Source organism: Spermophilus citellus, assembly GCF_964194105.1.
Source record: "Spermophilus citellus genome assembly, chromosome: 6".
Classification (NCBI taxonomy): Eukaryota; Metazoa; Chordata; class Mammalia; order Rodentia; family Sciuridae; genus Spermophilus; species Spermophilus citellus.
Window position 1 is genome coordinate 32836229 of NC_138187.1, and position 102575 is coordinate 32938803.

Consider the following 102575-nt stretch of genomic DNA (forward strand, 5'->3'; position numbering starts at 1 on the left):
GCAAACTTGTGACTCACAGGTTGAGGAAACAACCAAGCAAAGAAAGACCTAGACACCTTGGCAGATAAGTAAACAATGAGGTGAAGCAAGGAAAGGTTTCAAGGTCAGGAACAGCTGGGGACAGGAACTGGAGGCTGGATTCCTGTAAGCAGGAAGGGGAAAAAAGAAAGGGAGAGGGAAGATGCTTTTCAAACAGGAAGTACTGACTGGATTGAGAGAAGAATAGGAATTACTTGGAGGCATTAGAGACCCTGGTCAGATTCATACAGTTACTAAGGGCTCATTCTAGCGACAATTGCCCACAAATGGAAGCAGAGCTAGATTTGGATCTACTAGTCTGTTGCTCATATTCTTGACTATTTCACTAGGATCCTTGAAAGTCTGAGCTGCAAAGGGCCTTAGAAATGGTCTGGGATCAGTCTTTTATTTGATGGACTGAGGCTTTAAGATAGGACCTCTTGAAACCAGCCCACCAGAGACTGCTTTTACTGGGCTTAGCCTGAGACAGGGAGGCATGTCAAAGTGCTCTAGGAAGTGGTTTCTAATCTAAAGACTGTGACCTCAGGAAAGGCTCAAGGCTTCATAGAATACAGCAAGGGCCCCTTGTTTCCTTGGGACACAAACCAAATAAAGGCACTCCAAGAATTTGTAAGTTAAATGAATTAGGAAGCGGATCAAGTATAAGTATGATAAACAAACTCAGCTTTTCCTAATAACATTTTCTTTATTTCCTCTCTATAACATGTTACCATAGAGATGAATTTGTTTGCATGAGAAAGCATTGCTTTTAGTTTTTATCTGCAACTCTGGGAGGAGGGGAAATGTAGCAAAAAGCAGGTGAACACAGGGCCTATTGCTCCTGTTTAGTTTAAACATCTGTAGATTGCATAATAGCGAACATCTACCTGTCAACTTTATCTTTCTCATCTGCTCACCTTGTCCATATTTGGTACTTCCTGCGTTTCTGGCAACTTCGGTTACAGGTCAACAGAACACACTGGTTGCACAGAGTACACCTAAGTGTTTGTCTCTTTGGGAAGTCCCTCCCTTGAACTTGCAGGATCTAAAAGCTCTTTACTCAAAAAATGGAATCGCATGCCCGTATGCAAGGTGCTTAGTGTAGGTACAGGCCATCAACTCTCCCTTTCATAGCTCTTTAGGACACTGGAGACCTGGAAAGCAAATTCATCCCCTGAACCTCAACAGCATCTGCAAATCAGTTGTTCAGGAAATGTGGTCACGACCAATGCCGACGGTGCGCGGACAGCGCCTTCCTACCCGCGCCGGGGCCCAGGTGCGCGGTCCGCTCCAGCTCCAGCTCTTGGTGTACACACCGTGCACAAGAGGCGCGAAGCCCCAGGCCCGAGCTCCTGGACCCGCGCGCGCTAGGCAGGAGAGCTGGCGGGCGACGTCGCGGCGCGCCGCGCCCCGCCCCGCCTCGGCGTGGCCCGCGGGCACGCGCACGCACGCAGTCGCTGGGGCGCACGGCGCGGGGACGCGCAGGGCCGGGCCGGCACGGCGCCGGGCACGCGCGCGGCTCCGGGAGGCGGCGGCGGCGGAAGCGGCGAGGGCGGCGGGCGTCCGGCTCTGAGGAGGTAGAAGCAGCGGCGGCGGCTCGGAACTGGGCTCAGCTGGCTGGAGCAAGGGTCGGAGCGCCAGGCCCAGCGCCGATCTCCCGGTTGGACCACCCGCCCGCCGCCCAGACGCCTGGGCCGCGGAGTTTGTGTCCCGGCTCGGACCCCGGCGCCCAGCCCGGAGCCGTAACCTTGAGGCGGCGGCGGCGGGGCCGGGCCGGGCCGGGCCGGGGGGCGGCGGCGCTGGATCCGCGGCTGCCGGATCGTTGGCGGGAGATGTCGAACCCTGGGACGCGCAGGAACGGCTCCAGCATCAAGATCCGTCTGACAGGTACGGCTGGCGGGAGGCCCACCCGCCCCTCGGGCGCCCCCTCGACCCCAGCACAGCCCCGGCATTCCCCGCAGGGCGCCCTTGGAAGTGGCCCTCCCCCACGCCAGCCGTTGTCCCAGGACCTCGTCACCCCCCTCGGCGTGTGCCCCTCGCTTCTCCCTCCCGGCCCCGCCCCCTCGCCGCTCCCCGGCCCCGCCCCCTCGCGGTCGCCCCCCCTCCGCGTCCCTCGCTCTCCCCCACACCTGCCCCCGGCTTCTCCCCGGCCCCGCCCCCTCGCGCTCCCCTTTTGCTCTCTCGCCACCCCCTTGTCTTCGCCCCCTCCATCCTCCCCCTTGCTTTCCTTTCTCTCCCCCACCAGCCTCCTCGATTCCCTCCGGCTTCCCCCATCTGTCCCCTCGCTTTCCTCCTCTGGTCCCGACCCTTCCTTCCCACTACCTTTCCATCCTCTCTTTTGCTTCCCTTCCTCTTCTCCAACCTGCCCTTTCACTTCTCCCTCCTCGTACCCCGTACCGCTTCTCTTCCCCTTCCATCCTGTCTTTTGCTTTCCTCCCCCACCCCACTTGCTCCCCTTGCTTCTCCCCACCTCCTCCTCGCCCCCTCCTCTCCTCCATCCTCCGCTTCCCTTTCCCCCAGCCTCCTTCCTTCTCCCTCCCTGCCCCGCCCCCTCACTTTCCCTAAGCCACGCCCCTCGTCTCTACCTAGTCCCGCCCTCGCTTATCTCCCAGCCCCGCCCCCTCGCTCTGTCTCGCGGCCTCCACCCTTTCTTTCCTTCAGACCCGAATTCCTCAAGCCTGTGTAGTAGCGAGCGTCACCCAGTCCGGTTCTCCTAGCTTCTCCCGTGGTCCAGCGCTTCAGTCTAGTCCACTTCCGTTTTCCCTCTGGCCAGGCCACTGTCTGCTCCTGACTATGCTTCTTCAGTTCTTGGTTTTCTGTCTTGCACTTCGCGGTCACCCCGACTGAACACCCTTGAGCCCCGGTTGGGTGGGATCCCCCTCCCACACACTGGAGGCTGTGGTGCTGCACGGGCGCAGGCTCCTTGATTCACTCCCATTTAGTCTTCAATGAAATGCCCGTGTTTCCTAGGTGGCTCTGTAGTGCCACCTTCAAGGGTGAGCGCGAATCTCTGCTGTGGGCCTGCGACGTGGTGGTTTGGGTGCGTGGAGATGCGAGCTTTCTGCTACAGCAGATCCTACACCAACCTGCAGCCTTGTCTTGCCTCCTCCCTCTCCTCTGTACTTGCTGCTGCCTCTCCTCCCGGTTCACCCCCCAGGGCTTCAGATTCTACCCTAAGGCTGGACTGGAGTGTTGCAGATAGGGTTCTTCTTTGGGACTTTCCAAACTCGAATATTTTCAGTTTGAGAAGGAAATAAAAAGTTCATTCTAATGCCTGTCAGGGATTTTTTTTCCCCCTGGATTTTTCTGTTTAGTAACCAGTCCGTTGACTCCAAAGGCGGTCTAGTCAGGTTCTTTCAAAGGCAAGAGTGAGCATTTTGAAATTTTATGGCACATGCATAGCCATAAAGTCAGTGGTAAAAAAAAAAAATCCGTAAAAACAATAGGTAATTTTTTTCAAACTGAATTTACTTTGAAAGTCTGTAGTTGTTAAGTGATCCGGGTTTACTTTTAAGAAAAGTGTTGTTATTTTTGTATAAAGATATCAGATCAGATAATATGAACCCAATCCCAGACCCTGGTTTTGTAAAGTGACAGGTGTATCCTCCGGATCTGTGCTTTTGGAGAAACCTACACCTTTTATAGCAGGGCAGACACTTCTGTGTATACATAGTTATTTGTGGTTACTGTTAAAGCACATTTTTTTTTTTTTTTGACATTGTAGTTGTGACAACATTGGTTCTGACTTACAATGTAACCTGCAATTGATACCAGATTGTTTTCTTGTTAAAAGCAGAAATATCTGATTTGGGAAGTTTTTGTAGAAATGAGATGAATGTTTTAGAAGGAATAGGTTTTAATTAAGGTGTTTTGTGTCAGGTGGATATATATGTTAACCAATCTTAGTTGACTGGTCTGGGTCTTTTCCTTGTGAAAGGGAGAACTTAGTTCAGATGTTATGGATGCAGAAATGCTTTAGAGTTAGGGTGGCCTTTGACAGGGAAGGATCAGGTGATAAGTGTTCTTTTAGAACCTTTTCCCTTTCCTCCAGTAGGTGTTATTAATGATTTGAGAGGGTCTGAGTGTGGTGATTGTGTACCTATGTGATCCCAGTAGTCTCAAATGTGTTGAAGGTAAGGCAGATTTTGGCCTCATGTTTATGGTTAAAGGAAATTTGAAACATTGGGTGGTCATCTTTCAAAAGTTGAATACTTCAGTTATAAGCTTTCAGAGTTTATTTTCACATTTGATATTTGAAAAAAATAATGTAAAATGAGCAATATTGTAATTAGTTAATGAATATCACAAAGAGCATAACGGAATACAAACAGAATAAAAACATGGGGGTTATTAAAGAACATTTAGTGTATGGAGTCCACAACTGTATTTGGTGAATAGAGCATTAGATTTCGATTAGGAAACTTGGACTGGTTAGATCTATCATTAACTGCATGATATGGAACAAATTATTTAACCTTTCTGCGTCTGTTTCCTCATTTATCAGATAAGATTCCAACTCCATTATAACTTTCCTTGAGCCTCTTTTTCACAAGACGTATCAATTTGGCTACTCACTTATTTTTAATTGCTGTTGGGTGTGTATACTTTCTGTTGTTCTCACTCCTGATATTCAAGAGTTTGTGTTGAGGGATTTATGCCACACATTAATTTTATATATTGATTACATTTATGCTTTTTTCCTTTCTTCCCGTGGGACCCTTTTTGTTTTGAAAACTATTGGGCAATATAGTGAGCGCTTTGGAAATCTGGTCTGAACAGTAGAAGAATGAGTTTTATATTTAAAATAATGTAATTTTAATGAATGTCTTTGTGGTATTTTAGTAGGAAAATGGTTTTAAAATAATTTCGTTACTTTGGGGGGCATAGTATATACAAAAATCAAGTGATTTTTGTTAAAAAGTATTACCTTGCAGACATCTTACCAGTTCACTGACAAATCAAACACTTTCAGGAACATTTTAGTTTGAAGTTCAAGCAGGATTTGCAAAAACTTTGTTCTTCTGTGGTATACAAATGAATCCCAGATACATTATTTGCACCACTTTGGGTCAAAGAATGGAATTTTGAGCTCTAAGGGTTCCACAGTGCTCTTCAGAAAAATATTAAATTTTATTCTGATGTTAACCATTTAGTTGAAAGACTTTTATGCCTTGAAATACTGTCAGATCTCCTTGTGTTTTTTATGTCTTTTGGTTGTGACTGTATATTGTGAAGAGAAAAATTCTAATTCCAAGTAGAGGGAGGGGAACAAGACCTTCATTGGTCGTATATGGAAATGCAAGGATATTTTAAACGTTGGAGCATATGTAATATAAGGTGGTTTGTGTTTGGCATTTGGATTTTGCAACTTGGAGTGAAACAGTTGCTAGTAATAGCTGTTAAAATTTGAATTGATTGATAATAGGTGGCCTAATTGATTCAAAATAGTTAAGCTTCTCTTAAGATAATTTTGAAGAGTAGCAATTGCACCAGCAAAGAACCTCACTTAATAAGGCATACAGAACTTTATTTCAACAACTGTGATAAAATGGACTAAGTGATCTGTTTAGTTTTTAGCCGGGCTCTGTATCATAGTGTACTTGACATTTCCCTGGAGTCTGTCTCAAAGTTAGGAGGGTACAGGCAAGGCATTTCTTTGTACTGAATTTTCTAAGCTTGTAGGCTAGGTTAGATCAAATGTTGCTGCAGAGCTTACTTTTATATTTTAAAAGGAATCACCTCTGCCAAATACAGGTTCTATCGATGATTTTGTGATTTGATAACATTTGTGGGTGATGTGTGTGTGTGTGTGTGTGTGTGTATGTATGTTGGTACCAGGGATTAAACCCTGAGGCACTTAACCACTGAATTATATTCCTATCCCTTTTTATTTTTTACTTTGAGAGAGGATTTGCAAAGTTGCCCAGGCTGGCTTTAAATTTGGGATCCTCCTGACTCAGCCTCCTGAGCCTCTGGAATTAGAAACATGAGCCACCATGCTGGGGCAAAATCTGTCCTATACTTTATTTCTACCTTCATTTGAAAAGTAGTTCTAATCCATCAATTTACAGTTTTTTACTCTAGGTTTATTTCTCAGTCCAAAACTTGTGTATTTTTGCAACCATGAAAGTTGTTTCTTGAATGTTGGATTTCCCCTTCTCTTCTATGAATTTTCATCCTGGTTCAGTGGAGGAGAGGTTCTGGGGGCTGGATTACTCACGAAGTAGTTTCTTATGAATTGAGGGGGAGTGGAAATCCATATTTCAACATTAACTTAATGATCTGTTAACTCGACTGGTTTTGTAACACATTTATGGGCACTGTTTAAAAGCTAGAACAGCCAAATTCTGCATTTTATTAAGTGGTTCCAAAAACTCAGATGGATGAAATATTACTACATCTTCACAGTGCTCTGATGTTCTGGTGGGGAATCTTTGGGATTCTTACTTTGGATCAATTTTTTTTTTTTTTTTTTTTGTAATTTCAAAACCATTCTAGAGCCTAAATGTTTTTAAACAAAGATTTTTTAAAAATCTGTTTTTATTATTGAGCAACTTAAACCACTGCTTAGTTTATTGTTTGGTAAGTGAATTTTATCAAGAGAAAAACCCTCAATTTAAATTTGTTTGTTGTCCATAGTACTCTCTCTGGCTCTTTCTCAGCTGACTAAAGTCCCTAAGGCCATTGTAGTTAAAGGAGAGCAGTGGAGCTGTGTTGTAAAAACAAAAGCACCGAGCCATGTGGATCAGCATATCTTTTAAAAAATGTCAGAATTACTGTTGTGTCTACAGATGCAATTTAACCCATTTGGATATTTAAACTAAATGGAATGTTGTTTCCACATTTCTGGATTAACGGAAAGAAAACCTTTTATTGTTTTAAAACAAGGCTTAAGTAATGTATAATCAATGCGTCTGGTGCTGCGCCCCGCTCTGCAATTCCAGCTGTGTGCACCTCCATTGCAGCTGAAAGGAATTCTAATTGGCTGAGGAATGTCGGCAACATCATGTATCACTGAGCATGAACCTATTCTGCTGGCTGCTGGGTGATGCATTTCAGATGTTTTAAGCTCCTGAATCCAAGTTGGAGGTTGCTTTCAGGAGTCTGGAGGAGAATGTGTGAAGCTTCAGTTGTAGATGGCAGCCCGTTTTCTTTGTACTTTGGGCACCGCTGAGTTCTCTGAAGGCCATGGTGCTTTCTGGTGGCCAAAACACAGGCTGGGCAATCAGAGCCTAACTCACCAAGTAGCACAATGAAGAAAGGGAGGGGGCGTGTAGAATGACAACCTTTTTATGACTCCGCTTTCCTCTCTGTAATGTGAGGTATCTGCCTTTTTATAATGCGTAAGATGTGATAAAGATGGACTTACTATTTTAATGAGCAGTTATGAATTATTTATGGAATAGCATAATGTGATTGCAAGTCATACATTTGATGTTAAGTCTCCCCCCGCCCCAACCTGGTCCTGGGATTAAAAACCCAGGGATGCTTAACCACTGAGCCACATCCCACCCCTTTTTTAATAAAAATTTTTATTTAGATGCAGGGTCTTGCTGAGTTGCTTAGGTCCTCACTAAGTTGCTGAGGCTGGCTTTGAACTCTCCATTCTCCTGCCTCAGCCTCCCGAGCCACTGGGATTGTAGGCATGTGCCACCATGCCTGCCAGATTGGTATTATTTCTTTTGCCTGAACAACCATGTAGTTAAAGCTGTTCTTTGATACTAAAGAAAAGTGATGGAACTGATTGATAAGCATGGGAAGATAATACTCAGAAATGAATTGTTCAATTCAACGGATTCAGAAACCTCTGAAGAGAAATAGTTACCACACAAAGGTGGCATCATCTTTAATGGTGAACACTTGGAAGCATTCCTGTTAAAAGCAGGAGCAAGGAGGTGATCTAACCAGCAGAATTATTATTAACTAGAGAAAGACTTCAGAAAGCAGGAAACCAAACTGTTATGATTTGCAGATGATTTGATTATACATCTTTGAAAAACCCAAAAGATCAGTTGAAAACAATTATAAACAATAAAGAATTTTAATCAAATAGCTGGATAGAAAATTTCTCCATGCTAAAAATAGAATTAAATCTGTATGCAAAGGTAAATTAGGAGAAACAATTTGTAATACATATGAAACGAAAGTCTGGTTTCTTAATATATAAAGAGCTTTTAAAAATCAACTAGAAAAAGGGTAAAAGCCTGAGAGTTAAAGAATATGGACAGTTCACAGAAAAGAAAAAGTAGATTTCAAATATGAAAATATATTTCATTCATTTTCTTTTATTAAAATTCTAATTTTTAATAATATTGTCTCATTCATATTAAATGAAATATACATTTTAAAACTAAGAATGAACCAGTTCTTCATGTAGCCAGAGAGTTTGAAATATTCTATGATATGGAAAAGTTTGAAATATTCTATGATATGGTGTGGGAAAGCAGCTTTTTTACACTCTTGGTTTAGAGTGCAAACTTATTTAGTAGGTGCTATCAAACAAGAAGCATATGTATACTTTGATCTAGCAAGTCTGCCCCTAGGATTTTTTCTTGCAGGTATATTTATACATTTACTTAATATCATGGCAAAATATTTGCAGCATTGTTTGAAATTACAAAAGACTGAAATCAATTATCAGTCAGTAATAACTTGTTTCATCAATACAGAACTAATTACATAAATTATCAGGTATCCCCAAGGATGGGTAGATTTTCAAAAGCATAAATAGTGCTTTTATTGTGATGTGAAACATTCTCTAAGATATATTACTGAGTGGAAAATAAGCAAAATTCAGAAGAGTGAATAGTATACTTACTATATGAGATACAATTTATATGCATATACCATAAACATAAAATATATCTCAAATAGTATTTGAGTATATTTACGTATAAAATAATATTTGAGTATACTATGTTACATATATATAAACTTATAAACATTTGTATAGGATGTCACTGGAAGGATAGTATTGTGAAAGTATTGAATGTGGCTGGGCGTGTCTGTGTACGCCTGTAATCCTAGCTACTCTGGTGACTGAGGGGGATTGAGAACCACAAATTCTAAGGCCATCCTGGGCAACTGCAAGACCCTGTCTTGAAAAATAAAAAGGAGCAGGATACAGTGGCACATGGCTGCAATTCCAAATACTCTGGAGACTGAAGCAGAAAGATTAAGGATCACAAGTTGGAGGTCAGCCTCAACTTAGCCAGATTCTGTCTCAAAATGAAAAAAAGGATGCAGCTCAGTGGTAAAGTGCCCCTGGGTTCAATCCCTATGACCCAAAATAAAAAAGGCTGGGGATGGGATTCAGTGCCCAGCATGCCCTAGGTTCAGTCCCCAGTGCTGCAAAATAAAACAAAATAAAACTCAAAAATCATTTAAAAAAATAAAAAGAATCTACTCTTTAAGAGTTTCTTAGCGCAACTGGCACATTAATTGCCAGTAGCAATCGTTTTAGAATGAGGGTGTTCTGAAAATTCAAAATAATTGTATCAAATGTATTTTAAAGGCTAAAGAAGCATACTAGCATATACCCATGTTTCCAGGTGTTTTCTCATTGGGAAGGCTCCTGGGTTTTGCAGAGTAAAATACTTTGCATGTTTGTCTTATAGCTCTGAAATGTTTCCATAGAGTATATTTATTCTGATATTCTGAGCTCCCCTTTCCCCCCAAAAAGCTGTATCTAAATAAGCCTAAATTATTTTTTCAGATCCAGAAATTTGAAACTCCTTAGACCTGGTTCATAAGTGAGTTTTTGCAAAACTGGGGTCTTGATTCTGAATACTCCTGCTGTTTTATGTCATTTATTTGGAATGTCATTTGGGGTTACCTGTGACTAAATTTTTGTAAAATAATCTCATCTCTAAAGTGGATGTGTAAATGCTAACTTGCACAAGCTAGTAATAATAATTTAGTATTTTCCAAGGTATTTATAAACAATATGTGTGCTCTGAACTTCTTTAAGGGCTTGTTTTTAATTTTAGCTATGCCTAAAAAGGAAGTTTTGATATCTGACTCTAGAAAAGTAGAAAATGTGGTAATTCCATTTAATATATTGCATACTGCCCTCACCCCTTAGATCTCTGGGATTAAAAAAAATCCAAAGTTTTTGTTTTATTCAGAAAGTTGTCTTTCTGAATGTATAACCTCCCAATTATATATTTGAGAATTATTTGGTGCTTGTTGGTACATGTCAGTGATACTAATGCCTTAGACCTGTTTCATAGTTTCCAAAGGGTTCTCATAGACAATTCTTCTTTTGAGCCAAGACATCATGCCAAGCTCAAAAAAAAAGACTTTTTTTTTTTTTTTTTTTGTGTGTGTTTTATTTCTAGGTTAAAAAATAGCACAGAATTTGTTTTATTCTCTAAAAACAGATTGTACAGGAGAGAAAAAGGATGTTCTCTTGTCCTAAATGGAAAACTATCTCTTGTGCAGGTGCAAAATACTCAAAGGCATCTTTAAATTCACATGGGAAATCTACTCAGGGGACATTGATTTAACTCCTCTTAGGCTGTAGTGAAGATAATCCACACTTAGAAAATTGCATGAGCTTTTTTTCTGTTTTGTTTTGCTTTATGTCAGGGCCTTTTTCCCCCTCCTGTAATTATGCAAGATTGGAAACTTGACATTCTCCTCCCTCACACTCTTAGTAGTCAGCTCAGGCTTAACCTGTCTCAAATAGTCTTCCTGACCCTCTCCCCTGAAGTCTCCCTCCTCACTTCTTTTAATCTACCCACTTGTTCAGATAAAAAAATCAGGACTCATTGTCATTTGTCATATCTGATTTACCCTAAGTGATCTTGTTCCTGTCACCCGCGCTTATCTGGACTTGGTCTTCTTCTTCTTCTTCTTCTTTAAATAAATTGTTAAAAAAATTTTTTTTAGTTGCAGATGGACACAATACCTTTATTTTATTTGTTTATTTTTATGTGGTGCTGAGGATCGAACCTAGTTCAAGTTCAAGTATAATCAACTCTTGCTCAGACAGCCCCATCTTGCCCTATTTTATTTAGTTGCCAGTTGTAATCTAAATCATCCTGCTGGAGTGTTATTTTCTGTTTCAAAGATGTTAAAAGAGTGGTTGTAGAAGTCCTGTGGGCTGGTTCTGAAGATGGAAGGAGATTTGCTGTAACCTTGCTTTTTCTCTGGGCTGGTGGAACCCCCTTCACTTGCCTCCAGCCTCAGCCCCTGGAGCTCTGGGGAGGTTGACCTGTCCTCTTTGTCAGGATAAAGTGGTGCTCTCCTGGTCTGATGACTTAGAGATAGCCAAAGACAAGTTGAACCAGGTCCAAGTCAGCTTTGTGGAGGGAGATCAGGAAACCAGACTGCAGGCTTCTGTTGGAAAAAGTTGAAAAACGTGTCTAGAGCTCTCATGTTCTCGCATACACGACAGCATTCGGTTTCCTCTGTTTAGCTCATGATTTGATCCCTCACCCCAGTCTTTCTCAGAATTCTTTGACTCTCTTCTGCCTCATCTTAGTGTCACCAAACGTCACTCAGACCACATGTTTTGCTATTTTCCTGATTTCCGTGTTCCCTGGAAATTGTCCCGTCTCTCATAAACCCTACCCAGATCTTTCTGGTTTTCCCCATCTCCACATCACCCCTGGTCCTAGGCATTGTCACCACTCACTTGGATACCTATAATAGTTTCCTAAGTGGTTTCCCTGCTTGTGTGTGTTGAAATGTCACTTATCTACAGAAAAAGGGTGGCGAACAGAGTGTTGACATTTTATAAATGGAACATACCTGTGTAACTAGCATCTAGATCTGCAGTTCTTGGGGCGCGGGGGACATTTAGCAATGTCTGGACACATTTTTGTTTGTCATGGCTTTGTAGGTGCTTCTGGTCTCTTTGTGTAGAGGCCAGAGGTGCTGCTAAATGTTCTCCAGTGCAGACTCCTACACAAAGAATTATCCAGTCCAGAGTGTCACTAAGGCTGAAGAAAGCTGGATCTAGATCAAGAAGTAGAGGATTACTAGTACCAGGAATGTTCCCACAAAACTGGTACTAGTGGGAAGTAGTTTCTGTGCCCTCAGTCCCTAAAGATAATCACTATCCTGACTTGCAACAACCTGTTTTTGAACTTCATATTAATGGAATCATACTGTATGCAGTCTTTTATTCAACAGTGTGTTTGTGAAATCCATCCGTATTGCTGTGTGTGGTTGTAGATATTTATCTGCTTTGCTGTTCAGTATTCTGTTATGGGAATATACCATAGTTTATCCCTTTACCCACTGAGGGGCAATTGGAACTTCTTAGTTTTGACTTTTATGAATAGTGTTGTTAGGAATGTCCGTGCATATATCTTTTGGGTAGTATTTGTATGTATTTCTGTTGGGTATATACTTAGAATGGAGTGAGTGAGCATATGTTCAACTTTAACAAAACTTGCCAAACACTTTCCCAAAGTGGTAGTACCAAATTGCCAGCAGCATAGGAGAACTCCAGTTGCTCTAGATCTCTTTCACCCTTTTTTTTTTTATCCTTTTCAGTTTAACCCTGTTATTGGTGGTGACTTGGTTTCACACTGTGGTTCTGCTTCTACTTTCATTTTATTTTGCAATCTGTACTTTAAATGGAAGTCTTAGGAATCCTTGCTTCCTCTCCTCCTCCTCCCCGGCTCCTTTTTTTTTTTTTTTTTTTTAAATAAACATCTTATACTTGGCTGAGTATGGTGGTATACACTGGTAATCCCAGGGATCTGGGAGGCTGAGGCAGGAGGATCTCAAGTTCAAGACCAACCTCAGCAATTTAGCAAGACCCTGTATCAATCAATCAATCAATCAATCAAAAGATCTGGGAATGTAGTTCAGTGGTAAAGCATTCCTGGGTTCAATCCTCAGTACTTTACCCCTCAAAAAAAAAAAAAAACCCACCTTATATTTGGGGAATAGTTCGAGAAGGGGAATAGCTGGGTCAATTGGTGGTTACATTCCCAGCTTTCCAAGGAATCTCCATACTGCTTTCCAAATTGGCTGCACCAATTTACAGTCCCACCAGCAATGTACAAGCGTACCCTTTTCCCCACATCCTCGCCAGCACTTGTTGTTTGACTTCATAATGGCTGCCTTTCTTATTGGAGTGAGATGGTATCTTAGGGTGGTTTTAATTCGCATTTCTCTGACTGCTAGAGATGGTGAGCATTTTTTCGTGTATTTGTTGATTGATTGTATGTCCTCCTCTGAGAAGTGTCTGTTCAGGTCCTTGGCCCATTTGTTGATTGGGTTATTTGTTTTCTAATTGTCTAATTTTTTGAGTTCTTTGTATACTCTGGATATTAGGGCTCTATCTGAAGTGTGAGGAGTAAAAATTTGTTCCCAGGATGTAGGCTCCCTATTTACCTCTCTTATTGTTTCTCTTGCTGAGAAAAAACTTTTTTAGTTTGAGCAAGTCCCATTTGTTGATTCTTGTTTTTAACTCTTGTAATTATAACCTCATAGGAGATTGGAATGAGATGTACAGGGAGGGTCTGTGTGCCTTTTTTTCTGCCTTCCTAATTTAAATTTATTTTTGTTCCTATTTTTAACATCTTGTATAATATGGCATCATCAAAACCAGGAGATTGACAGTCACCATCACTATAGTCCACAGAGGTTTTTCAGATTTTACCAGTTATATGTACAGTGTGTGTGTGTGTGTGTGTGTGTGTGTGTGTGTGTGTAGCTTTCTGTGCAGTTTTATCACATGTACAAATTAATGCAGCCACTGCCACAATGAGGATTCACAACTGTACCACCGCTGCCAAGGGTCCTCTGCACTCTCCCTTACAGCCACATCCCCTTTCCTGGCTGTAGCCAGTCATCTACTCACCTGTTCAGAATCTTTTCAGAGCATGAGTCCCATCATGCTCTTCCTTTCTTAAAGCCTTCAGTGGGAAGTCACTCAGAATAAAATCAGAGTTGCTCCAGATCCTGCTGGTTGCCTCCTCTGTACCACTCTGCCTTATTCTCTAGGCACAGCCACCCTGGTCCTAAAACATGGCAAGCTTCTTCCTGCTTTAGCATCTTTTGTGGATTATTTCTTTTTACCCCCTTTGGTGAAATGCTCCAATGCTCCTCCTCTTGACTTTTTTTTTTTTTTTTTTTTTAGCTTCTTGTCATTCAAATACCAACCTAAGTGTCCCACCTCAGAGTACCTTCATTGAAGTCACTCCTACACTCTCATGTAGCCTGTGCACACAGCACTTGTCACTGTGTGGTATTTTCTGGTTGTTCAGCCACCTGGCTGGCCAGTCAGTTTGCTTTTCTGTCTCTGCTCCTATCATGTAAGTTCTATGGAGCTGGGGGTCTCATGATCTTTATTCCTGTGTCCCTGCGTCCCCCCTAAATATTACCTGGCACCTGGTGGAGTTCGCAAATGCTAGTTGAGTGAAAGAATTAAGGGCCTTCTTATCGACTGGGTTCCTTGGCCACCTCTGGTCAGGCACTGGAGGCCACATCTCTCAGTAGGTCACTTTTTTATTAAAGAATTTTTAAATTCTTTTTAGTTATACATGACAGTAGAATACATTTTGACATATCATACATACATGGAGTATAATTCCCATTTTTGTGGTTGTACATGATGTGGTTATACTGGTTGTGTATCCATATAAAAGCATAGGAAAGTTATCTCCAGTTCATTCTACTGTCTTTCCTATTCCCATCTCCCATCCCTTCCCTTCATTCCCCTTCAGTCCAGTGAACTGGATTAGCAAAGGGGAATGAAGGGAAAGGATTCACAATAAGGGGCCTCTAATTACTAATTCACAATAAGGTACCTCTCTGGTCCCTTATTGTGAATTAGTATCCATGTATTGGGGAGAATATTCGGCCTTTGGTTATATTTTCACTTATTGTGATAATCTCCATTTCCATCCATTTATCAGGAAATGCCATAATTTCATTCTTCTTTGTGACTGAGTAATATTCCATTGTGTATATGTCCAACATTTTCTTTATCCATTCATCTGTTGGAGAGCAATTAGGTCACTTCTTGTTGTGTGTTAGGGGCTTAGGGGCTGGATGATCACAAGCTGTCATCAGCCAGGCTTGGGGTTTCTTTGACTATGTGACACCTAAAAACTTAGTTCACTTTCTCCTGGGCAGCTGTACAGTTCCAGGGTTTGAGCTGAAGCCTGACATTTTCTAAGTTTGGCTTTGGCCCATCTTTATTACCTTTGGTTTCCTGGCCTCTTCTAAGGGCTGTGGGAACCGACATGGGTGCCTGCGACAGCACCCATTTCCCTCTTGCCCAGTCTTCCTTCGCTTGTCTCCTTCTGGGTCCTTCCTAAGTGCTATGAGAAGTAGGCACACCTCCAGCAGGGCCTTTTCGTCATCTCCAATCTCTCCTACAAAGTTCCTTAATGTGCCTTGTCATCTCCATTTCACACCAGGCCCCAATCTGGTCATCTGTTTCTCAGAATAAAAACAAAAAGTTCTTTGGCTGGGGTAGAGGATGCTCATGGGCCTTCACCCTGCCTTCTCCCTGCAGCTGATTGCACAGTTTTAGTTCTGTTGTTCATTTACAATGTTGTTGTTGTTTTTTTTTTTATTATCTTTAAAAAGCAGGATACTTTTAGATTTAAGCAGCAAACCTACCCTAGATAGGCTCAGTAGAGAGAATTTTATCCAGTTAATTAACTTAAAAATCCTAAAGTGGATCTAGGGGCCTGTTCCTCTCCATTTCCTGGTGCTGTGACCAGGAAATTGTTGACCATTTCCTGCCCCTGTGCTCAAAAGGTGGTGGCCAGTGGCTCCCGTGACTATTTGCTTCTCGCTTTAGAGCCAGCAAAAAAAAGGAGGAGCGATTCAAGATGACAAAATGGCTCATTGAAGATGTGCCGAATTCTCAGTTCAGTCTGGGAATCGGATCCTCTTGTCTGGTGGCCTAATTCGGGTCAAGTGTTGTCTCTGAATGATCCACTGTGACTACTGATGGGATGTGCTGGCTGGACAGTTGGGGTCCATCTTGAGATCCCAGTAATGGGGTTAGTCCCATCCAAAATACGGGATGGGAACCTTTGGGGGGACTGGAAAGTGAGTGCTGGCAAGGCAGGCAACTTATAACTAGATAACATCAGTGGTTTTCTTCTGAAATTTATTACATTAGCTTTGGGTATGTTAGTGTGGAGATGGTCAAGCTACCATTTATTTTGAAAAAGAAGCCTATCATATTCTTAGTTGTACAAAGTAAAACATATATTTTTGTAAAAAAAAAATGCCAAGAATTTCTGCCAAGGATGAGGAGTGGTATTTCTATTTGTGAACCTACCCCCGTAAATTTCATTGTCTTTTGTGTTGTAGAACGGTCCTGGATTATTGTATAGTGCTGTTTTACTTGAGACGATTTTAATACTAAGTTTTAAACAAAATTAAGATACAGAGTGTAGGAATATACTCTTAGATTATTTCTCTAGAGATAAGAGGGCATTTTTAAAAAAGAACCATATATATATTTTTATTGTTAGTAAATTATATTCAGAATATATAGAAAGAGATAATTTAGTTTTTATGCAAAAATATAATTTTTTGTAAGGCAATTGATTACCAACCATTCCTCATAATAAATGCTTAGAATTGATGTCTGTTCTTGATATTTGGAGGCTTTCTTTTTTTAATATTTATTTTTAGTTATAACAATATCTGTGTTTTATTTTTATGTGGTGCTGAGGATTGAACCCAGTGCCTCATGCATGGTAGACGAGCGCTCTACCTCTGAGCCACAACCCCAGCCCTGGAGCCTTTATTTTTCATATATATATATATGTTTGTTTTTTTTTTTAAAGGTGCTTATAAGACCATTTGCTGAGATTTCAAACCTGGCCTTGGTCAGTGATGGGCTGTCTCAGACCCCAAGCTCTTCCTCTGTGGAGTCATCGAGGTGGGTGGCCCAGAGCTGGGTTGCAGCCAGCCTGAGTCTTTAGACAAGTGACAGCCTTTCTTAGTTTCCTTGGCTATAAAAAGGGGGGAAATGATTGGAACCACTTCAGAGTGTTTCTGTGGGTATAAATGAGATAATCCACATGCACTGTCTGGGACATTGTAAGTCAGCTAATATTAACATTGTCTTACTTCGGTGACTCTCAGATGACTTTGCCTGAAAATCACATCATTGTTTAGTGTACCATTAAAAAGTGTAACTACAATATGGGATTCACTTGAAGATTTCAGAGATGTTACAACATGAAAAAATGTGTCTTAGAATCCATGAGATGTGGTGTGATGGGCCTTTAAGTTGAAAGGCCTGGAAATTGTTTGCATACCCACAAATTAATGCCATGTGTCTTTGTTTTAAACATAACACAGTGTGATCTAAAGTTTCTTTTCATTTTTTGTTTTGTCGGAAACTTACATTGGATTCGGCCATGTGTTTTGCAATATTGGAAATTTAATCATCACTAATTTTAAATTTAATCATCTAAACTAAATTTAATCATCACTAATCATCTGTAGGTTTAAATGATGGATTACAAGAACCAAGATGGGTTTGACAACTTGGCTTATTTGCTTTTCTTTAATGATTTAGGAAAAATAGGAGCAGTGTTTTTGGAAGTCATTGCTATTGGTTGGATAGATCTGTTTGGAAGCTAAAGGCAGATTAAATACAGTGCCCATAACCTTTTAGAATAGCAGTTATGGGCAGAGAGACTGCCTAGGATAATGCCTTAGATACATCCAGTTTAGAAAGCATAATATTGATATTTGAAAGCAATGTGTGCTAGTTGATTTTCCACTAAAATTTAAATGTGGGCAGTATATTGTAGAGCTTGAGTGATAGTCACAGCTTGATAGTGGCAGCTTGGTATAATAGAAAGTTGCTATGTAATATTCTTATCATAAATGTAGAAGTAAAACTCCGAAGATATTATATAACCTCAATAGAGCAATAGTTTCTCTTAAGAGAAACTGTTGTTTAAAATGATGTAAATGAGGTGGTATAAGCCTGTCTTTTTTGTAAGGTCTATTTTTTTATATTAATATTGCAATGAATTATGGAAGTCTTTTTGGGAACTTGAACTGTTATTGCATTATTTATGGTTCACCTCATCCCTGAATGTTGGTGGATTCTACTGTTGTTTGAGACAAGCGTGCGAAAGGAACAGATGTACCTTTGGGTTACCTTGTCCTGAGCCCCAGGAGCTGCTCCTTGGCACATCTGGCACATGACATATTTGAATATTATTTGAGGATGTTGATCTTAATTTTGTAAAAGACCGTATCCCTGTGCATTCCATGTTTTATTATATTCAGAAATAGCAGTGTCTTCTTTTCAGAAACCTGAGAGAGTCTATTCACTGTATTCTGTGTAGGGTGGAGTTAAACAGTGCCCAAAATACTTTATGTTGTAGAAAAGGAGTTTTGTTTGGGAAAATGGTACCTAAGTTGACATAAAAGAAAAATTATTCTCCAGTGGAGACAGTTAATCAACTGAAGTGTTTCTTGCATCACCTGCGTCGTGATGCTGTGGATGTTTAGAATAAACAGAGGCCAGCCTGTGACCTCCCAGCAAGACTGTACAGAGGACATGGTCGTGCCAGTACTAGGCCTGTTCAGTTTCAAGCAGAATGAGTCAAGGATTCAGTCTTTCTTCTACTAGAATAGATTGGACTTTATTCAGAAAAGAAAAGCTCATTAACTTCAAGTGCACACCTCATAGCTTAACATTTATTTTAGCTGCTGTTTTTAAATAGATAATGCATGCCTGTGATATAAAAGGATAGCCATTAAAAGTCAGTCTCCCTCCCTGAGCCTCGACAGCCAGCCTGTTCTCACATGGATTTACTCCTTTCCCCTGTGTTCTTCTAGAGATTTTTCTACGCTCCTTCCTCTCCCCCTCCCTGCTTTCCTCTTTTAAGGCATTTGATAGTGCACTGTATGCACTGATGAGTACCTTGCTTTCCCCGTACAGTAGATCAGGGATGGGTCCATTTTCCAACCTCCTGGGATGCTCCCTTGTGTGTAGGCACTCTTCACCTTTTTCCACCTGCCTTGCAGGTAGTTGGGACCATGTGGCTAACTCTGGCTAATGACTTGTGAGAGGTGATTTGTCCCACTCAAGGACTGAGGCATTAAGTGCCTCCACTCTGACCATGCAGCCCGCCTGAACCTGTGTGACCTGTGCTGGAGCCTCTATCAGCCTGGGTCCCTGATCGGTTCCCTGGAGCCAAGGATGCCCTTCCTTCCTGTCCCTTTCAGACCCATCTTGCATAGGTAGTTTCAGCAAGGAATAAGCCCCTGTTAATTTATTTCTGTACCATCTCAGCCTCTCCTGATTGATACAGCATATTTTTTTTTTTAGCTGCTGTGAAGTGTATAACGTTTTGAGTGAGCCCCAGATTATTTGATCGTTTGTTAAAGAACAAAGGAGCAACTAATTAAAGAACAATAATTTTTTTTTAAAGAGAGAGTGAGAGAGAGGAGAGAGAGAGAGAATTTTTAATATTTATTTTTCAGTTCTCGGCGGACACAACATCTTTGTTGGTATGTGGTGCTGAGGATCGAACCCGGGTCGCACGCATGCCAGGCGAGCGCGCTACCGCTTGAGCCACATCCCCAGTCCAAGAACAATAATTTTAAATAAACAAATACCACATATAATGTACTTTACCCCAAAATGTTATCACACAAAGAGATGTACATAGTTTTTAAAAAGGATTTCTTATTGAAAAATGCAAAGGAGAAATAAGTTATTTTAATGAGACTTGATTCTTTAACATTATTATTTATCATTTTTGAATTAAAATTTGAGAATGATTATCTAGTCAAGTTATTTCTAAAGGAAGATGAACACCAAAGCTATATTCACTGTCTGCACTCCTTACTGTGATATATAATAATTAGCATCAAGGGTGAAAAGATTTTTTTAAAAAAAGTTTCTACCAGGAATTTTACAGCACAGAGGAAGACAGTCACTAAAAACAGTAAAGTGACATTAAAAAGTGCCAGATTGAAAGGTGAGTTCCTTGTGGGTCTCAAATTTGACTACTTGGGAGGCCCAATTTGAAGAGTTTTCTGGAAAGATCTGGATGGGCAGAAGGACTGTGTAGTAACATACAGCGAAAACCAAGCAGAGCAAGAGGGTGACAGAAGTAAAAGTGACAGCAGGTAGAGCCATCCGAGGGCACATGGCTTCTGTGACGGGCTGAGGGGTCTGGGCTGGAGTGTGATAGCAGAGGGGATTGTGGGAGATGGGAGCAGGAGGTGAGAAACCTACTCTAACCTGCACAGGTTTTTTTCATGCCCAGAGGGCACTACAGGACCCAGTGATCCAGTAGCAGGTAGGGAAGGCCTGAGGGGCTGGAGGCAAGTTGCCTGGGGTTCAGTCCTGGCCTTGCCACCTTCTAGCTATGGAAAGAGCCAGGAAGGGTACACAGAGTCAGTGTTGAGAGGATACTAGAAGTGGGGACTGCTGCTGCTGTTGCTGCTGCTGCTACTTGCAAAGGACCTTGGCGACAGTGCTCTAATGAGGGAATAAATAGTTCCTTTCTCGAAGTGGTGAGTGTTGTGTTATTGTGCTCCTGCCAGTGCTATGTGGACGGTCTTCCCAGGTGTTTTACAAGGACTCCTTTATCGTGGCTAAGTTAGACTAAATGGCTTATGAAGATTCTTAACAAAACAAAACACTGACATTTATCAAATAAAGTTGCCTAGAAAGTAGTGTCCTGGCTGTAATAAAGGGCAGAGAGACGAGAGGAAGGGATTAGTTACAAAGGTAACCTCCGGTCCCTTTTTGGCCCTTGAAAAACCTTTCCATCTAGAGGGGATGAGAAGAATCTGCAAGCAAGTTCACTGTCAAGTGCTCACCATGCCGCACGTGCAGATGCAACGCAGTAGATGCTCAGGGAAGCGCAGTTACTGGTTTATTGTAATTACTTTCTTCAAACCTTAGAAGTCCTAATTGGAGACCAACTAATGATGGGAAGTTTGTATTTGTGTGGCGATTTTCGCCTTTCTTTTGACTCTGGGCCTCCTTCCATTTACTGTGGGCAAGGGAGGTCAAAGCTGAAGTGCTCAGTGGGGAGGCAGGTCCTGTGGAAGCCCCATCCTGTTTCCCTTCCTTTAATTCTGTCCTGGATTGCCGAAGCTTGGAGCTTCCCCCCAAAGATTCAGAATCAGATGCTATCGAGGACTAGCTTAAAGCTTTAGGATTGGGACATAAATCTTTTTTTTTTTTTTTTTTTTTGTGGGTCTGAGAATCGAACCCAGGGCCTTGTGCATGCAAAGCAAGCACTCTACCAACTGAGCTATATCCCCAGCCCCAGGACATAAATCTTTTGAATGCCCCTTCTGTCCTTTGGCCCTTTTTTATAGAAATGAGGTCAGGTTTGCAAACTACACGGTAGTGGGGAGAGGATGGGTTTTCCAGCGCAACTGGCCTGGGTTCCATTCCAGCTTTGTTGCCCAGTAGCTGGGTGACTTTGGACCATAATAATAAAGGTTTTTGCCAATCTTGGAAGCCTTTATGCTAGGCAGGAAGTGTGCTAAGCACTTTCCATGAATTGTCTTTCGTCTTCTCAGTAAACTCATGAGGTAGGTACTGTTCCTGACTGGAGTTAACAACCCAGTTCTACCACATTCTAGTGGCCTTGGGCACATCAAAGCCTCAGACAGTTGCCACCTCATTGGCTTGGATGAAGTAACCCAGCTGATGCCCAGGGCCTGGTAGTTGCTGGCTTGCCAAGGCTTCACTGACAGTATTTTGTAAGTAGACTTAAGTTGAACCACTTTGTGAAGTTACTTAGCTTCCTAGCTTATAAGTTAATGATGGCTTCTGAATCTTTTGTCTTTTTCATCTCCAAATTAAACTCTTACCATCATAAAGTTTGGAGCTCCCATGACCTTCCCAGGAAGCATATCAGTCCAAGGATTGTGCGCAGAGGAAATGGCTCTGGCTTAATGGGGACACAGATGAGTAAGAATATAAGAGGAAAGGAGAATATTTGTTATCCCCAAATGTCCACCCTCTTTACCAACCTAATATTTTTTTAATTGCCATTTACAACTTGACCTATACCCTAATTGATTACTTACTAAAAATCAGAATAGACTTTCCCTTATTATTATTTATTGCATCTGTTTTTGAAATGATACTTTGTAATTATAGTTCCACTAAAAAAATTTTCAGTGATTTCCCAGAGTTTGAAGGTTCTTGGTTCAGCTCTGCTCTGTGTTATTGTTTGGCTCATTCCTCCAGCATTTCCCTGTGAAAGAACTTTGCTTTCTATTTGATTGAGTCTCGTGGTGATGGTTGTCACTTTGAGATGGAGCAGTTTTGCTTCATCAGCCTATGAACCCGTTAACCAAGTCTAGGAGAGAATTTTTGAGTCTCCATCATTGCTGGATCTTGGAGACATTTTGAATGGTACCCAAATACAACACCAGTAGTTGCCTAGGAGAAACCAGAGAAATGATGTGAAATTGTGATTATGTAAAAAACAATGTTTGGCAGGATAGTTGATGTCAGTTGAATTGAGTCAGCCTTTAAGGACACTTAACATTTCAAAAATACTAAATCAGGTTCTTCTGGTACTTTTTCTCCTGTCCAACGTCATTTGTTGCTAATGGCATCCAGTAGCTCCTGAGGTGGTGCAGTGAAGGTAACCCACGCAGTGGCAGAGGATGGAGGCCTGGTGACCCCTGGCACCTCTGATTCTTGCATGGAGTCCTGTGGGTGCTGTCTGTACAGTGACTTTCTGCAGGGTTTGAGGAGCTTGTCCTGGGTGCGGTGCTATGATTTTATGTCTCAGCAATGCTCCAGGAGGTTGGAGTGAAAATATAAAACTGCCAAACCGCCTATCAAACAGTTTGAAAGAGACCTCTTGGGATAGGGGAAACAGAATATTCTGAGTGGTCTGCGATCTGAAGCATTTCCTGGACCAAGTGTCTTTTAAGGCTGAGCTTAAGTTCCAAACTAAGCTTGAGCAGAATCTGGGAATGTTTCCCAGCTGACTGGGGGTGGGGAGGAGAGGAGAATGCAAATCTTCAAGAACAAGAGAAAATATCACTCTTATTCATTCATTCATTTACTTATTTATTTATTTAGTTCTTGCAAGGGATCAAACCCTGGGGTACTTTATCACTGAGCTATACCACTAGCCCTTTTTATTTTTTATTTTGAGACATGGTTGCCCAGGCTGGCCTCAAGTTTGTGATCCTCCTGCCTCAGCGTTCCAAGTAGTTGAGATTATAGGTGTGAACCACTGAGGTTGGATCTCTTCTTTTATCTTCTGAAAATTACCTGCTAACATCAGTATGCAGATGTGGCCAGCAAAATAGAAGCTGCTTTGGAGTAGGATAGATGTACTAAACATTAATTTAAAAATAATATGTAATATTTAAATTTTATTTTGCAAATGGAACACTCGATACGGTTAGCTTTTATATGGACCAGCCTTAGTCTTCAAGATTTAAAAAAACATAGAATATAGCTTTTTCTCTCTCTTGTTATTAGTCTCAAGTTACACCAGTTTTTTGTTTTGACTCTTATTATCTCCAAGTTCAAGGTCTGCCTTGACACATTTGGGAAGAGCAGGGTGTTATGGAAAAAGATCAGGTAGGCAGTTGGTTTCCTCTCACTCCTGACTCAGTGTTAGGGAACTCCGCTTCGCACAACGTGTCGCTTCCTGATCCTGATTATGCCAGCGCTGACACCCTGGTACACCCAGGAGTTTGTTGTTCTTTTCAAGTCTTATAAAGATGATCTGTCTTCCTCACTTCACTGTCGTTCCCTAAAAGTTTTTGCAGGTCTTTTGTACCCTTTATTGAGAATTAAGATATTGGTAATGCCAGGAGAGAATCTTTTTGGGCTGAATAGTGCCAGCTTCACTTCCTCAGTGATGACACATTTATATGTATTTTAAGGTTGCTCCCCCTTTCCCCCCACACTGCTGTGTGAGCGGGTTCCCTCGCTGCAGAGGCTGGCATGGCTGGTGAAAGACTTTAATCTAAATTTAGACTGTCTTCAGAGGTTTCGCAGAATACTTCCTCAAATTAAGTCTCAGGCTGCAAAATCTGCTCCTAAGTGGGGCTTCCAGTGTGGTTATTTATTTATTTATTTTGTTCTAGACCTAAGGAGACAGGGCAGGAAGCGTCGGCTCTTCTCTCCAGCCTCTTGGGGGAGGTTCTACCATTGTAGAATTGCTGGGAGCTTCTGGAAAGAATCTTAAGATTCGGAGAGAGGATTTATTTGGTGGTGATCTGACAGGAGTGGAAACGATCCAAGTCTGAGGGAGTGTGGGTGAAACTAGTCACTTTGTTTGGGTTGTGTTGTAGATCATAGGTGGGAGTGGTAATGATGGGACTTCCTTTTGTCTGACACCTGTAAGTGTACCTGCAGACTTCACAGCCTTGAGTTAAGCCATATTTAAGTTTTAGGGACAGTCTTCAAAGTCAAGAGTTGAAAATGAGGCTTGGACCGTAATCATGAGAATCTTATACACCCTTTCCCATGCATCATAGAAACAGTGTGGTCAGGCTGCTTTCAACATGGAGGACTGACTGACTGTCAGGGAGCGCCCAAGGCCCTAGGTTGGAGAGATCTGAAGTGGATGCAGGCAGAAGGGAGGGGAGGGCAGGTTTTCTTGACCCTAGAGACCTGGGTCTATGGACTGCCTGCTGGGGAGCCTTGTTGCCAGTCAGGCCTGTTGTCACATACTCAAACAGCCTTCTAGCTTCACACTGTTTACATAGTCTTACATTGGGGAAATGCCTAATCAGATTCTTAAAAATCATTCCAATGTCCATCACTGTTAGATAAACACACAGAGACTCTCATTCCCAGTGCTTTCTCCCCAGCATAGGTCAACAACCTTCCCATGAGCAAATTTTCATTATATAACTACCCCTTTACTTAAATATTTACTCTTCTAAAAAAGGTTAATTTGTTTTTTGGGGGAAGGTAATATATACACAGCGCAGCATTGAAACTGTACAAGACAGATGGGATGTTTGGAAAGGAAGTCTCTTCACACTGGCCCCGGCCTTCAAGCTCTCCCCAGGGGTACCCACTACTTCCCCAACCCCTCCCCTTTTTCAGGGAGAGTGAACTATGCACAATTCTGTACCTTGATTTTTTTCACTCAATATATCTTGGAGATCTTCCCATATCAGTATAAAAGAGCTGTCTCATTTTTCAAAAATTGAGATAAAAACTCATGCACCATAAAATTCACTGTATAATTAATCCAGTGGCTTTTAGTGCATTCCCAGTGCAGTCTAGCCATCTCTACCGTCTAACTCTAGAATGTTTTCATCACCCCCAAAAGAAACCTAATACACCTTAAGCAGCCATTCTTCATTCCCCCACCCCTGACCTTGGCTAATCTGCTTTTCGTCTGTACAGATTGACCTATTCTGGACATTTCATAAAAATGGAATCGTGTTATGTGGCATTTTGTGTCTGGACTCTTTTACTTGGCATAATGTTTTTAAGATTCATTCATGTTGTAATGTGTATCAATATTTAACTACCTATTTTTTTTTTTTAAATTTTGCTGTTGGGGATGGAACCCAGGGCCTTGCTCCATCTGTGAACTACACCCCAGCCCCTTTTATGAATGACAGACTGGTTTGTTTATCCATTCATTGGTTAACATTAAGGTTCTTTTCCTCTTTTTGACTAAACTATATAATGTTCATGGGCAAGTTTTTGTGTGAACCTGTGTTTGCACTGCTCTTGGGCATGTACCTAGGAACAGAAATACTAGATCATATGGAATTGGATGTTTAAAATTTTGAGAAATTTCTGAACTTATCCACCGGTGCTGCATCATTCTACCATCCCACCAGAAAGTTACAGGGATTTCAATTTTTCTATATCCTACCCAACACTTATTTTCTGTCATTTGGACTTTGTTTTGTTTTCTCTTCAGTTATTAGTATAGCCATCCTAATGGGCATGAAGTGGTATCTTATGATTTTGATTTGCTTTCTCTAATGACTGATAAGAATGTTTTCACATGCCTGTTGGTCATCTGTGTACTTCTTTAGAGAAATGTCAGATGATTGAGCTGTCTTTTTGTTGTTTGTATTCTTGATACCAAACTCTTATAATATAATTTATCATTTCCAAATATTTTCTCCCATTCTGTGGGCTTTCTTTCTTTCTTTCTTCCTCCCTCTCTCTCTCTCTCTCTCCCTCTCTCCCTCCCTCCCTCTCTCCCTGGATTGAACCAGGGGTGCTTAATCCCCAGCCCTTTTTTATATTTTGTTTAGAGACACTGGGTTGTTAAGGTCCTCGCTAAGTTGCTAAGGCTGGCTTTGAACTCACCCTGCCTCAGCCTACTGAGCCGCTGAGATTAAAGGCCTGTGCCACCATGCTCAGCTAATAGTGCCCTTTGATGCACAAAAGTTTTAAATTTTGGTGAAGTACTTAATTTAAAAAAATTGTTGTGCTTTTGGTACTATATTGAAAAAAATCATTTCTAATTCAAGGTAATGAATAACTTACTCCTGTCTTTTAAGAGTTTTAATTCTTACATTTTTAGTTTTTAACTTAGCTTTAATGTGGGTTTTTCCTTTATTCTATTAATGTGGTATATTACTTTGTTTTTTGTATGTTGAACCACCCTTCTATTCCTGGGATAAATCCCTTGGTCTTAGAGTATAATAGTTTTAATATAATGCTATATTCAATAGTTTTAATATAATGCTATATTCAATTTGTTGGTATTTCACTGAGGATTATTTATTATATTCATAAAGGATATTGTTCTGCAATATATTTGTCTGACTTTTATGTTAGGGTGGTAACTTGCTTTATAGAATGAGTTAGGAAGTTATTTTTTCCACCTTTATTTCTGGAAGAGTTTATGAAGGATTTTTTAAAATTAATTTTTAAAAACATATTTGATAAAACAGCTGGTCCAGGAACTTTTCTTTTGGGGAATTGTTTTGGCTACTGAATTGTGTTTTCCTTGTTACAGGTTATTCAGGTTTGCAGTTTCTTCTGGAGTCAGTTTGGGTAGTGTGTATGTTTCTCAAAATTTGTTCATTTCATCATCTAGGTTACATAATTTATTGGGATATGATTGTTCCTAATGTTCTTATTTCTTTTTATTTTTGTAAGTTCAATAGCAATGCCTCCGTGTTCGTTCCTTATTTTAGTTATTTGAAACTTCTCTTTAGTTTGCCCTTTTGGTTGCTCTTTTTAAAGAAGCAACTTTTGTTGATTCCTTAATTCCTGTTGTATTCTCTGATTCACTCATGCCTGCCCTACTCTCAATTATTTCTTCCTTCTACTTGCCTAGGGCTGTGTGCTAGGTCTTCACTGCTGTGGAAACAACTGATAAGTTGTTCCCATCAGCTACAACAACAGCTTAGGGGAGGTCAGGGTTTGAACCCACAGTCACCCACAGTCAGCTGGCTCCATCTCTTTGGGCCTGAGGTGAGGCAGAACATCATGGCAGAAAGGGCATGGAGGTGGAAAGCTAGCTACTCAGCTCATGAACCCTGGGAAGAAGAGAGAGAAGAAAGAAGGCAGGGAGAGGCAGGCCAGGGGGAAGATAAACACTTCCGGGTCACCTCTCAGGGGCCTGCTTTCCCACCAACTGCAGTCCCCCCAGTCCATTCAGCCTCCATTCAGCCATTTGGTAGATTAACCCACTGATGAGCTCAGAGCCCTTATGAGCCAATCATCACCTAAAAGCCCCACTTCTGAACCTTGCCACACGGGGGACCAAGCTTTCAACACAGGAGCTTTTGGAGCACGTTCCTAAACAGATAGTTTCTGTTCATTTTCTCCTCCTGTTAGTTTCCTAGTCTTTGCAAACGGGGTGTGTGTGTGTGTGTGTGTGTGTGTGTGTGTGTGTGTGTTGAGGCAAACCTTCACCCTCAGCAGGCAGGTATTTTACAACTCCTCTTTAGTCTTCACTTCCTTCTTGAAGGTCAGCCAAGGTGAGAGCACTAGGGAGCGTCTTAGGTGTTTTTCTGAGCTTGTGTCCAGCCTCAGCATACATGTGGCCTTTTTTTGTGGTGGTGGGGAATGGGGTACTGGGGATTGAACTCGGGAGCACTCAACCACTGAGCCCCATCCCCAGCCCTATTTTGTATTTTATTTAGAGACGGGGTCTCACTGGGTTGCTTCGTGCCTCACTGTTGCTGAGGCTGGCTTTGAATTCCTTTATTTTTATTTTTTTATTTTTTAGCTGTAGATGGACACAATACCTTTATTTACTTATTTATTTTTATGTGATGCTGAGGATCGAACCCAGGGCCTCACACATGCTAGGCGAGCACTTTACCGCTGAGCCACAACCCCAGCCCCTGGCTTTGAACTCTTGATCCTCCTGCCTTAGCCTCCTGAGCTGCCAGGACACGTGACTCACAGAAATATGTGGGAGCTTTTTCAAAGTCCATATTCCCTGAAGTATCTCATGCCTCAGCCTTTCCTCTGAAGCTTTCACATCAGATTACTGTTTGCCCCAAGTGGTTGTCCCTCGTCCCAGGAGATAACAGCTAATACATTGGCCTTTAAATGTTTTCACCAGATATAGATGCCCCCAGTTCATAGACTGCCATGGGAGAGTTCTGAATTGGACACAACGAGGGCATGCCCTTTGGGCCACTTCTTCAGGGGGCCATTAGACAGGTCAAAACAGCCAACCACAGTTCTTTGAGGATAAAGTCTGGATTCTTCCCTCTGGTACTGGGTACCTGTCATATCAAAGATGTCAGCTGTTGTCTTCAAGGCTGCTGCCTAGCCGGGGTGTAGGATGGGACCAGGGTAAGTTAAAACATCACAGGGTTCTTTTACTGAAATTCAAATTTTTTTTTTCTTAAGTGTTCCTTTGCTTGTGGTAAGTTTTTGATTATTTTCCAGAGTTCTGAAGAGTTGATTATCACAGGTTTTTGTTGTTGTTTTTGTTTTGCTAGTTTGTCATGGAGTGACAGGCTTTGGCATTCCCTACAGTGGCATTTTCACTCTTCCTCCTTTTTAATAACTGCATAGTGTGCCATGGCATGGATGTGCATTAAATCAGCTGGCCCTCTTTGATGGACATGTAGAATGTTTCCAGTGAATATGCTCCAGTGAATATCCTTGGATATATGTAATTTTATACATAGGCAAGCATATCTGTGGGTAAGCTTTTATAATATGTTTTTAATTAAATTTGCTAAATAGCTTTCCCATAAAGATTAAATTAATTTATACTCCTATCAGAGTTGTATGAAAATCAACACTGTGCTATCAAATTTCTTGATCTTTGTAAATTGATAGATAAGAAATGTTGTCTTTTTTTATTTACTTGCCTATTATTTTGTGATTGTGGATAAACTTGGTGGGTTTTATTTTATTTTGGTACTGGGGATTGAACCCAGGGGCATTCTACTATAGGTACATCCTTAGTCCTTTTAATTTTGTATTCTGAGACAGGATCTTTCTGAATTGCTCAGGCTGGCCTCAGATTCGTGATCCTCCTGTCTCAGCCTCCCCAGTTGCTGGGATGACAGGTGTGCACCACCATACCCAGATGGATAAACATATTTTCTTGTGTCATTTGTATTTTTTCCCCTCTATGAACAGCTTTTGAAATATAAAGCCATTAGGTCATTGGCCTTTTAAATTTATTAATTACAATATTTTGTGTTATTACCTCTTGACTAGGTACTCTGTTTATTTGGTTCAGAAATCAAAGTGTTGTTAAAAGGAGTGCTTGCTCAGTAAGTCTTGAACCTTTCTTTGCTTCATTCATCCTTTCTCTTCTTGCTTCACAGGTCATTTTGTAGCTAAAATTATTAGTTTCTTATTTATCCTTCCAATGGTCTTCAAAATGAGAACAGAATAAACAAACACTAATATACTTTTTTCCATCTCCCTCATTCAGAAAAGGTGGCACGTCGTGTATTCTGTTTTGTAGCCTGCTCTTTGTCACTTTTTGTTTCACTGGAGAGCTCTCTCATCCAAGAAGTCTGTGGCTGCACCAGAGTTCACTCAGGCAGCCCAAGTTGCCAGGCCACTTGGTCTTCAGGGACGTGCTTGCTGGTAACTCCAGGCGGAAGTCATTTCTGTGCGTGGACCAGTTTGTCTATGGACGGTGTTCCCAGAGAAGATTGCTGAGTAAACAGGCGCATATGTTTTTAAAATATGACAGATATGGCTGGATTTCCCTACGTGGGTGTTGAACCATTCTGCATTTGAGCCAGTCTGTTTCCTCCCAGGCTTTTCAATAGATTGTTTTATCAGGCTTGGATTTTTGCCAGTCTGATGGGTGAGAAATAGCATCTCAGTGTAGCTTTAATCTGTGTCTCTCTTAAGTGAGGTTGAGTATCCGTTCAAATAGTCAGAGGCTATTTAGATTTATTTTTTGAGTTATCTGTTGATATCTAGTTCCCTTTTCCCAAGAAAAATCCCATGGATGTTTCAACAAGATCGCAGTGTTTCTGTAAACATCTGTAAACTGATGTTTACAACATTGATGATTTCCACAACTCATTATGTTTTCTCATTTGTTCAGTTCTTCATATAATTTTATTTACTTCTTTAGTTTATTTCTAGGAATTTTAATCTTTTTTTTTTTTTGCCATTACTTTCAATGAGATTTCCCTGATCTCATTATTCTAATTGTGTTCCTACTTATATTACTGAATTATTCTTCATAACAGTTTTCAGTTGATTCTTCTGATAACCATAGCATTTAAAAATAAAATATGCCGAAGGACCTTATGTTTTATTTCCAGCGCTTTCTCTTATCCTGTTGAGTCATTGGCGCCTCCCAAACACTCCTCAGCAGTACTAGGAGTAGTGTTGGTGGGCTGGGGATGTCCTTGCTTGCTCCTGACTGGTGAAAAATTTTTCTGGTGTCCCACAAAGCCTGATGCTACCTTTTGAGTTGCAATGTGTATCTTTGATTATATAGCATTTACATCTTTTTTGGGCATCAAGTTTAAAAAAAAAAAAATCATGAATGGATGTCAGATTTGATCCAATTCTTTCCGGTGTCTTTGGTGATCCAGTCAACACAGGGCAGTGTGAGGACAGCCTGTAGCTCCGCCCCTGCGCGCTGGTGTCTTGAGGGGGCTGGCTAGGCTAGTGCTAGAGAGGAGAGAAGGTGGAGGCTGGAGCCGCCATCTGCTGCTGCTCGGGTGCTATTGGCAGAAAGAGGAAAACAGGAAGGCAGCCCGATTTCTCTCCTTCCAGTCTCTCCAGGACTTCCCTTGGCAGCAGGGAGCCCACCAGCCAGGGGTCTGGGGTGCATAGTTTTGCAGATCTCTAACCAGCACCAGGAGTAGAGCGAGCAGCACAGTGGGCTGGGGAGGAGAGAACCCGAGCGAATAACTCTGCAAGGAATCGTGCTGTTGCTGCACATGTTATTTCGAGATGAACAGAGTGATGCTCAACATGCTTCTGAGTATTAACTTCTGAGTGTCTCATTAGGAGAAATCAGTCTTTTCTGAATTACAGTTCACGTCACAAGTTGGTTCATCTAGTACCTGCTGCATCCATCCTTGCCTCCTCCTGGGCTGTCCCCTGGAATTAAAGTGTGCATCCTGCTTCAGCCTGGCAGCTCTGTCTCTAGTGATTGAATTGAAAAAACGGCTCTGCAGCATTGTTGTGTCCTTGCCACATCTCCGATGAGCAAGACTGCTGTCAGTTCCCACATTAGCTTATTGCAGGGACCCTGTATCTCAAATCTTAACCACATCGTGCCTTCCTTTTGTTCCCAGTTCCTATTACGCAGCCGTCATCAAACAGTGTGCCTGATAGCAAGCCTTGGCATCTAGAGGATAGGAGAAATAGCTCTTGGAAATAGGAAAATTTTGTCTAGTGGGCATATTCTGGTGACCATATTTTCTGCTTTTGCCTGGAACATTTCTGTTTTAAACCTATTATCCTGGCATAATTAATAGTCGCATCCCTTGTTTTTCCAGTTGCCCTGATTTGGTTGATAGGGTCACTTTCCATAAAGCCTATCTGACCAATGGCCAGGCCCCCTCCTCTGTATAGCCCTATTTTTAGAAATTCTAACAGTTAGCCTTTCAGATGTTTAGCCGTGTTCCCTCACCAGGTCACCATGTGAGAGAGGCAGAGGTTAACTTATCTGGACTGGGGTGACACCAGGGCCTGCACTGTCAGGTCACATATGTCTATATAGACCTACATATGCAGGGTCTTGAGCACAGATGCTTTCCTAGGAGGGACACTTACATCAAACATGGGTACATCTCCAAAGAGATTTTTTTTCTAAGTGTTTTTTTTTAATTAAAAATGAAGTTTACTTTTTAAAAGATGTTTTTATTAGTGCATATAGTTATACACAGCAGCAGGGTTCATTTGGACATAATCATACATGCATGGATTATAATTTGCTCCACTTCAGTCCCCAGTATTTCCTCTTTCCTTCCTCACCACCCCCACCCTACCCACTCTGATCCCCTTCCTCTGCTCGACTGGTTTTCCTTCTATTTATTTATAGTTTTTTTTTTTTAATTTGTGCTTTATAGAAGTGCATAAAGGTGAATTCTCTGTGGTATGTAGTATTGTCATTCTTTAATGAAGGCCTGATTCTTTTCAAGATGAGGGATCCTGTTAGTCTTTTAAAGTTACAAGTCTTGAGTGCAAGGGCGTAACAGGGAATGCCTGGTATGGCCAGTTGCTAAGACTGCATCGCAACAATGGCTGAGTGTTCCTTAGGTCACGTGCAGGGTGTGGGTTTCATCACTGTTTGGTTAGGTTTGCTCTTTTTTTCTGGTTTTCACATACTTTCAAGTAATTTTCTTAAACTTTTGAATTTGGAGATGTCTGTTATGCATGAGTTTCCAGGAAGAATGATTTTTGAAAGTGTCTCACTGGCAAATTAGGTCAACAACCCCACTTTTCACACTTTTGGGACATTTGTCACATATTTTCTGGGACAAGTGTGTATACGTGCAAATAGGTTTGCTATTGAGGTGAACAAAAGATTGTCTCAATACCCCACTGTTGTTACTACTACTCCAAAGAACAAGGTGACATTTTATTAAGGGTTAGCTCTTTTCTCCAGGAATGCCACTCGATGCCACTTCAGAGCCAGCTTTAGGAAGGTTGGGCCAGCTTACTATTTCTTGCTTCCTGTAACTGTGCTTATGAACAGAAGGATCACTTTCTTTGGGAATTGCTGGGACTGACACTCAACTTTCTCTATCCAACAAGAGTCGTCCCCCATTGTTAGTCAGCTGGGGTACAAGGGGGTTTCTAGGGAGGCCTCATGTACCTGAGTCTTGAGGACCAACTGAGTCCCATCAGAAATACCTTCCAGTTGGTCACTGTTTTCCACCGTGAAGCCTTAGTGTCCCTGAGGAATGCTGTCCTCAGATGCTACACTGGTAGGTTCCTCTGTGGGACACCATGGTTGCCACCCACCCCTTCCTGCTTGATGGCTTGGGAGGGTTCCTCCTCCATCGAGTCTGGCCATGGTGTGCACAATGAGATGTCTTTGTTAAATCTTGTTTCTTCTGGTGACACAAAAATATGCCTTTGCCAAAATCTCATCACAGAATCTAGTGTGCTATTTCCTTTTGGTTAATAATTATAATTCCTTTTGAATTTCTTCCTCCCATCTGTCTACATTTACTTAGGGGGAGTGCAAGGTCATGTTCCATCTTCACTACAGTGCTGCTTCGGATGAACTGATGAACAGGTAGCTCAAAAAGCAAAATGCATCTGAGCTTTGATTTAACTTGTACATTGCTTTAGGAAAACCAACCGAGGGGGGAAGGAGGTTGCAGAAGGCCATGGATATCTGAAAGTGAGAGTCTGGCTGTCTGATTGGCGTGGCCTGCAGTGATTACTTTCACTGCTCGCTGCCCTGGCAACCAGAGTCTAGGCCCTTTTCCTTGTGGTTCATGTGACCTTGTGTTCCCAGTATTTACCAAATATTTCAAATAGTTTTCCCAAAAATTCCCTCTTTCATTTGGCACTGTGCTCAGACTATAAAAGGACCTCTATTGAGATAAATGTTAAAAGTCCACAAATCACAGTGCATCTCAATGAGAGATTTTTAGATTTAGATTTACAGGGTGTTTATAGGAGTTTCATGATAAGCCGAATTTCTAAGTCGTTTGATATTTTCCAGTTTGCTTCCTTGGGACCACATCTGGTAGAGAAGTTTCCACACCTTGAGTTCCTTAAGTAGTGATTAATTAAGCACCTACTTCTTATAATAACTGTTTTCTGTATAGTAGGTAACACCAAGTAAAGGAAGAGAATTTGTCAGATGTAGTCCCTGCTTTCTAGAACTTTACATTGGGAAGGGTGTGGTCAGGAGAATTGGCATTTGAACTTGGCTTGCATGATTGGTTAGAAGTAGTTAGATTGGGCTGGGGATGTGGCTTAAGTGGTAGCGCGCTCACCTGGCATGCGTGCGGTCCAGGTTCGATCCTCAGCACCACATACAAACAATAATGTTGTGTCCGCCGAAAACTAAAAAAAAAAAAAATATATATATATTAAAAAAAAGAAGTAGTTAGATTGGTGGTGGGTTGGGAGGGCTTTTCTGATAAAGGAACTAGCTTGAACAAAGGCTTGGAAGTAGAAAGCGCTTGTCATTTGGGGGACTGACAAGTCATTTTGTGGGCCAGAATCATAGTCCAAGTGGGAGAAGCTACAGCAGAAGATGAGGCTGAGTTTATGGGAGTCCAACTCAGTGGTAAATATCCTCTAGCCATTTAAGTGCCATCTGTGACACAATAAAAGTTTAACATACAGTTAAGGACTCAAAAAAACTGTCCTGATAAGTCAAGTCAAGCAGCACAGATTTTGTAACTGGATTACGTGGACTCAGATCCTTAGTAGCACTGTGACCTTGTGCAGATTATTCAGGCTCTTTGATGCCTCAGTTTCCTTACATACAACATGGGGAGAATATAGTACCTTACAGGTTAACTGCAAGAATCAGATTGTTAGTATGAAAAGCGCTTGCAGCAGAGCCTGAAGAATAGTAGAGTGCTATGCAATTGTTAGTGATTAGCATCAGCAGTAGCTGTAGTTTTAGTATTTGTATTTGGGAATAAAGGGCAATTTGATTTCTTCTCTGAGAAAGATTAGTCTTTTTGTGGCTTAAATATTCTATAAGTTTATATTATTGAAGTAAATCATCCCGATCTTGTATGTATGTGCATGATCCTCACAGCAGAGATTTCCCTAGGATGCAAATGTCTGTGTGCTTATTAGCATTGCAACTACTTCCTGGGTCACGGTGGAGTTTGAAGGTAGGCTGGTAGTGGAGCTTATCATTCATATATGTGGGTGTGCATATACACACACATGTACAAGTTTCCAATGAGTTACTTTTGAAACTTATAGGATCTTACGGAAGAGAATGATATCTTTCAGTAGGTGTTTTGGTGGCAAGCCACAGAAACTGACTTTAGCTAACTTAAGCATAAGAGAATTTATTTGGAAAGCTTTTGGTAGCTCTAGAAGGGAGAGAAGGCAGGACATAGACTTGGGAACATGAGAGAACTGTGGTAGCTTGAGGGCTGGGTCATAGGCAGAGAGCCCAAGCCACTTGTAGTCCTTGTTATTGTCCCTGTGATTTAGGATCTCCACCTTTCAACTCTCCTTCTATAATTGCTCCATTGTATAACAGCAAAAAGTTGGGGAGCAGTTTATACACCTAGCAGTAGGTACCTGGATTCATTGTGGAATAGCCATGTAGTGACAGGGAAACGACAGGGGAAAGTGTTTGGACATTCTATTAAGTGAAAATGGTAGGTTGTGGAACAGCATGGGAGAATTACATTAAAATTTTGATGAAGCAGGTGCTGCTGCTATTCCTATTTTTACGAGGGGACATGGAGATATTGACTTTTGCCCAAGGTCACCTGGCTGGTCAGTGAAGGAGGAATTTTTGAACCTGGGGGTTAGGCTCACTCTCTGACAAAGACAGAGGGCTCTACATAAAAAGCAGTTACAGCTAGATGGTGAGGTTATTGGTGCTTTTGATACTTATTTTATTCTAATTTCTATAGTGAGCTTACATTACCTCTGTCATGACTAAGGTAATTTGTAAGGCCAAACTGTAAAAAAAAGAAAGTTTAGAATACTTCCAGTGGAAAGTTATTTATCCAGATATATATCCACTGGAAAAATAGTTTTCTATGTATGAAGAATTCCCAATAATCATCTTGATTAATATAGGAATATCCTCTTTGAGTTTGTGTGTCAATTAGTGTGTGTTTATCATTGACAGGACAAACAGTCGCCATCACCCAAACTAGAAAATGTAGTGGAATTTTAAGCTCAATGTTGCTGCATCTTCAGGATTACATAAAAGCATTGATAAAATAGTTCATGCTTTAAATGTAAGATTTACATCTGTGAAGCTTTTTAAGATTTGTGTTTGTCACGTCTTGGCACGAGTTTCTTATTTGTGAAGTCTGGTTATGAAAAGATTCTGGTTTCCATATGTATATTTAAAATGCTCTGAGTCATGGATTCAGATTAGGACTTGACATAATGTCTCTGTCAGATTTCTGCTTTGTCATACCTTGACGTGAGGGCAGTCTATTTCATAATTAAGAGCAAATACTTTTAATAGGCAAAAAGGTATTCATTTTAAGTATTCTCTCCCAAGGTCTTCTGTGATTGCCCAGAAATTACTTTTATTGGATCCAAAAACTTTGTGTGTGTGGTTTCACAGGAAGCTTAGGGAAAGGGCCCTCACGTGACACTGGCACTAATATGTGGTTTTGTGAGTGCAGAAGCAGAGTTTGGAAAATGAAAAAGCTTTATGTCACTGTTTCCTCACTCTCGTTAGGAAGTCTCAACTCACATCTCAAACAGCATCAATTGTAAGATGTACAATTTTACACACCACTAAATCAGAAAAAATGCTGAGTTAAATGATAACAGTACTTTCTATGTTTCTATAGGTAACTTTTATACTACTAAGAGAGCCACTTATTTAAGTATAGAGTTTCATCAGGTATTGTTCTCAGGCATACATAAATGAAAAGGAGAAAAATAGATAAAAGAGTTCCTAAAATATCTTTCCACTCAGTGTCTATCTATTTTGGATCAACTGACAAAGTCAATATTTGTGTTCCCATAGAACGTCATCAAGGACTGGCGACCCAACTTTTTTAGAAGGATGTTGTGAAAGCTTTTTTTTTTTTTTTTTTTTTTTTTTTTTAAGAGCAACCTCTTTAAGAGGATTCATATACTATATAAGTCACCCGTTTTAAAGTGTCAAAGTCAATGGGTTTTGGCATATTATTCATTTTTAAAAATTGTGATAGAGGCCAGGTGTGGTGACGCATGCCTATAATCCCAGCAGCTCCGGAGGCTGAGGCAGAAAGGATTTCGAGTTCAAAGCCAGCCTCAGCAAAAGTGAGGTGCTAAGCAACTCAGTGAGACCCTGTCTCTAAATAAAATACAAAATAGGGCTGGGGGTGGGGCTCAGTGGTTGTGCCCCTGAGTTCAATCCCTGTTATCCCCCAAAACAAACAAAAAATTGTGATAGAATATATATAGCAAAGTTTGCCATTTTAACTTTCTGTGTATACAATTTAGTGGTATTGATGACATTCAGACTGTCATGGAACCATCACCACTATTTTAAAAATATTTTTAAAATAACCCTGAACAGATACTTTGCAACTGTTAAGGGATAGCTCTCCATTTGTAAGTATTACATTGTAAGTTAGACCTGGATGTGGTCTCTGCTTCATTAGTGAATTTCTGGAGGACCTCATTCTGTCTCTTGGTTTCCTTAGTGAATTCAGGAGTAATCACACACACACTGCCACCGCAGAGCATACCTTTGTCTTGACGTGGATGGGATTATTGAGTGGAGAGATTCTGAAAAACTCTTTAGAGACAGATGTATTGGGTATTATTAATATGTACAAAGAACAGAAAAATATTGAGGTGATTTCATCAAAATGTTAGTGATATTTTAGGATGTTTAATAATCCCAAATCACTGCTCATACGGTCATATTTAGCCTGTCTTCTGTATAGAGTGCAGATTTAAATGGTTTCAAAATTCATAATCCTACGATGGCCTAGATGACCAATTTATGCCTTGTTCTTATTTCAAATGTGTACCATTTCATATTAAAAGTCTTTGGACTTGGCGTAGACATGGAAGCACAAAATATGAAAAAACAATTATTGTGTATTTTTGCCTATTTTATGTTTTCCCCCTTAGGGTAAGATTGAAATGTCTAGACTTTCAGATGTGGAATTCTTTCCTCCATTTACAAAAATTGATTGCACATTGTACAGTAAATTAAATATGCTTTCTGTGTTTTAGTTTAAAATTTAATTGTGTACGTCTCTTGTAGTGTTTAAATCTGTGCTCCAAATATGAGCGAGGAATGCTGTATCTCAGGTGTTTTGTGTGTGTGTGTGTGTGTGTGTGTGTGTGTGTGTTTGTCTGTCTACAGAGCTGGGGATGGAACCCAGGACCTGTGTAGGCCAGGCAAACGCTCTACCACAGTCCTACACCCCTAACCCTGTATCTCAATGTCACATGCAGTTTCCACTAATTTAAAAATTTAGGGGGTATTCTTACACTATTCTGTACTCCCCAGATTTCTTCAGAACTTAATAATAACATTGCTTCATGTCAAGATTCAAATTCATAGGAAGTTTTTTTTAGAAAATTAGACTGAATTCTGAAATGAAAAGAGATAGCTCAAAAATATATTGAGTACAATTGAAGATTTCTTTTGTTTCAAAAAAGTCTCAAAATCACTTGACATTGTATAGTGTCCTTTTCCCTGCCCTGTTTATCTCTGGGCCATCTTTTCTTGGATTTGGATTTAAAATCCATTAAGAATTATCTTATGTCTCTCTTCAACTCTGCATATTTTTGCTGCTTTATAGGATGTGTATATCTAAATTCCACCTCGACTTCCCTCCAATCATGAATCTTTCTTAAGTCTTTTATTTCAAGCTTCAGTTTGATTATCAATAGACTGTTTCTGTTAACTTACAAGTTGTGACTATGAGTTAATGATTGTTGTTCTAACAAAGAAAGAAAATGTATTCAAATAAAACTACTTGACATTAGTTCTCTGGGAAAGTTGGATATATCAATCTGTGATGTTGAACTTGGAACTCGGAACTGCGTTTTTAAATTGAGGTCAAGTGCTGGCTGCCCTGTCACTTTCCTGCTAGGTGAAGTACTACGCCTTTTCCATTCTAAATTCATGCATTTCCTCCCATCTGGCCTGTTATTAGTTTCAGTGTATATAAATGAATGCTTGACTATTAATTATAAGACTTAGTTCTTAAAAATGATTTAAAATTGTTCACTGTTTTAAAGAAAGGCAGAGAGAATCTTGTAATTTCAAGCATAATTTGCTTCAAACCTTCTGAACACAGGAACAAATGCCTGTATTCATGTATTCATATTCTGGTTGATTAAATTGTTATGGCCCATATATATTTATTGTGTATTTTGTCCGTGTTTTGGGGGAGTACATTATAGTTGTATATAATGGTGATATTTGTTGCTACATATTTGTACACACATATTTATTGTGTATTTTGTAGCCCAGATGCCTGAATAGCTCTGGACTTTGTAAAAAGAGGGACTGCTGATCAAACTGAAGAGATGAACTTGACAGTTTTTGTTTTATTTTGTTTTTTGGGAATACTGGGGATTGAACTCAGGGGCACTTGACCACTGAGCTGCATCTCGAGCCTTTTTTTTTTTGTGTGTGTGTGTGTGTGTATTTTATTTAGAGACATGGTCTCAGTGAGTGCTTAGCACCTTGCTTTTGCTGAAGCTGGCTTTGAACTCGTGATCCTCCCGCCTCAGCCTCCCGAGTCACTGGGATTGAAGGTATGCGCCACCATACATGGCTGACAGATTTTAAATAGATCCTATTCTGTATAGGAAATCAAAAATGTATTGATATTACTTAAAGTCAAAATCTTTTATAGCACCTTATCTCTATACTGTTGGCCATCATTGCTTTTTTGATGATTTCCTGGTCCATCTTTTTTCCAAATAATTTATTTATTTATTTTTTGGTGTCAGGATTGAATTCAGGGATACTTAACCACTGAACCACATTCCTAGTTACCCTTACCCTCTGCTTTTTAAACTTTTGAGAAAGGGCCTTGCTATATTGCTGAGGCTGGTTTTGAACTTGCTGTCCTCCATCCTCAGCCTCCCAAGCTGCTGGGATTATAGCCACCCTGCCCGGCTCTAAATAAATTGTAAACTGATTGTTTGTCGAAGAATAAACAAACAAAAAAGAGAACAACAACAACAACAAAAAAAAAACCCACTATCACAGGTAACATATTTTTAAACATATACATGAGAGCTTTATTGAAATATATTTTACATCCTTTAACATGCAACTTTTTAGAGTACACAATTTGGTGGCTTTCAGTATATTCATAGGTTGTACCACCAAAACTACTCCCTTATATTATAAACATTTTTTCATCACTCTGAAAAGAGATCTCTACACATTAGCATTCACTCTCCATATCCCCTGCCCTAACCTTGAGGATCACAGATTTACTTTCTCTAGATTTACCTGCCATGTGTATTTCATATCCATGGAGTCATATAAGGTGGTCTTTTCTCTCACCTCACATAATGTTTTCAAGGTCCATCCAAGTTGTAGCACATGTCAAGAGTCCAATTCTTTTAATTTTTGAATAATATTTCATTGTGTAGGTATGCTATATTTTGTTTACTCATCAGTTTATAGACAATTGAGTTTTTTCCACTTTGGGAATTATAAATAATGCTGCCAGTGAGCATTCATGAACAGGTTTTTAATGTCTACATGTTTTGAGTTGTCTTGGGGTATCTGTCTGGGAGTAGAATTGCTGGGTCAGTTCCTATGACAATGATGTTCAACTGCCAAGCCATTTTCCAAAATGGACAGACCATTTTACAATTCCACCAGCAAGGTTTAAGGGTTCCAATTTTTTAATGTCCTTACCAATACTTGTTATTGTCATTTTTTTAAAAATTTTAGCCAGCCCAGATGATACAAAGTAGGATCTGCATTTGATTTGCATTTTCTGACGACTAATGGTGTTGAACATCTTTTCATGTGTTTATTACCATCTATATACATTCTTTTGAGAAATGTTTCTTTAGCTCTTGTGCCTGTTTCCCAACCGGGTTGTCTTTTTATTGTTGATTTGTAAACATCACCAAATATCTACTACTGATTGTGTTCAATTTTTGGACCAAGGTGTCCGCCATGGGTCTGTGGATATGCATGGAATCCTTGCATCTCTCTGGATAAATTAGTGAGTGCATATCCAAAACAGAGTATTTGAAGAACCACTGGACTGACATAATCTACCTATAGAACCCATTGTTTAGTTTACATTATTAAAAATATATGTATAGGGCTGGGGCTGGGGTTCAGTGGTAGAGTGCTTGCCTAGTATGCATGAGGTACTAGGTTCGATCTTCAGCACCACATTCAAAAAATAAATAAATAAAATAAAGGCATTCTGTCCATCTACAACTACAAAAAACAATTTTTTAAAAAGTATATGTATGGCTGGGCGTGGTAGCACATGCCTTTAATCCCAGTAATTTAGGAGGCAGAAAAGGCTAGTCTCTGCATCTTGATGAGACCCTCAGCAACTAAGCAAGTCTATCTCTCAAAATATAAAGGCTGCTGGGGCTGAGGATGTGGCTCAAGCTGTACCGCGCTCGCCTGGGTTCGATCCTCAGCACCACATAAAAATAAAACAAAGATGTTGTGTCCATCGAAAAATTAAAAAATTTTTAAAAAATTAAAAAAATAAAAAGGCTGGGGATGTACCTCTGTGGTAAGGCACCCTGGAAACTCCCTTGCCCCCCTGGCTTGAGTGGCCCCCTGTGGTCAGGGCATTTGCCTTGCTAATTTTTGTTTTGTTTTGTTTTTCCTTTTACTTTACCTACTAAGGTTTTAAGGTCTGTGGAAATGTAATGAAACATACAAGGAAAATCTGTGAGAATCAGGGTTCTTCAGGGGCTATTTGTAGATTGGAGTGGTGTGAAAGGATGTTGGTCCTAGATATGCTCTGGCCAATTTGTTCCCTTCCCTGTCCTGGGACAGAAATCACTGCACATACTTTAGAAAACAGGTAAACTGCTCCGTAGGAAGTTTAGATATTTTCCACTTGGTATCAACTCAGTTTAGCATTTTTTTTTCTTTTTTATGTATAGGTCCTGTGTTAGATGCTGCAGGGTGAGGGCAAAGCAGGCAAGACCTCCCTAGACTATTCAAACAGCCTCCAAAGAGGTCAGCCTTCCTGCCTCCTGCTTCTCCTTTTCTACTCCAGAGCCAGAATTTTCAGCTTTCTTAAAAAAAAAGAAGAAGAACCTAATCGTGTTGGGCTCTATATTGTTACAGGGAAAGTCTAAGTTCATTAGCATTGTGGATAGACCACCTGTAGTCTTTCTGAAAGTCTTCTCTAGCTTGGGAACCAATCATCCCAGAGGAGGGGTGCACACTGGCCTCTCTCACATGCCTGTAGGGCTGAGGATAGAGCTCAGTGGTAGAGTGCTGGCCTCCACATGCCAGGCTCTGGGTTAGATCCTGCACAACCAAGAATAAAAAACACTCCAATACACCCTTTGCATGTGTTCTGAGGCTAGAGGGACCTCTCCCGTCACTCCTGGTCTCTCTACCACAGCATCTTCATAACCCTGTACGTGTTATTTATTTCTTTGTCTTTGCTGCTGTAGGGTTAGAGGCTGAATCTCAATCATCTCTATTTCTCCAGTGGCCCAGGGCCTGGCACAGAGCAGTTATTAAATGTAATTTTGTTTTGGTGCTGGGGACTGAACTAGGACTTTAGCAGATGCCAAGCATGTGCTCTACCACCGAGTTGCCACCGCAGCCCTCTAAATATTTTTCTAAATGAGTGAGGCTGAGTACCTCCTTAAAGAATCTTAAAACCTAATGGAGAGAGGAGATAATCAAAGGGCTGAAAATCACAGATATGACTGAACAGAAAATAGTGTATATTGTTCAGCTTAATTCTGCACTTTCTCTTGAGTAGATATGGGACGAATATAAATCTGTCTAGTTTCATTGGCTCTCAGAGCTGAGTGTTCTGTGCCTTTCTCAGCACACTGAGTGCTGCTTTCCTATTTTGCCCTTTGAGTAGCGCTCCAGGGAAAGTGCCTGTAATGGGGGGCTGGTGTACGAGAGGCAGGGTAAAAAGGGGACTCTTGGGCCAGGCGTGGTGACACACGCCTGGAATCCCAGCAGTTCCGGAGGCTGAGACAGGAGGATCACAAGTTCAAAGCCAGCCTCAGCAATTTGGTGAGGTGCCAAGCAACTCAGTGAGACCCTGTCTCTAAATAAAATACAAAAGAGGGCTGGGGATGTGGCTCAGTGGTCGAATGCCCCAGAGTTCAATTCCTAGTATCCCCTCACCCCCCCAAAAAAGGGGAGTGGGTTCGTGATGAAGTGCCCTGTTCTGCATTATAGACACAATCTTGTCAGGTTAAAAAATACATTATTTTGCTTCTAGCCAGTTGACACACCCACACACAGAGGTCCTTCCAAGCTGGTTGCTGTTGCTAATGTCTGGGTGAAGATGCTCATTTTGGGGTTAAAATGCTAGTCTTCCCTTACCACTACCACAGTTTCTTTACCTTAGCTGAAATATAGGTTTTTTGTTATATTTAAAATTCCAGGATCAGATTTAACTCCTGAAGATATGAAGAATATAGATCATTTTGTTTATCCTGATATTAAGTTTAGTTTTATAGTATAATTACCTTATAAAATCCCACAGGGAATTTTTTTTCATTTTTAAAAAATGTTTGTTTTAAATAAAAGCAGCTTTTGATGGTAACAATGAAATTTTGTGGATGGCTAACTCAGGATTCATTTGTCAGAAAAGATCTTTATTTCCTCTTGACTCTTGAAAGCTCTTTTGGCTGAGCAGCGAATTCTAGGTTAATAATTATTTTCTTGAAGATGTTCCTCTGTCTTCTGATTTGCATTGTTGATTTTGAGAGGTTGGTTAGCAGTACTTGGAAGGTAATTTTCCCTGTTTTTCTGTGGTGGCTTTTAGGATCTTTCTGTTTTTCGTTTTCTACAGTTTCACTGTGATGCAGCCAAGTTTGTCTTTTTGTTTATTCTGCTTGGGCTTTTTGAACTTCTGAATTGATGTTTTTCATCACTTGAAAATCCCCCACTGTGACCTCTTTCATTGTTGCCTTTGCTCCATCTTTTCTCTCCTCTCTTTCTGGGACTCCCGTTAAACATAAGTTTCTCACCATTAGACATGAATTTGCTTTCCTTTTTAAAATATCTTCAAGAATAAGTTTAAGCTTTTGATTTGTGACTTTCCATCTTTTCTGGTTAAAAAAAAAACATTTAAATCTTTAAAATTTCCTTCTAAGTACTGCTTTAACTGAGTCTCACAAATTTTGATTTTTTTTCCATTTTCTTTCAGTTCAGAATATTCTGTTTTTCCTTGAAGTTTCCCTCCACCCATGGATTATTTAGAAGTGTGATGTTCAGTATCCAAATTTCTTTTTGTGTGGTTTTCTAGTTTAGTTCCATGATGATCAGAGAACATACATTATATGATTTCAGTTCTTTTCAAAAGTTGGCCAAGATTTGTTTTATTCATGTTCTGTGTGAAAAGGATGTGTATACTGCTGTGATTGGATAATCTATAAATGTCAATTTGGTCCAATTAGTTGATGATGTTCAGTTCTTCTATATCCTTCCTGACTGTCTGCTGGTTCTGTTGATTACTGATTGCAGTTTTGAAGTCTCCAGTTATAATTTTGGATTTGTCTATTTCTCTTAATTGCATTAGTTTTTGCTTTATGTATTTTTATGCCCTCTTGTTAGGTGTGTATACACACAGGATTGGTGTCTTCTTGATGAATTGACCCTTTTATCATTATGTATGTAAGTTGATGTCTATCCCCCATAATTTCTTTCTTTTTATTTGCTCTGAAATGTATTTTGTCTAATATTAATATAGCCATTCCAGCCTTTTTTATGATTAGATTTTGCATGGCATAATTTTTTCTCCCCACGTGAGTTGTGATTGCCCTGGTTCTTCATATGCTGAATGACTTTGGATTATATCTTAGACATTTTGAAAATTATGAGATTCTGTGTCTTGTTTAAATATGATGGAGAATATTGATGTGTTTGTTTGAGAGGCATTGACCTAGATGGGTTCAGGGCACGTGTTCTAACCAGCCTTCTGTGGGTTGCTGATTTAGTGTCAGTTCTGTTTTCAAAACAGTCCTATTTGTAGCTAATTCATCTATGTGCTGCCAAGTAGCAACCTGGTACCTGGTCAGTGGTTATCTATGGTTCAGCCATGGCTGGTCATTTATACTTGGAAGTTACTTACAGTAGTACAGAACCAAGGCTTGGAATTTCCTTCCAGATGATAAAAGCTGGGCTCCTTTCAGTGCCCTTCCCCCAGCTGCTACCCTTTGGAGGGCCAGCCCAATCAGAGAGAGGATTGACCAGGAGCCCCATCCTTAGCAGTCAGAGGACTCCAGCTCTCATCCTGCAAGCCCTAAAAGAACACCTTTCTGTAAATGACTGCAGATCAAAAGCACCTGGGCTTCTGGGTCCTCTCTAAGCTTAGGTGCTGTCTTGGACCTAGGCTTAGTATGTCCTCACTACTTTGTTGGCTCTCTGGAGCTTTTAGGAAGATGCTTTTTTGTATTTCAGCTTTTATTGTCTCCATCAGAGTGACTCATCTCATCCGCCATTACCAGGAACTGGAAATAATGATTTAAAAAAATATTTCCCAGTTGGTACATTAGAGATGGTTATAGGTTGAACTTGTGTCCCTCCGAAATTAATAGGTTGAAGTCCTAACTAATCCATGGCATTTCAGAATGTGATCTCACTTGGCAGTAGGGTCATTGCAGATGTAATTAATCCAGATGAGATCATGCAGGAGTAGGGTGGACCTCTAATTTAACTGCTATCTTTGTCGAAAGGGGAAAATGTGGAAGCAGATATACACACAGGAGAATGCATGTGAATGTGAAGGTACGGATCAAGGTGGTACTTCTAAACCAAGGACACCAGCCCTGGCAAAAATCACAAGAAGCTGGGAGGGAGGCCTGGAGCAGATTCATTCTCGCTCCTCAAGGAGGAACAACCCTTCATCTCAGATTCTTAGCCCCAGAATCAGGAGACAGTAAATTTCTGTTTAAGCCACTCAGCAGATGGTACTTTGTTTTGGCAGCCCTGGCAAAGGAATGAGAAGATTCCTTTCTCTACTTATCTTCTCCATGGCTAAGTTGAGATCTAAGTTGAAATATTCTTTTAGGTTCTTAAGTTTAACTTAAGTACCTAGCCCATTGCTGGTACATAGTAGGTAGGCACTCAATAAATATTTATAGGTGATTCTGGTGTGATGGAATATCTGTTTCTGAAGAAGCTTGTATTCCTCATAACCATGCACTAAACAAAGTAAGTCTCTTATGAGAAAAGTAAGATTGTGGCAGATCTTTCACAATTAATACACTTTGATAACTCTTAATCCATACTTCTGGTGATAACTTGACCACTAGGCAAGCATCTTGGTGTGGCTAGATTTGTAAAAAATAGACACAAAAAATATACTAAGCCAGCAAAGTGGAGATTTGGTATATGGGTGATGAGATAAGGCAAATCCATGGGAAGCTCAGAGCCAGTAGAGCTATTACAATGGCTACCAACAGGAGCCAGTGGGGACAAGTGGGCCCTCTGCCTGGCAGCAGGGGCCCATCCGGGGAGGAGACCCAGCTGCGGTCTCTTTTATGGCCTTGTGAACACACAGCTTTCTGCTGGGGCCCAGCTGGCTCTTTCTTGCCTAATATTTCACGGACCCCTTTTGCTACTTTGAATCAGTGTGACTTCCACACCATGAGGACAACCTTCCCACTTACCAATCACACCTGAGCTACACAGACACCTGGCAGAACAGGTGGAGTTGGATTTGAATTGAGTTCTCTTCTTATATTCCTCAAATTCACCTGCTCCTCTCCTGAGCAGCTGCTTATGTTCAGTTCCCATGTCTTCACATTCATCGAGTTATTAGCTGGATTTTTAAAATAGACTGTATAGTTATTTAAAAATTAAGTTGATGTATATTGCCCTAAGCTTGTTCAGTTTTAGCACTGTTTCCAATTAATAGGAGACATTCTCTGCCTGACAGAGAAGCTATTCATTTTTCTATTGATTTTCTTTCTTACAAAAGGGGTTATTTATGAATTTTTAGTTTGCTCCTAATTGCATTTCTACTATTTTTAGTTTGCTTCCCTGAAGTATTTAAGGCTACTTTTATGCAACAGTTATTGGATTTTAATTTCAAGATTAACTCACATAATTTATATGTTTTAATTGTTCTTGGTTTTGTTAATCTTCTTGTACATAAATTTCAACTGAGCTATTCATGCACACTCATAAGTGGACCTTCATTATTTCTTATTTTTGAAAATTCAAATATTATAACTAAAAAGTTTGTCAAATCTCTAATATTTAGACTGTAAAGCTTTTTATTTTAGCAAATTTATAATCAGTTCATAATGGAAGGATTGGCTTCTTATCTCAATTCAACCTGGGATATATAATTTAAAAAAATATTTTTGTAGTTGTAGATGGACATAATGCCTTTATTTTATTTGTTTATTTTTATGTGTTGCCGGGGATAGAACCCAGTGCCTCATGCATGCTAGGAAAGCTCTCTACCACTGAGTCAAAACCCTGGTCCATGGTATATATAATATTTTTTTTCTCTTGAAATATACATATAGGAAAGTGCATATCTAGAGAGCAGTAGACTCTGGAGCAGTTAATTTTTTCTAAATAAGGAATATTTCTTAAAGAGAACCACTCCATCTGAAGAGAAAAAAAAGCTCTTCACTATACAGTAACTTTTGCATGAAAATTTTAGGCATGAAACTCTAAAAACTGTTTAGGATCTAAGTGCCATTTCCATAGGGATCGGGCAATTTGGCAGTAATTTAATGTCATTGGAGGGTGGTTGCTTTGAATGTTGGGCAGTATATTCTAGGAGAATATTTTCTAAGACAAAACTCAATATGGTGATAATCCTTTTTCATATTCTCACCTAACTTCTGTAGCTAGAAATGGAGACAGAATGGGAGAGTTGCTTTTAAATGGGAGGACAAACTGGGCATGGTGGCACTCACGCCTGGAATCCCAGCTGCTCAGGAAGCTGAGGCTGGAGGATCACAAGTTCAGGGTCAACCTCAGCAATTTAGTGAGACTTTGTCTCAAAATCAAAAATAAAAAGAGCTAGGGATGTAACTCATCTGTAGAGCACCCCTGGGTTTGATTCCCCAGTTCCACAAAAGAGGAGGATGGGAAAATCAACATTTATCAAGAATGCCAGGTAGAAGGCAGCTTTTAATTTGACTGGTTAGTTTATAATTTGCTTTGGATGAACATTTCCTAAACATAATTTCAGAGAATACCAAAGCTCACAATTTTGGAGTGAGAAGGAGGAGAGAGTAACTGTTTTTAGTGTGTGGTTTGAATTCTCTCCTGACATCCTTCTGAGCAATATGATTATTGGACCACCACAGAAATCGCCTCCCTTCTTCCTTTGATTCGTTCCTCCCTATGTCAGTACTCTCCTCGCCCTCGCTGTCTCAGGGATGATGTGATATAAGCCATGGGAGGGGAGTTTCTAGGGGAGTCCGTGCAGTGGCCGCGGTGTGGTTAAACCGGCCCTGTTATTTGCAGTAGTTAGGTTCCATCAAATCACCCCAAATGCTGAATTAGTGAATACTGAATCATCACCCCTCTGGGATGCCAGATTGGGCCCCTGTGAGCCTCCCAACATTTTCACTAGCTAATTAATACATAACCTGTTTTATATGTGCTTTTGTTTAGAGACCTCTGATTTTCTATCTATTGTTGGTTTATTAATTCAGAGGTCATGGTCAGCAGCACTGGAACTCATGTCTGGCTGACGTGTAGCAAACACCCGTGTCTTCCCGTGAGGTTCTGCCCAGCCTTCTCCTGCTTAGACAGCACTTCGCCATTGGAAGCTTGGAGTGTGGAGGGGTGCACTTTAAAAGGAAAATCACCGTGACGAAGCCCAAACATGTGAAAAACATGATACTAATAGACTGAGAAGGCCACTTGTTTACAGTAGGAAAGCTGAACAAGAAAGCATTGCCTTGTTTGATCTCAGCTGGGCACATGCACTTGGGATGACTCAGTTTTTGTGGCTCCGCACATATCTGTGAATGCCCAGAGAAGTGCCTTGAGCATAAATTTTACCAAGAAGGTGAATTCACCAGTGCCGAATCCACCAGTAATGAGGGTCAGCTGTACTTGAAAGACCGAGCCCGGAGTCTTGCTTCTACCACTTAAGCGAGTTCCTTAACCTCTCTCAGTTTCCACATTTACAGGCTGGGGACAGATATTATGTACATCTGACATTTAAAAATATTATTAAGATTAAATGAGGAAAGTAACTAGCACACTGCCAGCTATTTGTTGGTCCTTAGTAAGTGGAAGTGCTGGTTGGTGGTAGTAATATTAAAACAAGTTACAAATAACAATAGCAGCTATCTTCCTTGAGTGCCCAGCCTCATGCTCACAATAATCCTGAAAAATAGGAAGTAGTATTGACTGTATGGCACAGATGAGAAAACTAAGGCCCAGAAAGGTTAAGTAATTTTCTCCGTGTCACCTATCAGATAAATAGTCAAACTGGAATTTGAACCCAGGGTTTAGTGATTTCAAAAATCTACTCATCTTTTGGCCTGGTTTAGAGAAGAAAGCTTATATATGGCTCAGGTCCTGGAAAATCAAGAGCTGGATGAGGGCAGAGGGTGGGTAGGGAAGAGGAATGTGTTGGGGGTGGGAGGGGGTGCTGCTCGTGCTTGCCAGGCCAGAGGTGGCAGGGTCCAGAGTGATCCAAGGGCCCAGTCCTGGGATGCGAAGACAGAAAAATCCTAACTCTGGGGTCAAATCCAGGGGGACTAGCTGGAAAGGGGGACCTGGGTAAGGGATATTTTGTATCTGAGGGAGGTGATGAATTTGAGGCTCCTTGTTGTAGTTAGTTTTAGTGGTTATCTTCCTAGCCGCCCCAAACTGAAATTATGAAGGGCAGGTCTTACATCTGTGTTCTTGTATTTCTGACCTTTGGAAGTCTTCACATCTGTGGGAAAGTTAGCAGTTTGTGAGAGCTGTTTCTCCAGTCCTCCAAGGACTGGCTAGAGAGTGTTCTTTTCATCCAAGTCTTATTCCAGAGATGGATCCTTTCTTAGGGTGGTCTTGGGGAAGGGCGTGGAGTAGATTGGGAACCTTCCCATTTCTCATGTGGTCCTAACCCTCTGGGACATAAAAGCACTTGCCCTCTCCCTTCTCAGCGGTTGCATGGAGACTCTTCTGAACCACAGCTGCACAGTTGCAAAGGCCCAAATGCTCCGAGAGACACGTGGAAGTTTTCTATTATTTTCTCCTTGTTATTCTGCAAATATTTTTCAGTGGACCACAGCATAGCAATTTGAGAGGAATGCTTCATGAGGTTCTTGTGAAATGACAACTTCTTACATCTGGTTCAAGTTTGATGGATATGCATTGCATGAATTTTACCAAATTGTGTTGGTGTTTCAAATCCATGTACATAAAGGAATAAGTAGTCCAAAGCCAGGGTAGTATTTTGGGACTGTGTTTTTCTTACTTTCTTGGGTTGACAAGCAAACTCCTGAAATGCCCAGATAGTAAATATTTTATGCTTTATGGCCATATGGTCTCTGCTGCATGTACTTAACTCTGATGTTGTAGCCATAGATACTGAGTAAACTGAGGAGCATGGCCGTGTTCCAATAAAACTTTATTTACAAAAACAGGCAGTACTTTGCCAAGCCCTGATGTAGAGCAGTGCTGTTACTTTAAGATCTGCAGATTTCTTTGTAGGGTTGCAAACTTCTGTGTGTGTGGCATTTTAAAGTTTGCATTATAACCTTGTGGGTCGAGCAGTGAAGGTAATGTGGTATGGAAAAGTTATCTCTATGAATTTTGCATTAAGAAAAGTATTTTAATGCTAAAGTTTTCATTGAACATTCTTTTATTGGTGGCTAGAAAGGAAAATTGAAATTAAACACAGGAGTTTCCAACATCTTACTTACATTTTACTATTTTTTTTCTATTGCAAATTGAGCATGTTGTTTTGTTTTGGTTTTGGTACCAGGGACTGAACTCAGGGACACTCAACCACTGAGTCACATTCCCAGCCCTATTTTGTATTTTATTTAGAGACAGGGTCTCATGAAGTTGCTAAGAGCATCGCTGTTCCCCAGGCTTGCTTTGAACTTGGGATCCTCCTGACTCAGCCTCCTCAGCCGCTGGGATCACAGGTGTGCACCATGGTGCCTGGTCACAAATTGAGCATTTAATAATAAATCCTGGGATCCAGTAGTTCCTTCTGATCCACATGGCGTATGTTCTAAGGTCCTGAGTGGATGCCCATAACTAAGGGTATTACCAATCCTACATAGACTGCACTTTTCCCATACCTGTGGTCAGTGTTAACTTGTAAATTAGGCACAGTGAGAGATTAACCAGTGATAATAAAATGAAGCAATTATAATGATATTCTATAATAAAAGTTTTGTGAAGATGGGCTCTCTCTCAAAATACAGAATTTTCCATTTAGCATTTTGGGGCTGTGGTTGACCTCAGGTAACAGAAACCTTAGACAACAAACCTTGGGTAAGTGGGGCTTACTGTATTTAATACTTCAGAACAGAAGACAGAGATGGTTAATTTTATTTTCCTCCCCAAATATAATGCGTTCTCCTCCCTTCTGCCCTTGCCCTGGTCTTTCCCCTTTGTAATTGACATAAGGGTGTGGATTCATGGGGGAGGAAAAGATGGGGTCCCCACAGCCTCTGTCCAACTCTGCTATGGGGAAGGGAAGGGACAAGTACCCAGCTCCTAAGCCATAATCAATTTGTTTGACCTCCATGATAGTCTGATCTTCATCAGTTAGTGGAGGATCCCTTTCTAAAGAGCTTTGGTTTCATGCTTCTCCAAACATCTTTGATCGCACCCAGCACCTTATGGTTTAGGCCACAGAGGGCAAACACTGTCACAGCATTTTTGCATGTTTCTGCTGGAGTAAAATAGTGCATGTGACAAATATCAACAGTTTCCCACCTGTTTCCATCTCTTTCCAAACTGACTTTCACAACTTCATTGTTTTTGAAACAGTTTTTCTGAAGTTATGAGAATTCATAATTTCATGGTCCCCCGTCCCAGGACGTAAGTCCTTTTCTTTTAAATGCTGTCCTATGAAGGCAGTATGTGCTTTTTGGCCTTTGTGATATTTTATTAATATGATGAATGAGCCCCTTTCTACCGAATACATTATCTATTTGGAGGTTCAAGTTAAGTAAGCAGGAAATAGTCATATGATAAAAGGTCTATGTAGGAGGGTTTACAGAGAAGTTAACCCAATATCCTATTATAAGTGAGTAACAAATGGAAAGCTTGGATCTCGGACTCTGCCAGTGCAAACCTCCAACTGAGTGGATCATGCTACTTTCCAACTTGATTTTGATGAATCGTATAACATTTTGAAAGGCTTCTGAAGACAAAATGAGTTGGTTTTATTTTAAAGATTGAGTTTGTCAGTGTCTCCATCTATCCGAAAGCAGGCAAGTGATTGACACTTGAGTCCTGGGATGTGCCATGCTGTCCCACCTGCCCCTGGAAACCCAGCCTGTCTTATTAGCTCCACCAAAATACATAAATAAACAAAAAATAGGAAAAAATCAAACTTCCTAATCATTCCTATGATAATAATATTTCTCTGAATTCTCGTAATCTGCCTGGGCAGCTCATTTTGAAATTTGGTTGCATAGTCTGTTCATTGACTTGGATCCAACCCTGTCATTAAAATCTTTTTGGAGAGTTGTCTAGGTAACTAATAATAAAAAAAAAAAAATGAAGAACTTTTCAGGGCAGTAAGGGACAGGAGACAGTGATCAGAGAAGAGAGACTCATAGGCCTGGGTACCAGGAGGGTGGGGGTGGAGCTCTAAGCAAAGGAGCACGTAGAAAATGCACGTGGGAGCTCTGGGGACATGCACATGGCCGCCTGCCCCAGGCTTTTGAGGATGATGGGTGATGAGGTCAGAAAGAGGGTGGGATAGCATGAGTCGGATTTTAAGTGCTAAATTCCAGAAGTTTATAACCTTTTCAAAAACATTGCTTATTTTAGGAATTTCTGTTTTATTTTGTAAGTGATGCTGAGCTCAGAGCCTTATGTATAGGGGAGTTATCTAATGAAGAGTATTTTATTCATTTATCCAACAAATAATTATTTCATGTTGAAAATGAATTAGAGCAAAGAGAAGACAGCGCCTATTGTAATAATCCAGACACGAGATGAGAGTTGCCTGGAACTGAGCAAATAGCAGCGGGACTAGGAAGAATAGACTTAAAAGATATTACAAAAGATGAATTGATAGGACTTAATGAGTAATTGAGCATGGTTAGCAGAAGCAAGCTGCTATGCACTATTGTTTGGTTTTCTTGGCAATGATTTTTGGTCTGTCTAGCTCAACTATAAACTCTCATAGGGCGGACACTACGTCGTCTACTCCTTTTATAATAGATGACTGTTGTCTTTTTATTCCTGTTTAAAGAATTTAACACCTGTTATTCCATATAGCGGGATAATTGAACCCTAGCTTATAGCTCCCCATTAAGGTCAGCTAAGATTGAGGGGGTTTGTTGTATGAGAAACAGATACTTATGATATTAGTTTTCAGATCATTGTTACATTTGATTTTTTTATTGATATACAATGATTATGCCATGAACCCATGGTACTGGGGATTGAACCCAGGAGTGCTCAACCACTGAGCCACATCCTCAGCCCTTTTTATTTTATTTTATTTTTTGGTGGGGAGGATACTGGGAATTAAACTCAGGGACACTCAACATCCCCAGAGCCACATCCCCAGCCCTGTTTTGGATTTTATTTAGAGACGGGGTTTCACTGAGTTGCTCAGTGCCTCGCCATTGCTGAGGCTGGCTTTAAACTTGTGATTCTCCTGCCTCAGCCTCCTGAGCTGCTGGGATTACAGGTGTGTGCCACCACACCTGGCAGTATTAGCCATCTTGATATTTCATTGTAATTTTGGTTCACTTTGCCCCAGTGGCTGATGACGTCAAACATCTTTATGAACTTATTGGCATCTGTATATCATCTTTGGAGAAATGTCTGTTTAGATCTTTTGCCTGTATTTTAATTCAATTATTTGTCTTTTATGTTGATTTGTAAGAATTCTGAGTGAACAAAGGCTTGTAAGAATTCTGAGTGAACAAAGGCTATCTGAAAAGGCTGTATAGTGTATATGTCCAACTGTGAGTCATTCTGAAAAAGACAGAAGTATAGAGATAGTTTAAAAAAATGGTTGTCAAAGTCTTCAGGGTAAGGGAGGGATGACTGGGTAGAGGCACAGAGGATTTTTAGGACAGTGAAACTGTTCTTTTTTTTTTTTAATTAAATTTTATTTTTATTTATTTATTTATTTATTAGTTTTCGGCGGACACAACATCTTTGTTTGTATGTGGTGCTGAGGATCGAACCCGGGCCGCACGCATGCGAGGCGAGCACGCTACCACTTGAGCCACATCCCCAGCCCAGAAACTGTTCTTGATGAAACTAGAAGGTGGCATAAATGTCATTATACATAACCCACAGAATGTACCCCAAGAGCGAACCTTAACATTAACTAGGTACTTGGCATGATCATGATGTGTTGATTGTGATAAATGTACCAGCTGGCGTGGGCTGCTGATGGTGGGGGAGGCTGTGCTTGTGGGGGCAGGCAGTGTGTGGGAACTCCCTGTACCATCTGCTCAGTTGTTAGGAACCTAAAACTGCCCTAAAAAACGGAAGTCTACTTAAAATATTCTAGGTAGCGTAGATTGATGTGTCAAAGACAGGAAGTACTTAGCATAGCATTTCGGAGAGAGAAGCCATTGTTGGCCCTCAAGATCAGGGAAGAGATAGGATTGGAGCTGGAACCTGAATGAACAGGATTTCAGACACCAAAGTAGTGGTTCTGTGTGAGCAGTCTCGGGCAGGTGACCTTCAAACCTTTGGTTTCTTCAGTGTGTTTGCGGAGGGGGTGTGAGAGGTAATGCAGGTGAAGTGCTTAGCAGAGCCTCGAGCAGGTCAGCAAGGAGCATGTGCTGCAGATGGTGATCAAGTCCCTGTCATGTGCTGTGTGCACACATGGGCTAGATGTCATAGAAAGGGACAACACACAACACAAAGGTCCAGAGGACAAATTGCTATGTTGTGGTCTATGAACTGTTAAGTAAACCACATTTGGATGATGAAGTTGGTAAAACAGATCCAGAGAAATTTGGTTTTGTGCTTTAAACTCAAAAAAAAAAAAAAAAGCAGTTTATAAGACAGTGAGGTCCTTGAAAAGTCAGAAAAGATTTTGATAACATTTGAAAAATAATTCAACATGGGAAACGGGGATTTTATTTGAGAGACTCTTTCCGGAATTTTGAAATCATTGCTCAAGACTTTATTTGGTTTGCTTAATAGGCAGGTTATTTTATTTGTCAATCTAACGTGTATTGGATCAACAGTCCATTTAATACAGCAGTACAGGCCCTGCCCCCACCGCTTCCTTTCCTAGTTTAATATCATGGCAGTCACATCAAACTTTGTCTCAGACTAATGTAACAGGAATGAATGCTCCTGAGTAAATCACCAGTATCTTCTCAGTGTCTTCTTGACATTTGACACTGGTCTTATAAAGTGGAACCTTTTTTGCACTGAGGTAAATGCAACAGTGTGAAATGGTCAAGAGTGCTTCATCTACTTAACAGAATGCTGACCTTTTTATTGAGATAGATTTATCTACATATCTGTCTATATCTATCTACACATCATACCACAAAAAGTACCCCGTTCAAGTACCATGCGGTCCTTTTTTTTCATTATTTAAAAATATTAGTTTCTGTAATCAAATTCATGAAGATAAGGCCATGTACATATAATGCAGTGCGTTACCCTGTACAAATGGAAAACAAATAAGTTTAACGTTTCTAGACCAATATGGCTATTTATTTCCGTACCATGCCAACTCAACACGGTAAACTGGGATACTTTTTCCAAAGTTGACAGCACAGCTAAAGTTTCCAAAAATTCAAATTTTATATATATATGTATATATACTTATATTTATATAAAAATACCAATAATAGCAGTATGTTATGTATCAATAGCAGCAACCAGACAGTCTTTTTTGGTATATTCTAAAATTATCACCACAGTCACAGATCATTTCATCACCCCCAAAGAAAGTCTGTATGTAGTTGCTGTTACTCCAAGTCCCCTCATGCCCCCCACTCTTGCATCCCTGTACAATCTACTAAAAATGAGATTTTTCTCTCATTAATCTATTGAGACTGAAAAAAATTAAAACTCATTTAAAATAGCATTAAAAAGAATAAAATAGAATTTAAAAGTGAAAAAATTCAAAAAAACACAGCCACATATACTAATATCTATAAAACATTGTTGAAAAAGATATATACTTGTTTCTAGTTATAGGCAGGACTTAGCAGAGTTCCCATTTTATTTTATTTTTTAAGTCGTATTTGTTTGCTTTCTTAAAAATATGTTTCTTTACAGCCTTCTGGCTTCCTTATGTTGCATGTCAATTTGTCACAATAATTACACCTTTTCAAAAAACACTGTGTGATGAGATAGAGAGCATGGGCTCCGGCATCAGACAGTTCCAGGGGGTTCTTCTCACAAGTTGTGTGGTCTTAGAGGAGTAATTTAATCTCACCTAATCTTGATTTCCTTATTTGTTGTGAAGATTAGACAAAATATAGTCTGTCAAGTGCTATTAATAGTTCTTGGCACCCTGTGTGGTGGTGCAGGCCTGTAATCCCAGAGACGTGGGAGGCTGAGGCAGGAGGATCTCAAGTTTGAGGCTAACCTCAGGAAACTAACAAACAAACGAACTAACTAACCAACTAACTAACTAGCAAAATCATGTCTCAAAAAATAAAAAGGGCTGGGAATGTAGCTCAGTGGTAAAGCACCCCAGGGTTCAATCCCCAGAACCAAAAATAGAAAAAAGAAAAAAAAATGCTCACGGCACATAATAAGCTCTCAATAAATATTAGCAATTATTATCATTAGTTATTAACCATATCTCTAGATACATGTGTTGCCACTAGAGACATTGCTTCCTACTAAAAACTTCTTCGAAAAAATTGAAACTATTTTGAAAAATAAATCAATCCTGCTTATTTTCACCCTAGTTTAAAATGAAGATAAACAGGGAAATATGCAACAGTAAACAGGTTAGTCTCCTAGGTAGTAAAGAAATCATATTGAGAACTCTCCCCTTTAGTAAGATTCTGCAAATGCTGTGAGATTCTATCCTCAAACTGAAAACTTAGTTCATCTTTCTGGATTTTTAATGAAGGAATTTTAAGTCTGTACATTTTAATATAGAATTTTTCATTGAGTTCTTAAGTTGCTCATTCCTATTTTGACTTTTTCTTTAATACAAGAGCTATTTCAGGCTGTTTAAAATTTTCCCATTGTGTGGATTTATTTTGAACATATATTTGGTGTGGATTTTTTAAAATAATTATATTTAGTGAATGAAGGCAAACTGTTTCTCAGGTTGGGAGATTTGTTAAAGCTTCCTTTGTGGTTTGATATTCGGTCAACTTTTCTCAATTTCATGAATGTTTAAAGAGAATATGAATTCTCTGTTTTAGGAGAAAAACACTTTTATTGTTTATTTTTCCCTTTCATGATGTGACTTCCTATAGACATTTGGTGACTCTTAGTTCTAAGTTCATTCTTATTGCCGGAATTTCCTGCTTCTCAGTCCAGGTGTAGGGGATGCAGGAGGAGGTAGAGATGTCCTGTGGTGGGGCTGTTGCTCCATGTCCTGGGCACTCTCTGTCCCTCAGTTACCCTACTGCCTAGGACCACTGTGCTGTGTCCCAGAATCAAAGTTCTGCGCTCAGTCTTGGAGCTGGATTCAAAACCTGGCCCCAGGTTGCTGGCCTTCACGGGGTGGATGTGCCCAAGGAACTAAGATCCTGGCTGCACCTGATGTTGTATCTCTCGTGCTCCAAACCAGCACTCCAGTGGCCTCTCATGGGTCTAGTGTCCTCTCCTGAGCCTCAGCATGCCTGCTTCCACCTGGAGGCACCAGGAGAGTTGGTGTAGAGCAGAGTTGTGTGGTTTACCTCTCATTCCTCTTGGGATTGCAAGGAAGAGACGGACTGCGGCAGGTGTTCAGTTTGTCAGTCTCGGGCTCCTCATCTGTCTGTTTTGTTCAGGTTGGAAGTCAGAAATTAGGCTGTCAATGTGATGCTGCCATTTATTTATTTATTTATTTTTAAAGGCACAAGATTCCAGGTAGCAGTGCAGTTAGCAGAGGAATTGAACACACACTTTCAGGGCTCTGTGAAAACTATTTTGTGGATTGATTTTTGAAGAAGTTCATGTTCAGGACTGTATTTGAAGCTTTGTATTTCATGCTTTGGCTGACTTCAGTTTTTTGCTTTTTAGTTTGTTCCTTTCTCTGCTAACATACTTATGTACCTATCTGGAAAAATGCCACGGTCAGCCCGTGGTGAAAACCACAAGTGGCATGTTAATATCTCAACAAGGAGTGGAAGGTGAACACCAGCTCGAATCAGCCACTGTGCTGGGAAGTGCATTGAGAGTCCCCGCTGCTGGCGTCAGTCTCTACTGCACAGTCACTAGTATTTCAATTTGCAAAGTAAGATTTTATTTTTCTTCCTCAGTGTTTTTCATATCGTCATTCTTTGAAGGAAATTTAAAGATTACAGCTGGATAAAGGAATAAAATAAACTTTACCATATTAGCATCTATATTGCCCTAGATAATACAATGAATCTAGGCTCACAGGCATAGTTTTACCAAAAAAGGGGGTCACACTGTACATAGTGGGTTTTTTAAAACCTTTTTTGTTGTTGTTGTTTGTTTTAATTTCTTATCAAGAGGCTTCCTTTTTAGAACAATTTTAGATTTATAAATTATGGCAAAGATAATATAGGGAGTTTTCCTAGTACCCTTACACACACACACACACACACACACACACACACACACAGTTTCCCCAGTTATTAACATCTAACATCAATGATGTACATTTGATAAAATTAATGGAGTAATACCAATATGTTGCTGAAGTCCATATTTTATTCTAGTGTTCTTACTTTTACCTGATAACTTTTTCTGCTTCACCATTCCATCCTGGATATGGCATTACACTTAGTTGTTGTGCATCTTTATGGTCCTCTTAGCAGAGACAGTTTCTCGGACTTTCCTTGCTTTTGATGAACGTGGCGGTTTTGAGAAGTCCTGGTCAGGTAATTTGTAGAATGTTCCTCAGTTGGCATCTAGTGTTTTTTTCTCGTGGTTAGACAGAGGTGGAAAGGAAGGTCACAGAGGGGGAGTGCCATTTTCATCACAGTATATCATGATACATACTACTGATGTGACTTAACACTGTTGATACCTTGATCACCTGGCAGAGGCAGTGTTTGTTACTTCTCTTCATTACAAAGTTATTCTTTTTTGCCCTCTGAACTCTCTGGAAGGCAGTCATTGTGACAGCCCATAGCATAATTGATTTGGAGTTCTCTGCACATTGGCCTTGTCTCTTCTCCCCCATTATTAATTTACTCAGTCATTTGTTAATATCAGTATGCACTCATGGACATTGATGTTTATATTCAAATTATAGCTCAGTATCACTTTGTTGTATTGATCAGAATGTTCCAGCATTGACCATTGGTAGCTCTATCAGCTGGCTCCTGTGCCCTTTGGTTCTTAGGCTTTAGCAATTGTGGACTGTGCTGCCGTGACCCTTTCACTACAAGGTGAACATGTGAATACCTTCCTAGGGGTAGAATTGCTGGGTCATGATTGTTTTTTTAATTAATTTTTTTATTTATATGTGAAATGATTGATTTTTTAAAGTTTGAATGATTAAATGAATTCATTGTTGGCCACACTGATTTGGACATTTTAATGTTGTTATACATTGTCTTACTCTAAATGCTCAGTGGTCTTGATGCGGTAGCATAATTCACTCAACTGTGTTTTCTCATTCTTGAGATTGATCATTTCTTATCCCCATCACTGACTTTGCTGGATCACCTTAAGCAGTTGCTTATTGTTTCTGAGTTGCTATTTTTCTCCACTAAATTGAGCCTTATTTTACCCTGATTTTATACCACTCCCTGACGATGATAAATAATTACAAATTATTTTATGATGAAAGCATGCAAAAATAACATCATTAAATACTTCAGTGTTATAGAACCTAGCTCTATACAGTAATACATAGGAAAGAAATAAGGTCTTTGTTTTAGAAGACTATGTATTTTCTGGGTTTTTCACTTCAGATTTTCTGTTGATATTCCCACATGTGACATTAATAATGTCTTATTTTGGCAGGACAGGGACCAAAAGAGAGAAAATGCTAATAGTACTTATTTACTTCTTCTTTCCCTCTTCCTCCCTGGTCTCTTTCCTTCACTCTACTGGCTTTCCTTCTATTTATTGATTGATTTTTTTTTAAATTGGCACTTTGTAGATATACATAAAGGTGGAATTCACTGTGGCATGTTCACATTTGTAATAGCATGATTTAGTCAAGTTCAATTCGTGGTTTCCTCTTTCCCATCCACCTCCCTTCCCCTTGCCTGCATGTTTTGTCTGGTCTGATTATTATGACTTCTTTTCTCAATTCTAGCGTTTTCCCCACTGAATCCTCAGCTTTTCCTTTATTCTCAGCTAAATCACCCTGTTTAAAGTGGCTGCATCTTAAGAACGGAGCTTTATTTATATGGATAAGTCTTTAAGAGTGAGGATGTTTGGATTTTGTAGAGTTCTTCTCCCGTTCACTCTGAATTATTTCCTGTTGATAGATTTAATTCAGTTCCCTTCTAGGGTGAAGATCAAATTGAGTTTACCTAGTGGCAGACTTTTGGGAGTTACAGTTCATTTTCTTCTGGAAAGGTTTAGTTTTATACTGTACAACCTTGGGAGGATATTCTGAGCTTGAGAAGTCAATTTCAAGCAGTTAGGAAAAGTTAAAAAGTAAGTGATGTTTGTTCAGTTTGCCAAAGAGCCAAACCCTCCTGCAGGGGCAGTAGCCCCAGTACAAGCTTTTGTTCCTGTGCTCCTCAGCTTAGAACAGAGTTCCAGGTGTGGTCGGTGATTGGTAACTGTTGGTTAGACACACATGGTGGCACAAGCCTGTAACCCCAGTGGCTTTGGAGGCTGAAGTGGGAGGATCGAAAGTTCAAAAGCCAGCCTCAGCAATGTAGCGAGGCCCTAAGTAACTCAGCAAGACCCTTTCTCTAAATAAAATATATGAAAAAGGGCTGGGGATGTGGCTCAGTGGTTAAGCACCCCTGGGTTCAATCCCTGATACCAAAAAAAAGCACAAATAGATTCACTACCCAGAAGCAGCAGCTTTTTCTGTAACTGTAGTTGGTCATGTTTTCTCATGAATAACTATCTGTCTCATGGAATTGTGATGTCAAGTAAACATGGTCATGCTTATGTAGTGTCTGTTTACACCATAAGAATTTGGTGAATTTTAGCTACTATTATTAGTTACACTAAAGGAAACTAGGTTGCATTTAAAATTTTTCATGAAACAAAATTTCCAAATTTATCAATTGAGAAGTTTTATTGAGTGTTTCTAGCAGATGCCTGTTCCCATAGTCGTGTGGGAAGTTCTACTCTCCAGGGTAGTGTTGGAGGCTCAAATTGCAAAATGCTTAGTTCCTGGTGGTAAAGTTACCATGATATTTTCAGGAGATACTTGGAGAAGGAATTGTTGGAATTAAGAAACATTGTCATTTATACAGCGTTTGAATAAGGGACAATAGAAAGGGAAGATAAACATATAGGGAGACAGCATTAAAGAACTAAGTGACCTAGGAACTGGTTGTTTTTGGATTGTAAGTATTTAGGCAAAACTTTGTCAATTCGAATCTAAATTTTCCTATGGTTCAAGGCGAGGAAATATTTCCATCTGTAAAATGGCCCTGACCTTTGATGGCTTGTTCTACTCCAACATGGTTGAGAAACATCCCATCAGGTTTATGGAAGAGAGAAACACAAAGAGCTCAAAATCTCAACAACAACAAATCCAAAATAACCCTATCAATGAATGGGCAAAAGAACTAAACAAACATTTCTCAAAAGAAACACAAATAGCCAGGGGCACAGTGACGCATGCCCGGAATCCAAGCAGTTTGGGAGGCGGAGACAGGAGGATAGCAAGTTCAAAGCCAGCCTCAGCAACAGTAAGGTACTAAGCAACTCATTGGGACCCTGTCTTTAGATAAAAAATACAAAATAGGGCTGGGGATGTGGCTCGGTGGTTGAGAACCCCCGGCTTCACTCCCTAATACTCCCCCACCAAAAAAGGAAACATAAGTGGGCAACAAATATATGAAAAAAATATTCAACATCTCTAGCAATCATGGCAATGCAAATCAAAATGAAGATTTTTCCCCTCACACTCACCAGAATGGCAGTTATCAAAAATGCTGGTGAAGATGTGGGAAAAGATACACTCACATATTGTAGGTGGGACTGTAAATTAGTACAACCACCCTGAGAAGTCGTATGGAGATTCCTTAAAAAAACTAGGAATGGAACCACCATATGACCCAGCTATCCCACTCCTTGGTTCTTATCCAGAAGAATTAAATCAGCATACTGTAGTGATACAGCCACATTTTATAGCAGCACCATTCCCAGGAACCAATTATGGAGCCATCCCAGCTGCCCATCCATAGATGAATGGACTAAGGAAACATGGGGTATATACATAGTGACGTTTTACTCAGCCAGAAAGAGGAATAGGATTATAGCATTTTCTGGAAAATGGATGGAAATGGAGAACATTATGTTAAGTAAAATACAGCAGACTCAGAAAATCAAGAATCAGATGTTTTCTCACACATGTGGAAGCTAGAGAAAAATAAAGGAAGAAAGGAGGGGATCAGTTATCACAAAGATATAGGGAAGGTCAATGGAGTAGAAGGAGGAGATTGTGAGAGAGGGAGGAGGTGGGGGAAAGGGGAGGAAATGCAAAAGGAATTTGACAAAATCATGCCATGTGCATATAGGAATATTCCACAGGGAATTCCACCTTTATGTATATGTAAAAGGCACCAATCAAAAATAATAAAGTGAGGGAAGATCAGCAGAAAGAGGAGGAAAACAGGGAGGGAAGTTAGAGGGCAGGGACTGAAATGGAGTGAATCAAATCTATGCATGTATGACTGTCAAAACTATCACTGCTAAGCCAACTACTATGTATAGTGCTTTAATTTTAAAAAAAAAAGTGCTGGGGTTGTAGCTCAGTGGTAGAGTGCTTGCCTAGCATGTGTGTGGCACTGGGTACGATTCTCAGCACCACATATAAATAAATGAATAAAATAAGGATTTATCAACATCTAAAAAATAAATATATAAAAATATTTTTTTTTTTAAAAAATCAACTGTCCTATAGAGACGGGCTCTAAATGGGACACATTTCTTATCTTCCAGAGTTAAGGTGTTGGTTGGTGGTGATACTTGGGAAGAAATCAAACAAGGAACAGCAGCCTGTGGGGCCTGGCTTCTGTCTTCACCAGGAGGGCTCACTTGCTGGAGGCGCTGTGGAGTCTGTGAGGGCAGATGGTGGGTGGGGAAGCAACATTTTTAAAGTAAAATTTGGGGGCCGAGGGCATGGAGCATGGTGGTGGAGCACTCGCCTAGCAGGCCTGGGGACCTGTGTTCCAATCGCTAGCCCTGCAGGCAAGACAAAAAATGAACCTCAGTTATAAATTTTCTTGGACTGTAATGGCCTCACAGATCCTTGGAGATTCTCCCTTAAGATGTAAAAATGACTTTGTCCACTCATGACAGTTTATTAAAATAGAGTTCCAAATGTCTGTAGGACTTCATTACTTCTTTTTGACACATATCTCATTTCCCCCTCATTGTAACAGGACCTCTAGTTTGAAACAGCAGAGCATTCTTTTTCTTAGTGCCAAATGTCACTAGGATACCTTGCGCAATAGCATCAAGTTGCTCTGAAGAGTGACTCTGCCAGGCAGCAGCGTCTTGGAGCAGCCATAGCAGGCAGATCACAGGGGAGGCGCTGGCAGAGCAATCGCACTCACTCCAGTGGATCAAGCAGTTATTCATTGATTTCAACACACATTTATTGAGCACTCACTAATTTATGGCAGGCCCTGCTCTACGGTGGGAGTGTAATGGCTGAGCAGACCCTCTGCCTTCTTGCAGTTTATATTCCAGGGGGGAATTGGGTAGTTTTAAAAAAGCTGTTACCTAATTCATATTCAGCAAATCTTTTTAAAGTCATCTCTATGTGCCACATCCTAGGAATACAGTGTTGAGCAAGAAAGAGGTTAAGAAGGCATAGTGGCTGGAGGTGGGAAGGAGGTACCTAGGTCAGATTCTGAGTCCTGTTGATTCTTTCTTTTCTACCTTCCCCTTCCTCTCCTCTCCTCTCCCATCCCCTCCCCTTTCTTCTCTCCCTTACTCTCCCCTTCCCCACCCTTCCTTCCTTCCTTCCTTCCTTCCTTCCTTCCTTCCTTCCTTCCTTCCTTCCTTCCTTCCTTCCTTCCTTCCTCTTTGTCCTCCCCCTTCCCCCTCCCCTCCCCATCCCTTTCCTTTTCTTCCCTCCCTTCCTCCTTCCCTCTTTCCTTCTCTCTCTCCCTTCCTTCCATCCTTCCTTCCTTCCTTTCTGCAGTGCTGGGGATTGAACCCAGAACCTAGTGATGTTAAGCAAATGCTCTGTCTCTGAGCACCACCCATCCCCCTGCTTTCCGAGCCATCATACTTTCACCCATAAAGTGGGAGAAAAGGACACCTGCTCTGTACGTCCACTTGCCCCATCCTGAGAGTAACTAGAGGGTGATGTATATAAAAGTGCTTTTTAGCCTATGCAGAAGCACAGGTAATACAGTATTTGCTGCTAGAGGTGGCATAGGGATAAGTGGAGGGACAGGCACCTTAGCTCAGTCCTTGGAGCCTACTCTTCATGGCTTGGGGTATGATTTGAACTCTGTCACATCTCTGGTTTCCAATAATTCACATAAATTTGTTGTTTATTTGGAATTAAATACACTTATAGAAGATGAGCATATGAATTCCATATTTTAAGCAAGGATGTATTTTGGAAACCCATCTGAGGATTGTTACTCACTTTACCAGAGACTTCACCAGAGACTCACCCCACCCTCTGATGTCAATAGGGTGGGCTGGTGATTGCTAGACTATTTTGTTAACATAGACAAGTTTCCCCTGAAAAGGAAAATTATCTTATCGTGTAATGGTGCCTGAAGAGTTGAGAATGTGTGTAGTTGTGGATTGAGAAGGACCTGAAAAAAAGTGTTTTAGTGAGCAGATAATAGAATGCAGTTTAGTTCTGGTACAGGTGCATGGGCTTGAGTTCTTTGGCATTTCGAGTCTATTGATATAACTGCAGTGTTTTTTTTTTTTCCTTCTAATACAAATCTGAAGATTTCCTCACTTGTACCAGAATGGACAGATCAATGGCTATGGGCCAGTGGTCTTGAATGTGGTGTGGTAGTAAAACTCACAGGCAGAAAATCCCCTTCTTTAGCAGGGATTTTGTTCTTACCCCTTTTTGTATCTAAAAGGATTTTTTTCCCCAGAGAAAATTTTAAAAGTGAGTTTTAGACCTAAAAGCTAGATCAAGTAGATAGCAAACACACATGTTCACAGGTCTCCTGGGTGAGTAAGTTATATTTTCTAATAAATCAACATTTTATTTAGATGTTTAAAGCTATGGAAATAATAGCATAGTTTTTTGTTGCTATCATTGTTATTCTTTGGCTTATTTTCTGTTTTTAGTTCATCATCAAATCCCCATGGTCAGTGCCACATTTATATGTGCCATTTATATGTTTTGAGGTTTTGACTCCTCCCGCAGAGGACTTTAGTTGGGGTGACAAGCAACCTGCATGGAAAGTTGTTGAGTGCTAAACTCTGTGGTTCTTAGAGTAAATTGCACTAAAAAGAAGAACTAGATCATCCATGGTTAGGGTAGTAATTTTCAGATCATCCCAAACATTTAGATGTGGGTATCAATATAATATTGCGAACTATTTTATTTGGCGAAGTTATTCTTAAAATTATCAACAGGTTTTGTTACCTCAGTTCTTTAAAGAGAGGATATTTTAACATTTAAAAAAAAAAGGAAAGATAGAACCTCAGGAAAAAGGTCATTTACAAGTCATTAGTTCAGTCTTGTGAAAATTCCACTACAGTGTCCTTATTTTTTTGTCTGGCCCTAGTAGAAACGTGATCACAGAGTGTCATTTGGGAAACATGGGCCTGAAGGAGGCTTCACTAGGTGTTGTCAGGTGGGTTAAGGAACAAGGCTAAACCTCTGGGCTAGACAGGAGGGGGAGTGAATCCAAGTAGACCATGAGGAAGAACAGGAAATAAAAGGGATAGTTGGGGATGGGAAACCTTAAAACCCAGGCAGAAATTTAGATTTCAGAGTTTCAAGCCTAAGAACATGAAAATTACTCCACTGGGTGTGATGGTACTGGCCTGGAGTGCCAGCTCCTCAGAAGGCTGAGGTGGAAGGATCCCTTAAGCCCATGAATTTAGACCAGCCTGGGTAACAGGGAGACCCTGTCTCCAAAGAAAAAGAGAGGGAAAAACAAAGAATGATCCAGCATGGAGACTTGTGAAGCTTCAGGCAGAAGGGCCCTGTTTTGAGTAGATGAAACTAAAGATAGGAGAGTGATATCAAGATAAGAAAGGACAAATTCAAGAGACAGAGGGAAAAAATAGGACACATAAATAGGGAAGAGTAAAAAAAAATACAGCAGAAGTTTTTAGCAGGTGGATAGAAAAATAGTGAAGTATTGACTGAAATTAGGACATTTCTCAAGATAGAATAAAGTACTAAATTTCTGTCATTGTGGCTCATTCTGGGAGTGTGTGACGCCACAGGTGGCACTCTCAGGACCCCATCTTTTGTGAGCAAGACACTTTCCTTCCAAAATTTCAGATGTTTAGTGAATATTGTGTAATTTGTTCTTGTATCCCCAGTGTTAGGAGAGCTATGGTGGTAGTTAGGAAATCATGGGCTGCAAGAGACGAGATGTGGCCAAGGTCAAGGGGCACTTCAGAGATTGGGCTGAAGCAACCGTGCAGTGATCTCCGCTGGAAAATAAGCTTCATTTTCTCTAAGAATAAATATCTCTTTTATTCTTTGTTGTATCCCCAGAATCTCATGCATAACTGGTACCTAAACTTATTTGTTTAGAAAGGAGTGCTAGATCTAGATAGAGTGGAATTTTATACTGTCTAATGAATTATCTTCTATTATTATAACCTCCTAGAGCAGACAAAGATAATTATATCTTAAGACCACAAAATTATTTTAGTAGGCGGGATCATATGCCTTTAAACAAGATTCAGAATGACCCTAAATGACCTTTACACAAAATTGAGGCAAAATTTTCTTTGTGCTAATATTACTAAGACCTTCTCCATTTTATGATGTAACCAAATTCCACTGGAATGAGCATTAAATTACAACATCACTAGCCTTGTAAATACAAACACAGAATAATGTTTTTGAAATGTGGGACCGGAGTCGTTGCATTCAGAAGCAGTGTGGTACCCGCTCTTACAAAAATGAGGGCCCAGAACTGGCCGATATAGAAATGCAAAATTCCTTGACAAAATACTAGCAAAATGAAAACAGCAGAGTATTAATAGGATTATGAATTACTATCAAGTAGAATTTCTCTCAGAATTGTAAGGTTGGTTCAACATATGAAAATCAATTAATGTAATAACACTATCAATAGTTAAAGGCAAACACTGAATGAAAGTCTTGGTAGATGCAGAAAAAGCACTTGACAAAATGTCACACCATTATATGGTTAGAACATTTAATACTGACACTAGGAATAGAAGAAAAAATTTTTAGCCTAATAAAGGGCATCTATTGAAAACCAATAGCTCACACATGCTCCACTGATTGAAAATTTGAAGTTTAAGATCAAGAACAGACAAGGATTTCTACCAGTTGTAATCAGTATTGTACTGAAGGCATTGTGCAATTAGGCAAGAGAAGAAAGGCATTCAGATTGGAAAGAAAGAAATATATTTTCAGATGACATGATTTCACATGTAGAAAATGCAAAGGAATCCACAAAGAAGTGTTAGAGCTAATTAATGAGTTCAGCAAGGTTGTGAGGTACAAGTTAAATATATAAAAATCAATTGTTTTTCTGCACATAGTCAATGAACAGTCAGAAAATGAAATTAAGAAAACAATTCATTATGCCACAGCATAAAAAATAAATAAAATAGGAATAAATTTAACAGAGGTGCAAAATGGATACTCTGAAAACTACAAAACAAAGCTGAAAGTATTGAAAAAAAAAGATCTTAAATAAATGGAAGAAATTACATGTGGATACAGAGATTTCATATTATTAAGATAATAAGATTATGGGCTGGGGATGTGGCTCAAGCGGTAGCGCGTTCACCTGGCATGCGTGCAGCCAGGGTTCGATTCTCAGCACCACATACAAAGATGTAGTGTCCGCCGATAACTAAAAAATAAAATAAAATAAATATTAAAATTCTCTTAAAAAAAAGATAATAAGATTACATGTTATTAAGATAAGTGCTTCCAAAATTCACCTACAGATTTAGTCCAGTCCTTATTGAGTTCCAGATGGCGTTAGCTGATTCTAAAATTCATGTGGAAACTCAACAGATTCAGAATAGCAAAATCAGTCTTGAAAAAGAAGAGCAATGATAGAAGATCCATGCTACTAAAAAGTTATAGTAATTAAGAGAGTGTGGTCCCAGCATGAGAAGAGACTTATGGATTGGTGAAATAGAACTCGGAGACCACAACAAGGATGCCAAGACCAGTCAGTGGGAAAGAACAGTCTTTTCAACAAATGGTGTTGGTACAACTGGAGATTCCCTGGCTAGAGAATGAAGCTGGACCAGTTCACACCCTTAAAAAAACAAAACAAAAACCTCAAAATGGATCCTAGACATAAAGGAATAGTTAAGAGCTAATAGATGAGTCCTATCTGTCAGCTAATGAGCATCTGGGTTATTTCTGCTTCTTAGCTATTATAAATAATTCCACACAAGTTATTATTTAGACATGATTGATTTCTCTTCATTATAAACATGAGTGAAGTTGCCCGGGGACAGTAAGGTAACGGCATTTTTAATGTTTCGAGGGCTGCCAGGCTGGGTTTCCACAGCACCTAGACCATTAAACTGTTACAAGAAAATATAGGAGGAGTGAATCTTCAAGACCTTGGGTTAGGCGGTTGCCTTAGACATGACATCAAAAGCACATACAACTGAAGAAAATAGATCAATTTGATTTAGTTAAAAATTAAAAACTTGGGTGCTTCAAAAGATACCATAAAGAAAGAGATAACCTACAGGATGGGAGAAAATAATCTTATAGTTGATAAGGATTTTTAGAAGTGGAGAAGAGAATGGACAAGTAATTTCTCCTAAGAAGACATACCAATAGCTAATAAGCACATGAAAAGATGCTCAAAGGCTTCAGTCATCAGAGAAATGCAAATCATAAACCACAGAGATGGAAAATCACCGAGACACTAACAAATATTAAGGAGGATGAAGAGTGAGTGGGGCCCTCAGACACAGCTGGCAGGAACGTAGCGTGGTGCAGACTCTGGGGAACAGCCTGGTATCTCCTCAAAATGTTAGACATGCGGTTACCTTATTGTCCCTCCAGGAACTTCACTCACAGATTTATAATGAAGAGAAAACATGACTATAAAACAGCAGGTACAGGATTATGTATAATTAGCCAAGAAGTTGAAACAACCCAATGTCCATCTGCTAATGAGCAAAAAAGAAGTTGTGGTATATCCATACAGAGGATTACTCAGTTATACAGAGGGATGGCCACTGACTCATGCTAGGGGGGCAAACCTCCAAGACACCCTGCTGAGGGAAAGAAGCCAGTCAAAGAAACTTATATAAGACCTTGGGTTCAGAGTGCCTCACTTAAAAAAAAAAAAAAATTCATCAGAACACCAAAAATGCCTGGTTCCTTTCGCAGTTGTTAGCAATAGCTAGCTATAAAGGTAAATGTTTCAGGTCTTTATTTCCTTATTTGAATTGGTTTTTATGGGCTCCTATGTAGTTTAAGAACATATTGATAAATTCAGCTCTGTTTAAGTATAATTTTAAATTTAAACTAAAGCATTTTAGATTAGTTATAGTTGGTCTCTAATTTGAGGAGAAAGTACTTTACGTTTTAGGTCGTTGCTGGGTTTTTGTTTAATGTGGTACTAAATTTGAAAGACAAATTATTGGCAAAGATGATCTTTAAAATCTTTGTTTTTCTATTGCAAATACAGACTAGCGATGGTGGAAATCTTGTCCATAAATGTTAATCCTAGTATTTTTTTGTTTGTTTTTAGTATTATGTGCCAAGAACCTTGCAAAGAAAGACTTCTTCAGTAAGTAAACACCCATTTTTGCTCTTATAATATCATGTATTTCTAAAATTTTAACCTTTATAAAAAACACTGGGTGTATTCTCCTAAAAGCCTTGGAATAAAAATACATGGTTTGAGAAACTTGGTTTCCCAGTCAACTACCACTCAGGGGCTCCCTTGCTCAAAAACACAGAATTTTTAAATCATACCAGAAAAACTGCATGTCATGCCTGGGCTCTCTGCCTCCTTATTTAGAGGGTTTTGCTTTCTGTTGAACAAAGTGTTTTCTTCCCAAGAATAAATGAGACATTTTCCTGTAAAATAGTTGGCTTGAGTAGAATTATTAATCCAGTTTTCTAAATTAAATCACATTTTTAAAGTCCCATAATTCAAAGCATTGTAAAAAATAGAGAGTCCTAAAGGAAGAAATCACTCCTTAATGTAAGAAATTCACCTACTATCAAGTAGATGCCTGCAGTGCTAAATTCTTCACACTTTCTGATCCTCCCAAGATCACGGCTCAGCTCTTAAGTGGTATTATTCACACTTTAGAGATGAATCTTAGGCTCAAAGGCTTTATCCAAGTATCTGGGAAGCTCCAAAGCCGTGGCTCACTTCCAGGTCTATCTCCAGAACCCTCACACTTCACCACCTGTCTGATCCCATAAACCTGTCTGATTCATACGCTGATATTTAGGGACTTACCAAATTAAGGTAGGTAAGACATTCCATAGGTAAGACAGACTGAGATTTCTGGGTACTACTATTTTTAGAAAGCATAAATACAATGAACTACAGATACCTTTTCCTCCATTTAATTAACTCCCCTTAGTGGTCAGCAGAGATGAAAATTTATTTGAATTTAAACCCATTTTTATAGTTTTCTGTCCTCTAAACATCAGAGAATGAAAGCACACAGGGTGTCTCTCTCAGAAAGCTAAATAGCAATCATTTACTTTGCCAGTTGAAACTAATCTTAGATCAGAGAATAAAGTCCCAGGACAATCTTCTGCCCTGCTAACTGACCTTGTAGCTCCCTCTAGCCTGAAAGAGGTGTCTGTGACTCTTCTCATCCTGGTGTGGCTGTCCTCTCTCCTCTAGGACTCCCTGACCCCTTTGCTAAGATTGTTGTGGACGGCTCTGGACAGTGCCACTCAACCGACACTGTGAAAAACACATTGGATCCAAAGTGGAACCAGCACTATGATCTGTGAGTTGGAGACCTGTGAGCCACTTAGGGAAAGCAGGGAGTGGGTGTCTCCATGGAAGAGGAGGGTTTAGGGAAGAATGTTGGTGTGTGGGGGCGGGGGAGTTGCTAACTTGTGAATGATAACAAGTAAATGGTGAAACAAATACATCTCACCAAATTTTACACTTTTAGTACTTGGGAGGTCTTTCACTTGGTGTTTGCAGAGATTTTGATGGTTTCTTACTGTAATGATGATCCTCAGACTTTTCAATCTCCTGGTCATTTTAGCAGGAAAGAGCATGTTTTTCAGTGAAACCCTAAATCTAGTTGTAGTTTTTAACCTAAAAAAAAATGCATTATTAGGATCACACAGTTCTGTTGATTTTAAAAACATTTTGCTTTCTTAATACAGAGAAATTTTCTGCAGAATAAAATTTAGTTTTGCATAATCCAACGTATATAAGCCCATGATCAAACATATATAAGCAGACAATTTTGTATATTCATTCAAGAATGGAATTGCACTTTGAAGATCACTATTTTATATGTACCTGTGTTTGCGTTTTCATTAAAGTGACCGACCACCATGGTACACGCCTATAATCTTAGAGACTTGGGAGGATGAGGCAGGAGGATCATGAGTTCAAAGGCAGCCTCAGCAATTATTGAAGCCCTAAGCAACTCAGTGAAAATCTGTCTCTAAATAAAATATAAAAAAGGGCTTGGGGGTATGGCTCGGTGGTTAAGCGCCCCTGGGTTCAATCCCTAGTACCCAAAAGAAAGTTTCATCAAAGTAATACTGATTATTTTTTTTTTAATTAGCAAATTGTACTGTGTATATTTGGGTCAGATTTTTAGTAGTAGTTATATCCTAAAGTTTAGTTTCAGTTACTTGAAGGATCCAGAAATGACTTGGAAAGTGATTGTCACCTCTTGTCCTGAAAGTTGGTCTCTATAGTTGACTCACACTGAGAATGAGGGGGACTTTCATGTCTTAGTGTGCTTTTTGTATACTTTTGGTAGTTTATAAGGAGTGCCTTGTTACGAACTAGTTTTATTTGTTATGCCCAATTGGTGAGTACCTTTGAACATGTCACTGTCCTATGGAAGTATTAGAATACAGTGAACCTCTTTTATAGCATTATAGGAACATAGGGTAATCTATACCTGCTTCTCGCATAACTGGGCATGATCTTTCCCCCCAGCTTCTTATAGTTAGTAGTGGGTATATTTATCGAATATCTGTCACATGCAGGCTATAGAGTCAGCTTTATTTTATAAGAATCCTTAAATCAATCACATAAAATTTCAATGGTATTATCATAATTCAGAAATACAATTAAAACAAGTTTGCATTTTCTTTTCAGATACGTTGGGAAAACAGATTCTATAACCATCAGCGTATGGAACCACAAGAAAATTCACAAGAAACAGGGAGCTGGCTTCCTGGGTTGCGTGCGGCTGCTCTCCAATGCCATCAGCAGATTAAAAGATACTGGCTGTAAGAACCAAATGCTCTTCTGCCTCTTATTGCAACTGAAGAAAGCTTAGGAGGCATCTTTTTTTTTTTTTTTTTTTTGAATGCTGAATACAGAATTCCTGCCTCCCCCTAGTTAACGTTCCTTGGGTTAAGTTTTGAATTGTTTGTTTGCAGACCAGCGTTTGGATCTATGCAAACTAAATCCCTCAGATACTGATGCAGTTCGTGGCCAAATAGTGGGTAAGAACTTTCTCGTCTGTATAAAGAGATGCTCTTACAGAACATAACACTCAGCTTGTCCTCAGAGGAGCACACGTAGGCATTGACGTACTTCTAAGGACAGACCATATATGGGCCATCTCTGAAAGGTTGTATCGTGTGTGGTGTTGTTTATTTTATCAAACTGCCTTCATCCTATTGTTTACACATGTACAGAAAGATTTGGGGTTATAATTTTAAATGTCATTCTGATCATTACAATAGTGGATAATTAATATGTCATTGTATAATTCAAGGATTGAGAATGGTGGCCACATATGCAAGAACTGGGGCCATAGTTTCTTCGAGAAGCCCCCCCCCTTATATGTAAAAATCAAAGAGGATTTGTGATGAATTTCATATATAATGTAAATTATAAAGTCAAGGATCAGATTATGTGGAGAGAAAGATTTAAATGTGCTAATGCTACAGTGTTGACTCTTGGCATTCTGTAGGAAGTGATTTATCTCTTAAGAAGCTTATTCTATTACATACCCTATTTTTATCAGTATTTTAGGTAAGGCTGGTGTTGACTGTTTGCATTTGCAAGGAATCAAAGAAAATGGTCTCACAGCAGCAGAGTGACTTTATGACTCCTGTCTTCTGGGTTTTGTCTTAGGTAGACTTGAGCCAAGTCTAATGAACAGTGCATACACGTTCCGAACATGATCATAATGAAAAAGTTCTCACTTAACTGCTTTTCCATTTGCAATTTTTTCCTTTATTTGGGGGAGGGATGTGCCAGGGGGGAAACAACTGAAAACAACTTCATAGATGTTGTGTTGTTCATAGTAAAGCAAGAGTGTAAATACTGAGGTCTAAATTTTGCAAATAATGAAAGCGCGTTGTCCTTATTAAACATGAGTCATAATTCCCTTAATGGATAAAGTGCGTTAAAGGAACTGAATTTTGCGTTGTTACTTTATGGAGAACTTAAGAACCCCATCACCTTTTCTGCTGTACATTTTCAGGGACTGTCCAGATGGCATGTGGTGTATGCAGCTACTAGAGTAAAATCCGGCATATTGAAAGCACAGGGCTGTGTGTGTGTGTGTATATACACATGCCTTGTTTTTTTTTTTTTTTTTTGCTATGGTATCTAAATTATAAAGTTGCAATGGCACTTTGTACTACCGTTGTATAAAACACCACTGGTTTTAATGAAGGCTGTTCTTCTCTGTTTTAGTCAGTTTACAGACACGAGACAGAATAGGCACTGGAGGGTCGGTGGTGGACTGCAGAGGACTGTTAGAAAATGAAGGGTACGTATGACCGTGGTGTCACCAGCCAAGCTCTCTGCTCCCATAGGCTCTCAGCCTGCAGGAAGGGAACCTTCCTCTTTTATGTCACTGTGCTAGACACAGCTTTTGGGAAAAAACTATGATCCAACTGACTTGTTGCTGGAGTTGTGCCCCGAAAACTCAGGATCCAACTTGGGAGCCTCCGTCTGGCCAAAGAAGGGACAGTTTGAGCATCAATAAGAATTATAACTACGATGAATCAAAACATATCAAATCTATTAAAGATTCGTGAGTTCACACTTGACACTAAGGGGGAACCTAAAACACACACACACACAAAAAAAACCACCCAAAATATTTAAAAACTCATTAGTCACTGTCACAATTTTCCTATCCCCTGTCAATTAACAGACATAGGCAACAATCATCAGTAGTTTCTGACAATATCACAAAGGAGAGATGATCTCACATTAACATACCTCTTGGAAACACAGGGGACAGGGAATGTGTCACTCTGTCCTGAGGAAATGCAATAAGCAAATCCAGAGTGGACATTCTGTAGGGCAGACAGCCCAAGGTCTTCAGATATCCTGCAAGAAAAAAGGAGGGAAGGAGAACCTATAAATTAATGATAAAAAGAGACATAGAGACATTGGTACTAAATGCAGCATGAGGACTTTGGATCCTGATTTGAGACAATTGAAGAAATTTGAATGCGGGTGTTTGATTTTTTTTCAAAATTAACGTGTAATCATGATAATGGAAAAAGTCCTTACCTTTGAGAGGTGTATGCCGAAATATTTAAGGATGAAATGATAAAACATTAGAGGGGAGGAATCAGAGAGCATCCCAGAGATGGCTGTTGTCACTGGTTGATGGACATGGAGTTGGGGGGAAGGGGGGAGAGGGGACTCATAGTTCTAGTCTCTCAATTTGTGTATATATTTGAAATTTTTCAATATAAGAGGTTTTTTTTTTTTTCTCAAGTACTTATAAGGGAAAATAGCCTCTTAAGGTAAATTGTCTTCAAAATTGCCCAGGGGGTAAAAATTTATATTTAAAAAGCACTTAGAATCATTGCAGTATTTTATGTAACCAGGAATTCCATTAGAGAATAAAATAACAAGCGAAATGGAGAATTTAGATTTGATTTTAAACCCAGAAAAATGCTATCTCATTCCACAGGCTCCTTATAGTGCAAAGTAGTTTTTTTCCCCCCATCATTCAGCTCTACCGTAAGCTGCACTGTATGGGTGGCCCTGGTGGCACTTTCAATGTGGCTCCTTTTGGCCTCCTGTTCTTTTGAAAGAGTCTGCCCTGTTTAATTAGGACATGATGGAGTGTGTAAAACTCAGCACTCGGGGTGCTCTCTCTCAATTATTAAAAGAAAGGAGAATCCACACGTGTGACAGTATTGGGTGGAATTTGAAGGCCCAAGTTTCGTGACACTGCCACAGGGTTCCCACACCTGTTGTGCCTTTCTTCCTTCCAGAACCGTGTATGAAGACTCTGGACCTGGGAGGCCGCTCAGCTGCTTCATGGAGGAACCGGCCCCTTACTCGGATGGTACTGGTGCTGCCGCAGGTGGAGGGAACTGCAGGTTTGCAGAGTCCCCAAGTCAAGATCAAAGGCTTCAGGCACAACGACTTAGAAATCCAGAAGTCCGAGGTTCACTACAGACGCCCCAGAACCGTCCACATGGCCACCAGTCACCAGAACTGCCTGAAGGCTATGGTGAGAGGACACTGCCACATCCCTCATATTGAGTTCCTGCGGGAGCTCTGCTTTTGCAAGTGTTAACGTGGCTATGCCACTCGGTGGCTGTGGCCGTGTAAAGACCTCTGGGAAAGAGGTATGAGTATGGCTGACAGGGAGTTCTCAGTAGTCGCTCTGGTCTCTCAGTTTAGAAACTGTCTGGAAATTTTAGGCACATTAATGCCAAAGAGAACCCAGGCATTGTGTAAATAGATGAGGAATCAGCTGTGATCTGTGACTGGAGCATGGGAAGGACAGCAGGGGGTCAAGGGCAAGAAGAAGGGATCCCTTGACCACCCCATGAAGAGGACAGACGTGAAGGGGGATGTAGTTTAGGCTTGGCAGATTATCCAGAAGCAAGATTATCCAGAACCTAAACCACTTGCTTAACAAAAACCAGCTTGAAAGCGAGAGCTCCTCGTCCTGTGCGCACACAGAGAAAAATGAATGTGAAAGGTCATTCTCAAGGTGGCAGAGAAGTGGCAGATGTGCATAAAGGCCGGTCCTCCAGCTGATGGCTCAGCAAGAGGAGTAAGACCCACCCAGATGTTGAGACATCCTCAACATCCTTTCAGGTCCTTTCCCAGTAAAGTTAAAGAATGGTGAAAGGAAGTGTAGAATTGCCATGAACGGACTAGAGGACAGAGTGACCACTCCGTGGAGTTGGACTTTTCTAATTCTATCCCCTAATTTCTTATGCAGAACAGAGAACGACAGTGCAAGGACAAGTTTACTTTTTGCACACACAGACTGGAGTTAGCACATGGCATGACCCCCGGATACCCAGGTAGGTTTGCTAAAATGCACACCATCCAAGCTGGTCTTCCAGCGGTTGCCGTGCATAGCCAGTCTCCTTCCAGATGGGTTGCTATCAGTTTAAACTAAAAATAGGGATGAGTGAAATGAGTACTCCTTCAATAAGTTGGGTGTGGAGTGAATGGGATGTATTCGAAACGAGGTTGACTTGAGTTGGTGATTGTCGAAGTGGGCTCATTGGCGATTTCATTATGGTCCCTCTCAACTTTCTTATATGCTTAAAATGTTCTACAATAAGTTGAAGAAGAAATATAAAGACTCTCTTACCCCTTTTCTCTTCTGCTTTATTATTCCTCTTGCTTATTCCCTGAGGGCCCATTCGGGGGAGATGAAGCTTTTCTGTATGAATCCCTTCTACCAGGCCATACAGCTGAGCCTAGGTCCGAGCTCCTTTCCCCAACATGCTCCACAACAGAGTTGAGTTTCTTTTTTAAAATAGCATTACTACCTAATAAGATTTTTTGGTAATGTTTATTTCCTTTTTATGCATAATTTGTTTCACCTGAGAATAAGCTTCCTGTCTTTGATTTTCCAAGTCTATATTGATTTTATGATTCAGTATCTATAATTACAATGGAAATATTACCTGCAAATGAATGAGGTTTCTCTCCAGTACTCGCTGTAGGAAATGATAGGCTTTTGTGGTAATTACAAAAGCATCTCCATCAGAAATGCTGTGCCCCCTGCCCCCCATCTTCTGTGGCTTGTATTGAGGTGATTCATCAAGAGCCTAGAAGGGAGACCACTTGCTTAACAAAAACAGCTTGAAAGCAAAACTACTGGTCCCATGCAGCTGCTCAGAATCTCGAGTTTTCCAGTACACATTGTACTTGACCTTGAAACCCGGGCCCCCCCCCCCCGCCCCCCCCCCCCCAGCCCTCTGGGAGCCTTTCAGTGAAGAAACCTTTCTGACTAGGAGCATTTGATTCAGCTTGTGAATGCGGTAGCTTTGTGACAGCTCTCAGATCCCCCTGACTCTGCTGGTCTCTCTAAGAAGTGGTGTTCCTGGGGTAGGCCTGGTCTTCCTTCTCTGAACTCAGTTGGATAAACCTCCCTGTTTCTTCCATTTTGGTAGAGACCTTAACAGTGTGAATTGTGATGAACTCGGACCACTGCCACCAGGTTGGGAAGTCAGAAGTACAGTTTCTGGGAGGATATATTTTGTAGATCATAATAACCGAACAACCCAGTTTACAGATCCAAGGTTACACCACATCATGAAGTAAGACTTTCTAAAAAATCTTTGTTGACCTCTTCATTTACAACTGAATGTTTTCTTCCATTCACACTTTTCTTGATTTATTTACTGCATTGTTTGTTGGACAATAACCATGAGCAAAATAGGGTAAAATATTTGATGAACATAATTTTAAATTCTTAAATTAGCGTGGACACTACTGAGGCCATATTTTGTTGCTGCTCTTTTTCTATATGCAATCTGAATAAAAGTCACCAGGATGACAATACTCAGCAGCTTCGTTAACAAAGCTTCAGCACGAGGTGCTCTAATGGCAGGCCTGGCCCAGAGAATGAGGAGTAGAGAAATGAGTTTGGGGTTGACCTTGTGTTCCACATTCAGTGTTACAGATTTGTGATGTCCTCAGGACAAAACATCACACTTTGCTCTCCTAAGTGGCAGCTGACACTAGTGGCAGAACTTGAACAAGGCAGATGCCACTTTGTCACTCCATGGGTCCTACTGCTTTGATTTTACTGATACTTTGCCCTTAACGAGCAGGTTTAAGAATCCCTAGGCAGTTGAAAGAAGGGATGCTTAGCATTGGATTTCACTGAGTTGTTTGCTCTTGTATGTGTGGCCGCCCTCCGGGATTATCTCCTTTAAATAAAAATTCCCATCAACTTGGTTTCATTCTGACTACTGAGGTGCCGCTAGCTGTGTGCTGACTCATCATTATGTAGTAGATGCAAGATAAACGAGAGCAATTTCTATTTCTGTTTGTAGCAACAATGTGCAAGATAAACAATTGCTTGGAATTGGGGAATCTCCTTTATTGTGCCCTAGACCTATATTGAGGTGGATGGTGGCCACCACCAGTTGTTGCACATCTTAGTACCTTGTTATGTCACCAGAAAAAAGAACTCTACCTGAAGTTGCATAACAAGTTTTTCTTGGTCCCTGCCACATGCGGGGGCCTTGCTTGGAGCTCCTGGCCTTTGCTTGTGGTGTGACTCGGCTCATTTTCTTCTCCTCCAGTCACCAGTGCCAACTAAAGGAGCCCAGCCAGCCACCGCCACTGCCCAGTGAAGGCTCTGTGGAGGATGAGGAGCTTCCTGCCCAGAGATACGAAAGAGACCTAGTCCAGAAACTCAAAGTTCTCAGACACGAGCTGTCACTGCAGCAACCTCAGGCTGGCCATTGTCGCATTGAAGTTTCTAGAGAAGAAATATTTGAGGTACAGAATTCATCAGGTGTAGATGGTCAGCCCTGGGGATAAGCAGGGTGATGTGGGCTCCTTGGTTTTAAGTGAACTGACCTGTGGGCGGTTTTCCCTCTTAAGTGAGCTCTGCTTTCTGGTTAGTATTTCAGGTATCGATTCTGTTGCTCGGTGAAATTCAGGGCTTCTCAGGACCAAGGCCTATGTGGAGAGAGGGACTATATTTCCTCAGATGCTAACAGTTGAAAAGCTCGATAGCTGGCCTCTGGGGTGAAAGCCTAGAAATAGGTGCAGAAGCTAGCCCTCCGCTGCCTTGGGGTGCCTCTCTGTGTTGTGCAGATCACATGCTCTCAGTCTGTTTTCCTCATACCCAGCTGCTCTGACCCCTGCTGCTTTGTATGGGGCTCCATCTAAGAGCATTTCCTTCTCAGAGAAGCTTGGTGGCCGGGGGTCTCCCTGTCATTTCCTCTGGTCACAGGAAGATCAGACAGTTCCTGGGAAGGGCATCATCAGAGTCCCTAAAGAGACAGGACCCTTTTCTCAGGAAAGAGGATCATGAGGCCAAAGCTCACCTGGCTTTGGGTCATCTCTCAAAACAGTAGGGACAGTGGCCCAAAATGACCAAATGAGACCATTCAAGAAGTGCACATAGCTCCTCTCTGGGCTCTGGCAGCTGAGGGAGGCCCTGGAGTGCGAGACCCACCACTGTGGGGGGCGTGCACCTTGCCCTGGGGGAGAGCATGGCAGGAGAAGGCCAGGTGTGGGCGGGACACTGGTGCAGCAGTGCTGGAAGAGTTGGGGGACTGCAGCGACCTCCTGCCCACCGAGCCACCTGCAGTGATTGCCTGGAGTGGGAAAGACCTGAATCACTGCTTCCAGCTGCTGCTCACTGGCACCCCTGTGCCTCCTGGGATGGGTAGAGTTTGAACAGCGCTGCACTCAAGGCATGAAGAGATTCTAAGTGCTCCTTCACCAAGAGTCGGTGCCAATAGCTAGCCACTTGCAGTCTGCGAGCCGAGTGTGAGGGACCACGATGCTGTGACCTCACAGGGTCTGTGCTGGGGGAAAGCTGCTTTTTGTCTGTCTTAAACCCTTTCTACCTTTTTCACTCTGGGAAATCACGTGTGATTTTTCACTTAAAACAGGCCCAGAATTCTTGGAACATCCAGACTCAGTGACATCTTCATTTGGGTTAAAGTACATAAATTTTTATAGGGCACATTAAAATTAATTTATGTAGAGACAAATCAGCCCTAATGAGGACATTTGTCCTTAAATTCTTAGTGATTATGCTGACCACACATTTAGGTGTTCCCTGGACTGTGTGTGTTTGCTGTTTCTGGAGGGAGAAGCTGTGGCAGAGGAGATGGAATGTGCTAGACACAATGGCGGGGCCCTGCCGTAGCAACCAGAGGAGACTTGGGGGTCAATGGCTGCTCCGTTAACCATGACCTCTGGTCTTTTAGTACCTTTAAGAATCAAGAAAGAAAAAAATAGTAAACCAAAAATAAAAAAATTTAAAAAAAAAAGCAGAGGCTTTCTTTCTCAACCTGCCATATTGGTGATACTTAGGAGTCCTATCGTCAGATCATGAAGATGCGCCCCAAGGACCTGAAGAAGCGACTCATGGTGAAGTTCCGTGGGGAGGAGGGCTTGGACTACGGTGGAGTGGCGCGGTGAGTGGCTGTCGGTGTGACTGCAGCCCTAGCTACAGAGAGGGTGGCATGCCACTACCCAGTGCCTGGGCAGGTCCCTGGGGCTTCCCCTGCTGGCCACAGCTGGCTGTCTGCGAAAGGCATCAGAGCACAGGTCACTTCAGTAGAGCTAGAATTAAATTCGCCCTCTTCAGCTCAGGTGTCTGAATCTGAGCAGGGGGGCATGTCCGTTGCATTTGTATCATAGAACTTTTGTAAAATACAATTTGGGTGAAAATAATTCAAGCAAATCATTAAACACACACACACACACACACATACACACACAGAACAGGATAAAAGAGCAAAAATCCACTTCCTGTCCAACCTCTCGTCTCACCTTGGAGACACCTGCTTCACTCTTGGCTTTTTTAACTGATTCTTCTAAAAGGCATCTTCGTATCACTTGGTGGACCAAGTTCAGACTGTTATGCTCTGTGCCCAGAGGCACAGTCCCTTCCTTGGTGGCAAGGGCTTCATTGCGTGCTCTCACCTCCCAGTTTAGTAACATCGATCTTTCTAGTCTGCCATGATCTGTCCTGGGCACTGTATGTAATGGGCTCGCACCTTTGTTTTTTGGATCATCACTTAGAAACACACTCTTTTGGCCTCTCATTTTCACTTCCCTCAGCCTTCCCTCTCCCTTAAATTCCGTCATCTGTGTGTTACATTTCTATCGTCCATGTTCAAATTTACATTCTTTCTTTAATCAAAAATTTAGTTTCTTGTTCTTATCTGCATAATAATTATAAGGGTTAAAATCAATTCTGTTAATATTATGATAATGTAACTATTGTTCACCAAGGGGTTAAACAGTCTTCTATAATTCACCTTCTTAAACAGATTTTAATTTTTCAAAGAATTTCTCCTTTTTAAGGCTTTATTTGTCTTTATTACCCCTTTAAATTTAAAAATCCTTCAGGGGATGGGCACAATGGCACATGCCTGTAATCCCAGTAGGAGGCTGAGACAGGAGGATCACACGTTTGAGGCCAGACTAGGCATTTAGTAAGACCTTGTCTCAAAATAAAAAATAAAAAGGATTGGGGGTGTGGCTCAGTGATGGAACAGCACTATGTTCAATGACCAGTCCCCTGCCCCGCCTGAAAAACATCTCAGGACAGTGTCACATGTTGTGTCCTTTGACATCCTCCTTCCCTTCTCTTCCCTGCCCTTGTCTGTCTTAGAGGTCTCTGTGCGGTCTGTCATTGATGCACCAGGCCTCCTTCTGCCCAGTCATTGGGATGACCACCACTCTTCTGCCATGGTTTGAGGTTTCCTCCCTCAGCTTAGTCCCTGTATCACTGCCACCACCTGAGGGCACATTGTGTGATGTCTCTTGCCTGCAGCTCCCAGCAGACATGACCTGCACTCAGCAAGGGGTGTCAGCCTGCATCCCCCATTCCTAGAGCAGCTGCTGACGCTAGCGCACTCACCTCTCCATCTCCATTCCTGCTGCAGGAATGGCTGCACCTCTCTTTAGGTTTCTCTCCTCCAGTTTCTTGCTTCAGTCTTTCAGAATTGCCCGTTACCTGGATATTGGCTCCTAGCCTGATCCTCTGTGTGTCTCATCTTTTTTCTTTCCCGTGTCTTTCTCCCACCCACCCCCTTTTCTGGAAGATTTCTTTTTTTTTTCTTTTTTTTTTATTGATTGTTCACAACATTACAAAGCTCTTGACATATCATATTTCATACATTAGATTGAAGTGTGTTATGAACTCCCAATTTTTACCCCAAATGCAGATTGCAGAATCACGTCGGTTACACATCCACAATTTTACATAATGCCCTATTAGTAACTGTTGTATTCTGCTACCTTTCCTATCCCCTACTATCCCCCCTCCCCTTCCCTCACATCTTTTCTCTCTACCCCATCTACTGTAATTCATTTCTCTCCTTGTTTATTTTCCCATTCCCCTCACAACCTCTTATATATAATTTTGTATAGCAATGAGGGTCTCCCTTCATTCTGGAAGATTACTTTAACTTGTCTTCCAGTGCTTCAAAAAATTTGGTCTTGATTTTTAAAATCACCACAGCATAATCATCTATTGAACTCCATGGTGATCAAATAGAAAACAAAAGAATGAAGCTAGTATACGTCACATGATTGCATCTTCTCCTGGGAGCTCCCCGTGATTTGTATGCCGCTGTAGGAACTGTATCTGCTTGCCAGCCAGCAGAGACTGGCCTCCTCCCGCGTGCTGGGTACTAGAGACGCAGCAGAGCAAACCAGGCCTCCTCTGCACTTGCGCACTCCTCCCTCACGAATTAGTTAAAGAATTATGCACGTGAATATAAACCCACAACTGGCCAGGCTGGGGGGGAAGCTGGGTGGGAGAGCTTCATGCCTCTGCCATGTTTTGGTCTGACCATTTTTTAATCTTTTCCCAATTTTCTTGCACAGATGATTTTTTTATTTGTGCTTATTCCTTCCTATTCTGTCTCATTTCTGTCTTTTCTGTTTGGAAGAGTAAGAAATGCCAGAATAAAATTGGGGGCTGGTGTCTTAATGAGGCTTATCTGAGAGTTTGAAGAAAAGGATAAGTGGCTGGGACCGGCTTCAGACCTGCAACGGTGTCTGTGCCCCCCAGCCCCCATTCCCAGGTGCAGAGTGACCCAACCACAGCGATTGGATCACACAGCTTCTATCTAAAGTGCTTTGTTTGTTTGACTGGTTTTGATTTTGGTTTTTATTTTAAACAATAAAATAATTCCAACATTAAAGGAATTCAGCAAAGATTCTAACTCATATATCCCATCCAGATTTAAAACTCTTAAAATTTTAAAGATTTTAAAATATATAACTAGTTTTATAAGGAACCAAAGTGATAGATGTTTGTCGTTTAAAAAATAAATAAATAAAAAGAAGAAAGAAAAGAAAAAGAACTGAACAGAAAATTGCAAAGGGAAAACATCATTCTTTTTTTTTTTTTTTTTTGTACTGGGGATTGAACTCAGGCGTGCTTAACCACTGAGCCACATCCCCAGCCCCCTTTTTTATATTTTATTTGGAGACAGAGTCTTGTTTAGTTGCTTAGAGCCTCACTAAGTTGCTGAGGTTGGCTTTGAACTCTTGACTGAGCCTCTGGAGCTGCTGGGATTATAGGTGCGCACCACTGTGCCCCGCAAAAGTCATTCTTGAACAACTCCTCTCCTGTTTCCCTAGACTTTGAAATGTTTTCCCCTTCTGTGAAATATTTTACTGTGGAACATTTAAAAACTAGAAATAAGTAAAAGAAAATGACCCTGATTCTTAATACTGGGGTGAACTATTGATAAAGTAGAGTCATGCTACTTTTATGGCATTTTTATCAGCTAACATCACATCATGAATGTCATCACCTGAGAGTTTGGTCTTTGCAGAGTTTTAGAGAGAACTTTAGCTTAGAGGCAGGAAAGATGACAAGTGCACTGCCGAGAATGCTATCCTCTTACGGGGACTCTAATTCTAACCTGATCAGATGCAGCTGTATCAGAGTTTTGATCACTTGGTGATGATGGGTTGCCTCGGGGCGCTCTCCTGGGTGCTTTTCTGGGTACTGTGAACTTTACTAGGCTCCTGGCCTCATCCTCAGAGCAAGTGTCCTTTCCCACTTCATGTTACCCTCTGGGCTTCCTAGGGCACAGTGAATGAATCCTTAGGATAAGATCCAAAACCAGAAATGGTAGCACCTTTGAGATGTGTTGTTGTCATTCCTAGGGAGTGGCTTTATTTGTTGTGCCATGAAATGTTGAATCCATATTATGGACTCTTCCAGTATTCCACGGACAATATTTACATGTTGCAAATCAACCCAGATTCTTCAATCAACCCTGTAAGTATCTGTGAGTAGAGGTCGGGTGTGTCACTGGAGGATTTTTAAGATGTATTTTCAGTTTCAATCTTGTCCATGGTTTACTCATGATATAGGCTTAAAGACTAAAGTAAATAAAACACGGAAAAATAGAGTGAGGACTGAGTTACAAAGGGTGATTCCCATCCTGGGTTTTTAGCCTGGGGTCATCAGTGTGTTGTTTTTGAGGAGAATACAGTGAAATCCAGCTGTTCTAATAGCAGAACATTTTATTGCCATTTGAGGGAACTCTGATTTGGTGACCATGTTGGTTGAAGGTGACGTTCTGAGAAGTGGTTTAGGAGTTGGAGAGATCCAAGCTTAGACCATGGGCCATATTCGCTACATGGGCACCATCACAAGGCCCCTGAGGGGAAGCCAGGGACCAGTTCTACTTGAGCATTCAGATGTGAAAGAACCTTTAACCAGCGTGGAAGTGTCGACTAATTTTCTGAGATAATTTTAATTCAAGCCTGAAAGTAGAATTGTGAGGTTGCCTAGTTAAAAACCAGCACAGCTCTGGTTTTGGAAAGATTCCTTTTTCTCTTGGCCATTTGTACTTATTTTCCTCCATGTCCACATCCCCCGCCACCCTCTGAGGATTTTTTTTTCTTTGCTTTTTGTGTGGGGATGGGTGGCGGGGGAGGGAGGAAAGTCACTCTTGGCTCTTCCTTTCTTTTGAGCAGATACAAGGGAAGGGGGGGGGGGCAGGGTGGCTTCCTGGGCCAGTAGGTGCACAAGGCCACTGTACTTGGCTTGCTTCTCTGCTGTCACCATGGTGACATTCTCAATTTTGGAAGAAGGGTCTTGCCTGTTCCTCTTGCACCAGCCCCGCAATTAGGCAGCAGCTCTGAGGACGGGTGCTAGACTTGAACATATAAATGTCCTGCTCATGTGTATGAAAGACATGCTCTGAATTTCAGCGACAAGCAGCCTTCATTCTATTTGGCCATGAGTATAAGCTGGGGGCAGTGGAGTCAGTGCTCAGGGCCTGTGGGACAGTCTCCCAAGAGGTTTGGAGAAAGCAGGAGGTGCCCATGTTGTAGGATCATCTTCCTAATAAACTCATGTTCTCTGCTGCCCCCTGCAGGACCATCTGTCTTATTTCCACTTTGTGGGTCGGATCATGGGTCTGGCTGTGTTCCATGGACACTACATAAATGGGGGTTTCACAGTTCCCTTCTACAAGCAGCTTCTGGGGAAACCCATCCAGCTCTCTGACCTGGAGTCAGTGGACCCAGAACTGCACAAGAGCTTGGTGTGGATTCTGTAAGTATCTGCTCACTGCTGAGCTAACTGGAAGTTCATACCTAGTCCCTGTGAGGGTGTGCTGCTGTGTCTGGGTGTGGCCATGCACACGTGTGTTTCAGGGATGGGGATGGGACTGAGGAAGAGAAGGAAAGAAGTCTCTGTACACAGCCAGAAATAACAGCAGATTAACAAGAACACTGACTGACTTTCCTTATGAGGCTTGGTCAGTTTCTCTTCATGTGCTAGTTTCTCATTGTTCCCTTGAATTACTAAGTCTAATTAAAAATGTCAATAGCCATTCCTTGCCGTGTGTGTGTGTGTGTGTGTGTGTGTGTGTGTGTGTGTAAAAGAGACCGAGACCCCACAGTGTCTCCAGTTAATATGCGGAGGTCCTCAGAAAGTATCAAAACAAAATGAACACTTAGTCCCCACTGCTTTAGAATTATCCTAAACACTCTTTAGAGTGGTGGGCACAGGAACAAAGTGACCAGTAGGCGTGGCAGGTCCCTGTGAAAGACCCAAGCCCTGGCATGGCAAGAGAGCTGCTGTGTGGAATGGCGTTGAGTCTTGGCTACCTTCTGTCTTCATAGGCTGCACCTCACAAGGGGCATGGGGGAGTTGAGAGCATCCTGTGGGGACCCCTCACTCTGCCTGTGTGTCAAGCAGTCGGGTGGATTAAAGAGCCAGTTTGCATTTTCAAGTGCTTTTTTTGCTAGAATGGATTCCTGTGTGGCTTCCTGGGTGACCTCCCTTAGACTGGGCCCCTCTTCACAATCTCTCCCTTGTCCTCCCAGACTCATTACAAAGCAGTTGGAACACAGGTCTCATAAAATCATAGAGCAAGCCACCACCCTCTTAGTCAGAAAGATGGGGACCCTGGCACTGGAGCTGTGGCTTCCAGCTCTTTCCAATGCTAGTGTTCCCCACGACTCCACAGGGCCGCGTGTCCACCAGCTGTCCCTCTGCAACCTCTGTCTTCGGTGCTCCCCTCTTTGCCGCAGGGTGGCAAAGGTCTCGCTGACACTGGCCTCGTATCCCCTTTTGACAGAGAGAACGACATCACCCCCGTGCTGGACCACACCTTCTGCGTGGAGCATAACGCTTTCGGGCGGATTCTTCAGCACGAATTGAAACCCAATGGCAGAAACGTGCCGGTCACGGAGGAGAATAAGAAGGAATATGTCCGGTAATGTCCAGGGCAAGCCTTGGTGGTGGCGGGAGGCAGGTGCCTGGAGCCGTCCTGGGCACAGCTGGGTTCATTTCAGGGGTGACATAGCTTCTTGATGCTTGAGGCTCACCTGTGCTTGACAGCACTCGTGACCAGTGTCACATGAACAGAGGTGACTCTCAGGAGCTCTCAGCTGGGGATTCTGCTAGGAGGGACCCTGATGTGGTTGGAGCTGGACTGTCAAAGGGACAGAGCCCAAGCCCGGGAGGATTTCCCTGTGACTGTCCAACTCTGGGTACAAAGGTGGTGAGCTCAGGGTAAAAGCAGTGGGCCAGGGGCTCCACGTGGGGAGCCTCAAGGGAGGCCACTCCAGCCCGGCTCCCGCCTCTTCCTCAAGGCAGATCCACACAGGAACCAGTCACTTGCTTGGAAGTTCCGAAACATGGGGCTTGTGTGGTCACATTGCTGCCGGTTTCTCACGCCGATCCTGATTTTACTGCCAAATGCACTTCTCAATGATGGCAGTTACAAATGTCTTTGACGGTGAGCAAGGCACCGTGGGGAGCCAGGCTGCCTGCACGGTCCCAGCTCGCCACACTGTCCCCTGAGCCTGTCGCTGACCGCCATGGGCCTTCTCTTGGCCCGCCTGCAGCTGCTCCTGACATGTGGGCTCCTCTTCCAGGTTGTATGTGAACTGGAGGTTCATGAGAGGGATCGAGGCCCAGTTCTTGGCGCTCCAGAAGGGCTTTAACGAACTCATCCCTCAGCACTTACTCAAGCCCTTTGACCAGAAGGAACTAGAGGTATGTGCGTGCCATGCTGCCGCCCAGTCCACAGACACCAAGTAGTCATCTGTCGGAGAGCCCAGGTGTGAATGAGGCCTCTGTGATGGTGACAGCGAGGTGTCCCCTTGGCAGCAGTGAGCCTGAATGGTTCTGGGGGAGTCGTTCAAGGTGCTTGTGATTTCTGAATCTCTGGCATGGAGACTCTGCAGCCCCTCTGGTGTGCCCCCTATTTTGTGCCAATCCTCCCACAGGAACAGCGTCTCGCTTTTTATTCTGGCTGATCACAGACTAAGAGCACAGTGTTACCATCTTCTCTGCTCACACTTTGTGGACTTGACAGAGATTCATTCATCCCTTATCCATCTCTGCCTGGTGCCAAGGGGCCCAAGCCTTCCAGATTGTCCTTTGTCTTTCGGCCACCTGTGAGAAGCCGAGAGCTTGTGAGGCAAGAGCGCCTTTGGGTGGCACAGGAGTGCTGTGGCGGGCTTGGTCAGCAAGTGAGGAGACAGCTCCTCCCTTCACCCCGTGCCACGTGCCAAGTTCCCATCCCTTCAGACCGCACTGTGGCATCTCCTCACACATTCTTGAGAGACACCACAGTGGGGCCTTGTTTTAAAGTTAGCTCCGTGGCGTGTTTCCAGAATGTTCTAGCTGCTCACTCCTCCCCACCCCAGAGCAACACCACCAGCCGGGCTGTAATCAGGTCACACTAGTAGCTGTGTGCCTTTGTCCTCAGGCTGGAAGCCAGCAGGAGGTGGCTCCACGTGTCAGGCCTGTCTGTGTGCAGCTTTCTTCTGTCCAGACATCTGTCTGGTGCATTTAGTCAGAGCTGCTTGGTGGCTTTGGAGATCAAGTTTTTAACTCCTTTCGTATATTGAGAGCCAAGGAGGCATATCATGGTTGAGGCTTATACGTTTTTGAAATGACACCTCAAAATGCTTTCCCAGTTGATAATAGGAGGCCTGGATAAGATCGACCTGAATGACTGGAAGTCCAACACGCGGCTGAAGCACTGTGTGGCCGACAGCAATATCGTCCGCTGGTTCTGGCAGGCAGTGGAGACCTTCGATGAGGAGAGGAGGGCCAGGCTGCTGCAGTTCGTGACTGGCTCCACGCGAGTCCCTCTCCAGGGCTTCAAGGCTCTGCAAGGTGACTGACGGGGAGGCAGGGCCATTGCCATGAAGTGTCTTTTGAAATGTCACCTGCTAGAGAACCCCGAGGCCAACATTCAGAGCCATGGAGGTGCACAGTTGGCACATGTAGGTCCCCATGGAGCCTTGGCAAGGCCCAGTTCCCACAGCCTCACTGTGGTCAAAAGCCAAGAGGGCCCCAGGCGGGCACCTAGGAAGAGCATTGCTGGGAGCCACCCACAGCCTCTGGCCCCACACTTGAGACTGTAAGTGACCCCTGTTTAGCCACAAAGCACATTGAGGGAAGATGGTGTCATGCTCACTCTAAGCCACTGAGGTCACTATGCAGGCCAGGGAGTTCCATAGGAAGGGTCCCCGGCTGTTGGCCTTGGGCATGTGGCCCAGTGTGTCATCTCACAGGGGTTTGAAGGGTATGTGGTGGATCTGGAAGGAGCAGGTGGAGGATTTGAACATACCGAGCTTAGCAGTTGAACTTCAGTGTGGATAGGCATTTGGATTTGTTGCAATTACAGAATCTTCACTCTGACTTTTAAGAATCTTTGAGTGAAAGGAGGGTCGTCCAGGTTCCCTCAACTCAGGGCATAAGGCACTTGTCTTCTCCACAGTGTTGTCTGCATGTAGGATGGCTGCAGGGGGCCCTGCAGGAGTGAAGGGGGCTCAAGACTATCCAAGCACCTGGGGCTCTCAGCTTCTGCAGGTTGGGATCCCTGAGTTGGCCTGAATTTATAGCAGCAGCTGTGACCAATGCTGGCCAGCTTGATGTCACTGGGGGCTGAGTCTGAAAAGATTCAAGCATGGATGAGCCCAGTGGTTGGCAGCTCTGCTACTAGCAAAGGGTGGGTGCAGACAGATCCCAGCCCAGACACCCTTGGAGCTGCTCATGACCAGGGGATTCTGAGCCTCTCGGTCCTGTCCCTGGGTTGTTCTGAAATGTCTTCTTTCTGTCATTCAATGGCCACTGCAGGCATCTCCTAAAACTGGCCAGGGGCTTACGTTGCTGGGTGACCATCACAACCCTCTGGCAGGACAGCCTGCCTGGGCACTGGGGCTGATGTGCGTGGGAGCCGCCACCGGGCAGCTCCAAGGCTTTGCCTGCGAAGTGCATTAACTAGAGTGTCGTTCTGTAAGGTTCTACAGGCGCGGCAGGGCCCCGGCTGTTCACCATCCACCTGATCGACGCAAACACGGACAACTTGCCCAAGGCCCACACTTGGTAAGAACCCACCACGGAGCTGGGTGTCCCAGCAGCTGGCTCCAGAGGCTGTGCCCTTCACCTTGTGCTCAGCCATCTGTCACTCACAGGACTCTGTGACTCATTTCTGCAGAGCTCAGGTGGGGCTGGCAGCAGCATTTGTGTCCAGTGGGACAGCACTTTGGAGGGGGCCTTGTGCAAGGCTATCCGAAGGCTATTCTGACATGTAACTAGTGGACACTGGTGTTTTGCCATGTAGGTGGCTCCTGCTTCTCAGGCTTGAGTGGCCTTCTTTGCTGTGTCTTTTTTTTTTCTTTTTTTGGCTCTGTGGATTGAACCCAGGGATGCTTAACCACTGAGCCACACCCCCAGCCCTTTTAATACTTTATTTAGAGACAGGGTCTCACTGAGTTGCTTAGGGCCTCAGTAAGTTGCTGAGGCTGGCTTTGAACTCACAATCCTTCTGCCTCAGCCTCCCAAGCTGCTGGCATTACAGGCGAAACAGTTTTTACTTTGGATTTATTGCTCTTCACTTCGCCTGACATTTCTGGGTCTCTGCTGTCCTTCTTGTAACTTTGCCTGTGATCAGTATCTCTTGTCTATTGAAAAATGTTTTCTCCCTACATTTTAAGCTTAAAAATTAATATTCTTGGTAGATCATTCCATTGTGTTTTAAAAGTCCATTTCATGCATACACTTTGTCTCAGAACCACTTACCTCTCCTTCAAGTTCCAAACGGTCCAAGAGTGTTACGTGATGTGCTAGAATGTTCCTGATTTGGAACCCAGTAGCGTGGGTTCAAATGTTGACCATGATACCTTTTAAAGATGGACTATGAGGCAAACTGCTTGATATCTTGACCTGGTTTTCCACCCCCGTGGATGGGCTAATGCAGCTCTCCCTGAGACTGTTGTGGGACAGGAAGGCCCTGCTTGACCGTGGCTGCAGCATCTATCTGGGCAGGAATGTGCCATGTTGGCACATGGTGCTACTCTCCGGCTCACAGGGCTCCTGGCCTCGAACATTTTAGCACTGGTATAAAACAGACATAAAAAATGTCTTCTGATATTAACACTTTAGAATAAAGGAGGCCATACCACTCAACCCAACTCCTTGACAAAACTGCTTCAGCTGCTCGGTCCCAGTGACTCACAGCCACTGTGTCCCGGGGGGGGGGGGGGGGGGTGTTCTGTTTCTGTTTTGCGTCAATAGCTTCCTAAAGGATGTCTTCTTCTTTGCATAAATACTGGAAATTAATTTCCCATGGAAATATTGAGTCAGAAGTTTAATATTCACCTCATCTTTCAGGGATTTCACATTTTACTAGCTTTAAAATATAGTTTGTTTTACAGGGAAATTTCCAGACTGCTTTGTTTTGGTCTCAGAGCAAATCCCAGAGGAACAGATAGACATGCGATAAATTGTTAGGGATGACATGACTAATGGCCAGTCTAGGTTACAGGAGTCAGCAAAGGGGTAATTCATGGTGTGGAGAAATAATATCTTCCCAAAGACAAAAAACAAATTATGAGCTCTGTCGTAATATAAGCAATAAGGTAATAATTTGGTTATGTTTTGGTTTTGAAGGTCTTGATTTATTTTGCTGTGAGTTCATTGGAAAATCTTTGTGTTGGAGCAGAAAAGCACCAGGGGAGGTGGAGACCTTGCTAGTGCCCCCCACGCCCCGCCACCTCCCACATACCTACGCCTTGTCTCCTGCCTATCCTTGACCTTGCAGGTGGTCCCAGGGCTGTGCTGCCCCAGCAGTGACTCTGCCTCCTTTGTCCTTTTCCAGCTTTAACCGAATCGATATCCCACCGTATGAGTCCTATGAAAAACTCTACGAGAAACTGCTGACCGCGGTGGAGGAGACCTGTGGGTTTGCCGTGGAGTGAAGAGCATCCCGAGGCAGCAGAGTCTCGCTCATGACCACCAGACCAAAAGCATATGGCTTCCGTGTGCCTCCTGCAAGGCTGGCTGAGGCCTGGAGTCCTGGACAACCTGAGGGAAAAGGCTTGTCCCCCTCCTTCTTGTTGGCAGAGGGAGGGGGCAGGGGACTTTCGTAGGTGGCTCTCACCATATATCCCTCCTTTATTATCGTCCTCCCCCCCATCACCCATCCAATAAAACAGCCAGGTTTTGCCCGTGCCTCGGTGACACATGGCGAAAAGCTCATGGCCCTGTGCTCTTTACAAGAGCACTGACCCCAGCCGGGGGCTGGGCTGGGTCCATGGAGGGTCTGCCTGGTAGTGCTACCAGCTTGTCCCTCTCACGCAGCCTCCAGGCCCCTTTCAAGTTCAGCAGTTGCCGGATACCCAACCAGAGCTCAGATCCCAAATTTCACATCCCAGCGGCCTGTTCTGCGTAGCACATCATTTCCTACCTGAAAAATAACTGTACAGTGTATGCTTCTAGGGAGTCTGTCATGGCAGGAAACTTGAATCGTTATGTGTTTTCCTTTTGAAAGTAAAGGAATTCGCGCAGTTTTCACTGAGGCCCAGGGTTTTATTCAGGGTATCCTGGCTGAAAAGTCTGTTTTGCACAGAGAAAAAAACTGTTTTTCCTTTCAAGAGTCCCTTTTGCTGCATCCTCTATCCTGTCTGAAATTCTTTCTGGTGAAAACCCCTCATAACAGAGCTTAGTAAAGAACAGACCAAAATCAGCCTCAGATCCAGCCGCTGGGTCCGGAGCTGACTCCGTCCTGTGCCTGGTTGTGCGTGGAGAGGCGTCACTGTGTCTCCTGAAATGTTAACAGACTTTCATGTGGTAATTGCTAAGAGCTAAACTAACAAAAGAATCCTGTTACCAGAGCTGCTGGCCCGGTGCAGACTAGCTGAAAATGGAGAGGGGATGGTGGCCTTGCTGGACCAGGGCCTCAGAGTTAGTGCCGTGCTGGGAGGAGGGCGTGAGTGTGCACCTGTTCCGGCAGGTGGGTGCAACTCCACGCAAACTGGTTGGCCTTTTCCTCCGTGGCTGTGGTGACACTAGCAATTGCACTTGATTCTCCTGCCCACGCGTCTCGATGTGATGAACAAGGCCCAAGCCAGCCCAGACTCGAGGCTTCCAACACCATTTCCTATTTGCACAAAAGTTCTAGCAGAGTTTGATTTCAGCACAGTGGCCTCATTTCAGATGGCTCGGCTTCTGTGGAAGACAGCAGCAGCAGCCCATTTTCCTATGTGGCTCTGTGGCTGTTGCTCTGGTTTGGGGGGTGGGGTGGGGGCAAGTACAGGGTAATTCATTAGCAAGACATTTCACTGCTGTTGGAGTGCAAGTTCAGCGCTGGGCTCCAGTTGTGGTCTGCGGTGGAGCAGGTTGGAGCTCATGGGCACTCAACTGTTCTGTTTCTGTTCCCCTTGGACTGGTGGGTGTGGAGGAAGGTGTAGCCCCCCACAGCCCGCCCTGATTCCTTTGCTCATCCTGGAAGCAGCCTGGTTCCATGTGGGGAACATGTGGACTTCTTAGGTCACAGACCTGTCCATCCCAAGAGGTTTTCCCAGTTCCGCAGCTGCACTTTGGCCTTCTGAGGTTCTGGGACAGAAAGGACACCGGGTGGGATTCTCTGCAGAAGGGAAGTTGAATCCGTGCAAACGTCCAGGCCAACTTGTGGCCTTAGTCTCTTTCAATTTTCTGCCTTGCCCCAGTAGGGCTCACCCTGTGTCTCATTCACCCCGATGCTTTTGAGGGCATTTTAGAAACTGGTTCCAAGATGACACCATCCCGTCTTCCCTTTCAGTATCCCTCTGAACAGGGAAGTGAGACAACAGGCCCCCCCCCCCCAGAAAGACCTGATCTGTGACCCGAGCCCAGATTCTGGGAGGTGGACAGATGTGCAGAGTTCAAGGGACACTCTAGAGGGAAGCAGGGTCTGTGGTGTGAGAACATGCAGCAGGAACTTGGCCTTCGAACTACCTTCTTGCTGTTAGGAAGAGCAGGGGTAATCCGTAGATACTGCAGCCCTGTGCCATTCAAGTTGGTGTCCCTGTGGCCACCATCTGTAGCTGCCCGAGTTCCTGTCCCCTGGGGCTTCTGTTTGGCTTTGCCACTTGCACGTGTGTGTGGGTTTGTCTCAGCCCTTGACGCTATCATCAGCCACGTCAGACCTCCCAGAGCTCTGCTGTGTCCAAGCCTGTTGGTGGCATTTGCCCTTCTAGAATCGGAACTGTCTACCATGGCCTGATCCTCTGAACCACCCCAAAGGACAGTGTGACAAGCTCCTGGTTGCCCCACTTAGGGTCTGTGTGAAGCCCTTGTATGTGTGACTCGTCTGTCATCCCTCCCGGTGGTCCCAGGTGACCCACCTGTCCCCCCTTGCCTATCGCCTCCTTGCCCAGACGCTTCAGGGGCCCAACTTTCCAGGCTCGCCCTCACCAGCGGCCGTCAGCCGACACTCAGGGATGTAGCGAACCACCACTCTGCAGCGCTGTGGGCAGGGGAGCGGGCAGCCGTGGGCAGCCTGGGGCAACAGGGCGACAGCAGGGCGCCCTCTTGATTTCTGAAAGGATAATCTGCCACTAGATCAATTTTGACCCCTAAGCTGGCTCAGCTGCATGGGCCAAATTCAGGTGAGGTGGCCTCAACTCTGAGACGTCAGGAATGGCCTTCTGCAGAGAACACGCCCCGGCCCAGCCACCTGCAGCAGGTGTGTGCCACACGGCAGCCTTCCCGAACATAGTATGGATTTTTAAAATTTGTTTATTTTTGTTTCTCAACCACTTTATAATGTATTTTTTAATTTATTTTGTAATGTCTTGTTTTTAAGTATTGCTGCTATCCTTGTTACTCTTCCCACTGTTTTTATTGCTGATTTATTTTGTGAAAGTTGTACACTAATGTTCTGTTTTATGTCAAAATCAAAAGTATTTAAAAGAAATACTAGTTCTATTTAATGTGGGTATGGAACCAGCTGGAAGCAAACAACGATCACACAGCAGGCTGGCCCCGGGAGGTTCATTTTGTTACATATGCAATAAACTCACGACTTTACAGTTCTGGTGTCTGCTATTTTGATGTGGAAATGAGATTCCAATTTCCTTACAGCCTCATGAGGAAGGAGGTCAATGGCTGGAAACAGCGGTAAGGACACAACTTAGGACAAGCTAATGTAATGGGCCAAGGGGGTTCTGTGAGCTCCTATTGGGCTCGAGGGCAGTTGGCAGCTTCTGACCGCCCACACTGGTCGTATTTGTTTTTTCTTTCCCACATTTCTTTATTGTGTTAAAATGGATATGAGACTGTGTCACTATGTCACTTTAACACTGGTTAGAATCCTCCTGTTTCCCTGGAGGGTGCTGGTGTATACTCTGGTCCTGCCTTTTGGCCATTTCGAATAGGCTTTTGTGAACACATACCTGTTGGGAGCCTGCTGTCCGTCCTTCTGCAAGCACCCCCTGCAGTGGCCCTGCATTCCACAGCAGCTGCAGCCGGCCTTGCCAGTACTTACCTCCTTTTAGTCTTTCTTTTGCCAACGGCTATCCCGGCTATCCCGGCAGGTGTGAGGTACTAGCTTGCTGTGGTTGATTGGCATTTCCCTAGTGATGTGGAACATGTTGTCATTGCTTATTGACAATTTGTATATTTTCTTTGGAGAAATGTCTTCTCAAGTTTTTGCCCCTTGTTTATCCTTTGCCCATTGTTGAATCAGGTCATTTTGGTTGTTGGGTTGTCAGAACTCTTTACATATTCTGGATATTAAATGCTGATTATGATTTGCAAATATTTTCTCTCATTCCAGAAGTGGCCTTTTCACTCTTTCCATATTGTCCTTTGATGCACAAAAATTCTTAATTTCAGCTAACCCAATTAATTTGTTTGCATGTGATTCTGGTGTCAGACCTAAGAAATTATTGCCAAATCCAGTGTGGCATTAGCATGTGACACAGCAGTTCCACTCCCAGGTATACCTGCGAAAGAACTGACAGCAAGGATTCCAATAGAGATGTCTTCATGAAAAGCTTTATTCAAAACAGCCAAAAGGCAGGACCAACCAATGTATTTATTAGTCGGCCTCCCCCAGGAAAACTGGAGTTTTAACCAGTGGTTGAAGATTTTTCTCAGAGTTTTCTTCTAAGTTTTATAGTTTGTGCTTAAGCTTAGGTCTTTGATTCATTTAAATTTTTGTATATGGGGCCAGGTAAGGATTCAACTTCATGGTTTTGCATGTGGATGTCTAGTTTTCCTTGTACCATACACTGAAAGTTTCAGACTCCCTTTCCTCAGCTAGTGATCAGGGTAGTACCTTGAAAACTGATAGACCAGAAATGGATCCTGGTGTCCACGGTCAATTTTGTGGCATTGGTTTGTTACATCTTTCTCTATGCCACTATTACATACTGTTTTAATTACTATAGCTCTGCAGTACTTTTCAAAGTCAAAAAGTGTGAGGCTTCCAACTTAGTAATTTTCAAGATCCTTTTAGCTATTTGGGCCCCTTGAAATTCTATTATGAATTCAAGAATTGGATTTTCTGTGAAAAAGGCTGTTGGAATTGTGATAGGGATGGCATTGACGCCGTGGATCATCTTCACCAGGTTAAGTCCTCTAACCCATGAGCATGAGGGTTTTTCCATTTGCTTAGGATTCATTTTCTTTCCATGATGTTTTACTGTTTTCAGCACAAGTGGCAAGGTTCTCGCCTCCTTGGTTACCTGTACTCCTAGGAATTCTTCTAGATGCGATTATAATCCTGTTTGGAGCATTCACTGCTGATGTATGGAAACACTGGTGTGTTCTGCGCTGGCCAATCCTGTAACTTGCTGAATCTATTAGTTCTACTGGCTTCTTATGGATTCCTTGGGGTTTTCTTTGTAAAGGATCTTGTCACTCATAAACTGGTCCTTCTGACTTGGATGCCTTGACTTCCTTCTCTTACTTGACAGATCTGCTCACACTTTCCAGGGCAACGTGGAGGAGTGGTGTGGGGAGGGGCGCCTTCATCTTGCTCACTGTTGAATGTCTGCATCGATTAAGGCACGTTTCATTTCCCCTGTCCTTTTAGACAGCAATTGATTTTCTTATACGGAGCCACCCTTCCATTCCTAGGTAAATTCCACCTGGTCGTCGTAAGTAATTCTTTTTAATATGCTTTTGGGCTCCCTTTGTTAACACAGTGTTGAGAATTCTTCCATCTCTCTTCATAGGGATATTGGTCTGTACTTTCTTCATGTCTTTGGCTCTGGGGTCAGAGTCATGCTGGCTTCATGAAATAATTTGGGAGGCATTCTCTCCTCCTCAGTTCTTTGGAAAGGTTTGAGAATTAGTGTCAACTCTTTAATGTTTGGTAGAATTCCCCAGTGAAGCCATCTGGTCCTGGGCTTTTCTTTGGGTCAGTAATAAAAAATCTCCCACCACTCCTTTTCCATCAGGTTTTGTCTGATGCTGTCTTGGTCTAGGTGAACCATTTGTTGGCATGTAGTTGGTTCACAGTACCCTCAGCTTTGTTTCTGTAAAATTTGAAATAATGTCTTTTTAAATTTTAACTGATTTGTTTCTTATCTTCATCATCAAGCTAAAGCTTTTCCAATCTTGTTGATCTTTTCAAAGAATTACTCTGGACTCCACGGACTGCCACAGTCTGGCTGGGCACGAATAACCGAGCCGCCACATAGCTTTGTAGGTTCAAACAGCAACTACTTTATTTCAACTCTCACCAGCACTGCACACAAGCTTTTCTGCCAACGCCACCCACGTGGCCCTTCCAGAAACCCTCCACACCAGAAATCCCTCCTCCAGCACTTCCCCAACCAATGGGAACTCTCTGGGAATCCCCGCGAGAACTCCAAAGTAGTGTAGCCCAGGCAGCAAGAGCCACCCCATTGCCCGACAGTAAAGGTCAAAAATACAATACAATCAATCCAGCATCACAGCAGTTATATATAGCTTAACTCAAATCATCATCTCAATGGTTCGCTGGTCACCTTTCAAACATTCCCTCTGGCAAATGCCAGGCGTCATTCTGACCAGCCGTGGCTCTCAACAGTTTTCTACTTTCCTGCTCACACCCACCCGCACTCTGCTAGCTTTGGGTCTAGTTTTTTCCTGTTTTTTTGAGGTGTAAAGGAGGCTCCTCACTTGAGACCTTTCTGCTTTGCTGATATACACATTTCCGCGGCGCAGTTGCTTTCTCCCCACTGCCATCACTGCACCCATGCATTCTGGTGGGTTCTGTCTTCGTTTTCAGTTGTCTTCAGGTGATTTATTCTTTGGCTCTTTGTTTTATTTTTATATATTTCTGCATTTCCCAGTTTCCTTCTTAATTATTTCTAGATTTATTCCCTTGTCATCAGAATTGAATACTTCATATGATCTCAGTCTTCTAAAACTCAGTGAGAGTTGTCTTATGGTCTTTTCTGGAGAACCTTCCATGTATACTAGAGAAGGTGGTGTATTTTGCTGCTGTTGGTAGGGTGTTGTGTATGTTAATCCAGTGGGTCTGTGGAGGTGCTCAAGACCCGCATTTCTATACTGACTGTATCTGCCTAGTTGTTTCAGTCATCATTGGAAGTGGGTAAGAAGCCTCCTACTGTTGTACAGCTCTATTATTTCACACTTTAATTCTTCAGGGTTTGCTCTAGGTCCCTTTGGGTTTGCCTTGGAATTCATTGAGCTTCTTTTGTATGTCCATTGCTTTTGTCAAATTTGGGGAGTTTTCACCCATTATTTCTTCAAGTGAGCACTCTGCTCCTTCCTCTCTGTTCTCTTTCTGGAATTTCCATAATGCCAAATTGGTCTTTTTGGATGGCACCTTGGGCTCTTTTACTTTTCTTCTCTTTTTATTTTTTTGCTCCTTCAATCTCATGATTTCAAATGAACTTCTCAAAGTTTACTGATTCTTTTACATATATAAACCTGCTTTTCAACCACTATATTGAACTTTTGAATTGTTACTGTATTTTTTTAGCTCCAGAATTTGCTTGTTTCTGATTAAGAATTGCTGTTTCTTTGTTGAAATTTTTTCATACATCAGTGTCCTGATTCTGTAGTTCTTTGTGGTCTCCTTTACCTCTCTGAGAATATTTAAGATCATTTAAGTCTTTTCCAAAAAGTCTGATGGTTTTGTTTTTCTCAGGAATATTTCTGGAGATAAATTTTGTCCCTTTGAATGAGCCATGTTTTTCCCATTTCTTGGGATTTCTTGAGATCTAGTGTTTGGAAAATGAGGCACCTAAAAAAACAGCCATGTCTTAAGTCTGAAGAGAGGTGTGGAAACCTTCACTCATTAGCAGGGGGTGTTCTGACAGGTGGTATCGCCAAGGTGATGGCCTAGTCTAGGGTCCTTTCTGGACACATGCTCTGCTTTGGGCCTCTGTGTCAGCACCCTCTTTCGCTGGTACCCGTATCCATAGCTGCTTTTAAACATCTTAATTTCTCACCTGCACTTCTTGAGGTCCTTTGCCCAGTCTCCTGTCCCAAGTACCCAAGCTCTGCAGCCCCCTGGCAGCTCTTAGGTGGTGGCGCCTGCCACTGTCCTCCGAGGCATTGCCAGCCTGCAGTCTGAACCATGCCATGTTTCCTGGCTGAAGTAAGTCAGGAAACAGAAACCAGCCCCTTGGGAAGCCCACAGAGAAGCTGAGACATTGCAAGTAAGTTCTGTTCCCTTCCTTCCTTGTGGTGCAAGAGAGGAAGCTAGGAATTGAGTCAATAAAAATGCTACAAAGTTTCCGTTTTGACTCTGGCTGGGGTGCTCACCTCCCTGTGGCAGGCCTTGACTTTCCAGAGCTCCTAGGAAGGCGTTTCCATAGGGGGAATGAAGGCCTTGAGTTTCCCATCTGCCATCTCCCGTCTCTTGACTGGAAAAGTTTAATCTACTTCAGTAATTACGGGTAGGGGCAACTGGAGACGGGTACGGGTTGTTTCTCTCCATCATTTTTTTGATCTAGTTCATTTTGTATAGTGACATGGAGATGATATTAAACCTAGCATGCTAACATGATGCACTCAAATCTGAATTATACCAGCTTAACTCCAATAACACACAAAACCTCTACTCCTAGCATCTTCCCTTACTGCTAACTGATGTCACTAATTACTTTATAATGCACTGCGTCACCAGTAACATGTTAGCACTTGTTAATGCATTTGTTTTGTAAATCATGTATAAATAAAAAAACCAAAATTATAGTACTAGCATTTATAATTGCCCATCTATATACTGCAGATTGTTATTTTTTTCTTACAGCTTTGAGTTACTGTCTAGTGCTGCTTTTATTTTTTTGTTACCATAACTTTTTTTAAAAAAAAAAAATTAGATCTTTATGGTTGTACATAGTAGTATTGGGTTCATCCCGACAAACTCAGGCACTCAAGTTGATTTCAGCTGCCTTTCCCCCCGTCCTCCCCCCTCCCCTTCTTCTCTACTAGATAGACTTCCTTTCACTCATCTGTGAATTTGTATTTGAATTAGGTTCTTTATGAAATCTTGCCCTTATCTGCTCCTCTCCCTTATTTTATTCTAGCTTCCGCATATGAGAGAGAACTTTCAACCTTTGAGTTTCTGAGTTTGGTTAATTTCACTTAGAGTAATAGTCTCCATTTTTATCCATTTACTGAAAATGCCATAATATCCTTCTTTTTTTTGAGAGAGAGAGAGAGAGAATTTTTTAATATTTATTTTTTAGTTCTCGGCGGACACAACATCTTTGTTGGTATGTGGTGCTGAGGATCGAACCCGGGCCGCATGCATGCCAGACGAGGATGCTACCGCTTGAGCCACATCCCCAGCCCCAATAATATCATTCTTTTTATTGGCTGAATAGAACTCCTGTGTGTGTGTGTGTGTGTGTGTGTGTGTGTACACACACACATATATATATACATGTATACACACATATGTATATCACAATTTTTTTTTAAAGAGAGAGTGAGAGACAGAGAGAGAATTTTTTTTAATCTTTATTTTTTAGTTTTCAGCAGGCACAACATCTTTGTATGTGGTGCTGAGAATCGAACTCGAGCCGCATGCATGCCAGACGAGCACGCTACCGCTTGAGCCACATCCCCAGCCCTGTATATCACAATTTCTTAATCCATTCATCTACATCTGGGTTGATTCCATAATTTAGCTAAACACTGATGTGGCTGTGTCACTGTAGTATGCTGATTGGAGTGGGATAGCTGGGTCACACGATGGTTCCATCCCTAGTTTTTTGAAGATTCTCCAAACTGCTTTCCAGAGTGGTTGTTGGTAGGACTGCAAACTAGTGCAATGTACACGTGTTCCTCTCCCCACAACCTCGCCAGCATTGTTGTTTGTGTTCTTGATCATTGCCATTCCAACTGGAGCGAGAGGGAATCTTAATGTAGTTTTGAGTTGCATTTCCCTGACTGCTAGAAATGTTGAACACTGTTTCATGTATTTATGGCCTTTTGCATTTCTTCTATTGAGAAGTTTCTTTTTGGTTCTTTTGCCTACTTGTTAGTTGGGTTATTCATTTTTTGTAGAGTTCTTTGTATGTTCTGGATATTAATCCCCCATTGGAGGAGGAGCTAGCCATGATCTCCTCCCATTCTGTAGGCTCTCCTAATCTCCTGTTTCCTTAGCAGTGCAGAAGCGTTTTAGTTTAATGGCATCTCACGTATTGATTATTGATTTTATTTCTTGTGCTTTGGGGGTCTTGTTAAGGAATTTCTGTGCCAGCACCTATATGGATGAATGTTGGCTCTATGTTTTCTTCTAGCAGTTGTAAGTTTTCAGACCTAATTTCTAAATCTTTGGTCTATTTCAATTTGAGCTTGCTACAGGGTAAAAGATGGGGGTCTGATTTCATTTTTCTACATATAGCCAACCAATTTTCCTAGCAGAGCACCATTTGTTAAAAAGGCCATCTT

The 102575-nt window shown here is 41.8% G+C and overlaps 1 protein-coding gene across 5 annotated transcripts; it reads left to right on the forward strand.

Annotated features, from left to right (window-relative positions):
• Positions 1–1501: 1501 nt before the first annotated feature.
• SMURF1 (SMAD specific E3 ubiquitin protein ligase 1) lies at positions 1502–95723 on the forward strand. 5 transcript variants are annotated; one of them, XM_081298555.1, is made up of 18 exons: positions 1503–1905; positions 70520–70558; positions 71639–71747; positions 73094–73227; positions 73381–73446; positions 74651–74726; positions 76198–76439; positions 77163–77247; positions 78352–78498; positions 79492–79690; positions 81245–81348; positions 85070–85184; positions 86293–86471; positions 87502–87639; positions 88304–88424; positions 89354–89555; positions 90686–90770; positions 92545–95723. In XM_081298555.1, the coding sequence occupies exons 1-18, from the start codon at positions 1851–1853 to the stop codon at positions 92642–92644; spliced, it is 2196 nt and encodes a 731-aa protein (XP_081154681.1). In that variant the 5' UTR covers positions 1503–1850; the 3' UTR covers positions 92645–95723. The 5 variants fall into 5 exon arrangements, with proteins under 5 accessions (XP_081154684.1, XP_081154681.1, XP_081154682.1 ...); XM_081298556.1 differs by having other exon boundaries at positions 90695–90770; XM_081298558.1 differs by lacking the exon at positions 78352–78498 and having other exon boundaries at positions 1502–1905.
• Positions 95724–102575: the final 6852 nt, after the last annotated feature.

What these genes read in the sequence shown, in the direction of transcription:
- SMURF1 (XM_081298555.1), top strand. Translation starts at nt 1,851, where the DNA reads ATGTCGAACCCTGGGACGCGCAGGAACGGCTCCAGCATCAAGATCCGT. An exon ending in AGAACTGCCTGAAGGCTATG is followed by an intron (nt 76,440 to 77,162) that starts GTGAGAGGACAC and finishes TTTCTTATGCAG; the next exon opens with AACAGAGAACGACAGTGCAA. An exon ending in TTGCCCAAGGCCCACACTTG is followed by an intron (nt 90,771 to 92,544) that starts GTAAGAACCCAC and finishes GTCCTTTTCCAG; the next exon opens with CTTTAACCGAATCGATATCC.